The 144,179-nt window shown below is 38.5% G+C and overlaps 3 protein-coding genes across 5 annotated transcripts; 1 reads left to right on the plus strand and 2 right to left on the minus strand.

Moving 5' to 3' along the window:
* Nucleotides 1-20,192: 20,192 nt before the first annotated feature.
* On the minus strand, nucleotides 20,193-98,063 carry LOC134308296 (cytoplasmic dynein 1 intermediate chain 1). 3 transcript variants are annotated; one of them, XM_062990682.1, is made up of 17 exons: nucleotides 97,849-98,063; nucleotides 96,921-97,034; nucleotides 96,701-96,815; nucleotides 95,796-95,883; nucleotides 88,522-88,581; nucleotides 87,834-87,949; nucleotides 60,429-60,521; nucleotides 57,114-57,276; nucleotides 55,721-55,820; nucleotides 55,156-55,281; nucleotides 42,395-42,541; nucleotides 37,847-37,960; nucleotides 37,079-37,212; nucleotides 35,212-35,356; nucleotides 29,919-30,059; nucleotides 26,530-26,655; nucleotides 20,193-21,418 (listed from the first exon to the last, which is right to left on the minus strand). In XM_062990682.1, the coding sequence occupies exons 2-17, from the start codon at nucleotides 97,026-97,028 to the stop codon at nucleotides 21,308-21,310; spliced, it is 1,887 nt and encodes a 628-aa protein (XP_062846752.1). In that variant the 5' UTR covers nucleotides 97,029-97,034; nucleotides 97,849-98,063; the 3' UTR covers nucleotides 20,193-21,307. The 3 variants fall into 3 exon arrangements, with proteins under 3 accessions (XP_062846752.1, XP_062846751.1, XP_062846753.1); XM_062990681.1 differs by having other exon boundaries at nucleotides 60,417-60,521; XM_062990683.1 differs by lacking the exon at nucleotides 88,522-88,581 and having other exon boundaries at nucleotides 60,417-60,521.
* A 6,233-nt stretch (nucleotides 98,064-104,296) lies between these two features.
* Nucleotides 104,297-120,601, plus strand: pdk4 (pyruvate dehydrogenase kinase, isozyme 4). Its single transcript, XM_063013987.1, has 11 exons — nucleotides 104,297-104,840; nucleotides 107,701-107,842; nucleotides 111,948-112,019; nucleotides 112,130-112,314; nucleotides 112,743-112,832; nucleotides 114,478-114,555; nucleotides 115,422-115,498; nucleotides 118,614-118,712; nucleotides 118,810-118,920; nucleotides 119,260-119,373; nucleotides 119,842-120,601. Exons 1-11 carry the CDS (start codon nucleotides 104,723-104,725, stop codon nucleotides 120,013-120,015), a joined length of 1,260 nt encoding a protein of 419 aa, XP_062870057.1. The 5' UTR covers nucleotides 104,297-104,722; the 3' UTR covers nucleotides 120,016-120,601.
* An 11,854-nt stretch (nucleotides 120,602-132,455) lies between these two features.
* Nucleotides 132,456-137,954, minus strand: asb4 (ankyrin repeat and SOCS box containing 4). The gene is made up of 6 exons (XM_062990684.1): nucleotides 137,774-137,954; nucleotides 136,051-136,350; nucleotides 135,237-135,727; nucleotides 133,630-133,743; nucleotides 132,976-133,209; nucleotides 132,456-132,742 (listed from the first exon to the last, which is right to left on the minus strand). The coding sequence occupies exons 1-5, from the start codon at nucleotides 137,952-137,954 to the stop codon at nucleotides 133,021-133,023; spliced, it is 1,275 nt and encodes a 424-aa protein (XP_062846754.1). The 3' UTR covers nucleotides 132,456-132,742; nucleotides 132,976-133,020.
* Nucleotides 137,955-144,179: the final 6,225 nt, after the last annotated feature.

The raw sequence follows: 144,179 nt of genomic DNA on the forward strand, positions 1-144,179 counted from the left end.
GCCGCACACTGCATCAACTCGGTCTGCATGGTCGTCATCCCAGAAGGAAGCTGACGCACAAGAAAGCCCGCAAACAGTTGGCTGAAGACAAGCAGTCCAAGAACACGGATTACTGGAATGCCCTGTGGTCTGACGAGACCAAGATAAACTTGTTTGGCTCAGATGGTGTCCAGCATGTGTGACGGCGCCCTGGTGAGAAGTACCAAGACAACTGTATCTTGCCTACAGTCAAGCATGGTGGTGGTAGCATCATGGTCTTGGGCTGCATGAGTGTTGCTGGCACTGGGGAGCTGCAGTTCATTGAGGGAAACATGAATTCCAACATGTACTGTGACATTCTGAAACAGAGCATGATCCCCTCCCTTCGAAAAACTGGGCCTCATGGCAGTTTTCCAACAGGATAACGACCCCAAACACAACCTCCAAGATGACAACTGCCTTGCTGAGGAAGCTGAAGGTAAAGGTGATGGACTAAACCCAATTGAGCACCTGTGGCGCATCCTCAAGTGGAAGGTGGAGGAGTTCAAGGTGTCTAACATCCACCAGCTCCGTGATGTCATCATGGAGGAGTGGAAGAGGATTCCAGTAGCAACCTGTGCAGCTCTGGTGAATTCCATGCCCAGGAGGGTTAAGGCAGTGCTGGATAATAATGGTGGTCACACAAAATATTGACACTTCGGGCACAATTTGGACATGTTCACTGTGGGGTGTACTCACTTATGTTGCCAGCCATTTAGACATTAATGGCTGTGTGTTGAGTTATTTTCAGAAGACAGTAAATCTACACTGCTATACAAGTTGTACACTGACTACTCTAAGTTATATCCAAGTTTTATTTCTATAGTGTTGTCCCATGAAAAGATATAATAAAATATTTGCAGAAATGTGAGGGGTGTACTCACTTTTGTGATACACTGTACATGTTTGTATGCAACTGTAGCTTATTGATTAGAAACACATACTTCTTTGTCAAAAACAATATAAAAAAAAACAATTAAAAATTCATCCAGCTACTTGGATTAACCACATTTTTTGCTCTACATTTAATTTCTAAATACATTTATATGAAACTTATAATCCATTTATTGTTAAGTTTTAACTGTTATTCAACTATTGAACTTTGATCTAATCATTTTTTGGACATCATACCTTTATATTTTAAATTAGGGTCAGACAGATTTCAGACAAAAAACATTAGTATGACTTTGTCTAGTTATTATGTTATTCTATGTGGTTGTTCTAGGTGTAGTGTGCCTGTTGTATTTCTACAAGATTGTATATGAGAGAGTAATTAAGTATGTGCACTTAAACATCGCAAAAAGCACACTATTGGTGAAATTACTAATTTACCTTATGGCACTGGTTGTGTACTAATACAATTTAAATTAATTATATTAAAACAAATGCTATCTTTTTCCAGTAAACTGTACAAGGAAAAAAATGCTGGGTCAAAAATGGCTTTTAGCTCTTTTTACTTTGATTAGCCACTTTTGGTAGCCATCATCTAGCTTCTGGTGCTTTTTGGTTGGCTCTTTGACCTTGGCAGAACTGATAATTTAATTTAATTTCTACAGACTATATAGGTCTAAACTTCAGAAAGCCAATTTTAAAAGCTTAATTTTAGTCTGATAAAGTTTGTTTGGGTCTTTGTCCTACTTAAACCAAATTGCATCCATAATTTATGAATTAAAAATAGGGGCAACATTTTTCATTTTCTATTGTTCTGTTCCCACATACTGTTATTTAAAAGTCTTTTACTTCGTCTTTGTGATCAACATCAAACTAAACTTACTGTTAAAGTTCACGATTTTGAAGCAAGGGCTACTTTGTCACTTAATTGTAGGAACACACTGCCTAAACTGCCTAACATGCTATTAGGCAAATAGTAAGGATCTATACTCATAAGGGACCTATTGGATATTTACAATTAAACATATAAGATAACTAAATCAATAAAGGGATATCATTGTTCATGTATTCTCAATATGTTCTTTTTATTGATTGTAGAATGTGCTAGTAAATATATTTACAATAGAATGTTTGTTTTAGCAATAAATACTTACTTATACATATTGTCCAGGCCTTCCTTACTTTAGTGTTAAACACAAGACACTTTAGCTGGACATGAAGGTTAGCTTGAAATCTGAAGTCATTAATGGGCCTTTTTGACCTTTTGTTAAAAGACTGAAAAGGCACTTGAGTCCTTTGCTAGCAGCATGTTTTAAACCATGTTCTTCTCTCTAGATCAGAGACAGCAGCATTGGTGCAGCTACTTATCAAGTTACGCCTTCCAATGCCTATTTAGAGGGTCACTGACCTTTTGCATTGTCATGGCTTGAACAGCCAAGTTGAAAGTGTTGAGATGTAGCCATTCTGTGTTTCCTCTTCTCAGTGCAGATTTGGAAATTGCGCTAGGCTTCTGTTATTTTGTGGGTTTGCTCTTTGTTTGTTTTTCATATAAGATAAATCCATTTAAACATCAGAGCTGATGTTACTTTGAGCTTGAAGGAGCTTGGCCATTTGTGCCCTGTCTGTGTGTGCTTGTGCATAACCTGATCTAGGATCGGGTGGTTCCAAGGGAGACAGACAGATCTGCTACCTGAAAAGCTTGTATGTTTGATCAGTGAGCTGTCAGACTGGCTGCCCCTCCTCCATTTCTTCTGTGACCCTGTGCCATCAGAACTGCTCAAAGAGCAGCTTTCATTCGTCTGCTTTTGATGGGCAACACCAGAGCACAATATACTGCAACAGACATGCATGTTTCTGTAGATGAGAGTGGTCTGTCATAAAAAAACATGTATAATTGCTAAGTCCTGATTAAATTGTCAGAGGTTTAGCTGACCCCACAAGATCCTCCACGTTGCTGTTTAGACTGCGTATCCTGAACTGAGCGTTTTGCTCTGAAACAGGTACAGAGTGACTGCTTGTGTCAGCTCGAGTGGATATGTTTTCACCTGTGTGATTTTTCTGACAACTTCTTTCATCTGGGCCAAACCCCCAGTGTGTGCTCTGGCAGGCCGCCTTGCTTTTCTCACGCTTCTCTGCATGCCGCACACTCTCAGTCCTGTTTATTGACACTGCAGTCATGGCAAATCAGATGGATTTATTTGGTTTGGGGGGAGACTAAACTCTATGATTTAGGAATGGTAAATGCTTGCGTCTTACTAGAGTTACAGAAAAAAAGATAAATTACATGGTTTATGGAAGAGCACCCTACTCTTAGTTAACATTGTTTGTAGGGCCTTTAAACCATTAAGTTATTTTCATCCTCTAATACTGCAGCCTTTGTTTTAGACTCATGGCATTTGCCAAGAAGTAACAATTATTTGGTAAGAACAGCATGCTTCACTGACTGAGAACTTGGCTGGATGCTTATCTCCTGCTTGCTTAGTTTCATTTAAGGTCCTGGTTACTAGAAATAGTGCACAGCCAATGTAAAGAGCAGTGTAGAAAAAGGAAAACATACCTGGCATCCATTAATGTATTGTTTATTGTTGGTCTATTCAGCTTTATTATTTATTATAGAGTGTCCTCTTTCAGTTTACCCTACTTTGTATTTTCTTACTTACATTTTACTTTAAAATTTCTTTTACTTTAAAAGTTTCTGGTTGGCAATTCGGTGCAGCTGCTAGAACAAGTGCTGCACAATAACCGTCCTGTGGACCTGGGTTTAATCTAAATCTCTGATCACTGTCTGAGCAGCTTCATATGTTCTTCCCAAAACAGTATAGATTACTCTGTTCTAGATTAGTATAAATTGCCTCTAAATGTGAATGAGTGATTTTGTGAGTGTGTGTTGCCCTGTTTTGGTGTAGATTTGTAAGTGGCCCACCACAGCCCTAGGTCTACATTATTAATAAAACTTAGTGTCAGACAGTAAAATGACAATAAAATTATACTTTTTTTTATTAATAATTTTAATGATATTATTTGTATTGCTATCAAAGGCTACTTTATAATATTGCAGCAACCCTAATTAACTGGAATCCAAAACAATAGCACTGATAAAGTAACAGATTTCATGTTTTCTTTGAGGAATATGCAGTTTAAGCCTGAAAGTGCAAAATACATGCTTGTGCTAATTTGTATTGATTCACATTGCACCATATTTGGGAACATATTTAGTTTAGTTAACCAAAATGCATTTTACATAGTACTGTAATTTTAGTGTGAATTATAAAACTCAATGTCTTTTAAACCTTTTTTTTTTTTTCAAACAACTTTTAGGCTTTATTAATGAGTAAGTATGCTCATATTGTGCTGACTTTTAAGTGAATCAATTAAATCTGATTGTGTATTTATTCTACTTTTGAGGCAGTATTTCTTTTTTGTTTAGTTTTAGTAAATTATCTTTAGTTTCATCAAATGTATTTTTGCAATTTTAATTTTACTTTGCTAAAAAAAAACTATAATTACTATGATGATTTTAGTGTGAACTACCTAATGTTTTCTTAACCTTTTCAAATGTTTTCGGACGTGCAGTGCTCACTTAAGTAAGCATTTGTGATTGAATGTAATATACGTTTTTGTCTGGCTCCAAGCTATTGTTTCCCTAACAGAAGTAAAGCCCTATATATAACTACAAAATCCATTTCCAGTAAAGTTGGGACTTTTACTAAAATGCAGTAATAATAATAAGAAGAATATTTGATTTGTTAATTCTCTTTCTTTCTTTATTTGATAACAGTAAAAAAGAAAATATTTCCTATTTTTCACTGATCAACTGCAATGCCTGCAACGCAGTCTGAAAAAGTAGGAACACAGGAGTGAAAAGTTTATAAAATATTCAAATGATACAGTTTTGAAACATACCCCAATAAGCAGGTAAATTTGGAAACAGTTTAGGGAATCAAGATGTGTAAAAGGAAAATGTTCCAAACTTCATGAGAGAATTACCAATCAGTTCAAAAGAACATTTCTCAATGCTAGATTGCAAGTAATTTAATGTTTTACCATCTACTGCTCATAATATTGTGAGAAGATTTGAGGACTCTGGAGAGTCTCAGTCTGTGTGGGGCAAAGCCGGAAACCACTGTTGATGTGTGAAGTTCGAGCTATCACATGACAAGATGGCATTGCATTAAAAACTGTTATGTTACTGTGATAAATATAGCCACAGGGCTTGAAAGTACTTTGAAAACCATTGTCACCTAATACAGTCTACCGCTGCATCAAGAAATGCAATCTGGCACAGTGCATCAATTCTATGCTAACACCCCAGAGTTCTCTAGACCCAAGCTCAACTTAGATGGTCCGAAAGACAGTGGGCTGTGGTCCGATGATTCTACTGTTCAGCTTGTTTTTAGGACACATGGATGTCAAGTTATCTTTGACAAAGATGAAAAGGACCATGCAGATTGTTATGAGTGAAAAGTGCAAAAGCCAACATTTGTCTTGGTATGGTGGTCGTCAGTGCCCATGGCATGGCTGGCTTGCATATGTGTAAAGGTACCCTTAACGTAGTGTAGTGTATTGGGATTTTAGAGAGATAAATGCTGCCACCAAGATGACATCTTCTCCCAGGAAGTCCATGATTATTTCAGGAAGGCAACGGCAGGCCTCATTCTGTACATGCAGTGTGTCTTCATAGACACAGACTGTGTGTGCTTGACTAGCCTGCCTGCAGTCCAGGTCTGTTGCTGTTTGAAAATGTATGGTGTATCATGAAGAGGATAATCAGACGACAGCAACAATGGACTGGTTGAAGCTAATGTCTCATATTAGCAAGAAAGGAGAAAATGTATATTATCAGTTCCCAAACCATTAAAAAGCTTCATTAATAGCAAAGCTGATGGAACACAATACTAAACATACCTCATGCCAACCTTTTTAAATGTGTGTCGCAGGCATTACATTTTAAATGTTTATATTTACAAAATACAATGAAGTAAACATTGGAAATCTTTTCTTTCTAATTTTATCAGTTAAATAAAGACTCAAGAGAATGTACAGATCATAGATTCTTCTTTTATTGCATTTTACAATATATCAGTAGCAGTTATTGCGTGTGTGTGTGTGTGTGTGTGTGTGTGTGTGTGTTGGGACGTTTGGCAGTACAGTGTGCCTCAGGTAGCACCACCACACCCTGGTTGCTCCACCTTGCCTTGTAATTACATCTGAATTATTGACCTGCTACTGCGACCTGTCATTCTCTATGAGAATTCTGTTTCTTAGAGTAATATACAGCAGCGCTGGGCACCTGTTTGTCACAGCTGATTTAGACCTTCTCTAAGTTTTTACTTTAAACGGGTATTTTTTGTTCTATGTAAGTTTGACTGTTAATTATTTTTAAATTAATATGACTAAAGAACTTGGCCCGAGCGACTCAATTTTAGGATGCTATTTCTTGCCAAATGATGTTAAAGAGATTGTTCCAATTAGCTATAAAAGACTGTTTTCAACTTAAATAGCTATTTGATTTTACTGGTAGAAGCAGACAAGACTGGCTTGTCCATCTATTAATTCCCTTATGAAAAGTACTGTAGGTCATGCTGCTTAATTCTATTTAAAGTGCACCTTCAATGAGACGATTATAATCTTTTCCTACCAATATGGTAATGCTTACTAAAACAGTTCTTTAAATGTGCTTGCTCACTAGTCTCATTTACCATGTTCCCTTAGGAGCATCGTTGATGCATAATCTTCTCAGAACAGGGGGAGAGAAACCTAACAACAAACAAACAGTAAGAGCTTTAGTGGAGGCTTAAAGGAGAAGAAATCCATGGAAACAGATTTCCATCTAATTGCGTCTGGGCCGCCTTCCTGCGTGCAACCTCAGTAACTAAGAGCAACAGGAAAGATAGGGCATGGAGGCGGCAGGCTGCCAGGCTCTTGAGGCAAGACGTGTTGAAATGCGGCCACAGCCAGCCCAGATATGCCCGTGTCAAAGCAGACGTATTTTCAAAGAGCTGGAAGGAACCTGTTGCAGCCTGCGCCAGCTGTTTTATGTGCCGCACAAACGTAAGCTTGGAGCCGTGAGGTTGAGGTCTGTCTCTGAAAAAAACCCTTGGGGCTTTGACTGTCTGACTGAGACATGGACGAAGTGGTTCTGTTTATTTAGATCAATCCAGTGTATTATCTTACTCAGAAACGCGCTAAAGGAATTATCTGTCTGTGACGTTTAAGATATATAATTGATCTGTAAGAAATGGGGTGGCTAAAACACGACTTAATTATTAGAAGGGGTGTCCACATATCATTAGACATACAATATATACCTTGACTTTTTTAAGTGAAAAGCTTAAGCACACAGCCAACTCGCAGGTGGTAAGTAGGTTGGCTAACTGCACTTTGCACTGGTCAATAATAAAAAAGTTAGTATCCTCTCACTTATCCATTAATGTGGTAACACCTGCTGCAACACCAACAACCTCAGCTCTCTAGCACCCCCTCATCCCAGTTACTGCTCTCATTCCCACACTGATTGCTTTTATTGCAGCCCACTCTTAACCCCAGCATGGTGCTGTACATACAAACTCACCCCATGCACACCTGTGAGTTCAATTAGCTCTGTGCAGAGTGATGGGTCAGTCAGTCCAGACAGAACATGAGTGTGTCTGTGTGAATCCAGCTTCAGTGTTCCAAGAGCAGCTCCTGGTCTGAGCAAACCATTAGAAAGCTGGTCCATTCCTGAGGTTGGAAAATGGGTGGCTATGCAGAGTGTGTTTTGGTGTAAACAGCATGGTAGCACTCTGAGACTTTATAGCCTGCTAGAGGTGACTGGGTGACTGCACAAAGGATTGTACATGGGACAGTGATTTCACTGCCAAAATCAGTAAGAAACCCCAAACTGTCTCCTAATACTGGGAGGAAAAGAAAGTATTAGAAGCTGCTGAAGTGATACTTTCCACAGTCAAGCAAGTTTCACCTATTCATGAGCGTTTTAAACATTAAAAACCTCCAGTTGCAGTGCTTTTTAGAAAGTGGCTTTTTTTCTAACTTCTATAAAGTTGCTTTCCCTAAGATGTAAAGAAATAACAGTGAACAGTAGTGCCCAGTCTGAACACACAGACACAGGGAAAGCTTCTTGCTGACAGTAACTAGAGGGGAGCTGGTGCTCTGCAGCACCCACATTACTAGCTGCACTACCACCTTGATCAAGGTTTTACTTTGTTGTTGCATAAATGTTTATTGACTGCCTCAAAAACTAGACTTATACTTCCATTTTAAATATGTTTAGAGCAAAAAGTTTTTTTTTAAATTATTTTCTGAGTAATAAGTAACTTGTTGAAACTGTCTGGGGAAATCTTACATGCTACACATGCCATACATAAATATTAGGTTTTAATATGTAATACATGTACACTTTAAAATTCAATGAAAACAAAAATCTGTGATTTGTTTATTCTCTAAATCGTTTATTTAATTGACAGGGGCGGCACAGTGATTCGGTGGGTAGCACTGTCGCCTTACAGCAAGAAGGTCCTGGGTTTGATTTCCCGGTGGGGCGGTCTGGGTCCTTTCTGTGTGGAGTTTCTCCTTGTTTGGTGGGTTGCAAGTGAGGTGAATTGGAGATACAAAATTGTCAATGACTGTGTGTTTGACATTAAAGACTTGAACTGATGAATCTTGTGTAATGATTACCTGTCCTGTCCATACAAAAAATGTTATGCATAAAACACTCAAAATGTAGGATTCTAATTATTGCAGTTCTGCAATTAGAACTTTTGACAATGTTTGCTTGATACACAACTTCAGCTGCTCAACCGTCTGTGGTCATTGTTTTTTTATTCTCCTTTTAATGATATGTCGCTATACATTCTCAAAAGAAGAAGTCAGGAGGCATGGCCCATCATTGCTTGCAAAGGTTAAGAAATATTGGTGTATGTACTCTATGTATATATGTATCAGATCTGTTCTTTACATGAGAAATGTTGATATGAGCAAAATTAAGTAATACAGTAGGGATCTAACTAAATGAGTGAGAGGGAGCTCAGTGCAGGTACTGTGTGTATGTGTGTGATACAGGTGGACATGTGTCAGAGTGGTCGGATAGCTGTCTCCAGGGCTCACCTGTCAGGCTGTCGTGGGAAAGGAGCTCTTTCAGAGTAGTGGGGGGAGAAGTGGGGTCTCTAACTGTGTGTGTGTGTGTGTGTGTGTGTGTGTGTGAGAATCCAGCCCTTGTGCACACTGCATGTCTCTCTTGAGCTCTGTGCACAATGTGCATTGAGTGCAGGAGACGCGCTGCAGCCTGCTTGTCCCAGACGGCACGGCTCCTCTGGGCTCGGCCCAGGCACAGAGCCTCCTTTGTCAGTATAATTACTCAACCTCTCTTATACTGCTGCAGCCTCCACCATCACCACTCCCTACAGCTCTAGGTGAAGAGCGACTCAGGGGGTATACTCATTCAGTCACACACACACAAATATACAAAATCCTGTTCACCCAACTCCAAGTTTTTTCTCAGCAGCAAAACTGCCGTTTTCAAGTTGTCGAGTTATCACGTGTGGAGAAAACCAGTATATCCAGATGTTGTAGGTTTCATGTTAGCTGCTGGGATACGTTAGAATTGTACTTTTTTCTCCCAGCTCTGGCTAGTCAGAGCAGATGAACCTGGCCTAACCTTCAGAAGCACTGACAATTACTTTTTTTTTTATCAGTCGAGCTACCCAGAGCGTAGAGATAATACTATCTTTGCTACTTGCGTAGGAGGGGCAGATTAAGCTAGGAGTTAAATGAAGCCTGTCTAAAGAGCACTCAACGCAGGGCACACAGTTAAAGCCCTGAGCTGAGTACAGTGATTCTTCAACTCCTCAAACTCTTCTTCTGGACAGCTGCCCAGTCTGTGATGGGGATAGAAAACCTGAGGCTTGTTGACAATATAATGGCTTTGTCTCCTCTTTCTTTCAATAGGTTTTAAATGTTAAATTCTATGTGTAAAATTATTTTCATTTGAATATGATTAATGACATGGTATCCAAATAAGACTGATTCTAGGCTTTTTATTAACATTTTCATCCTATTTTTTTTAAAACTAGTGGCTCCACAGAAAGAGTTATAGATAAGGATATCAAGTGCTTATAGTTATGTTGGTGGTATTCCTATTTTAGCTTTATAGGCTAAAATATATGAGCCTCAGTGTTTGAATTTTTTTAAACAATTTTTGGTAGCAAAAGAAAGTCATTGGAGGACAGAGCAGCAGTAGGATGCTGTTATATTACTTGGAGAGAGTAGAGAGTTGCACTAAAACAGTCTTATGATAAAAGACTGAACAAGCACCAGACAGCATTCATTATATTGCAGAAATTTTAAATTAAACTGGAGTAATCCTTTAAAGTATACACCGATCAGCCATAACATTAAAACCACTCACTGTCCATTTTATCAGCTCCACTTACCATATAGAAGCACTTTGTAGTTCTACAATTACTGAATGTAGTCCATCTATTTCTCTGCATACTTTTTTTTTTACCTGCTTTCATGTTGTTTTTCAATGGTCAGGACCCCCACAGGACCACCACACCGCATTCTCAGCACTGCAGTGACAATGACAGGATGGTGGTGTGTTAGTGTGTGTTGTGCTGGTATGAGTGGATCAGACACAGCAGCGCTGCTGGAGTTATTAAATACCGTGTTCACTCACTGTCCACTTTATTAGACACTCCTACGTAGTCGGTCCACCTTGTATATGTAAAGTCAGAGACGATCGCTCATCTATTGCTGCTGTTTGAGTTGGTCATCTTCTAGACCTTCATCAGTGCTTACAGGACGCTGTCCATGGGGCGCTGTTGGCTGGATATATTTGGTTGGTGGACTATTCTCAGTCCAGCAGTGACATTGAGGTGTTTAAAAACTCCATCAGCATTGCTGTGTCTGATCTACTCATACCAGCACAACACACACTAACACACCACCACCAGGTCAGTGTCACTGCAGTGCTGAGAATGATCCACCACCCAAATAATACCTACTTTGTGGTGGTCTTGGGAGAGTCCTGACCATTGAAAAATAGCATGAAAGGGGGCTAACAAAGCATGCAGAGAAACAGATGGACAACAGTCAGTAACTGTAGATCAGATAAGTGGAGCTGATAAAATGGACAGTGTGTAGAAACAAGGAGGTGGTTTTAATGTTATGGCTGATCGGTGCATATATACACTGCAGATTGTAAGAAAGATGGGGTTTTAGATCCACTGATACTCTGGTACTCATTCTTTCATTCTCAACTTTCTCAACATTTTCAAGTGGTAGGTCTCATTGTAAAAGGTGATTAGACCACTTATAGAAATGAGGTGATGCACCTAAAAAAAGGGTGCAACAACCTCATCCTGAATGTCAGCAAGACTAAGGAGATGGTGGTTGACTCTCACAACCTTTCCTGGTTCCAAAACACATCCTCCATCATAAAAAAGGAGTAAGTGCAACAGTCCTCTCTTCCTTCTACAGATATGCAGTGGAGAACATCTTGCAGCAGCATTATAGCCAAAAGGAAAGCTCTTCAGAGGGTAGTAAAAACTCAGCACATCACTGCCACCTGCCTTCCCAACATGGTGGAGATCTACAAACATTACAGCATTATGCAACATTACAACATGCACAACCAGATTCGGGAACAGCCTCTACCCTCAGGCTGTCTGCCTTGCCAACTCAACGTCCTGACACACATAATCTACCCAACCCCCCAGTCTGCTCAAACTTTCATACATTACACACACATGTATATGTACAAACTGTCTCGTAATCTTCAAATGTCAAAGGACTTGACATGCACAGAACTCTGCAAATGTTTTATATTATTTATCTTATTTTTGTGTACATTGTTATATTTGTATATTACTTATCCTAATTTTGGGTTCATTTTCTTAATATATAACTATTGAGCCAGGAGGCAGAGTAATTTACTTTGAGTTTTTTTGTAGAGCATATCCCAGCTTTTCAATGGGCGCAAGGCACACAGTAACACCCTGGACAGGGCGCCAGTCCATCGCACATACACAAACACACACACACATTTACCTATAAGGCAATTTGGTGTCTCCAATTAACCTGACTGCATGTTTCTGGACTGTGGGAGGAAACCGGCGCTTCCGGAGGAAACCCATGCAGACACGGGGAGAACATGCAAACTCCGCACAGAAAGGACCCAGACCACCCCGCCTGGGCATCGAACGCAGGACCTTCTTGCTGTGAGGCGACAGTGCTACCCACCACCCCACCGTGCCATGGAAAAACAACTTAAATGAATTGTAATTCTGCCAGTTTACAAACAAAGTTTACAACTGTTTTTGTCAAATTGAACGCTGCCTCCTCCATGTCCTGCCTTCACCCTCATGGTGTGAAATCTGCTTCCTTTAGAGACAACAGGGCCCACTTGGAGCCTGGCAGGCTGCTGATAGTAAAGCTGCCATGTTTTTGCTCTGTGCTAGCCACTTTCCACCACTGACTCCTTTGTGGTAGGCCCAAATTAGAGTGCTCTGTGATTTGGGCTAAATCTTGAAGTGAAGTGAGCCTGCCAAGGGTCAGGATATTTTCCACCGCTAATATATAGGTGCTGGCAGCTCTGCGCTCTAGTTTGTAAGTGTTAAAACATAAAAAATTCAGGTCTTCTAGTTACAGTGTTGCAATAGGAATAAACTAATCTTGCAAAGGTGAAATGATCAGCTTTGCATCCAAGATCTTTCTTTGTTCAAGAAGTTTATGTCTTTTTTAAGCTATTTTGTTTTGTGGGAGAGAAAACACATTTTAAAAGGTAACAAGACATGCCAAGCCAATATGGTTTGGAGTTGCACTAAAGCAGAATTAATGTTTAATTCTATTCATTTCTGTCTTGAAAGTGTTTGATTTAGAGCTCTGCAAGTTGGCTCTAAACATGATGCTCAATGGAAAAGCCATGTATGTCCGAAGTGACGCTGCATTCCTTCCTTCCAACAGTGCTTTATTTCCATCAATGCTGTTGGTTGGGTAAAGCACATTTTATGATTGTCAACCTTTAAACCATTTCACCATTTATCAGCTGCTAAACTTTTAGGCAATTAGTAATTTACAGTCCGAACAGGAAATTAAAATACACATATATTTTGCAACCATTATTTGTCTGGGAGACCTCTGGATCCTCATTAGCGGTACGGCAGAATCTGACTTGCTGATCCTGATGAGACCAAATCCATAGAAGCAGAGGAAGCCAGGCATTTTGACAGGCTGTTGACTAGAATATGTAAATTACAGTATAATCTAAACTAGTACCTTTATATGCTACCTCTTTTCGTAACACACAAACTCCTTGCATTTATCCTGCATGAGGGCTCCTGTACTCTTCTACATGTTCATATGGGCTCTTTGGTTCAGCCATTATGGACAGAGACTGTTTGGTTAATCAGTGGAGTAGCTATGTATAATACCAGAAAATCTTGGTTGAATGTGGCTGAGCACTGGCCTGCTCTAATGATTAAGAGCATTCAGAGCTAAAGTGGACCCTGTGGTTTAAATGCACAGGGGCCTCTGCTGGGGGCAGCTTAGCATGACTCTCATTACTGTGTATTGTGTGCCCTCTCTCAAAGGATAAAATAAATGTGAATCTTTGAAACATGCTTCAAAAGTCAATCAGGGTGTAAATAAAAAAAAAAAAATTCTGTTCACCAACTCTGAGAATTGTTTTTTTTCTGGCAGGAAAATGCTCCATGGCACACAACCAGGTCAGTTATGGTGTGGATCACCAGATCAAGACCCTGTCATGACCAGAGCAAACCTCTGAAAAGTAATAGATAAGCCATTAAATAACACCAAGTCACCTAAAGGTGAAAGACTGGTGAAGGGCATGGCAAGACACCTGAAAGCTGTAATTGGTATTTAAGTTTATTTCACCAAATAATGATTTTAGAATTCTTTCTAAGTTAAAACTTTAGTATTGTTTTTTTTTTTACTATTATTTTTGACTAGCAAAGACTGGTGTTCTCTGCTAATTAAATTGCATTTTCTGAAGGTTCTAAATGACAAGATTTGTTAGAGATTAGATAAGATGTTTTGCTCAAGCACACAAATGGTATAACCAGAAACATTAATCATTTTACAGTGGTCTATACATTTTCTGTAAATTTACATCTGCTGTGTTCTTGGTAACCCCTGTTATTATGCCATAGATTTATAGAAATACCCGACAGAATAAGAGACCGGATCTCCTGAAAAGCAGTGTGTGTCATACACCTAATGACACCAACCATGAACATGGTTACCTCACAATTCATCAGATGCTTATAACCGACCTTTTTCAGTTGCACTATAATTGTATGAAAGCACTTTATTATTGCTTGACCTCTCTGAAAGGATCTTTTGGGAGTTTTGTGGGTAAGCTTGCCAAGTGTCACCTGGCTGATTGAGGTGACCTGTGGAGCATCTGCTTCTTGATCCTTTAATTAAAGGTAATTGATTTTTTTATATTTTGTCTGTGTAAGTGTTCAGCTACTTCAGCCTAAGGCTGTTATGACATTAGTGACCCATAAGAAACTGCCAAGATGGTTTTTATCTTCTACCGGACAGTAGGAGTTATTCTCTCTCTCTCTCTCTCTCTCTCGTCTCTCTCTCTCTCTCGTCTCTCTTTCTTGCTCTCCTTTCTTTCTATTTATTTCCCCTTTCTCTCGCCTGAACCCAAGGCTTGATGATAGCCTCTTAATGGGAGGCTTTCCAGGCTCCACAGGCTTTCAATCTAAAATGGAGGACAAAAAGAGCAAATAGGGCAAAAAGAACAGGACACATAATATGACTGTATAGAAAACTGAAATGTCATGAACGTGCTGGCTGATTGATAGCTCTTTAGAAAAGGCTGACCTCACATAAAAAGACTTTCATTTTCACAGGTGCCTTATTATGGCTTCATTATGAGTTGTTCCTAAAAGAGCTTGGTTCATTTTAAAGCAAGGGTTTTGACTAAAAGTTCTCTATGGTGGCTATTTGTTCTCTCATGGACAGTGGTTGGGATTGTAGTAGTCTGTTCCAATTTGGCGATGTCCTTGTGAAATGCCAGCATTATGGATTTCCTAGTAGATCATTTATTTACCGGAAGTCTTATATTGCAAGCACAAGCATCTGTAAGATCGTGTTAAAACTTAGACTAACTGTTCATAATTCAGATGTTCATAGTCCAGATACCCTGCATGTCCAAAAACCTGAACATCATATTCATGTGTTTGATCATTGCAAACATATTCCAAACCAGTTTCCCTTCTCAGACTTTACAATAATAAATTTGGTTGCCAGCTGTTGAGTTGATCTGGTATCTAATAAAATTTCTCTGTGAATTAAGATAAATTTTAGTTCATGAGCATTTCCAATGCATTCCAATAAGTCCATTCTCAGTGTGCTTTACACCACTCAATCCAGTGTTTGGCGTTTGCCTTTTGTGATCCTACAGTTTCTCAACAATAGAAACCTGATCTATCAAACCAGACAAAAAGTTCTTGTATAGACTTTACTTCCCGAGGCAGTTTGGAACATGCTTGTGAGTGTTCCAACTAATTTTATACACTGTGTTCTCCCATTTAATACACCTGGCAGTCCCATTTGGTGGCATGCTGTTTTGCAGCTAGCCTGTTGTTGCTTCTAAATATTTCTATTTTACAATCATAGCCCCTATAGTAGACAGGTACAGCTCTAGTACAACAGAAAATGAACTGATTCTACACTGACTACAGGGTAGTTTATGACGGTCACAAGCCATGTTTAGGCCCACGTTTCTTACAATAGATGTAAAAGTCTGAGAAAGTAACAGAGAAAGATGCTCACAGTACTTGGGACAACCCAGTTTTCAAAAAAAGAAGAAAGAAAAAGGAAAACAAAACAAGCTGGGATAGGAGTGCATGATCTGTCAACATGGTCCAAATGTGGGGCAGAAATAGGTACACAGCCATCAGACCGACTTTGAGGCTGCTCACTCATCCAGGGTGGTTCCCTCATGATGGCTAAAAAGGGCAAATATGTTATAGAGAAATCATGATAAATAGAAATGAGGCCCAGGTGACTGTCAATTTAAGAGGATCTGTCATATCAATCATCTGTGCCTTCATTACTTTTACCATACCTTTATTTGGCAAGGCAGAAAGTCATGATTCTGTAACTGAGCCCACCAGCTGATCTCCTTGGCTCCTTATTGAACTATAGAAGATCTAGAACTTTAGCTAGCTTTGGGACTAACCTTAGTCGCACAGCTTTTTCAGCTTGGTCACGTTAGTACCATTAGTACATAGGCATGGCATTTCAACTAGCACCCATGGACCTGGTGTCATCCAGCCAGGGTGGTTAGCATACAGGTCTGCAGTTCTTCTAATCCGTTGGATGCTTACTTGTAATACCTGGTTATTTTTTATCAGCATATGCTTTGATCTTTATAAAAGCTTAATTTGTTTAATTAAGAGCAACACAAATGTGATGATGGCTTTAACACATTGAGGTATTTTTTTTGGTCTTGGCAGCAAACATGTTTATCACTTTATTACCCCAGATCATCAGATCATGACCCCTTGATGCCATTTTAGGGATGCATTGATTAACAACATTCATTGACCCCAAAACACTCCCTCCCCCAGATATAACAATCACTGAGAGTAACTAGGCCCATATCTTACATGTGTTATGTATTAAAAACTTTCTTGCATCCTTCAAGCAGTGCTATACAGTACTCTCAATTTCATGTTAAAATAGACCATTTATATGCTAAACCAGGACCTGTACCTATTTTTACTGGAGAATCTACAGAGAAGCTGAATGAAACCTTATCCAGCTTGGTCTTCACCGATCATAGAAGAATGTATTTCGATCATGACTTAAATATTCAGGCAGGCTTTTTCTTCCTTAAAAAAGAAACTAGAAGAACATGGGATCTTTCTTTGTTCACTGACATCCTACCTTCCCCCTTATTCCTTCCATCACTGCCTCTACTGCTCTCCTTACCACAGCAAGCCATCTGGCTCAGATCCACCTCCTACATCTTAAATCGGCCTGCTGGCGCCCAGTGCGACCACATTGGTACTTACAGGTTAGCTGTAGCCACATTCACTGACATCCACTGTAAATTTAGATTGCATTTACTGAGATTTTACGTTTCTGCCGTCCCCTTCTTAGACCACCCTTGAAGCTAATCAGTCCACCTGTGTGTTTCAGTACTACATGTTAGAATGTACTAATGCACACACATACACACTCACACACACAATTATGACATAATTGTTCAATTTTACAGCTTATGATGATAAATGGCATTGATGTACAAACCCCATTTTTAGCGCAGACATTTTGTAAAATGCAATAGAAACAAATTGTGATTTGTTAATTTAAATGAGAAAAGCACAAAGTAAAGGTTTCCAATTTGATGCCTAAAACACACTCCAAAAAAGTTGAGCCAGAGGCATGTTTACCACTGTGTTGCATCACCTTTCCTGTTACTTACACTTTCTAATAATTTGGAAACTGAAAATAACCAATCGAGTGCCCAAAGGTCTACCCATTAGCCTACCACTGTCCCACAGTTAAAATGTAATAGCAATAAGCAGACCAAAAGGTACTTCTTTATACAAGCTAAATAAAGCCTTTGTATTTACTAAAGCACACCTGGGAGGCATAACTAATAAAATGGCCAAAAGATGTTGCTAGATAATTTCTAAATATTGAAGTGTAACTAAGTAAAAACTGAAGACTCTGTTTATAATGTATACATTGTGATTTCCATTCAGCATTACTTGTTTATATGGTATTGCTACCATGTGCATAGGCTAATGTTCTCTGTTTGCTAATGTTGCTAACTGTTTAACTGTCTGATGAAAGATCCTCACTGCAAATATGTGTATACAGAGAATATACACTGATCAGCCATAAAATTAGAACCAGCTACTTGTTTCTACACTCACTGTCCATTTTATCAGCTCGACTAACCATATAGAAGCACTTTGTAGTTCTACAATTACTGACTGTAGTCCATCTATTTATCTAAATACTTTTTTAGCCTGCTTTCAACCTGTTCTTCAATGGTCAGGACCCCCAAAGGACCACCACAGAGCAGGTATTATTTAGGTGGTGGATAATTCTCAGCACTGCAGTGACACTGACATGGTGGTGGTGTGTTAGTGTGTGATGTGCTGGTATGAGTGGATCAGACACAGCAGCGCTGCTGGAGTTTTTAAATACCATGTCCACTCACTGTCCACTCTATTAGACACTCCTACCTAGTTGGTCCACCTTGTAGATGGTGGTCAAAAATCAAAAATATCCAGCCAACAGCGCCCCGTGGGCAGCGTCCTGTGACCACTGATGAAGGTCAAGAAGATGACCAACTCAAACAGTAGCAATAGATGAGCGATTGTCTCTGACTTTACATCTAGTCAAGTCAAGTCAAGTCAACTATATAAATAAAGGTGACAGTGAGGTGTTTAAAAACTCCATCAGCATTGCTGTGTCTGATCCACTCATACCAGCACAACACACACTAACACACCACCACCATGTCAGTGTCACTGCAGTGCTGAGAATTATCCACCACCCAAATAATACCTACTCTGTAGTGGTCCTGTAGGGGTCCTGACTATTGAAGAACAGCATGAAAGGGGGCTAACAAAGTACAGGTCCTTCTAAAAAAATTTGCATATTGTGATAAAGTTCATTATTTTCCATAATGTAATGATAAAAATTAAACTTTCATATATTTTTGATTCATTGCACACCAACTGAAATATTTCAGGTCTTTTATTGTTTTAATACTGATGATTTTGGCATACAGCTCATGAAAACCCATCTCAAAAAATTAGCATATTTCATCCGACCAATAAAAGAAAAGTGTTTTTAATACAAAAAAAGTCAACCTTCAAATAATTATGTTCAGTTATGCACTCAATACTTGGTCGGGAATCCTTTTGCAGAAATGACTGCTTCAATGCGGCGTGGCATGGAGGCAATCAGCCTGTGGCACTGCTGAGGTGTTATGGAGGCCCAGGATGCTTCGATAGCGGCCTTAAGCTCATCCAGAGTGTTGGGTCTTGTGTCTCTCAACTTTCTCTTCACAATATCCCACAGATTCTCTATGGGGTTCAGGTCAGGAGAGTTGGCAGGCCAATTGAGCACAGTAATACCATGGTCAGTAAACCATTCACCGGTGGTTTTGGCACTGTGAGCAGGTGCCAGGTCGTGCTGAAAAATGAAATCTTCATCTCCATAAAGCTTTTCAGCAGATGGAAGCATGAAGTGCTCCAAAATCTCCTGATAGCTAGCTGCATTGACCCTGCCCTTGATAAAACACAGTGGACCAACACCAGCAGCTGACATGGCACCCCAGACCATCACTGACTGTGGGTACTTGACACTGGACTTCAGGCATTTTGGCATTTCCTTCTCCCCAGTCTTCCTCCAGACTCTGGCACCTTGATTTCCGAATGACATGCAAAATTTGCTTTAATCCGAAAACAGTACTTTGGACCACTGAGCAACAGTCCAGTGCTGCTGTTTCTGGTTCAAAAGTGGCTTGACCTGGGGAATGCGGCACCTGTAGCCCATTTCCTGCACACGCCTGTGCACGGTGGCTCTGGATGTTTCTACTCCAGACTCAGTCCACTGCTTCCGCAGGTCCCCCAAGGTCTGGAATCGGCCCTTCTCCACAATCTTCCTCAGGGTCCGGTCACCTCTTCTCGTTGTGCAGCGTTTTCTGCCACACTTTTTCCTTCCCACAGACTTCCCACTGAGGTGCCTTGATACAGCACTTTGGGAACAGCCTATTCGTTCAGAAATTTCTTTCTGTGTCTTACCCTCTTGCTTGAGGGTGTCAATGATGGCCTTCTGGACAGCAGTCAGGTCGGCAGTCTTACCCATGATTGCAGTTTTGAGTAATGAACCAGGCTGGGAGTTTTTAAAAGCCTCAGGAATCTTTTGCAGGTGTTTAGAGTTAATTCGTTGATTCAGATGATTAGGTTAATAGCTCGTTTAGAGAACCTTTTCATGATATGCTAATTTTTTGAGATAGGAATTTTGGGTTTTCATGAGCTGTATGCCAAAATCATCAGTATTAAAACAATAAAAGACCTGAAATATTTCAGTTGGTGTGCAATGAATCTAAAATATATGAAAGTTTAATTTTTATCATTACATTATGGAAAATAATGAACTTTATCACAATATGCTAATTTTTTGAGAAGGACCTGCATTTAAAGAAACAGATGGACTACAGTCCAGGTGGTTTTAATGTTATGGCTGATCGGTGTATGTACTAAAAAAAGATTAAAATGTTTTGCAAATAAAAGTGGCATTTTATTAGTTTATGCATAATGGTGCATAAAATCACTGGGCACATCTCACACATGGCATTAAGCTTCCTGTCAACACAATATAGATAAAACTCTTATATAGTGTTTACTGTACTTCATGCAGGAGTTACATAAAAATACATACACACGCACACACACACAAGCTTAGTAAATATCAAAGGGGGCAAAAGATCTTCTTTGGCCTTCACTAAAAACCCCTACAGCAGCATATAAACAGTTTACATTATCTAATACCTTTACCAGGCCTTGGCTTTTTGTATGATGGGAGGTGAGCATTTATTGATAAATAGTTTAACAATGGCCTGTTATTTAATTACAGTTGGTCTTACAGGGTCAGCCATGATCTTTAACAAGATTACATCTGGGAGAAGACTTTGCAAACATTGTGCAGTGAACAACGAACAGATTTACAATACAACAATGAGAACAAGTGCTACTAAGACCACAGATTTTCCAAAAGCCAACCCTGTTTAACACATTGCTAAGTGTAATCCATAACACAAGCAAAGCATTTCTAACTTTAATAACAACCTTAATCTTTAAAATAACTACTTTAGAAATAGGCATAGCATTTGATTCATTACACTCATATGTGTTTCAAAGTGTGGTTGACGGGTGATCATTGTTTATACAGCATATGCAAGTATTTTTGGCTGCATTTCAATCCACATCTTATATGCTATATACGTTATAGCTATATTGCTGGCTGTGCTCCAATTAGATATAATTTTTAGTATGGTAGGGTGTACTTTGAAATGCAGCCTGTCTTAATTACTGCCATTTCGTTGACATCTACCTTTAGAAGACTAATTAGTTTATGAAAGTTACACTGGTTTTGGTACCACACTAGTAGGACAAACATCTTTCTCTGGATTGGCCCTGCAAAACTAAATTAAAAAAGACAATGAAATACAAAACAAGGAGTTTCGGTTGACCCTTGTATCTTCTGTATCTGATCAGAACCATCTAAAATAAACCCTTGGACCAAATGTAGATAAACAGTAGTATACTGATGCACATGTTGAGCAAAATGTAGCTGCAGGACAGCGTTGGTTTGTAACCCTAAGGATAGGTTTCTAGGATGCCAATTCCACAGCGCCCTCCTCCTCGCCATCAGCCCTGTTGGCGCGGATCTCCACCAGCGTGCGGGCAAAACATGCCCAGTCCTCAGTGTGTGCAGACGCCAGCTGTGGACCAAAGAGAAAACATCAGTACACCAATATTAAAATTCTGCCAGCCACCCACCAAGGACCTGCATTATTCCTGCTCGGTTCTAATTTAAACAATGCAAGGAAAAACAATGTGCATTGTGATTATGGAAAACAATAGTAAATGCAGTTATGTCTTTCAGTGCTGAATATTTATGGTGAGGAGCTGGGGATCATGAAGCAGATTGGAAGACTGAACGTCACGTTTTGTGCAAAAGTCAAATGAGAAGAGAAGGCTGCCTGGCACCCAGGCTGACAGAGATTGAAATGTGTAGGCTGTAATTAAGCAGAAATATAGAGGTGGGAGGAGATGACAGATACATCTAAACCAAAGACCAAATCAAGCCCTTTTACAGCACTGAAGGTGGTCTTCAAAGGAAATCATAAGAACCTGACCCATGCAACAATGAAACAGCCCTATATTTTACATAATGCACATCTGCTGCTTACGAATCCAGCAAAGGCTGAATTTAATTTTGAGACTGACACAGCAACCACATTTACCATCATGATGCCCAGTAGTGATACTATACAGTATAATGTGTATTATATATTACTAAATACATCTCTTTAACTTCGTGTATTTTTTGGATATGCTAGTTGCCCTTAAAGTCTTTTTGGTTGGCAATGAAAAACCTGCTTTACACATGATCAGTTTTACGATATGGTGCACATAAGTATTCATGGTACAGACATATATGACCAGCTGAACTTCTGCTGGGTAATCCTCATAGATGCAAATCTGGTGTCTTTGGTCCACTGATTACATGCCTCTCTAAACAAGCAGTCTCAGCAAATGTAGACATGGTCTCCTTCTTTCATATTAAGTAATTATTGGGGGTATCTGGTCTTTATGCCTACTTCATACAGTTGCCAATAAGTTTTCAGTTATTAAAATCAGTGATTATTTTTTTATTTCTTTCACTTAGTAAAAGAAGCTCCTGCTCCGACATCGGCATCTAAAAGTTTGACTCAGGGATGTTGCTAATGCCAAGTTTACACTACACGACTTTCCAAGTTGTCAGATCGCTGTACAGTTCACACTACACAACTGGATCTCTTGTAATCAGGATTCTCTTAAGTCGGTGTGTATTACACTACACGACTGATCGGCAATAGGGGGTTTCACACTACACGATCTATCACCAACTGGAATCGCAGGCGAGCTTCTCTGGTCTCCCAAACTACGTTTTGTCATGAAAACAAACGCAAGAAGTGACAAAAGGTTTAATGATACCACATCCAAAAATACACGTCAACAAGTAGCGCACTGATGTGCAGCGTAAAATCAAAGAGAAAAAATAAATGGGTGGATTTGATTTGGATTGTTCTATAGTGAGTTGGACGTTAATAAATATTTTTGCAATGTAACGTTGGTGTTATGCATAGTAGAGAATGATAAGGTCAGAAATAATGTAAAACCTGGTCTGTGTGCTGATGTATTCTGATATAAACTATATTATGCCCCTGTCCCACCTTTTCACAACGCCTCCCCTGCGTTTCCCCCCCACACCGCATCTTGCGTTCTCATTGGCTGTTCGACATAGCACTCACTGCCAGTAGGGCAACTCAGATCTAGATATCTGACATGCTACAAATCTCGCTTCGGTCACCGAGCGCTCGGCGAGCCGCTCGGATCGAGTTGTTGGGTAGTTTACACATAGTGATTGAGAGCCGAGCGAACGCCGAGTTGCTCCCGAGCGGGCAAATCTAGCGCCGACCAGTCGGAGAGCGAAAATCAGGGCAAAATTCGTGTAGTGTGAACTAGGCATAACAGGATAGTGTAGGACAGTAAGGGTAATGTGTCATCAGTATGAATTACAGTTAAGAAAATCTAAATTCTGTTAACATTAAATTTACATTGTAATGCACTGCTAGCAGCATTTACTTGAAGTGTATAGTGACACAAGTCTGACAGCTAAATGCGAAGACAGAACTGTTCCTGCATAATGCATTTAAACTTTTTAAATCAAATCTCTTGCTTTGTGACTGCTTTTAAAACAGAAATGCATACACACTATTGGTCAAAAAAAAAAAGTCTCTAGACCATTTATTTCAGTAACCAATTTTTTGATAAGGGTTGCAGTGGAGAATGTGCCACCCAGAAACACCACATGTAAGATATAAGTATTTTTTTTATCTAAATTCTGTAAGCACAAATAGACCCTTTGCAGCACAATTTTAGTTTGTATTTGTAGTCTATCGATTCTTTTGCAATTTTGTGTGCACAAATGTTGGGACATGCCAGCAAGCTAATTTGCTCACAAGTGAGATTTCAAGAATACCCTGTTAACTGTTCAATTAACCTAAAAAGTCATTTTATAGTAACTAAACATTTGAAAAACCACTGGATTTTAAAACAACCGTTGCGTCCAAAATTGCATACTTCCATGCTGAACAGTACACGAAAACAGTATGCGAGAGCGAACAGTGTGTCCGAATAGGTAGTATTCAATAAACAGTACGCGAAAAGTACCCTGATGACCTACTGCATCTGCATCCATTTTTGAGTATGCAAACAATGCACACTTGCGGTCCGATAATCTATATCATAATTCAACTGGAGCTGCAAAGGCATTCGTAGCAAAGACGAAAGATGGCAGAAAGCGGAGTAAGACAAAATTTTAAATGTTATGATTTAGTACAACCCTGAATAACGTTATGAGTTGCTTTGAGGAGAACAACAGAATTAATTTAGTCTGATTTTAAATTTGTTCTAACTGTGGCGACGTGACGTCAAGCATCATGTGACGTTGGTAAGATGGAGGACAGAGTATGTATGAGGTTGCATGCATACTGCACACTTGCCTACTGAAAGAGCATACTGCTTTACTGGCCGAGCAGTGCGCACTGCCTCGAATTTAGTATGTACTGTTTAAATATGTGATTTCAGACACAGCCAACCACTTTTATATGCATATTATGTTATCAGATGATGACGTGTTAAAAAGTTAGCAACCAATTAGCCTAGAATTAATGATTTATTGTATCTAGTTTTTATATTCTTAGGCCATATTTAGACTGCAGGTTTATATTCTTAGGCTATATTCAGACTGTAGGTTGCAGAGTGACTGCACTGCAAAATTACAAGTGACCAAATTGGATTTGTCTGTTCATATTGTTGACACTCTTGCTTTGGTAGCCAGCTTGGTTGCTATATTGACGATGCAGGCTACCCTATGTTACATAAAAAGGTGAAGGCAAAAGACAGACTTTTAGCTACCAACATGGCTTCTCCACAGTAAATTGTGTTTTTCATAGGATCAGAGTCAAATCCAGTCAAAGTACTATTCTCCCCTAACTTTTCTAGTTGTTTTTTTTATTCATATCAGTGTCATTGCCAAACTCTGCCTTTTAAAAAATGCAGCACACCAAATGACTTAAAAAGCTACATCTGTCCAATCAGTCTAATGTCCAGAAATTTGCTGGCTTGAACACAGTTGGAAAATGTTAAATGGTTTTAACTGTTCAGACTGCAAAAAATCTGTCCAGCTCCTAGTGTTCCCAGGTGATTCATCACCCACTGCTGCCCTGATCAGTATAATGTTCTTATTAAAAGACTTCACTAGTTTTGATTATACTAATCAGTCTTTATATTTTGTTGACTTTTTTCTTTAAAGGCAGGTGCTTATCTTAAAGTAATGTGCGTATTTGACAGGATATTTAGTATTACTGAATGACTAAACCCTAGTAGTAAAAAAGGTATTATTATGAGTCAAAGCAAATATTAACCACATAGTTCTAAATATGGTACAATGGGGCCTCAGTGGTCAAAAAGCCCCTGTCATTCTCTCCCTTGTCGACAGGCGCCATGTTGTGGGATGTTTTTTCAGCCTTTATGGAAAGCTACTGGTAAATAAGCTCCCACTCTGTTGCAACATGAAACCCTTCAGCTTCAGTCAGTTTATTGATGACCCACCATTATCATCAAGCCGGAGAGACCACACTCCTGACCAGCGCACTCTCCAATTACCACACTACGCAGGGCTCAAATTATTCTTGCCCCACACACAAGGCAAAAACAAGATTCCGAAAAGAGCACAGCAAACATGGCAGTCGTGGCGGCTTTCTGCTCTGTGGTGGTGGTTAGGTCATGTGGAGGCTGTTTTAAAATAGAGAATAAAGAAAATCTGCAAAACCCAAAACAAGCCTGGCTGGATTTAAAGGTTGGTAACCATGCGGAGCCTTTAATGCAGAGGTCTGTCATGTACAAAGCAGAAAGACATTTTAATGCACTGCCAGCAGCTTTTACTTCAAGTGTACAGTGACACATGGAGCCTGATAGCCATTGTGAAGCAAAAAGTGTTTGCATTCAGTGCATAAAACGTTTAGAATACAGTCCATTTCTAAACGTTTTAAATATTGCTAAATTAAATCTTTTGCTTTATTGGCTGCTTTCAAAACAAAATCCATACACAGTTTTGATCAAAAATGTTCTTTCTCTTGATCATTCCAATTCATTTTGATGAGGGTTGCAGTGGGTTAGGTGCCACCCAGAAACACTAGATGGATATACAGTATATGGGAATGATTTTAGTAGCCCGTTCACCTTTTGCATGCTTGTAAAAGAAAACTGGAGCACCCAGACACAAAAATAACACAAACAAATAATATGCAGTAACTATATATACACGTTTTTGTATGTATTTACTAACTGCGTCATAATGGTTAGGGTTGTGGTGGGTCAACCACCACCTGGAAACACTGGTAACCTGTTCAGATTTTATTCCTATATTGTGGCCAATCAATTGCACTGCATCACACACACATTCATTCACACAGTTCTAAAAGGTGGGAAGAAACTGGACTACCAAGAGGAAACCCATAGAAAAATAAATGGCCAAAAGTATGTGGACACCTTACCATGAGACTGTTAGACCTTCTAGTCTAAAACCAAGGGCATTCATATGGAGTTGGATGCAATTACCATTTCACTGTTGGTACTGCTATAAAGGTATGAAAACCAGGGATAACTTAAGTACTCCAAGAACTGCCACAGTTCAATGTCAAACAAGTCAGTAAATGTAATATCTTTTGACTTATAAGAAACCATTGCTTATCGATTTATTTAGTAAATAATTACTACATACCTCTCCAACATCATAGATCCAGACCCGACCCTCTGAGTCTCCCACTGCCACCTCCTTGCCTCCAGAGGCCCAGCGCACCCTGTTCAAAGCAGGAGCTCCCTCAATTGTGACACTGGCAGTGGGTACCTGCACACATAATACAGAGTACTGGGTTAGGAATAAATTAGCACCAAAAACATCCAGCCAGCAGTGGACCAGCAGTCCAAAAATCACCAGTAATGAGCGACTAAATGTGAATTAATAAAAAAAAGGTGCATAAAACAAGACTTTGTTTTCCTATTGTACACATAATGCATTAAAAGTGTGTCCGTTACTCTCATACCAGCAACCACACACAATAATATGCAATTATCATGTCAGTGTCACTGCTGTGTTCAGAATGGACCACCTCCTAAATAATATCTGGTCCTGTGATAGAGAGGGTGACACATTGTATATAGTAAGAGATGGACTACATGCACACAGTGAGTACATATACTATATTTTGGTTTGGACATCTGAACATCTCATTTAAAATCCACTGACATTAATTGAGAGTTAGGCCTCCCCTTCTGCTATATCCTTCTCTGCTCTCTATTTATGAAATAACACACATGATCTTCCGTTTGTGTGTGGCTACTTGTCTATACAATGGCAATTTAAAAATTAATAGTGAGTACTGAGAACAGATTCCTGTCCCTTTTTGGGCTACCCTTTCTGTGTGGCTTACCACTTAATGGCTACACTATTGCTGTTCCTAGACATTTTAACTTTAAAATACCAGCAAGAACAGTTGACCTGGCAACTCTAGCAGAGCAAAAAGATTGCTGAACTCTCTTGATGTGCCATCTTATTATAGTGCCATTTATGCTTCTCGGTATAATCTATCCCACTGACAGGGTGTACATTAGATAGCTGTATGCTAGGTTTTATGCTACTGTTGGCAATACAGCAGATTAATTTGATTAACCTTGCCACACTTCTGTTATGTCCCAGGAATTTAACTCCCTGTACACTAAGGCTACCACATACAGTTCTCTCACCAAAGCCATGCTACTCTGCTTTGTTTATGCGTCATAATAAAAAGGGCTGTGTCCCAAATTAATCAAATAAAGTATACATACACACACAAATTATTTTTCTGCAACTTTCAGACACCCTGCTTGGATAATAATGGAAAAACGCTTATTGTTTATTTATTTTTGTGTCTGAATCAAGCTGGGAGTCATTAGTGACAAGTCAAGCCTGAAGTCTATTTGTATGTGATTTGAGTGCGACTTGAATTTGAGTCGCTAACTCGAGTGCCTATCTCTGCTCAGTGATAATGTGGGAATGTTTTTTTCATATTGACCATGTGACTGGCATCATGGATTCACAGAAATACGAGGGATCTTTAAAAAGTTTCCTCACTTTTATATTTTGGTTGGAAACGGTGAGGGCTGGAGGAGTAGTAATTGGTCGTGTCTGATAGACTGAGAGAGAGCTTATAGTCCGGATTTAGCACCATCTGATTTCCACCTTTTTGGCCTGCTCAAAGAAGCTTTAAGGGAAGAAGATTTTCATTTGATGATGATGTGAAAGCAGTGGTGCATCAGTGGCTACACGCTCAACCAAAAAAAATTTTTGCTGATGGCATTCAAAAGTTGGTACGATGCTGGGAAAAATGCAACAAAAGGTGACCATACAGAAAACTGATGTCATTTGTTTTTGTAATTCTTAGTAAATAGAGTTTAAAAAGTGCTGAAACTTTTTGAAGAACCCTGGTACCAAGGCATTTTAAGAAGAAATGTTATGCTTTCTGTGAAGAAACTGAACCTTGGTGATAACTGCTTTCCAGCAAGAAAATTATCCCAAACACCCTTTCAACACAACCAAAGTATAATTAATGAATCAGTCCTGGAAAATCCTGATGTCCAGAGAAAGTAGCTGCTGTACAAAGTCCTTAAATTTCAATAAGCTGGAAGCTTTCGCACAAGAAGAATGGGTGAAGATTTCACAATACAGGTGTCTGAAGCTTGTTAGTACCTACTCAAATCACTTTTTAAAGATTGACAGTTGTAGCCTTGTGGGTATGGCTTTGAGCTATCAACTGAAAGGTTGAGAGTTCGAATCCAAGCTTTTGGGCCACTGTTGGGCCCTTGAGCAAGGCCATTAACCCTCTTTGCTCCAGGGGCGCCGTACAATGGCTGATCCTGCGCTCTGACACCAGCTTCCAAACAAGCTGGGATATGCGAAAAAAAAATTTCATTGTACTGTATATGTATACACCAATCAGCCATAACATTAAAACCACCTCCTGGTTTCTACACACACTGTCCATTTTATCAGCTCCACTTACCATATAGAAGCACTTCTTAAAAAGCAGTTCTACATACAATTACTGACTGTAGTCCATCTGTTTCTCTGCATTTTTTAGCCTGCCTTCACCCTGTTCTTCAATGGTCAGGACCCCCACAGGACCACCACAGAGCAGGTATTATTTAGGTAGTGGATCATTCTCAGCACTGCAGTAACACTGACATGGTGGTTCTATGGGGGTCCTGACCATTGAAGAACAGGATGAAAGCAGGCTAAAAAGGTATGTAGAGAAACAGATGGACTACAGTCAGTAATTGTAGAACTACAAAGTGCTTCTATATAGTAAGTGGAGCTGATAAAATGGACAGTGAGTGTAGGTCATAATGTAATTCCTGATCGGTGTATATGACAAATAAAGGCATTCTAGAATATGTAATTGGCAGACCTTTTACCATTGGCACAAACCTCTTTCATATGACTACATATGAGTTAAACAAGTGCTTTTTACATGTTGCAAAATGTTGAATGTTTAAGCTTTTTATTTTCAAGCTGTCAAATGTACCTATAACCTGCCACGAAAGAGCTTTGTTCATTTAGCCCTGAGTATTCTGCTCTGCTCTAGAATCTAATCTGATGTAATTAATTAATAGAGCCACTGTTTAATCAAGTGCAGCAGACAATCACAAAGCAATGGAACTGTTCCAGTACAGTGATGGGTAATTGAATGTAACAGATATTTAGTGTAGTTGTTGGAGGTTCTGAACCATGGTAACCCCAGCGGAGTAGATTAAACCACTGAGCTGGGCTGTGGCCTACGGGAAATTACTAACTCAAGATCACTGGGGAGAGAGGAATCCACACACCAGAATGATTATACTGTATACTCTGTGTGTGTGTGTATGTGTGTGTGTAAGTGTCAGGATGTTTGGAGGGAACAATCAGAGGGCTTATTTAAGGGCAGTCTGTGTTGAGACACCCACACAAAAAGAATGGTCTGATCCAGCTTTGACCTGGCCGAGTGTGTTTACAGGGGAGTTAGTGGGGTGGCCTGGAGCTTGGCGTTGGATAGCCTAGGGAAGAAAAGGGAATATACAAAATGTGTGTGTCCTCACCTCTGTGTCATTGTTAAGGTTCCACAGATCGAGACGGCCCATTCCATCCACAGCGGCAAATAGCGCGGGATGCACTGGAGACCACATGACATCGTACACATAGTCCGCATTGTCCTCAAAGGAGTACAGTGGTTTGTTTTGCTACAACAAGGAAAGAGAGAGAGAAAAAAAACACTGTAAGGAAAAAGGAAATGTGGAGGTTTCAAGCAAGAGAGTAAGGCAGCAAGAAAGGAAGAAAAAGAGAGACAGAGAGAAAAAGAGAGTAGACTGAGTGGCGCTGCTGCAGCCTTGGGGCCTGTCTGGAAACAGGCTAATTAAAACCTCTGAATGCTCGCACAGTGTCATAAAAAAACACAAGATGAAAGTCTCTGCAAAGGTGTACTGTAACCTTAATGTAACAGCTGTCTGGAGAAAAAGGGGGAGAACACAGGAGAAAAACAACAAAAAAGATAAAACGGAGAGCTAGACAGGTAGAGAGAAGGAACATTCCTGAGGATGGCCGCATGCATTCCGAACAGGTATGGGGAGACATTGGGTTGTAGGAATGCAGCCAGTGTCTCACTCAGCTCCCAGACCATAATAATGAACCACTAAATAGGGTAGAAGGAGTGGGCCAAGAAATCTTATATATTCACCATACAAAAGTATTTGAACACTTGACATCTTGGGCATCCTATTCAAAAACCATGGGCATTGTTATGATTCTTTTTTGTGTATCTGTGGGAATTTGTGCACATTCATTAGAGCATTTGTAAGGTCATGCATTGATGTTTCCAATCATCCCAACAGTGATCAGTGGGGTTGAGGTCAGGCTTATGCACAGGCATTTGGACTTCCTCCACATTAAACTCGTCAAACCATCTTTATAGACCATGCATTGTGCACAAGGCACAGTCACGTTGAAACAGTAAAATGCATTCCCTAAACTGTTGTCACAAACTTAAATGCATATGATTTATTTTATATAATTGATTTGCTATAAGTGATGTAGATAATATGTGAGATACACCAAAACAACAACACAGGCCTGTATTTGCTTGACTCTACAAAAAAATAGGTTTTCTGGCATGGTTTAGGTACACTTAAATAGATATGATGATTTGTTTGAATGATAGATAAAAGGATGGATGGATGGATGGATGGATAGATACGTATACTTTTTCAGTTGTTAGCTAAGGCACTTTTAATTGACATTAAAACATAAGTATAATAAGTGCAAATGCATTTATGAACAATGCATTTGAGCTAGGTCTACTGAGTATGGGGGAATGGGAAGTATTCAGAGTAAACACAAACATACAAAATTAATACTCAAACTGTACATATTGGCATTTTCACTTCTATTAAAGCTCTCAATAAATCTTCCAGCTTTCATTATTTGCAATTCAGAGTTTTAATGTATACCCACTTGCAATTAAAGAATGATTGTTCTAAACTAATCATTGTAAAAATACTGACAATACCCGCAGTACAACTTTAAAAAAGTTATATTGCTCTGCTGTAATTTAAGTAACATTCAAACAGTTAAGTATATCTGCACAGCACTGCTGAATGCCACAACCAGTCTGAGCAAACCAGAACACGCAACCAATTCTTTCAACCAAAACATGCAGTTAGCATCAGCAAATGTAATCCACATTACCACACCCAAATCCTGCAGGCGCCAGCCTTGATGCAGTCTCACCCTGCACACTAGTCTCTAGTCTTTTAACCTCTAAAACTATACCCATACAAACATTGCCTGAGTGATATAGATGAACACATTAAAATATTAAAAGTTAAAATTTTAATTACCTGGAAAAACAAGATCTAGATATTAATGCTGAAAAAAATATTTTCATGCAAATTGCACCTTATTTTATTATGAATTATATGATGCTGAAGATGAAGGAGCACCATTTTTAAACACCTACATTAACAAAAATAAGAGCTATATCAAAAACCTTACACATTGCTGTCAGTACAATTGGTTTAATAACCCAAAGAGAAAACCATTCATGGAATTGCTAAATGTCCCTTGACACATAAGCAATGGTGGATAAAGTGCCTGAAAGCCATACTTTTGTAAAAGTTCAAAAATCTTACTATCATTATTTGAGTAAAAGTTTTAAAGTATCTGATGTTTAATGTACTAAAGTATTAAAAGTATTTTTTCTGATACTAAATGTACATAGTTTAAAATTGAAAGTAGAAGTACAAGTAAATGCTGTTAAAAAACGCAAGCAGTCAGAATTTTGAAAAATATGAAGATTGTTCTTTTAAGCCTGTAAACCACCTTAACAACGGAGCCTATCTCAAACCTACAGAAAAATGAGGTCTTCACAACATAAGAATTTATAGAACAAAACAAATTTTTTCCTTTCCTCTGAACATGATTTGTGCCTGTTTAAGTTAAAGACGTCCTGAAAGATTTTCCTGAAAACCTTCAATTTTTTCTCTGCCTGTGTAATACAGAAGTTACCTGAAGAAATATTTGTCGGCAGGTGAGTTTTGCACTGAATTAATTCCAACAAAATTTTGTAAATCTTTATATCTGTGGTTCGAATTGATCGGAAATGGTAGCTAGATATCTGAACAATTTTAATGCTAATTATAAGAATTTAAAAAACTATGATGCTGCAGCTTTACGTTGTTAATCATTCTTAACTTACATCAGTGTGTTATTGAGGTTGGTGGGGGGAGTTCTGTTCTGAAATGCCAATATTTCTGTATCTTTGGGTAAACATAAGAGGCACTTCATTCGATACGAAGAATCTTTCACGCTGACATATGAAAATATTTCTTGCAAATATGGCAACGGGTGTTCTAGTCTGTCACTACCATGTTGCTGTTAGCATCTGACATGCCTGGATTTGGGTGGAAATTAAAATGTATCCATCGCTTTTAGAGCACTTGCACATTAATGTGTTTAATGATTTATCTAACTTACAAGCGCAGATCACAAATTCGCTATACCTGCTTGCAGTCTGTCACACATCTTGCATCATTTCTTGCCTTTTTGTAGTAACATAGGGTGACCATATATTGGTTTTCAAAAAAGAGGGCATTGGCAGAATGGCAGCATGGGCCAGACAGACACCTGCACTGATCTGATCTGTAGCTGTTGTGATGCTTTGTGGTGTAAAATGCAAAAACTCCCTCTGTAGCAGTAACAACATCTTCTGTGTTACCCGGTCTTTACCTGATGAACTCTTTCCTTTAGCTACAGTTTTGTGTTTTGCAAAACTGGCACCTTAATTTAACACTCACACATATGTCAGCTATGCAGGTCATGCATTCTGCTTGCCAAGGATCCCGACCAAGACAACTGTGAATTTTTGCTTGCATTTGAGCATTTTTAAGAGAAGTACAGAAAGGTAAAAATCAGTGCAAAAACACGCAAAGAATAGCGCACATAGACTACAAAAGTCATATCCCAGACAATTTTAGGTCCAAAAAAGAAAAAGGGGACTTATGGTCACCCTAAGTAACAAGTAATACATTTGCATAGGGCACATGTATCGGATTAAAAGTATACATTTTATTTAGGAAATGTAGTGGAGTAAAGTGAAAGCTGACAGAAATTTAAAAACTCAAGTGAAGTACAGATACTTCAAAAAATACTTAAGTACTGTAAGAAAGTATTATTACTTCGTTACATTACACCACTGAACATAAGTGAAGTATGAGTCTCTGCTAAATGTTAATGTTGACCCTGTTGTGAGATGCAGAAACCTAGTCCCTGTAATTGCAGTCTCCATCCCAGCTCTGACTGAGGTACGCTCCCCTCTCAGAATAATCATTAGTAACTGCTGTGGCACGATCTCAGTGGCACATCCGTTTAAATCAGGCCACTGCAAGTGTTTCGCTGTTGGACAGTAAATGCCTGGTGAGAAGTGTTCTAATAAAGTGCAGCTCTGCCAAAAGTAGAGGACTGTGTCTGCATCAGTAGGATAATTCAACAACCAGATAGGAACAAAGGAATGGAAGACAGGCCAGCATTCCTGTGGCTCTCCTCAAGAGCAAACAGAATTCCACCCAAAAACCCTGGTTTTGAAAAAAATAAATAAATAAATAAAGTTGATACAAATGTCTACCAGAAAATCCCTGGAATGTTTTTATGTGTCAAAAGACAGAAGGCTCTGTTGTACTTTAGGGTTAGGATTATTTGCTGACTGAAAATATGTTTTGAATATTATAGCACTTTTGGTTGTATTAGGTAAATTCTTTAAATGACCTGCTGTATGCTGCCATCATATTTCTTAAAGATTTTACTCCAGTTGGTATTTTAAAGTCTAACATCAGTCAAAAATACTATAAGTAGGTTGAGATCCTCATCAAACCCTTGACGTCTCTTGCCATGTGGACAGGGGCATTATTACCCTGGAGAAAACCACTCCCATCAGAAGTCAGATTATCAACATATTGATAATGTGATCATTAAGAATACCGTCATTGTATGGACTTTGAGTGACCCATTACTCTAAAGGAATAAGTGGATCCAAAGCATGCCAGGAGGCATAACAGGGTCACTAACCTCCTTCATTCAGAGATGTCCCCCACTCATGTTGTACACCACACATGGACTCATCCTCTTGTTTAGAATATGACAAGGATCTGACCATACAACTTCTATTGAAACAATGAACTCTCGAACATGTGGTTTTTTTTGTTATAAAGGATGACCACATTCTGGACTTACATTTCTAGTCACCTACTCTTGTTTGTACTCACATATTGCACATATGCAAAATAATTCAATTTAAAATGTATGTGTCTCTGTTTCAGTATTTAAACACAGAATAGCAAAAATGACAAACTATTTACCAAACATCATAATTTATAAAATAAATCCGTAAAGGTTCACAGAAATTGCAAAATAATTATCATGGTCTTGGACTGAAGTTCATTTGATCTGGGTATTGATTTGGATTTACTCACCTCACCTTCACTTAAACTCAGCTTTACTAAGTCAAGTTGAAAGCTGTTACTCAAGTCAGGTCTAAGATATGAGGGTAACATTATGTATACTTGATTTTGACTGGACACTTTGTATACTGGATTTGGCTGCTGCCTCAAGATATTAGACTAAACAAAAAGTAAATTGACTGATCCCCCTGCCATGGCGGCACCGATCCTGGATCAATCAAAGGACCGATTAAACTGATTACAGTCAAATGATCATTAGTGATTTAATTTTACTAGATGTTTTAGGATAATAAAAAAAAATATTTTTTTGATGTAATCTGTGATGGATGATTAAGGTGGTACAAACTAAATTACAATAAACTACAAAATCAAATCCTTTACTTACCTTTGTGCTCCAAAGCTTGACAGTCCAGTCAAAAGACGAGGTGAGAAACAGATGGGAGAAGTCGACAGGGCCCACAGCACTGAGGCAGCTGATGCCAGTCACCGGTCCTTGATGCCCCTCAAACATCTCACAGATACCAGCTTTGCTGATGGCCAACACATCAAGATTGTCAGTGCAGGGTCAAGTAGCAGTAAGAGCATTAATCTAAAGACTAACATGCCTATGTGTTGCAGCATGATTTAAAAGTGTTTACTACTCTCTACTACTCTAACAAGAATGGAATACACACATAGGTTCAGATCACTTTAGATAGAGAATGCTGACTCACAAAGCTGTTCAGCTAGAATGGTAGCCAGAGTTAGTATACAGTTCTATTGCCCTGTTGCATAGTAGCACTGCAGTGGTGCCTATTTGATGAGGCCAGAGGTTTGTGGTCAAGTGTAAACTTCAGTTTTTAACACCGGCCAAAAGCATGGGGACACCTGGCAATGAGCTTATTGGAAATTCCATTACAAAACCACTGGCATTCATTTGGTGCCTGTATTCTTCTGGGAAGGTTTTCACAAGATTTTAAAGTGTGTGTTTTGAAATTTGCCCATTCAGTCAAAAGCATTGTGAGATCTTGCTCATAATCAGTGTTCGACGTAATTCCAAATGTGTCTGATCCGAATGAGCGCAGGTCTTTTCAGCTGGGTCATACAGTGGTGTAAAATTAAAACTGATTTATTTCTGTATGCTTCTTCTATTGCATTTTGTCACAATAAATTTAATATCAAAAATGCATTGAACACAAAGAGAACATAATACAAAAACAAACAAAGTATTGTATAAATCCTACCTGCATTTATTTTAGGAACAAACCTTTCCAACATCCATAATTACAAATGAACATCCTTTGAAAATGACTTTTTGTGATGACAGATTGTTTAATTCTTTTTAAACAAAGGTTGCAAGGCAGGAACACTTATTACAGGGTTATAAATACTGACCCCAGCTGATCTAGAGATATCTGCAGTTCTTAAGATCTTTTTTTTTTTCTTCTTTTTTTTTGGGGGGGGGGGGGGGGGGGGGCTCTCTTGTGACTTTCTGACGGAATTGTCGCTAAGCCAACTAAGAACCTTTCCAGCTTCCATTCATTTGAAGATGATGGTTTTACTGTAGGTCAATGAGGCCCAAAAGCTTTAGCAATGACTTTGTAATACTTTTTAGACTAAAACAATTTTCTCAGCTTTTCTAGAAATTCAGGGAATAGTATTCAATCATCAATGTATGATTCACCATAATGGTAAAGTTCTAGATTAATGAGATTTAAATTCTACAGGGTTGACTGAAATCAATCCTGTTTGTGTTTATTTACCTAAATAAGCCTACCAGTTCAATTTGGTGAACTGTTTGATTAAGTAACCTGGCAGGAACCTAATGGTTTAATGCATGTTAAACAACTTTAATGAATCTGTGTCTTTAGTGAAAATGTGTTGTTACTCAACTTTCAAAATATTCTGATGTGTTTATTATTCTAAAATCTTTCAGTATACATTTACATGCCACGCTACATTATGAGAGAAGTTAGGATATAGATACCTGTCAATGTTTTTTTTTTCTAAAATATCAGATAAAAGAGATTTGATTAAAACTAGAATGTGTGGCATCAATAAAAGCTAACGCAGCCCATATAAACTATAATATTCCACTACAGTGAAATAGCTGTAATAAATAGCTGACAAATAACCTCTAAGCTCATTAATGTGTCTATTAAAACTTGAAACTAACTATAAAAGTTGTTAGCACTTTAGGTACAACTTTACGGTAGAGGTATTTTAAACAGTAGCAACTACATTGGTGTATTGGTGTTTTACACTCCACTAACCTCCCATGCCTGGATGCTGTGTATACAGTTCCCTCTTCGCTGCCCACCACGTAATTATTGACGTCTCCAGCGGGGAAAGCCATCCCAGTCACAGCTACTGGTTTTGACTTATTATACACCAGTTCCATGCTCTCCTGCAGGGCACAAATAAGGCAGCTGACAGGTATTACCTTAAAGGCTTATTTTTAGTAATATCATTGTATACTGCTTGTAATATTTAGTCAGTATTTATTTATACAATCAGGCAACCAACCTTAAATGTTGCATTTACTGTATAAATAACTGCGGTCAAGGATAGATATAAAGATCTGATGAAAAGGGCAAGTCATTTGCACCTTAGTCTCACATGGCATCACTGCTTTTAAGCATATTTTTTGTCTTGAAAACTTCTTGGGGATTTGGGCTTAAATGTGGGCAAGATGTTCTATTTATGTAAAATCAAACGTGGCTCAATTATTTATACCAATCTATACCCCAGAAAAGCAGCTTAAATAATGACAGCTGTTAAAGCTATGTCCCAAACTGCACAATGCTGTACTTAATATTATCTCCAGTTAATACAGTTAAAATTGTATAGCTATACACTCTCTAATGTGCTGTGTAAACAATGTCTGCCAAAACAATGGATTGAAGCACACGGAGACGGTAGATATAAGAGTAGTGACTGCAAATGCTTCTTTAAAAAAAATTAATGACCCTAATTAATTTACACAAAAGTTTACTTGTGGATGTTGAACAGATTAAAGAGTGGGACTGACCAGTACCTACCTGTGGTTGGGAAAGCATGTCCAAGCTCCAAGAACACATTCTGCCATCTGTGGACACTGTGATCAAGTTATTGGCATTCTGGGTCCCCACCACATTTACACAGTACACTGGATGCTACAACATTAAAAAATGACAATCTGGTTTCAAACACATCTACATATTATTTGCAATGAATGAACATTTATATTTTGAACATGAAACCATTGAATATTTATATTGCACATTTAAGGACAAGGTCCACAATAACCCAAGTCATCAAGTGAATGCACTGTCAGATCAGCTTTTACAGAAAAAAAATTAAGGCATTTTGTAAAATGAAAAGAAGAATTTGTGATTTGTTAATCCTTCTGAATCTTAATTTAACTGACATGTAGAAAGAAAAGATTTCAAATGTTTTCACTGATCAATTTCAGTGTGGTTTGTAAATATAAACACATTTAAAATTTGAAGCCTGCAACACACTAAAAGAAGCATAAAATTATGACTGAATGTTTAATATGCAGTGTTTTAAAACATTCCACAATAAGCAGGGGAATTGGTAACAGCTGAGAGAAATCATGATTGGATATAAAACTAGGACCACCATCAGTACAAACACTGATGGGTCATGGCTCACCACTGTGTTCCAAATGTCAGGAGAGAATTGCCAATCAGTTCAAAGAGAATAAATTAGGTCTTTAACCATCTACCTGACTTAACATTTTGAAAAGATGAAAGGAACCTGAGAGATCTAAGTGTAAAGTGAGAACAGACACCACTACTTTTTTATTAATGAGTAAGATGACGGAACACCATGCTGAACATTCCCCGTCCAAACTTTTTTGGAGTATGTTGCAGGCATCACATTCCAATTGAGTTAGGTTACAGCATACACGCAGATTATGTGGTTAAAAATAAAGCAATTTTTAAGCTTAACAAACATGACAGAAGCCATTTGTTATTATATATACTTAACAGACATACTGTATGTCTAAAAATGTGTTGTCTTAACAGTTTTCTATAATCTCTATTCACTATGCTAAATTACTCACATCATTAGGTGTCTTACATGGTTATATATTGAGTTTTGTTCACAAATGACCAGGCCCAGTAGTCGTTTTAAGTTTCATAGAATTTCAACTCGGGAGGTTCATATATAACACTACCAGAGAAATTACCAGTACATTCTGTGCAACAGTGCATGTATGTTGGGAGTATAATAAACAGGCAACTTAAATAATACTATGCAAAGTATTACTCAACGTCCCCTAAACTCAATATCTTTGAAACTCAACGCCCTTTGTCAAGAAATATGTACCCTTAAACTCAAAGTTTCCCTTAAAATCAACATGTTCAGTTTCTTTAAAAAAAAAATTATTTATTTAATTTCAAATTAACAGTAACCAGCCGCTTTGTTTAGCGCTTGGCTTGAGCGGTGCAGTAAAACGTCATCAAAGTGTGCACATGAGACAAATCTGCATTTGTGTGGAATAACAGTCAAATCCACTCTGAAAACTCCACATGTATCTGTGTTTAGCTGGATTCTTCTCCTGTTTCACTTTTAAACTTGTGTTATAGCTCTGGGTGCTGAGAAATTGTGAGAGTCTGCAAATTTTTGAGAGAGTCTAAAACGCTTATCGTTAAAAAGCAGCGCAAAAGCTAATATGCCGCTTTTCATGTGAATGCCCCTTTACTGAATGGAATACGGTATTCCAAGATCAAGCATCTCCACGATTAAGAAGCATAAGGAAACAATTAAGAAATAAAGGTAAAGTGCAGGTTTTATTGTATATTTTATAGATTTTTAACTGTTTTCTGTTGTATTTCAGTTGTATATTATATTTGTGTTATTTTCAGTGTATAAGTGTCAAAAACAACCTTATTATTTTACATTAGCCTAAAATATATGCAGTTTCACGGGACCAAGGAAGGCATTAACAGGTTTTCCATACATCCTTATGGGAGAAAATACTGTAAAACTCTTTTTTTAAACGCAACGCCACTCCCAGAACCAATTTCAAGGTACCACTGTATTGTGGTGATTGGCAGCTCACTAGTTATGAAGTTATCCTAAAATGTCTTCATGCGTTCATGCTCTTCTTCACTGCTATTACACAAACACAATGTCAGGTCTGTGCTTAATTTTTTTTGGATAACGGATGTGTGCAGCAGTCCCTTACTTCAACTTGGCACTTGCATGCACTGCCCTGCAAATACAGCCGATTGTGTGAATCCATTATATCATTATTGCTGTCAAATTGATTTTTGTTTTTGGCCCACAATGGGCTCTTTGAGTGAAGCTGATGGCTGGCTTAGCCAGGGGGCTGGGATATAAGCTTTCATTATTAAGGGCAGAGGAGTTTATAACTTTAGCATGTATGGCATTCAGAGGCCATGTGTGTGGCAGAGTGGCAAAAATAGGACCTAGGCAGCTCTTCAGACTCTACCACAATAATGCCCATGCTCTTTATATTGTGTGAAAAAGGGTAATATCATGTTCATTGACTAAGTGGAAGTCTTGAAGGTGTAATTTCTAATTAAGGTTTACAATGTTGAAGTGCTAAGGCTATAGTAATTTTATTATTTTAATGAATAATTCAACCAATTAACTTCTTACCAATACGTAGTACTTAAGGTTTAATGTTTTAAGTCTGATTTTAGACAGTTAGTTTGGTCAGTGTGTGTTTAGGGAAAACTCTTTACTCTTCATTGACTTACATTAAATTACATTATGATATTTGTCCTAACTAGCAAACTAGATTATTTCCATCTTTGAATTACCTAGCTTATTTAAATACAATCCACTTCTTAGTATTGGCTCCTAAAAACATGAAAAAAGAGGTGTAAGAACATTTTACTGCTTATTCTTTTGAATGTTGATTAATAAATTAACTAAAACCTGACATAACATTGTGAAAACCCCTGCAATATATACTTAAGGAAGCCTTTCTTTGCCAACAGTTGAAGGTTTTCTCTTTTAATGTGAAATGAGTGTGAACACATGGCAGGAATTCTATTAGATTCCACACACACATACTTGTAGACTTTCCTCTTTATTGTACACCACAGCTTTTCTATAAGGTTTAGGTCAGGGAGCTGGTGGCCCAAACAAAACTTAGATTTTGTGTTCAGTCAACCATTTTTGTGTTGATTTTGAGGTGAGCTTTGGATCATTATCCTGCTGGAGGAACGAAACCACGCCCAGTTTAAAGTTCCTGGGTCTGGCATGTTTTGATTTAATATATGCTGATATTTAATAGTGTCCATGATATCATGTATCCAAACAAATTGTCCAGGGGCAGCCCTAAAAACCACAGATCCACCACCAGGCTTCACAGTGGGGAGGAGGTACTTTTCTGTGTGGTTGCATATTTGGCACTAAGGTCAGTGTTGATGACTTCACAATATGAAAAAGACTAAGAAATGGGAAATGGGATTTATGCAGGAATGAAACCACTGCTTATAAAAAATATATATATATAAAAAAGTGCTTATCTGACATTTGCAAAAAAAAAATGACCTGCATGATAAGCCTTTTGGGATTAAATTTAATGGACAGACCAACAAAACTAGAAATTATTGGACTGTCATTATGTCTAAAAAGCAAATAAGGCATTTCCTTCTACGGACATTACACCAAAAGTCAAACATAACAGTAGTATTGTGGGTGTGATTTGCTGCATTTAGACAACATAGTTAATATAAGAAGGATGTATTCAACTGTCTAGTGTAATGTTTTTAAAAAGATTGTACGATCATCTTCCTTTTAGCTAAAGTTAGGTCACAACTGGGTATTTAGCAAGACAACAATTGAAAATACAAAGGAAAGTTTACATCTACATGACTGAAAAGAAATATAATTTTTGTAGTGACCCAGTAAAATTCATAACTCCATAATAACTCCTAATAAGCCAATAAGAGATGATGTGGCAAGACTGAAAACAAGCAGAGTGTCTAACTAACAGCAGAAAGACATAAAAAATTATAGAAATAGTGTTTAGTTGTACTCAGTGTTGCTAATTGTAGTGCAACAAGTAATGAAGTTGAATCAAATTAACTTGTTAAGGGAACTATGCACTCGGGTGGCACAGCAGACCGATATGCCCAACCTGTAGACCCAAGTCTAAGTGTCAGCAGTGTCACTGGTCTGATTTGGCCCTTAATAGAAAAGAAACTGGCTGTGTCTGATAGGGATTTTCTTGCTGCTGCAACAGTGACTTCTACTGTGGCTGTGTACAGATAGGGGGTTCCTCTGTATGTGTTATAGCTGGCCAGTTAAAGCAGCGGTCAGTGGCTTAAATTGTGTTGGAACAGGTGTGTGCTAGTATGCATTGGGTAAAGAAACAGTTTTTGATTATGTTTATGTTTAATAATAACTAATTTATGTATATGAACAGGATAAAGAAATATTTACATTAATGTTAGGCTACCTCTCGCTGTCGTCATCCTTGGTGAAGATTTCTCAATGAGAATAGTAGTGTTAATTCTTGCAAGTGTTGAAAATGTAAACAGTAATTTGCATGTTTTGGAGAAAAAAATTAGGATTTTTAATTGTTGTGTAGAGCTTACAGTATGAGCTGCTGCAGACAGTGGCGTTCTTTGGACTGGGGTCCTCCGGTGGCTGCGGTTGTCCCAGAGCACAATCTGTCCCGAATATGTGCCACCCACCAGCAGATTAGGATGGAAGCGGGCAAAACCCACCGACACCACAGGGGACTTAGGAGATGAACAAATTAGAAGATAATTAAGACAAGATAGAGACTGGGTGAAAGAAACAGAGAAACTAGACAGAGATTAAGCTGATACGTTGACTCTGTAAATCTTGCACAGTGGCAGGATTTGGGCAAAGAACACAACAGTGGAGGGAATTGTGGGACCAGCAGCTTTATATTACAGCACCATAAGCAGTGGCAGCAGAGTTAGAAGCGTGGCTTTTGTTGTGACAGCCGTGGCCCTGAACTTTCCCTCTGTCGTTACTTTTATTGAGTTTTCTGTTCCTCATAAGTGCCAAACAAATGAAAAACGAGCTGATCTCACATTTTAACATAATTTTACCAGGTGAAGACTTTTAATACGTACAGAGATCTTGCACCCTCTTAGTATTTTTGTCACTTAGTTCTGCAAGCAAAGTATTCCCTCTCCACATCAGTTAAACAATCCTGCACTGAAAAAAATTTGACTGGTTTGTTTTGTTAGCGCTCTCCAGTCGTCTGCTGTCTCCCGATTTTACCACACCAGCTGCAGCTGCCAAGTCATGCAACCAAAGTTCATTTTAAAGTGACTGGAAAACAAACCAGAGCAAAAGAAAAACAGGCTTTCCTTTTTTTCTTCTACCTTTTAAAAATACAGCTTATAAACACTTGGGAGCACTTGTGAAGCAGTGTCAGAAAATGGACTTCAGCTATGCTGAAGGCTTTAAAAAGAAGTATTTTTAGTTTTGCTTTAAAATTACAACTCTAAATTCAATGTGTATAAAAAGTTTAAACTTATTTTACGCAATTTTGTATTGAGGGATGTTTTCTTGTACTGAGTGGTGCAGAATGCTGAGCCACAACCCATCATTTCTTTTAAAGGTAGTTCCTTTGGTAAATCAGCCTTTACCGGTTCCACTACTTACTGTGGAATGTCTCAAAACAATATACTGATCAGCCATACAAGATCAACATTAAAACCACCTCCTTGTTTCTACACTCACTGTTCATTTTATCAGCTGCACTTACTATATAGAAGCACATTGTAGTTCTACAATTACTGACTGTAGTTTATCTGTTTCTCTTCATGCTTTGTTAGCCCCCTTTCATGCTGTTTCTCAATTGTCAGGACTCTCCCAGAACCACCACAGAGTAGGTATTATTTGGGTGGTGGATCATTCTGAGCACTGCAGTGACACTGATGTGTTAGTGTGTGTAGTGCTGGTATGAGTGGATCAGACACAGCAATGCTGCTGGAGTTTTTAAACATCGCATTGTCCCTGCTGGACTGAGAATAATCAACCAACCAAAAATATATCCAGCTAACACTGACCGATGGGCAGTGTCTTGTGACCACTGATGGTCTAGAAGATGACCAACTCAAACAGCAGCAATAGATGAGCGATCATCTCTGACTTTACATCTACAAGGTGGACCAACTAGGTAGGAGTGTCTAATAAAGTGGACAGTGAGTGGACACGGTATTTAAAAACTCCAACAAAATTACAAGTAATACACAATGACTAAGCTACGGCTACAATACACTAATGGCTAATGCTAAAAGCTAATGCTAAGGATGGTGTTAATTAATACCTAAAACAGAAACCCTAATGTAAGAAACTACACAAGAAACATGGAAAGCTAACACCCATGCTACACTAATGTTTAACATGGACTAAACAGGGAACATGGGAAGCTAACACCCATGCTACACTAATGTTTAACATAGACTAAACAGGGAACATGGAAAGCTAAGACAATTGAGACCGGAACGACAAACAGATGCAGGACAAGTACAGGATATCACCAGGACAGCCAGGAGCCAGGACAGGAGCTAGCACATACAGAATAGCAATAAACCACAAACCACAAAATATACAATCATTAACAAAGGAGGACAGAACACAAGGGGTACTATATACATATAATATTTAGGACAGACATGAAAAACAGCTGGTACTAATGAACACAAAGACTAATCAGAGGGAGGGGGTGGAGACAGAGGGGGCGTGTAACTAAAACAAAAACATAGTCCATGTGAACAGACAAGAACATGTGACATACAGTCCAGTTTTTCTTCTAATACAAGTTAATGCTTACTTGAGAAACTGTAGGTCTTTCATTGCCATTTGAAGACCAGATGAGAATGAACTTCCCCAAGAGCCAGTAGATGTTCACTGGGTGATAGTGCCTTTTTCTGTGTAATGATGCGTGTCTTACTTAAGTTAACCCTAGCTAAACTTTAGGGTAAAATGGTGAATTTATCTGCACTTAAATTTGAAATTATGTATTTGACAGATTTTTGTCTTCACAATGACTTGAAAATAAGAATGGAAACAATATAAGCATTGAAGACTGAGCTATAAAATGATACTTTTTGACTATATTGTGAGTCCAGAACAAACTGAAAACACTAGGATAAAAAGCAGGAATACATCCTGGACAGGGTGCCAATACATTGCAAGGCAACACGTACTCATTCACTTCAAAAGGCAGTCTGGAGTAATGGATTCAAGTACACAGAAGAAACCAATGTGGTTAATAGAGTAAATAGGCAAAACTTCTCACATCCACTAACCAGAAGATTAAACCAGAAGGATCAAACCAGAAGGATCAAACACAGGTTCCCAAGACCCATGTAGCTGTGCAGCACTCAGTCATGTCCACCTTAGCGATTTGGCAGTTAAACAGGCAAATTCTTCATTACACTGAATCCCTTTAAGCTGGTAGAGTTGATGCTGCACCTCATCATGTCTGCATGGACATCCTCTGGGTTCTTTGGTTTCCTCCCACCTCCCAAAAAACATGCTAAGGTTTCATGTTGTTTCAGATTGTCCTATATACAGTATATGAGATGATGTTTTATAATGTTTAACTATTTGAATCCAGTGAACCTGTGCCCACTTTCAGGTCTCAGATTTCTGTTTTTGGTTCACAGGAACTAGATGTAATATTCTGTTGCTGCACCTCATATACATCAAGATTTGTGTTCTGTGCTTTTCTACTGGAAACTCTGCAATGGTTGCAGAATGGGTGCAGGAAAATTACAAGAGATTCTAATGTTCGATGTAAACATAAACTGTTTGATTTTGTGCATTGTGCTGTTAACCTGTATCTGATTAATTGTAAAATTAAATTTGTAGGAGCCATTTCTTTATTTGATTAATTCTTTATAATAATTTTTGCCTTTTATTTCCATTTGTAAGTATGTGCCCTCTACAGATCAAAGGGCCGTTAAATAGGAAGGAGACGGGGCGGAGGCGTGGCTGACTGGGAGCGCACAGCTTTTTGACCTTGGCTTTGGCTTGGCTGACTGTTTTGAACTTGCTGCTGCTTCCTTGTATTCTATTTTTTCTAATTCCCAGTTTGTCTTACTTTATTTTATTTATTGGCTAAAGGAGCTGTAAATATTGATTGGAATAAACAAGACTTTAGACTTTCCATTTTTGGAAAGTACTTAGCATCTCTCTTGGATTTATTTTTTTTGCAACCAAACAAGCGTCAATATTCCCCAGTCAACACCAACTGTGGCAAACAAAGGAATTTAAACTAAGGATAAATTGTCACTACAAAAATAATGAGTGTGTGACAGACTTGTGTTATGTACGCTACATTCTTATAGCTTCTTCTGAGAAACCCAACGTCCTTAGCTGATTTACGACATCTGGAGAAAATCTGTATGTGTTCAACTAGATAGAGTGGTAGCCTAGTGAGTATGCTTTGGGCTACCAATTGGAAGATTGGCGGTTCGAATCCTGGCTCTTCTATGCAGCCACTGTTGGGACCTTGAGCAAGGCCCTTAACCCTCTCGGCTCCAGGGGTGCCGTACAATGGCTGACCTTGCGCTCTGACCCCAGCTTTCAAAACATATATGTGGATATGTGGAAAAAGAATTTCGTTGTACTCTACATGTGTATATGTATATATGACAAATAACGGCATTCTTCTTCTACTCTTAACTAGAATACAGTTGAATGATGTCATATTTCACTGCAATTCCAATATACAGTACAGTAAAACACAAAAGAAACAATAGATTTTTTTACACAGTAGTAGGCCACCAAAGGCCATTATTCAAGTAAATAAAATGATTAATAAGAAATGGAAAAGGTGTCTATAAACCTGTCCCACTATCACTGTCTGATTAGTGGACTTGTTGAAAAACTGTTCATGCCCTATGTTAAGTGATCAGTAAAGCCTTAATGCTGAGTGACAGCAGGACATTGCAGCACCAACACGCTATTTCAATCAGAGCCTCAGGCCTGACCTCTGAACCCTTTTTATTACAGCCTGTCTTTGCCCTGGCAGTCTATCTTTCTCTCTGTCTCTCTCTGTCTCAGTCCCCTGTCTCGCCTCAGAGTTTCATAAACTCTACCATATATCTGCTGTAGTCATGTGTCAGGGACAAGCTCCCTCAGACTGGAGCTTCATTACGGGACTAAGCAACGCAAGTCCAGGTCACTACAACAAGAGGGTAATAACTCTACTATGAAGTCATTAATCAGAGACTTAATGAAGTATTGTAACCTAAAACCTCCTTTCAGTAGCCAGGAGTCAGACACAGCCAACTCTGGCCTCCAGGCCTACCACAAGCCTCTGCTTTTTGCAACATGCTGTTTATAAACCCACTTTCTAAAAATGTTGGTACATAATATGCAGTTAAAACAAAGATATGTGATGTTTTAATTTTTATAACTTTAAACCTTCTTTAAACTTTTAACTTTTTCTTTAAACTTTTCAACCAAATACAGTACAAAGAAATCTATGTTAATATTAATAATTAACACAATCAAAAAAGGTAGGGACAAAGCAAAACTAGAGTGAAAGGTGATGTGCCTGGTAATTTGCACTCCAAACTGTAAAATAATTGTCAATCAGTTTAAAAAGAACATTTTTAAATGCTCAAAGTGTGACACAAAGTGGTGGACCATCTTTATTTGCAAAGACACACTGAACAGTTTGCCAGTCCATTACAGGGCAAATACACACATTCACACATACACTCACACTAAGGGCAGTTTTAGTAGCTCAAATTGGTCTGTTTGTTTGTTTGTTTGTTTATTAGGATTTTAACATCATGTTTTACACTTTTGGTTACATTCATGACAGGAACGATAGTTACTCATTACACAAGATTCATCAGTTTACACAAGGTTATATCGAATACAGTCATGGACAATTTTTTATCTCCTATTCACCTTACTTGCATGTCTTTGGACTGTGGGAGGAAACCGGAGCACCCGGAGTAAACCCACGCAGGCACGGGGAGAACATGCAAACTCCACACAGAAAGGACTTGGACCGCCCCACCTGGGGATCGAACCCAGCAAATTGGTCTGACTGCATGTCTTTAGACTGTGGAAGGAAACTGGAGCACCCGAAAAACACACATGGACAAAGAGAGAACATGCAAACTCCACTCAGAAAGGACCCTGGTCTCCTGGCCTGAAAATCAAACCCAGGACAATCTTGCTGTGAGGCAACAGCGTCATCCACTGTGCCACCATGCCGCCAAGCAAAGAAGTTACAATCAGGAATTGGGAACAACAAGATTTGGAGATATCTAGTATGATAATATCAAAGTGTTCATATTAAACTATAAATAACAATAAAAGCTTAAAGAAGTGACTATAAAAAATAGGCACTAACCGACCATCAGTAGTCGATAGTTTATCAAGCTTAGTGTCCTACCATAATATAAAACACATCACTGAGTTTCACATCAGCAAGACTTTGTAATGTATTTAATAGCTCGTAACACAGTGAACATGGCAGTAATGTAGATCAGTAAGATGAACATAAACACAGTGAGCAGAATCAGTTCAGCTTCATAATGTAGATTTTACACATTTTTGGCAAACAGGCCATTACAAGTGCTAACTAAACCTGCTATTCATAATGAATAGAGCTGCAGTTGGTATATTACAGCTTTTCCTGATAACATTAGTACAATTATTATAAGAGTGGTTTGCAGTGTTTCACCTTTATAGTGAGAAATGATGCTACAAATGTAAAGAAATTCAGAATAAATTAACATGCAGTTCAACTCCATATTAACACAAAACTGCTTTCATTTGTGATTAAAAATGTGTAATAGTTTCGTCATTCATGACTTAAATGAATGAAAAATGCTATTCTATTCAGATTACAATAGTGGTGCCGTCTTTGATGAAACCGGTATATGTGCATTGCTCAATGTGGTCTTCAATTTTGTGTGTGTAGAGATCTGTAACTCCATGTTCAGTTAAAATGAATTTTATCAGCATTAATCCAACAACTTCTTTGTTGGTTATTGATTAAGTGGTTGATCATTAACCTCACTATAAGAGCACATAAGCTTTACATGTATTAGGAGTGTCTACATACAAATGTGTTACAAGTGTCTGGATGCAACAAATAGTTGTCTAGGTTTCCTGTTAAATAAAAAATAGAATTCAGTCTGTGGCGACGTTAAACATACATTTATACATCTGTAGTTCTGATCCAAGTTTGATGCAGCTGAAGAAAAAAATCATACTTAAAATATCTACAAAGACAATAAATTGGTGATTTTATCAAGAAAGCTGACCCACAATGAATACACCTTGATTTATGTATAAGCTCATTTTTTCCACTTCTCATTTTACATTTAACACGGTCATATACAACGTCAGATCCAGGGTGGCCGAATGAGATATTAACTCGTCCACAATCATTATCTGGAAACTGTAATCACCCTGGTTCAGTTTTTATCATAAATAGCATGACAGCAGTTTCAAAGTTATAAACACATGCTGAGCGCTTTATTCATTACTGCTGCCACATAAATCAGAAAGCCAGTTCACGCCACAGATAAGTGAGACAAGTCATATGAACTCTGTAAAATCATAATCTAAACATGGCAGAGATGCTGGAGGATGAAAAGACTGTAATATTCACACCATATGCAGAGGCCTGCATTAACCCCTGTTTGGCCCCTCATCTTAACTACCAGAACCATGTGTTTAACTTCATAGATTTACTCTAAAAACCATTAAGTACAAGGTTCAGTGGTGTGGTGCACATGCTGCTTCTGCACTACCGGATTTACCTTAATTTGGGCTGGTGCAGTGCTTTCCTGATCCTGTCAAATTCCCCAAGCATGTAGTCTATTCGCTTATCAGAGAACATGTGGCTGTCTGTTCAAAAGGGCTGCCTTTATAAAAGTTTGAACATTTTAGAACGGACAACTTTCCCTCATCAGCTGGAATGGAAATATTATTCTGCTCTTCAAATATTTCAATTATTCAAAATATGAGTCAAATGGATTCTTTTATACTGAGCCTGAGTCGGGCCCCTCCTCAGTAAATGCAAAGAGCCAGTAATGGAATTCAAACTGATTAAAAAAAAGACTAAGACTAGCAGCATGTTTCTTCCTTGCTACCAAACACAACAGACATTGAGAGTGAAAAAAGAGTTTAAATTGCCCAGATCTTCCAGCAACTGTCGACTGGTTTAACCGCATTTAATGCTCTTTATCAGGCTTGTGTGCTCCTTCCAGACAAAATTTTATATCAGTGGGAAGTGTCCTGTACAGAATAATACACACAACTACCGGGTGATGAGAGATGGCTTGGAGAGAGGAATTACAGAGGGAAACACTCCTGTCTTTGTGCTCAGTCTTTGTTTAAATGGAGGGAGACAGGGAGGGAATGACTGCGCAACAGACAGCACATTCACCAGCGCCAATCCACCGCCTTCTTTTTCTCTACCACAATCATATGGTTCCCAGCAAAGCTTATCAGCTCCAGATGCACTTCTCCATCTTCCCTCGGCATCCTTCATTCTCTTATTTTTTTCTTTTCTAATAGCACCGCACAGATTTTGTCACTATGTGGTTGCTGGAGCAGGCCATGTAATACCATCTCTCGCTCTCCCTGAGACGAAACAAAAGAATCTAGAGTACGTAAGTGGTCGCTCTTTTTGTGGTGTATATATTCCGCTCTCATTTTTCACTCACTCAATTTTTCTCTGTTTGCAGCCAAGTTCATTATTTTGATTGTGAATGAGTGGGTCCAAATCTTTTTCTTTTCAGTCATTCAGATCAACTCACTTTTGTATTTTTGATCACTGTTCTGCTGCCAAACCCAGTAATGCCTTCACTTCAGCATACAAGCAGATGACCTTACATTCTCCTTAAGAATTTTCTTATACAGCAATAGATATCGTCCCATTAACAATGGCAAGTTGTTCAAATCCTGATACAACCTTTGAAGCCCCACACCATCACACTCTCCCAGCCATGTTTAATTGTTAGTATAAAGTTCTAATTATTACATGCTGTATTTGCTTTTGCCAAATATATACACTCCTTTTAGCAAATATTTGTCTTAAGAATGTCACCCGAAATGTTTGCATCATCCAAGCTGTAAAAGAGTCCTCTGTACTAAAGTACAAGGTAAAGCCCCACACCTGCAAGAAATGAAAAATGAACCCAGGTGCAGGATGCTTAACAAATGTAGAACAATTATGTGGCTAAAAAGCCAAGTGAGGTGGCAAAAAAACAGAAACAACATAACAAATGAAAGACATAAAAACATCAGCAGCCTTTAACAGAAAAATTGGATAGAAAAGAGATAGTGAAGAACTGAGAAGTGGTCACAATTTGAAAGCTAATCAGGCAATCTGCACAACCCAGTTATTGAAAAAATAGGAATGTTAGAAATCTCCCAAAACAAGCTAGGAAAAGAAACACATGAGCGGCACAACATCCCAACCAAATGGCAAAGTTAAGGTTCCTATCCTTTATTTTTCTAAACCATTCTCACACTGGACGTTTTGCGCCAAATGCAACTCCATTCTCCAGCATTATTTAGAGCAGGCTACTCTCTAGACTTCTATGAATACTTCTCCCTCTTAGCCAGGCTCCCCTCCCTGAGCCTCTGGCATCCAGCAGGGCTTCACCCTGAGTCATACTGGGCAAAGTACATGAAAGATAGCAATGAAAACACAGTGGTGAAAGAACGAAACTAACAGTATCTGAGGCAGCACAAGCGCTTTTCAGGGTGTGCTCTTGATGTGGCCGGTGGCAGCCCACTTGAGAAAGCTATGTGATGTTACTGGAGAGCCGCCATGATGAAGGGGTAGGAGAGCAATGAAGGAAGGCAAGAGATCCACCACACAACGACCTAGCCCTGCCAGTCCTGAACCCAGCACAAGTCATTCAGAAATAATCCAAGCATTTGCCAAAAAGAGTGTGTATGTGAAAACGCTCTCATCACTTACACAATAGTAGCATGCAGACACCATAGATCTAACACAGAGATTTTACATCAAGGGAAAGAAATAAATGTTTCAGAACATTGAAATAAAAAATTCAGCCTTGAAATTATTATTAAAAACATATTCTTCAGAGGGTAATTGAGTACAAAAATGTTAAAACTAAATACAAAATAATACTAAAAAGTGTTTTACTAATGACAGATGAAAGCCTGCACTTACACATTGTGTTGGTTTCCAGAAAAAAGCTAAAACCAATATAGTGATATACAGTTTAAGTCATACATTTACATACACCTTAGCCACATTCATTTTTACTCAGTTTTTCAGAATTGCTGAAATTTAATTCTGATACACATTGTGTTTCTTAGTGTGCTAAAGGCATCAAATGTTACATTTGTTAATATTTACAAAATACTGTCTTGTTTAACTATGTAAAGCTAAACTGTGGGTGTAATGGGGTGAGGAGAAATACAGAGGAGACTCACCCCCACACTGAATCTGGTACCAAGCACAGAGACTGAATCAAACAAGACTGAAGACTAAAAAATGTATTTAATATATGTGAAAAAAGAAAATAATAATAATTAAAGAAGAATTTACACAAATGGAACTAGAGGACAAAGAAAACTAGAAAGATCCACTGAGATTCTCTCACCAATCTAACTACAGCTAAAGGTGAGAGTCAATTATGGTCAGTCAACCAGCTACTTGGTCCACCACTCTGGCTGAAGTTACAGTGCTTTTTTTCCTATACAATAAACTAATACGGGGGAAGAAAAATAAGAGAGTTCTTATTTCTTATTAGAAAAAGCAAGGAAGAACACACTTTACAGACTGAATAATAATCAATTACTCAGCACCCAAATTCAGGTGTGGTGCATTAGAGCTCATTAGTGCTACACCTCCTGGGATATGTAGTCTGTTTTGGACTACAACAGGCCAATCTACACTTCCTGTCGTTAGATGATTTGTCCCCAACTGTAATTGATCCATTACAGTTGGGGACAAAAAAGAGACAGGTTGTTCAAAATCAGATTAAACATTACAATTATTGTATGCTGTTCTATGTAGGACACTTAAAATCGAAGAAAATCGGGAAGTGAGGTAGAAAGGGAAGGTGGATGCATGCACCTCGAGAAGGAATATTGTAGTGCGATTTTGGAGGGTTAAACAGTAGCACATGTGCACACGTTAATCTCCATCTAATCCTTGCCTAACGAGTAGCGGACGCGTTTGTTAAAGAGTCAAGCCCACAGAGGAAAGCTCAGTTTGTTCAATCCACCCAAGCACTTTTATCTGCAGCCAAATGCTAGAACACTTCTGTCTTATGCCAGCCATTGGAAATCTAATTTATCTTCCATTCCACAAACTTCCATCTTTCCTTCTACCCTCCTACTTCTGTATTTCTGTCTCCATACAGAGGAGTGTTGGCAAAGGCTCAGGTCACACTGAATGGACTAAAACTGATTTTAGCTTCGTCTTTTCCTTTTTTATTTTCCTGCACTTACAGCAATCAGTTAGAATGGACAAAGAATGTAGGCATACTCTTAATGAGCATAAAACTGGTATTTTAAGTCAAGAAGGGTAGAAATTTATTATTTACACACACAATATTGCTTGTTTATTTTTACTACATCTTTAGTCTGATTTATATATGGTTTTAACTACACAACACTACACAATGAAGTTGATTAATAGTGGCTAAGCTAGACCGCTACATGAAACTGTAAAGCTGCAGGACCTGAAGGTTCTGAGAAATGAACCCAATTGCAGGATACCTAACCAAGGTAGAACAACACTGTGGCTAAAGAGAAGTACAAACAGAAAAGGAGAATAAGAAAAAACTAAAATACCCAAAAATGGCCAAAATGACAGAAACTATAACAACAAAAAACCAACTCCATATGCTCGCCCAGAAGATGGTCCACAGGGAATATGCGGCATCCAGCAAACATTAGAAAACTCAGGCCATGCGCTCATCCCATAGGGGCATCTGCAATAAGCGCCAATTGAAATTCATGACCACACAAGAAAGGGTTAAAAACCATGAAAGCTACTCAGTCCAATGGTGTATGACAACCTGAGTTATTAAATCAAAGAATAAAGAGAAAGGAACTAGGTTAAAACCTGGAACACCAGTGGAGAAACCACTTGTACAGTGTGGATCTACCTGTGGATCCACCCTACTGTCTATAAAAGCATGGAAGATAGACATGACATTGTGACCTGCACGCCCTTCTGATCTTCATGTCAAGTGGGCCTGTTACAGCTAGCAATTGTATTACTGTGCTAACATTAAAATGACCTGTCCAGCAGTAAAGTAGCCAGACACAGTAAAATCCCAGCACTGGCTATATTGCCAGCATTTGGAAAACCACCATATTGTGTGATTGAACTTGTTAGTTGAGCTTACACATTTACTGTATATTGACAAAGAGAAGTAGTGCAAACAACTGTTTGTAAAAGTACATTAACTGACAATTTTTATGTTGACTTAGTGACAAGTGTCATTTAACATAACCAGGACTTGTGTGCTCACCCCAGTAAAGCTTTGCTTGGTTTAACTATCCTAGCCAGAATAATTAACATAGTGATTCATAAAGTTTTTTTAAAAGCTCCTTTAACCGTAAGATTCCTCATATTGTACCTGAGAATTGTATAAAACCCTAAGCAGTTGTCAAAACTTTGGCCATGGCTATGAAAAAATAAAAAAAACTACCTCTGTGAACAATTAAAATTATAGCCTGAGGCATATTTATAATGGCTAAGAGATTTGTGCCGGAGTATGTACGGGCGTATAAAACGGAGCAGCATATGTGACAGCAGTGTGTGTGGGTGGGCAAACGTGTGCCTGGCAGGATTAGGAAGTGGTAGGCCACTGCTTTTTTAATGCAGAAATCCCTTTAATATCTGGCTCTTGCGGGAGCGGCGAGAGGCTCGCACCAGGCTGTCGCCTCGTAGACTACTGTAGTACACTTGGTCGTCTCTTGCTTATTTCATAGAGTTTCTTTTAGAATTAGTGTCAAAACCAACCCAATATTTTCTGCACACAGCTTCTTTTTTACTTCAGTAGGCAATCCTGTTATTTACGGCAGAGTGTACTAAAGACTTTATACACCTGTTATTGCAGAGATGCAGTCAGTGATTTCTAAATCAGCAGGCTTTAAAAATATTTGATAAAGTTTTCTCATTCCAATGGCTGCAGGGTTTTGTGGGTATGGCTTTGTAGAGAACATTGTACAAAGGGGCTGAATTTGTGTAAATTCTAAACTTTAAAACATTTGTCAAAATTGTTGCCAGTACCTTTAAGTTCAACATCATTTCGCTTATACTATATTCGACTAATTATTTTATCATTGAGGAAAACAGCATACAAGTGCAGTAAAAGGACTTTTTTACCTGACAGTGGTAGATGTACTCTGGTGTCATCTTTTTGAATTTCATATTCCACACCAAGGCCACACCATCTGGCTCATGGGGGGCATCCTCGTTGTTGTTATAGGAGGCCACCAACAGTTCTGGGTACTGCAGAGGGAGAATGTTTGAATGTTTAAGACTCCATAATCTACTTCTAATGTACCATAGAGTAATGTCTTATTAATATTTTTTTTTTAACATATTTTTACCTGTCCATAAGAAATATAACTACACATAGTATGTGTCATAAAATGTAACCTTTTTGCAGATAATTGAATATGATATTTTATTAGTTTTACTTTACTGTTTACTGTATTCCACTGCATTTTAAGTTCTATATTAACTTGAAGATTTTATTTTCTTTACACTGAAGTAGTAGAATAAATAAAAATATCTAAAGAAATTATAATATTGCCTTTTCATACATTTCTTTGTCAAATCTTTACATTACACAGTTTATGCGAGAGCTTTTTCAAATATAAAATAAGGAATTTGAATGTTTTGCATATTGACAAGTATGAGGACTAATAAAGACTCATAACTCTACCTGAGGGGACCAGTCCATACAGGTGATGACTCGATGCTTTGACCAACGCTCATCATAGAACAGGCGATTAAAGGACAGACTAGACCCTCCCTGCAGGTCTCTGGGAAAAAAATAGAAAGCAAGAGAGACACATTTGGTGAAATGTTTGTTTTAACTTAAAAGGTTACAATCTACAGTTGAGCTATTTAAGTTTGTTGGCAGGTGGGTCCTTCAGGTAAAATACGCTAGCACACCAGAGCTGGGCTTTCGAATACATCGTATCAAATCTCAGCTCTGCCATCCGGCTGGGCTGGGCAGCTATATGAAGAACATTTGGCTGTTTTCATCCAGGGAGGGAGCTGGACAGAGACCTCATAACTGGTGCAATTACAACCTCTGCTGGCTGATTGATGGCGTCTGCACAGAGTTGAGGAATAATGTGATCAGGGTGTGGCTCTCCGTGCACAAGGCTGATTCGCAAATGAACTCACCTCGTGCAGGTGAAAACATGTAGTCAGCTACTGCTCACATGTCGGAGGGGCCGTGTGTCAGTTTGCTCTCCACAATCGGGACGGAGGTCAGCACCAGTAAAGAGAAAGCATAACACAATTGGGTAAAAATTGGATGCGCTAAAAATTGGGAGACAAAGGGAGAAAATGCAAAAAGTTTGTTGGCCGGTGGGCAGTGTAAAAAAAAGAAAAAGGTTGAAGTGCTATTGAAAGTGTTTCATTTCCTAAACAAAGGAAAAATAACAAATGTATTGACAATGGCATTTATTGTGTATTCAAAATGATGTGTGTGTGGTATCTGGTTCTCTGCTTTCCAAAATGCATACTACTTATATAACTCATAAGTCAGGTAAATTGATTGTCATTAATGCTCAAAAAGAGTATTTGGTTTGGAATGCAGCTAATGCCCCTTGGAATCATTTCATTTGGAGCCCTACTAAAGATATGTCATCAATTTTAATTAGCCAGCATTTTATTATTATTATTATTATTATTATTGTCATTAACTGTTACACATCATTCAAACATTTAAAAAAACTGCATTTGGTCCTTCAGATGCTTATTGTACATGCCTTTAAATTCACCAGCATTCCACCATGTATGTTAAAATAAAAAAAAAAGACTAATTCCAAACTTAACACTATCATTCCATATAATAACCCTGAATCAGAGGTACTTTTAACCTGCATTGTGAAACTAGGTAAACTGTCTGCAGGCACAATTTGAAGGTGCCGGTTTGGAATAATTGTCCTAGATGAATAAAAGGCTGTGAATGAGATGATTTGAGAGGATTTCTTTGAAGAACAGAAGAGCTTCGAGCAAGGGTCCAAAAGTATGAGTCATGCACATAAGCACACAAGCACCCACGCTCTTTCGAACGCACACGTGTACACACACGTCCTTACCCCTCTTTATCGTCAAGGTCTCTGCCACTGTAGTCAAAAAAGATGTTGGATTCTTCAGCAAGAGCTCGCTCCATCACACGAATGCTGCGGTCAAAAAAGATCACAAACTCTTCGGAGTGCAGGACCTGCTGCTTTTCCTCCTCCGTCAGCTCCCGCGGGTGGCCTTACAGATGTGCACACACACACAAACATATACAAATACATGTGCACAAAATATACAGTGCCACCATGTATGTAAACACATATTAGACAACACACACAGCAGGACCACAAAATGAGAAAATGATGTTTGTAACTGAATTGCACAGTAGATTATTAAACCAATTCACAACAAGCAATTCACACAATTAGATTTTCAAAATAAACAACAGAACAAGCTTTTTCCAGCATCAGGCATTCCTCAACACTATGCTCCATATCCAGACTTAAGTTAGGCATGTCTAGGGAGAAATTAATACCAAAACACTGAACACATTATTACTTACAGCACAGAACTCAGAACTTGCTGTGCTTCTAGCATAGTTATACAGTCTCACGGTCTTGCAATTTACAGTTTGAACAAAAGAGCTTCTGTTATGTAATAATTCTCCCTTCAGATGAGCAGTATTAGATATAATGTGTCGTAATCACAATATCTGACCATAAAACTCATGCTTAGGGCAATAAAATTACATAAAAACTACAGAATTTGTATAAAGAGAGCTGTAAATCAAGTAATAATATTTTTATTTATTTATTTATATTTATTTATTTCTTTACTAATTGTTGCACATATTTATATTACGACAGTACAGTAGCTTATTCTCATGATGTATAAGACAGTAGTAGCTAAGCAGTTTGGTACTGGACTAGTAACCTAAGGGTGTCTGGTTCAAGCCCCACCATTGCCAGGTTATCACTGTACCACAGGCCTTACATTTATGGCATTTAGCATATATTTTAATTAAAACAACTTACAGTTGTGACCTAAAACAATTTAAGCAACTGAGGTTTAAGGCTTTGCTTAGGCGCCCAACAGTCGTCTCTTGGTGGTGGTAAAGCTCGAACCAGTGACCTTCTCGTTACTAGTCCAATACATTAACACCTTAGCTACCAAACACTTGACTCTCAATTGCTTTGATTCTATACCGTCACAACTGTAAGTCACTCTGGCATATAAGCATCTGCTAATGTAAAGATCATTTCAGTTTTAATAACTCCACATAGGTAAAAAAAAATAGGCAAACCTTCTGAATAGCCTATTCTGAACCCCCATATCAGCATTATCATGACAATTACTGAAATCTAAAGAAAAAATGTCAAAGAAAGTAAATAAACATACAACTAAGTAAATAAACAAATAAATATATCATCACAAACACAAAAGCCCTAAGCCCAATTTTATATAATGGCCTATGTAGTCATTTTTGTCTCCCTTTTTTGATGTTATTAGGTTCCTCCATTTTCTCCCAGACTATTAGAGGCCCTTTACTTTGATCTTGGTCCACTTGATTCGCATGAGCCTCTTTTTGACGACTCATAAGGAAGACAAAGCCTTGATCAAAGTCCCAGTAAAGTCAGAGCATCCATGCGCTTTTGCAGCATGGCCCCAACAAGGCCTCTCCTTAGCCTGCTACACTTATTTACTCAATACACACGTTCAAAGAATGCACTCTCTGCAGCCTTTGAAGTCCTCTTGCCGGGGTCAAGTGACATTAATTTTGGTTCGGGCATGACCCAAATGCTTGGGGCTGATAAGATGGACCCTTGGCCCGAAAGATTGGTATCTGATACGGCGGCGGAGGTCACACACGAGTAGCCACGCAACGCTCCAACGAGCCTGTTTGGTGAGATTCCTAAGTTGTGAGACGTTCAGCTTGAGCTGGCATGATGTAAATGAAGCATACATCAGTTCAGGGCACAGGTTTAGGAATGTAAGCTGTGTGGTATGAATGAGAATGTTATTAAGATTAATCATCCATTACACTGGTTTAATTGAAGTTATAGTTAGATCACAGTTATGGTACTTCAGGTTGAGTTTAACAGGGTAACTACGTAAATATCAATTTCAGTCTCGACTGTCATTGTAAGCTTACACAACCTTCACTAACAACCCCACTTTGAAGAACTAGCACAGTTTACTTCCACACTACCAGGACATATGTGTGAGAAAACATGACCATGAGACTGTTGGATATCCTATTTTAATATCATAGGCATTAATATGGACTTGTATAACAGCTTCCACTCTTCTGGGAAGGCTTACCACAAGTTTTTGGGTGCCATCTGTGGAAACATGTGTAAGTAGTTTGTTGGCTTCAGGGTGGCATCCAATCGATTTTGAAAACTTGTAAACCACACAATGCTTCAATATTTTGCAAATCCTCACTGTGCATAATACATATGCAACCCTCTCCAAACAGGATATCAACATTGTCATGCATTTATTTACTTTCTAACTCCTATTTCTTCCATTCCCTGATTTATAAGTGTCAATGACAATGAGCTAGTTTGCCATCCCATCCAAAACCCATGGACATTAATATAGAGTTGACTGCTTCTTTGTGGCTATAACAGCCTTCAGTCTTCTGGGAATGCTTTCCACAAGATCTTAGAGTGGGTCTAAGGGATATAGTGCTGGTTCAGTCAGTGGAGCATTTGTGAGGTCAGGCCCTGATTTTGAACAAGATTGCTTGGCTTGCAATCAACATTATATCGTAGGGCTGAGGTGAGGATCCTTTGTAAGTCTCTGGAGGTCAACATAACACTCTATAACACTAATGTAAATAAACTAGTCATGTAAACATTACATTTCATTACATTTTCGACATTTAGCAGATGCTTTTATCCAAAGCGACTTACAGTACCGTGACAGTATACTGTCTAAGCAATTGAGGGTTGAGGGCCTTCTCAAGGGCTTGAACCAGCAACGTTTCGATTACTAGTCCAGTACCTTAACCACTAGGCTAAACCTGCTTTAATTACATTCACCAATCCAATCATTGTGACATGGTTAAATTTAAATTATTTAAAAATCAATTTACTTCATATAAAAATTTGATAGATCTTACATTTTTAATGTGGGATTAATAAGCTAATTAGCCACACAGCAGACATTTTTCATGATCTTTTTTAACCCATCTTTTCTAGGGGGAAAGCTAACTGTATACTGGGCGAAGCTGGGTGAGTTTGGGATTTACCTAATGTAATAAAGTCTATGAAAAAGGGTAATATTTCTGACCTAGAGTACATATGTCAAAAATCAAGAGGGGAAAATATATAAAACCTGAATTTAAAACAGATTTCGACAGGTTGTACACTTACATTCTTGCTTACCTTCCTTAGCGTCTGTGCTCTTTTCATCCTCTTTCTGGTCAGACTCCAGACTTGCTTTGGGCTCTGTATTATCTTCATCCTCCTCTTCCTCTTCTGTGTGAAGACAAAGAAAGGATTGTGTCATCTTTTAAAAGCCTCACTGCACCCACCCTAACACTAGGTTAAAGCTTGCCAGCTCTCACAATAATGGTTTACAGAGATCCTGTAAATGACTTGTACACTCCCAGACATTCCAGTCTTGTTTCGAATCAACATATGTTGTAATTTTGAGAATTTCATTTGGATTTGTACAGCTGTATTTTTACTATCTGTCGAACAGAAATACAAAAATGAGAAAATATCTTCCAGATTCTGAAGACCATGTGTGGCATACATGTTGAGTGAATCATGAAGTCCTCTGGGAGGAGTACAGATACCCGACAGGAAGCAAAGCTGTGGAGTGGCGTGCCTCTTTTCTGCTCACCCCAGACCCCCTTCAGCTGCTCTAAGCCCGCAGGCCATAAGAATTCCCCCTTTAATTATCCCACTCACGCTGGTCAAATCATCCTGGCATTCCACTCTCACAGACACCTGCCTCTGTGCTCCAGCCCACCTCTGCCCTGCACGCTGGCATGTGTTCCTAACACTGCCCACCCCGTGACCCAAGCCGGCACATGGCAAAGGGGCGCCTAGATGCTTAACCACCACCAGACACCTGCAGCTCAGAATGTACAAGCATGCCTCATAGCTGCATGCTAAAACACACAAGGCTCTGTGGGATTGTTTTCTTATTGACCCTGCATGCCAGAGGTTAACAGGCAGGGGTCATGATGACAGTGGGTACCCAGTTGTGAAGAGGAAGTGATCCCATTGCACCAGACGTGGCACGGCTCACACACTCAACACCAGCATGTTTATGTTCACACCAGCCAAGTAAGAGAGCAAAGCAGGGCCTCGGGTCATACTTAACAATGAGTCAATCACAACGAGAATTCACTGACAGTACTAGCTAATGCACAATGTTAAAAATGTTTTTTTAAACAATATTTATTAGTCACTTCTGATGCATTTAGCAACTCAATAACAGCATTTACCGTTTGCTTTTATACATTTAAATTACAAATATGCAAGTCGCAATTAAAAGCACCACCAGTTTGATCTGGTCAGGCGTGTCAGTAATGGTTTTAAATAGGCTGGTTGTAGCAGATCACACTGGGAGACCAGCGGGACAACCAGCTAAAGCAGCCTATAAACCATAACATAATATTTTTTAAAAATTATCAGTTTTTTTACTCCTGAGGTAGTTCTGGCCTGCATCTTCCACTCAACTGGGGATAAAACCTGTGGGCCTGAGGATGCTACGCCACCTTGCTGGACTGCTGGGTGGAACAGGAAACTGCAGTAACTGTACTCACAATGTCCAGAAACTTACTTTCTGCTCACTTTATTGTTATAATGTTACTGACTGAACTAATGGATAATAACCTTTTGAGGAGAACAAAGCTAACCCACGCCCCCTCCAACACGTGGGCAGCAGCCGTACGCATTTTGTCACCCACACTAAGCAAGTGCATATATGCAAATCAGCCTTGTGTACGGAGAGACACACCCTGATCCACACTCTTTCCCCGCCTCTGTGCAGGCGCCATCAATCAGCCAGCAGAGGTCGTAGTGCATCAGTTACGAGGAGTCCCTATTCGGCTTAATACCCCACCCTATGAACAACAGGCCAATCGTTGTTCATGTGGCCACTCAGCCCAGCCAGATGGCAGAGCTGAGATTCAATACGATGTATTCGAAATCCCAGCTCTGGTGCGCTAGCGTGTGTTTTTACCGCTGCACCACCTGAGCGGCGCCCTAGGCTTTCTTAATATGGTTTTCAAAGTTCATTTTTAGACAAAGTTTATTATAAAAAGTACTTTACAAATTAGTTTGATTTGTTTTTTTCAGGCTGTGAGACCAACCAAACCAGCCAAAACCAGCTAGGACCAGCAAATTCATCTAAACTTTTAGCTTGGTTGATTACTTCAAGCTAACTTAAACTGCACAGTACATACACTCACCAACCACAAACCAAATGTTTATGGGTTGCACCCTATTAAAGATGTCAACATTGTGTCACAACCAGCAGCTATCAGAAAAAAAAACGATTTTACAGTTGTGAATACCACAATAAAAAGCTGTTCATAGGAGTTCTATCATTAACACAATAAGTACAACCTCATTTAACTGTATCAATGCTCTAGCTGGTAAAGAATAATCTGAAACCCAAAACTCCTGTGGTTCTTGGCAAAGTGACATTTGTTAATATTATTCCCAAATGTTACGTTTGCTGTGCCCGTATCGGTGCTCAGTTTCTTCCCGAGAGGCCGGCGGTTAATGTGGATCAGTGATGTGAGTGCAGTTTGAGCCAGAGAGAATGTGGTTTAGCTGCTGAATGTGACCAGGCCTGTAAGCCAGAGACCAGCGAGGAACCAAGAAGTCCTCAAACCCAGACAGGCAGCCAGCCAAGCAACTCAGACCATACCACACCGCAAGCCTTCACCAACCAGTTTCATTCTTTTTCTCCCTGTGTTTGCTCACTGTTTCTCCATCTGTTTTTGTCTTGTGTTCTGCAGGGCTTAGAGGTGATGCTTTAAGCATAATCACTCCGATTCACTTTCTCCATTCTGGATCTTTGTGGCTATCCCTGAGCCAGACAGAAATAATGCAGGGTACAGGACAACTCTGGGCTAGAACTACATGGCTTAAGTCTGAGGGCGCACTGTCTATTGGCAGAGGAAAAAAATCTTGGGTTTAAGACGGGCAGAACTTGACCTTATTTGACCAGGTTTGGTGGGAGCATGAGACGGGAACAACTGAAAGCTGAGAGGCTGGACTGTGTGAAGTGGTCAGGCTAAGAACAATCTCTAAATGCAGAGACTTGAATAAATCAAGACAGTCTTAATTCATGATCGTGGTTAAGAGAGCATAGGTTAGGTTAGGAGCGAGACAAGCTATAAGCTCCTGTGGCTTCCTGTCCAGGCTACAGAAATGCAAGTTTTTATGACCTGACCATAAGGATCAACCCCTGAAAAATATCAGTTCTGACTGTTGGCTTGACATTCGTAGGGGTGAACCACACACTACAGGAATGTTCTGAGACCATCTAAAATGTCCATAATAGCCTAATACCATAACTGAATCGATTTAAGAGAAGGTAATCTTTTCACAGCATTTAAAAGTATGTTAAACTTCAATCTTTTAGAAATCTAGACCTTTCAGAAATGAAAAAGGGTACAGTTTTAACACAGCCTCTATAAGTCTATCCAGTGGCCATTTAATCTCCAGATACTTTTCCTTTCACCTGCCGTGTAATACCAACCAGCTCTGTAGGACAGCATATTAAGCTTTATCCTCCCTGCCTGCCAGTTTGATGAAACTGTGGCCCTATGTGGCATTGTAATGGCATTCTTTCACATCTCATAGCTGTTCAATCTTCCTTTAGTTTTTTCATGCTGCTAGCATAAATTTAAATCCTCACTGTGTGATCCTGTTTGGCATGGCAGTTATAAAAGACAATAAAAACCCTAAATCTGTTTCTCAGCTTGTGTATGAATCATAAAGCCAGACATAAAACTACACTAATTGAAAATATGATAACAACACAAACAGCACATGTGGCTTTTTGCATTGGTCTATCTAATAGCGATTACTTTATTTGTCATTATTATTATTTTCTATCAAGAAAATAGCATCAAAATAAGGTCACTAGCTCAGTGGGTAGCACCGTCGACCCACAGCAAAAAGGTCCTGGGTTCGATCCCCAGGTGGGGTGGTCTGGGTCCTTTCTGTGTGAAGTTTGCATGTTCTCCCCGTGTCTGTGTGGGTTTCCTCTGGGAGCTCCGGTTTCCTCCCACAGTCCAAAGACATGCAAGTGAGGTGAATTGGAAATGCAAAATTGTCCATGACTGTTTTTGACATTAACACAGTCAACATTAACACTGGCCGCTCAGGTGGCGCAGCGGTAAAACACGCTAACACACCATAGCTGACATTGTGAACTCATCAGTTCGAAACTCAGCTCTGCCATTCGGCTGGCCTGGGCAGCTTTATGAACAACGTGTACAAATGTACCCAAAGTGTGTAATACATGACACTAAAATTGTAATAAATAATAATAATTATTATAATGATAATACCATAATGCGTCAAACAATTCAATTTCAATTGCATTACTAGCAATTTGTCCTTGTACAGTTTTACCAAAGCCTTTGGACCTAAGCTGTACAATACAGAATCAGTGTGGCTTAAAAGCTCTCCCACCTAAGGCTTTAATTTTGCACCACTGTAAAGCATTTAAAGCAAACAGACACATTGCATATTAAGTATGTAAAAACTCTTACTATTAAACAAATTGGTGCAGGTACATATAACTCAATAACATCAAGGTACACTATAACACAATAAGAGGCAGTACACTGGCACAGCTGGTGAAGTGCGTATTACACAGCAACATGGGTCCTTATTGCCAACTTACTATGTAGAGTTTAGAAGTTCTATATGTGTCTACATGGGTTTCCTATGCTTTTATTAAAAGTTTGCATACCCACCACAACACAAACTAGAATGAAGAAAGTGCATTTTTTGCATTCTATCTTTTTTTTCTACCAGCTTAGTCATTTCCAGTTCCAATGTTGCTTCAGTGATCATTACCGCATGCACAACACCTACAGTCATGGTCAAACATATTGGCTCCTGTTGCAATTACAAATGTGTTGGTACTATCATGTTTATTGCTTTTGTTTCAAGTGATTTAAACATATTTTTAATTTATTTGGCCAAGTGATACTATATTTGGTATCATTATCAAAGTAAACCTAACTGTATTGAGGCAGCCTGGTTTTGAGGGATCAAAGATTTTGCTCATATTCCCAGTTAAAGCAGCAAAGGTGCAAAAGGAATGTGTTTGAGGGAAGAAATATTAAATTGAGGTCTGTCTGTGTGAGTTAAAGGGCATCCAGCATGAGGGAAAACGCCTGTCCTGTGGCTGATAGATAGATGTTGACACCACACATTTTTATAAAAGGCAAAATGTATGGTGCAAAGCGGCACAGCTAGTGACAAAATAAAAACGCAGGACGGGATCCCATCCATGAAACGGCGGGAGCTTTCATCCAGCCTTTTATTGGGTCAAGCTGCAACTCCAGGCCTCCTGTTTTTGGATATGGAACTTATCACAAGATCCAAAAAAATACATGTCATCTGACAAGCAGGCAGGTTTTTTTCTAATGTTTAACACTGGACTGCAGGCGCTCCTCACCATGCCACCCTACTAGAAAAAAAAATAGGATTGAAAGCGCATAAGGGGTATTGAGGAGCATGAAATATGCTAGACAAGACCGTGGCTATCCACCATTTGTGCACTCATAAATATTTTGCATATCATTACAGAAGCGCACACAGAATTTAACTCTCAGAAGTTGGGTGTCAAAGAGCTTGCAGACCACAACAGAGCCAGAGTGCAAAAGAGGAGGTGGCAGTGATGTGGACATGAAAGAGGTCTCTAATGTGGCCATGGCACACCAACCAAAGAATGATAGAAACTCATTTATTGGCAGTGCAGTGACAAAGCCAAAGCAAAAAAGAGCATCTAATTTTAAATTCACCTTAGGAAAAACACATGCACATGTACCTCATAGTAGGGCTTAAGAATAAGATATATTATGTATGCATATACTATGTATTTTGTTGGTATAATTTGTATATTGTTTTTTATATCAAATTTTTATTCATTGTAAAATCTTTAAATTATTATTATTATTATTATTATTTAAATCTTTTTTTTTTATAACCACAGATCAGCCTTTTAAGTGGGCGCAAGCCATAGAAAGTATGCAAATAGGTGAGTGTATTGCTCGTTGATGGATTCGCATTTTAAAAGTCTCTCTTACTTGAGGCTCTTGGGGGGCACAGTGGTCTAATGCGCTAACCCACCACCGCTGAGACTTCGAGCTCTCGAGTTCAAATCTTCATATCAACCTTGCCGGGCATCCCGCAGGCACTACTTAGGGAGGGAATGCAACTTCTCCTGACTGGTTGACTAGGGGTGGATGATTCACAGATGGGCATAACAACGTCACTCTCAATACGTGATACAGCTCTCTGTGAGACTCTGGCAGGTGAAAAGAAGTGGCCAGCAAGTTCACATGTGCTATCCTCACTCAGAACAGTTGGTGTAAGCAGAGGAGAAGTTACAATCAGGGAAATGGAAAGGACTAGACTAAAAGAATGGGAAAACTGTAAAGTAGAATTTCTTAAACAGAACATACCGAAATCATCACAAACAGTGACCAGGGACAAGAATCAAACCCAGGTCCCCATGTTGTTGTATGGCACCCATTCTACAGCAATGGTGCTAGTCATTTACAGAATGTTAATTTGCCATTAAATGTCTAAAATGGCAAAATTTATTTAATATATGACAAACCAGGACACGTTACATCTGGAAAAACATTATTCCATTATTCCACACTAAACATTTCAAATCAAATGTAAAAAATGAAGGTGTTAGTGTGATTGTGTTGGGATGCTTTGCTGCTTTATGGGCCACTTACAGAACCAAGAATTCTGCTCTCTACTAGAAAAGAGTAAAGAGGAATGTCTGGTCATTTAGTCTGTGATATTACGCTCGAGTGCAATCTGGTTTAGCAACATGAAAACACTCTGAATCACAAGAGCAAGTCAACCTGAAAGGTTCAAAGATTAAAAACTTTGGAGTGGCCTAATCAAAGTCTTGACTTGGATCTTTTTAAGATGCTGTATCGAAACCCTGCACAAGCAATTTATGCTCTAATGTCCTTCAATGAAGCTGAATTAAAGAAAAAAAATATACAAAGGAAAGTGGACCTAAATTATGTTTGTTATTACTGTTTCCTGTTTAATACAGGTCAAAAAAGGAAATTATGAATCATTGTTTTGAATCAGGTTTGTACATGCTTAATGGCCATACCCATTCTTTACCCCATGACAAATACAATTTCACATGAACTAAAAAAGGTTTATTGGATAAAATTGACAATTCTAGCTATTTTTCACCAATGCTCACGATTAATCATCACAGACTGAACAGACAACTATATTAAAGCATCCGCTACTCATTCATTCATATCAGTACTATGCAGCCTGTTAAGCATGATGATGCCAGCAGTGCATTCTGTGTATCGTGACTCATGACTCAGTTCTAGACAACAAAAGCATCCTCTCTCCCCATCTATCTCTATCTCTCTGCATGTGAGAGTGTCAGATTTGTTCTGAAATGAAAGAAAAGACATGCTGGGGGGTGGGGGTTTTGGAGGGGAGCCGTTTCCTCTCTATGCTCTGTACTCATCAAACACACACTATAGCAGACTGAGTAAGGAATCAGGATGCTGAACACAGAGAAAGTAAGTCTTCAATTGATTCCCAGCCACTTGTCGCCTCAGGCTTTCTGCAGCTGTGTTGCACCACTAGCTAAGATCACGCTCTTATGCCCCCTCATATCTCCAAATACACACGCAACAGCAACCATCTACACTGACCCTAAACATGTGTCTGATCAGATATACTGCTTTTACATTACTGGGATCAAAAATAATGCAGATAACATCTTACTTTTATTAACTATTATTAAAATATACATTTAAAATTAAACATAAGCAGGTTTGAAACTCAGTTGTGCTATTGGGCGATCTACACAGACATTAAGACAATGCTTTATGGTAACAGAAATGTAAAATATGTTCCAAACTGAGATAAGACACAGCATTTACTCTAAATGGCCCTTTGCAATGCTCCTTTTAAAGGAAACAACAGATCTGCATCTCAGGTTTTAAACTCTGCATAAAATGTACGAAAACAAACCTTATGCATTCCTTATGTATTTCATTCCTAATAATATAATCCTTTCTAAATTAATGATACTGTTTACTTTCTCCTTTTGTCTATAATAGCTCTCACTGTGGTTTGCTGGGGTCCCAGAACCTTATCAATGGCTTTGTAACCCTTTCCTTTAGTTTTTTTTATGATTTTGCATCTGTATATGAATCTATTTAGTATGTGGGATCATGTGCAAGGCAGGTATAAACTGGACAAAACGCTAATCCATCATAGGGCTTTGACTAGTCCCATCTCAGACATAGGGCACTTTTAGCACAGCTGAGACTCAAATCTGGGTCTCAGAGGAGTCATAGGCTATATAGACTGCTGCACCACCCAAGTGCCTCATGTTTTGTTAACATTCATGAAAACTTAAACGTTTTTAAATTTGTTTTATATGACAAATGTGACCAAGTCTATTGGACTTCTTTTTTGTTTATTTTTGTTTATGCATTTTCTCCCTTTTTTCTCCCGACTTTTAGCGAATCTGATTACCCAATTGCGTTATGCTTCCTCTCTACTGATGCCAATCCCATCCTGATTGAGGAGAGCAAGACTGATAAATGCCCCCTCCGACACGTGTGCAGTAGCCAACTGCATCTTTTCACCTGCACGTGGCGAGTTCTTTTGCGGATCAGCTTTGTGTACGGAGAGCCACACCCTGATCAACGCATTATCCCTCAACTCTGTGCAGATGCCATCAATCAGCCAGCAGAGGCCATATTTGCATCAGTTATGAGGAGTTCCTATCCGGCCCCCACTCCGTTTGAACAACAGCCAATCGTTGTTCATGTAGGCGCCGAGCCGGACAGATCTGATAATGCTGAAAATTTATACAGTATAAAAATGCACAGTAAAATTAATTGATTCCTTTTACAGTAAGGCTCTACTAGCTATAAATATTCAAGAAACACAAAACAGATAAATAAAAAACAAGCATTAATAAAAGATCTAACATAGAAAAGAAATGGCATCTAAACAAACTTATGTATTATCAGTCTCCGTCTCTCTGAAAACTCCTCAGAAGTTTAGCATGGTAAAACACAAAACAATTTACTGGAAAGCCAGATTTGGACTCTGCCTCCTGGTGCCATTCTGTATCCTCATTTTCATTTGTCAACCTGACAAACGTTTCAGAGCCTGCAGTGCCTTTTATATCAGCATCATCAAATCTTTATCTCTTGGCACAGATCTGCCTCTCCCTGCGACTCATGGCCAGAGCTCTGGGGTCTGGAAATATTCAGTGATAAACAAATGAGCTACTTTGAACACAGATAACTACTCTGAACCTTCACATACAGGAAATGCTCCAGTCTGAGGAGCCTGCAGATGTAGATGAAATGTTTTTGTTGTACACACAACAAGGTCGAGAAACAACAAAGAAGAGATAATAAGCAAATTTGAAATAATTGTACTATATACTAAAGAACTTTTTTTTTTTGTAAATTTATTCAAGATTAGTAGGAATTTGAAAATTATCAATCGAATAGAACTTTAACTCCATTTTATAATCAAAAATTGAGATGGTTGGTTCTCAAAATGTTATTAAACTTTCTCATCATGAAAAACATATTTTTATATTTTGTTAGTTATTTGGTAAGACAAGCAGAAGGAAATCATTAATAGATCTAATTATAGCTGTCTAATTTTTAATGACCTTTAGTGACCTTGTTACTCCAGACATACCAGAGAATGAACAATAAATAGAGAAACATACAGCTTTACTGAAAATAATATTTTTAAGGATAGTAATTTCATTTATTGAAGATAAATATTTATTTAAAACCTATCACCCATGTGAAAAAGTAATTGCCCCCTTAAACATAATAACTGATTGTGTCATGCTTGGCAGCAGAAACCGCAGCTAAACTTGCGATGAGTTTTTTACATTGCTGTGAGGTAATTTTGGCCCACTCTTTTTTTATTTTTGTTTTATTTCAGCTACACTGGAGGGTTTTTCAGCATGGTTCCAAGGTTAAGGTTATGTCACAGAACTGATCTGTTCTTCTTATATAAAGCTGAATGTAAGGTTTTATCAACTATGACAGGTTGTCCAGGTCCTGTGGAAGCAAAGAAGCCTCAGACTATTACACAAACCATCACCATAAGACCGATTTAAATTTAAATTTATGTTTATAGTATGTTACGTACTCTATAACAATAATTTAAAAATATTGCTGTTACGTTTATACAGAACAAAGAATAAATGTATTGTTGCTTTTTTTCATTCTCATCAATCGCATCATGTTTGACTGTTGGTATTATGACTTAACAGTGGAATGCAGTGTTAGCTTTATGCCAGATGTAACAGGACCCAGGACATCAGCCATCATCCCAAAAGTCTGGGGAACCTAGATGTTTTTGTTTTTTTTAGCAAATTTAAAACAAGTGTTTATTTAAGCACTGGTGCCTTGTGATCCTTCCATAGGTGCCACTTTTTTGATGCCTTCTTGGTGAAATGTTGATAGGCCGGCAACTCCTGGGAAGGTTTATCATTGTTACAAGTTTTCTCCATTTGGGAGGGTTCTACATTCAGCATTTATTCACACAAATAAAATTTGTCCCTGTCTGCAGGTCCTTAAAATTCACAATATAATTAATCAATACAAATAAAAAAAAACAGCTAAATTAGTCTTAAATTAATACTGTTCATAATGGCATAATAACATGTAATTGTGCATGATATTGTATATATACATTCACTGGCCACTATTTTTGGAACAAAACTGTACACCTGCTAATGAATGTAATTATATAATTAGCCAGCCATGTGTCAGCAGCTCATTGTAAAAAATCAAAAAGACACCGGCCAAGTGCATCTGTTTATGTTCACATCAAACATAAGAACTGGGTGACCTAAATGACTTTGAATGTGGGGTGGTTGTTGGTGTCAGGCAGGCTAGTTTAAGTGTGTCAAAAAGTGATGATTTTCTGATGATTTGATTGATGATTTGAATGCCCAGCAATCTCCAGAGTCTCTAGTCATGATTTATCAGACCAGGCAACATTTTATTCTAGAGATGGACACTCAACTTCAAATCAAAATTAAGTTGCATACAAATAGACTTCAGACTTGACTTGCAACATTTCCCTAATGACTCCTGACTCAGCTCTGACTCATTAAAAATAACATGTGAACAATAAGCATCTTTCCTTTATTATCCAGGCAAGGCGTGTGAAAGTTACAAAAAATGTGTGCGTGTGTGTGTGCGTGTGTGTGTTTGTGTGTGTGTAAGTGAAGTGATTTTGGTGCACACAAAGTTAATCCATATTATCTTTAGTTGATTTACACTACATTTGCCATGTATGCTTTGTGTATGTTATTTTGACTTTAGCATAGAGACTTGAGACTTGAATTGGTTTTAGCCTAAAAATTCATGACTTGACTTGGACTCTAGCCTAAAGACTCCTGACTTGACTTGGACTGTAGCCTAAAGACTTGTGACTTGTCTTGGATTCTAGCCTAAAGACTCTTGACCTGACTTGGACTCTAGCCTAAAGACTCCTGACATGACTTGGACTCTAGCCTAAAGACTCCTGATTGACTTGGACTCTAACCTAAAGACTCTTGACTTGACTTGGACTTTAGCCTAAAGACTCCTGAGTTTACTCGGACTATAGCCTAAAGACTTGTAACTTGACATGGATTCTAGTTTAAAGACTTTGACTTGACTTGGACTCTAGCCTAAAGACTTGTGACTTGACTTAGACTTTAGCATAAAGACTCCTGACTTGACTTGGACTTTAGCCTAAAGTCTCCAGAGTTGACTTGGACTCTAGCCTAAAGACTTGTGACTCAACATAGATTCTAGTTTAAAGACTTTGACTTGACTTGGACTTGTGACTTGTGAACATCTCTGTTTTAATCTATGACTGTCTTTATTGTTTTATTGAGCCTGTGCCTACTGTGGGCTCAAATTCAACTGTTTGGCTGACAGAAATGAAACCCAGTGTGATTATTTGACTTTCTGTAGTCATCTTCATAACTCAAATCATAACTTTCAAACTCAGTCTGGCCATTCTCTTCCAAACTTTCATATCAAATTGGGCTTTTCGCTTGCTAAACTGTCACTCACCAGATGATACAGCCATGCCACAGTCAAAGTAATTCTTTTTTTTTTTCATTCTGATGATTGATGTGAATATTAATTAAAGTTTTTTTTTATCCATGTCTGTATAATTTCATGCACTGCACTGCTGCCACACGAGACTGTCTCAGTAGATAATTACATGAATAAAAGGTATACTTTATTCTTTTATTATTATTGTTATTACAATTTTCATGGTTCTAAAATGCATATAAGCATATATAAAGTACAAATATGCATTTTATAACTAATTCTAAACAATATGCTCATATAATTTAATATCCACATTACTACAACTACATGAACACCTAAAATATACAACTGCATAAAAATATCTAACTGTATTACTTACTCAAAATGACCTCAAACCAATCAACCAGTAATCAAACAGTCAAACTGTTTCAAACAGTCAAGATTTTTTCTATGAAGCTTCTTTAATATTGTAATGAAATAAGTCAGGTAACTACACCTCTTATAAAAAATATTATGCAGGACAAATATAACAGACGTTTTCTGATTTAGGAGTATAATAAATACTTCTATATTTACTGACGAGTAAATACAAACTTTTATTAAAACATTTCACTCTGCCCGTAGCTTCTCCTATTGCACTGTTTTTTACTTTGAACTACAGAGCCTCTGGGTTGCAGGAGCTTTGTGGCCTGAAGCCATGGTGCCAGTGAAACTGGCGTGCTCTCAGAACCACATCTTTAAGAGAGCCATCATGCCACGCCATGCACAGGCCGGCCGCAGAGCATGATTAAACCTCATGACTTCAAACTTTCCAAACACTGGTCTGTCAAAATGAGCCAATAAGCTAAACTCACTTTTCACCAGGTCCTAAAAGAAAGGACAGTGCACCATAACCCTTGTGTTCAGAGTTTTTAAAAATACATAAAGTGATGATGTATCAAACAGTATAGCATACACAGTATGTCTGCTGAACGCTTTGTTTTGACTGAGAATAATTAAAGAAATTAATTACATCTACTGACTGGTGGGTAGTAAAAATAAACAGCAAATCTACAGTCATCTTAGAAATAGTATCACAGTTCATACACGTGAGTTTTAGTTGTCAGAGACAGACATATTTAGATGTGTACATATTTAAAAAAAATAAAATGTAACAAAAATCTGTTCAGTACATTATTCCTGTCCTTAGTACGCGTTTGGGTACCAGAGGTGCACGTCAGTCATGTGGTAAGAGTGCTCTCTGATGGTCATGTCTGGTACTGTACACTACATTAAACCTACTTTATGAGTTATTTGCATGTACAATATTACTTCTGTACAATGACATAGGCACACCATTAAGCATTTCCTGGGGGAAAAACACTTTTGTAAAATGTGTAAAGTTTTTAAAGATCAGGGCCATAAATTAAAATGAAAAATTTTCAACATAAACATAAGAACAAAAGGAAATAAGTTGCTTTTATGTATGTGATATTTTATATTCCTTCTACTGTAAAGTTTTCAGCTTTAAGGGCAACACAACTGGTAGAGTGGGTGCCCCACAACAAAATGTTCAACCCTCACCTACTAAGTTTAGCATAGGCCAGTATGAGATACAGTGTATCACAAAAGTGAGTACACCCCTCACATTTCTGCAAATATTTCATTATATCATTATATATTTTCATGGGACAACACTATAGAACTAAAACTTGGATATAACTTAGAGTAGTCAGTGTACAACTTGTATAGCAGTGTAGATTTACTGTCTTCTGAAAATAACTCAACACACAGCCATTAATGTCTAAATGGCTGGCAACATAAGTGACTACACCCCACAGTGAACATGTCCAAATTGTGCCCAAAGTGTCAATATTTTGTGTGACCACCATTATTATCCAGCACTGCCTTAACCCTCCTGGGCATGGAATTCACCAGAGCTGCACAGGTTGCTACTGGAATCCTCTTCCACTCCTCCATGATGACATCACGGAGCTGGTGGATGTTAGACACCTTGAACTCCTCCACCTTCCACTTGAGGATGCGCCACAGGTGCTCAATTGGGTTTAGTCCATCACCTTTACCTTCAGCTTCCTCAGCAAGGCAGTTGTCATCTTGGAGGTTGTGTTTGGGGTCGTTATCCTGTTGGAAAACTGCCATGAGGCCCAGTTTTCGAAGGGAGGGGATCATGCTCTGTTTCAGAATGTCACAGTACATGTTGGAATTCATGTTTCCCTCAATGAACTGCAGCTCCCCAGTGCCAGCAACACTCATGCAGCCCAAGACCATGATGCTACCACCACCATGCTTGACTGTAGGCAAGATACAGTTGTCTTGGTACTTCTCACCAGGGCGCCGCCACACATGCTGGACACCATCTGAGCCAAACAAGTTTATCTTGGTCTCGTCAGACCACAGGGCATTCCAGTAATCCATGTTCTTGGACTGCTTGTCTTCAGCAAACTGTTTGCGGGCTTTCTTGTGCGTCAGCTTCCTTCTGGGATGACGACCATGCAGACCGAGTTGATGCAGTGTGCGGCGTATGGTCTGAGCACTGACAGGCTGACCTCCCACGTCTTCAACCTCTGCAGCAATGCCGGCAGCACTCATGTGTCTATTTTTTAAAGCCAACCTCTGGATATGACGCCGAACACGTGGACTCAACTTCTTTGGTCGACCCTGGCGAAAACCGCTGTATGACCTTGGCCACCATGCTGTAGCTCAGTTTCAGGGTGTTAGCAATCTTCTTATAGCCCAGGCCATCTTTGTGGAGAGCAACAATTCTATTTCTCACATCCTCAGAGAGTTCTTTGCCATGAGGTGCCATGTTGAATATCCAGTGGCCAGTATGAGAGAATTGTACCCAAAACACCAAATTTAACAGCCCTGCTCCCCATTTACACCTGGGACCTTGACACATGACACCAGGGAGGGACAACGACACATTTGGGCACAATTTGGACATGTTCACTGTGGAGTGTACTCACTTATGTTGCCAGCTATTTAGACATTAATGGCTGTGTGTTGAGTTATTTTCAGAAGACAGTAAATCTACACTGCTATACAAGCTGTACACTGACTACTCTAAGTTATATCCAAGTTTCATGTCTATAGTGTTGTCCCATGAAAAGATATAATGAAATATTTGCAGAAATGTGAGGGGTGTACTCACTTTTGTGATACACTGTATTAGCCAATACTCAAAGCTCTAATACTGGTACATAATAAAATTGCATTTTAAAATGTTGATTATTATTGGTTCATTTGTTAATTCATTTTTACTAACTTCACAGTGGTTCCGGCACTCCTCAGAAACAGAAACACTGAGCAGAAGGTTAGACCGTACACAGATCAATCAAAAAGCATCACAAATTTACTCACTTACACAGAGCCAATCTAACTAGATAACTAGCTAATCTAATTGGTTTCTTTAACAAGATAAATTTGTGCAATATTTATCAGGTTGGAGAAAACCAAGTGACCTGGAAGATATGAAACAACTCAAACTCATGTTCATGAGTACATTTTGTAGACAGTTTATGTGCAGTTATATTACTGGATAACCACTGTCATGATTAAAACAGTTGGCAAATTGGCATGTGGTGAAAACTATGCTCCTGAAACAAACTCACATGAACAAAAAAATATGCAAAATAGACTCATCATCACAGACAATGACCAAAGTGATGAATAAATCTACTATGTTGCTGCGTGGCACCTAGTCCAAAGCTAAATCACTATGCCAACCTATTAAGCTTGATAATACATGTATGTAATAGATTTTTATCATTATCATCCATAAATTATTTTTCACATGTTTTACTACTATTTTCACATTAATTTACTATCTTATATCAAGATAGTAAATTAATCTCTTGTTTAGTAAAAATGCAAAAAGTATGATCAGGACATTCATTCGTTTCATACCTGTTTTCTGTTTCACCCTTACACAACCTCAAACCAACTGGGACCCATGATAGAACATGGAAAATTACAAGATCAATTTAGTACATAAGTAACTATTCACCAGAATGAAAGTGTATTCCATTTGATTTCCAACACAGCAAAAATATTAGTCACTTTATGTATTTTATTATGTGGTGGTATGAGCAAAAAATCAATGAGTTTATGTTTTGCTGACTCTAAAACAGGTCATTTTAACTCATACGTTTATACTTTTTCACATATTTGACTGGTATTCTGCTACAAATACATCTGGGACCAAGCAACTTTTTGGCATAAAACTGGAGCAATAAATGAAATTCACACTTAACTCATTTACAACATAAAGCATGGAGGTACCGAGATGTGACCAATTAATTCTGACAACAGATTGAAAAAGGAGTAAACATAACAGTTTCCAAATCTAAATGACTCTTCCTCCACCCGTCGACTTAGCTTGGGGAAAACAGGCAACCAAGTGAGCGTGAGCTGGGGAATTTTGGCGCTAACCTTTAGTTTTGTGAACGCTGACACCCAAAGCTTTTCTTTCGCATGAGAGAGCTTAAACAACATGGCAGCACCAAACACTTCCATATGTGACCCGGGTGCATGGCTCAGCTGCGCTCCCAGACAACCAGAGCCACGATCAACACATGCTGCTCCTACAGAGTCATGTAGTCAACATACATAACAGCGTTAATGCCATGGTAATGTCACTGAGCTGGCAGGGATTCCATATAATATTTTGAACTGAAATATTTCAGCTTTATGGGTATATGTTGCAAACCATACTCAAGTTGTACAAGAAGTAAAATATAAATATATTTCAGTAGGTTACTAAATGTATCTTTAATTGCTTGTTTCTTTACTTGTAATCCGTATTACTTTAAAATTATATAAAATATATATTATAAGGTTTTTGTTTAAAGGTCTTACAAACCTTTATAAATTATTAAAATATTACTTAGCGGCTAATTTGAATAAAAATGCACTAAAATATAAAGTCCATGGGGCAGGAACTGTGGGTGTGGTAGGGTTGCTAGCCCTAGATCTGGAGTTAATAGCCAAAAAAGGTTGTAAACCCTTGGAATAAAAGAAAAAAAAAGAATTACTGACTATAAATATTTTATTAAAATGACATTAGTCTACACCTTTCTTCTAGCTAGGATGCTACATTTGTAATTTGCTAACTTCAGAAATAGTATTATTGTGCACAATGTTACATTGCAGTTGTTAAACACAGTAATAAACTACTAAAATGTGAAGTGTTTATATTCAAATCTAAGTGATGTCATAATTGCGCTTAAAATAAACATTAACCAAGGCTCAGTCATTCAGAGCAAGAACGAGTCAAAGTTTGCCATTTGTGGAAAAATAACTGAGCAAACGATCCAGCAGTTTAATTTGATTCAGTGATTTCACCACCTACAGTTGATAACAATTAAAAGATTGAAAGATTCCAGAAAAATCTCTGTGCATGAAGGGCAAGGCCAAAACAGCTACTACACAAAGCCTTATATTGACAACATCCAGAAAGGCTGCCAGCTTCTCTGGGCTCCATCTGAGATAGACTGATGCAAAGTGGAAACATGTGCTTCGGTCTGAGAAGTCCACCTTCCAGACAGTCTTTGGAAATAATGGATGTTGTGTTCTCAGAACTAAAGAGAAGAAGGAACATTCTGATTGTTACCAAGGCCTTTAAGCCAAACTTTCAAAGCCAACATCTTACATGGTCAGTGTTGTAGTGCCAGTTGCACACCTGTGAAGGCACCATTAACACTGAAAGGTACAATTGCATTCTGGAGTAACATATGCTGCTATCTAAACAAAGTCTAAAACTAAAGTGTTATATTAAGCAAGAATGGAAGTAAAACATAAATATAAATAAATGTAACAGTAGTAAACATACCCATGTCCCAACTTTTGGAACTGTTGGAACATGTTGCAATATTATATATTATATTATTATTATTATATATATTGTTTACTTACAAGTCTTATTTAATATTGATGTTGTACTTTATGTTGCACAGCCTGTATTTTGGAAAAAGGTAGTGTTTAATATTTAAATTAAAACCTGCAGGTCAATTCCTTGATAAATAGATTTTCCTAAAAGACCTTTAGCTCCTCACTGTTTCTTAAACATATACAGCTATACAGTATACAACTGTTGCATTAATTATTTTCATGTATGTGTCCATGAGTCTTTTGACAAAAGAATGTTGTGCTTAAAAAATGAGCCCTTTAAACATGTGCTGCAGTTATCATACATTTTAATTATAATGTGTGATTATTTTAGACCAACCTTGATGTACTGACATGAACCAGTGTGTTAGGAGTTGCGTTTCAAATTCTATTATTTTTGTTCCTTAACTACTTTATCATGAGGCATGAAGCACTCTTGGTCAGTGTTCCATAATGCCTTACAGATTAACCAACTCTGTTTTTTTGGTAATTAGAAAACATTAAGGCCCACCAGCAGTTAGAAACACAAGTGTAAAAAAACATATAGCTGTACACTCCCAGTGGAAAGCTCATAGCTAATGACCCAGAAATATGCCCGAGAGCAGCCACACACACAAAGTAAAAAAGTAATGGCTTCCTTGACTGCCTGAACCCTTAACCTTAATTTGTGCCAAATTCCAAGGCGAGTAAGTACAAAACTGTACATCTCTGACTAAGGGCCATTTGTGGTTCACTAACAGCAATTACTTCTATAATATCACACCAGACTCTCAGAATCACCCTGCACTCGCAACAGCAGCTACTCTGCCATGTTTCCACCATGGTCCATTAAGGGATTCGCAAAGCTCAGCTAAATGAGACTCATTTCTACAACTTGGACCCAACCAAAGACATTTCCATTCTCACCCAATGCCAGCCTTCCTGAGACTCGACACATCCTAACTGTGCTGAGACATTTTTGGGAAATTAAACAACTAAAACTGATACTGATCTGATGGAAATCACAGCAAAAGAGACTGCTGATGCCAGGTCAGCATTTTAGTCTGCCCACTGCTTTTAGCTCTGCTGGCTCTAGTCTAGCTTAGGCAATATGGCAACTTAACATCAGGAGGCATGATTTTAAAAAAGCCATATTTTACCTTATTCTTGACAAGTGGACAAGTGTATGCAACTATAGTGTACAACAAGAATATATACCTGAATGCTTAAAGTCATTTTGGTAGCTTTTATGTTGTAAAGGTTTGGGTTTACTTGTCCCCTCAAACAAAAAGTTCTGAAAATCATTATTTATGTTAATTGATGACATGAAACATTTTGTTCCTGATGGGAGTAATCTCTTACATAATTATGGCAGATTAAATATCATCTGAACAGTATGACCAGTATGTAAATGGTTTAAATCATATGCTATGACCTTGTAGTCAACGCAAGTAAAAAGCTTTGAAGGATCTTTGGAATACTGTGGGGAATATCTTTTGGTAAAAGTGGTGCGTCCTTCTAATACAGTTTTAGCTTTTCTAGTAGTATTAGTTGACTCAGTACCCTACTAGGAAACTAAATCCACTCATATTTAAGAGGCACGACCACATTTGCCAAGAGGCTTGATTGTCGAGCATTACAACCTATTCTTAACAACATAAGGTGCATTCCTTTTAAATTGTGTTCTAATGATTTCTGCCATATTGAGCAGTAACAGATGCCAAATACAGCTTACCTACATTCTTTAATCTGAAAGTTAAATATATGGAGGTAAATATATGAAGACTAAAATACTAAGCCTGCAAGATATCCTGACATGCTTTTTAGTAAAATAAATAAATAAAAGTTTGGGGAGACAAGTATTCAACATTTCTTGTTTATTTAATATATCTTCTGTGCATATATTCAATTTAAATGTACACACATTTATCTTTTTTTTTTGTTGTTGTTATAAATAGAAAGTAAAAAATCTGTATGTGAGCATTAAAATTGAAAGGATGTATTAGCCCAACAAGTCCACCACTGCAAAGACTGCCAAGTTCAAGTCATGGTTGTGCCCCTGGCCTTTTTAGGTGCTTTACAGTCAAAATCGGCTGTGTCTTAGGAAGTAACACCAATGCCCACTGTCTTGTAAAGGTACCTCCCCAAGATGCAAATACAGTCTGTTGCTGTCTGGTGGTAAAGAAATGGTAGCAGCACACATGGTAGAGGGGTTGTGTGCAACCTTGTGACTTGTGTTTGTTATGGCTCTGTAGCCTTTTTCATTTAAGTGTTCACAATATGTTTATGAATTTATGCAGCAACAGCATATTACATAACAAAAAAAGAGGTTACATTCTTGTTTTCTCTTACTATATGTCTTTGCAGTAATTCTTAGTTTCATCCCACCTGCTTCTCAATAATAATTATATTCTTCAGTAAACAATGAAGCAATGTATAAGGCATCCAGTGGCTGGTGCTTAATGTAATTAAGTGGGTACAATGCACAATTAAGACAGAATTTTTCTCCTGACCAATCAATGAACAGAAACATAGTCTGAACTTACACTACTCATATTCATTCCAACAAGACATGGCGGAAATTAAACATCATTGAATTAAATCTCTTAACCAGAGTCATGAGTGCAAAATGATGTAAGTACAGCCTTAGCTGAAATAAACAGGCTTTCTTACAAAGGATCAAAGAACCAACTTATAATTATTAATTTACAACAAAGCTGCTTGATTTTATTTGCCTGCAATACAATAAATACCCTAATAACATGTATACCATAGATACTATGCTATGTCCATACAAAAACAGATGGAACATTGTTACTGCAAAACCTTTCATGTGTTCAAATAGGTTTAGATGGGTAACTGCAAAAGCCCTAGCATATTATTCACACAGATCATTTTTTATTATCGCATTTTCGCAAAAATAAATAATAAAATAAAATGTTGGAACAGTAGGTGTAAATAAAAACAGAAAGGAGCCATTTGTTAACTTTCTTTTATAGGTTTTCAGTTTTGAAATAGAAGAATAACGAAAATTATTATTTTATTGAAACTATTGATTTTTGTAAATATAAACTGGGATGCAGTTATAACCTAGTGGTTAAGCAAGGCCCTTAACCCTCAATTACCTAGACAATATACGTACAGTCACAGTACTGTAAGTCGCTTTGGATAAAAGCATCTGCTAAATGCCGTAAATGTAAAAATAATTTAATTTTTAATTTGACACAATCAATAAATGACCATAATTAAGCCATATATCAACAACATCTAAAAATGTCACTAACTTCTTAGGGCTCAAGTTCATCTGAGATAAATTATTACAATGTGGAAATGTGTGCTATAGCCTGACTAGTCTTTTCATGGTCTGATGTCTTTTTCAAGAATCTCCCTGCTTGTTTTAGCAACACAATGCCATGCCACATTCTGCCCGTGTTACATCAGTGTGTCTTCATGGTAAAAGTGTGCAGGCACTAGACTGGCCTGTCTGCAGTCCACACCTGTCTCCTATTGAAAATGTGTGGCAGATTATCAAGCAAGCATGGAATCAAAATCCAGTTTCACAAATACAACATATACACAATACGTCTCCCTGTCCCAACTTTTTCTGAAATGTGTTACAGCCTTCATATTTAGAATGAGCATTTATATACACATAACTATAAAACTGTTTTAAAGTAAACAGGTCAATATTAATTCGCAAATCATTGCTGTCTGTTCTTATTCACAATTCAGCTGATTTCTCAACTTGGTACTGGGGTTGTACTTTTAATAGACCAAAACCATGGCATCAAAACAGGCCCAGACTATTCTGGTCTGAACTGTTTATGTTTTCATTCAACTACTTGACAATATTATGGTAAACAATTACTTATTACTTATGTAATCATATCAAATTGTTACATATCTGTAGACCAAGGCCTGATTATGATCCACAGTCAGGGTCAACATGCTAATTGTGGTACACCTGTCTGAAAGTATATTCATGCAGCCAAGGTGGGCGAGCTTTATCACCTTATTGGTTGGGTGCCAGTTCATTGCTTACACTTCAACATGTCAAATTCATACAAGTCAGAATAACTGGTTAAAGTGAACTTAACCTGTAACAGACTCTCTAGTTCCAGCTAGCTTTTTTATGTTAGCTAGCTTTATAACAAAATTTGTGTGCAATTACCAAACACCACTCAGTTTCAAACTCTCTAATTTCCTTCGGGATCAATAAAGTATCTATCTATCTATCTATCTATCTATCTATCTATCTATCTATCTATCTATCTATCTATCTATCTATCTATCTATCTATCTATCTATCTATCTATCTATCTATCTATCTATCTGCTTTTGTAAACAACACTGACTTGAAAAGTGGACGCACACAAGCCTAAGAACACCATGCACAGTGCCAGTTGTTGGCTGGACAGATGGTTAATTTATATATTCACTACTAAATCCCAAGGTATCCTGGTGTGTGTGAGTGGTGAAAGATATGCCTAATTTGTATATTGCCCTACTTACACCCATAGTAATTTACAAAAGGACCTGGTAACCACATAATACCACAAATTAATACACCAAAAAAGCAAGAAACAAATTGTTGCACCTAATGTGTGCAAGGGTGTTTAATTTCTTGGAGCATTTCAGGCACCTGGTTTTTACTAAAGCTAGCCCAGAGGAGGAGAGGAAGTCTCTCCTCTATTGCAGCTATTGCAGGCCCACATATAGCGTCTGTTTAGCTTCAACAAAAAGTGAAAGGAACGTCTCGACCAGCCTGAAAAAACAGTGTGAGCAGGTGGCAAAGTAATCCATTTAAACAAATTCCCTCTCTTTTTCTTTCCGTCAATTTACTTTCCACCTCCTCTGTCTTCATGTTTTAGGGGGCAGGGTCAGCTGCTAACAGTCACGTAGCCTTAGCCAGGTGCAAGATTCGGCTCCACTCCCGATACTGCCAAAGACCAAAAAAGATAGGAGGAAAAAACAAACCAAACTGCACTGATCGCAAGTATTCCTAATGGCAATAGCCAATCAAAGGCTTGTCAACGGTTGCACTTGCTAGATAAATTGTCCGTCCTGACAGGAAACTCCACTAGCAATTTTAATTCTGATCAGGCTTTAAGGAAGTCGTACGAATAAAAAACACATCAGTTTTAATGACAGGAAGTCTCTAATCACATGGCAAGCAGCTGTTTCAAAAGCAGAGATCAAGGAGCCATGAGAAGATGGTGGGGATTCTGGTGCAAAAAAAGACATAAGAGATGGGTCTCAGAGAAATGGAAAAGGCTATAAATAGCTCTTTGACTGCAGAATGCACACTTAGCATAGCAGTGCAAGCAGATTAGCTCTTTACAGAATAAACAGGAGAAGAAATTTACACTTTTTTACATTACATTTACTAACAACGTTATGCAAAGTACCCAGCCAAAGCTTGGTAAGTGGTACCATCCATATGGAGATGTTTAGGGAGATTTTTTTTCTTCCAAACCATCTGTGTTTTATACCAGGCCTGACTCCCAAATCTTTAAGACGCAATCAAATTAGTTGAGCATGATGTATGCCTCGTTTTAACAAGGGCATACATTTTAAAACTGGAACATAATGCATTAAATATGCTTGGCTTCAGATGTATACTTCAAGAATTTGTTACAACCACTTGATGTGTATGTCAAAGTAGTCTTATGTCAACTGCTGTAATTAGAATACAAATGATAGAGATTAGGAGGCTTGTCTGAATTAACATTAAGCAAACAATGTAAAGATGGTTTGACATTGCAATGTCTTATACCATAAAACTAATTGAATCAATTGGGTAATCTTTTTATACACTTTAAAATCCATTTTTTTGCCACATTTGTTGCTTTAATTTCTCATAAATTTTGGTCAGTTTTTATCCGTGAACTTTTTATGTCTTCATTAACATGTTCTAATAAAAACATATGAGAACTGACATTTTCAACTCGTCGGTTCGAATCTTAGCTCTGCAGGCTGGGTGCCTACACGAACAATTATTGGCTCATTCGCTTTGGTGTTGTTAGGTGGACAATTATTAGCCAATCAGCTATAGAGATAGTTGATGTGCTAGGTTATGGAATCATGTCCCTGTCTGCCTTCCTAAAATTTGACTGACTTGACAATTTTTCTTAACTGACAGCTATTTGCACCTCATTGAGCGTTAATTAGCTCAAGGTTGTTTCTATTTATCACTGTTTCTTTATCACGGACTAGCCAGCTCGCTTGTAGGCAGTCTGCTCTTTCTCTACAACTGTTATGCTTTGCCTAATCTGGTATGATTATTTGCTGGCGTGGGATGCCAACATACTGTATCTTTTCATGTGAACCTGGCCGAGGTTGCAGCACTTTTGGGCTTCACTAGGGAACCACCCTGGAAGAACAAACTGCCCCAGAGAACCACCTTGCATTTGGGTTCATTTTGAATTCTTGCTGGAGACTCCAGTCATGTCGAAGAAGGGTATATTCCCTGCCTCACGCTTCCACCGACCCCTTCTTCCACTTCCTGTACAGGCGCCTCAGGCTACTAACCAAGGTCCCCACCCACATTAGTCCAGTCTTTTACCCACCCAGCAGACTTTAAATGGCCAATTTTGTCCGCTGCAGATATTGCCAATTATGCCTGCTAGAGGGTGCTCAGCCAACCAGTAGCAGTGCTGAGGTTCGAACTTGGGTTCGATCTTAGCGCTGGTGAGCTAGCGGATTATCCCGCTGCACCACCTGGGCCCCCTGGCTTTATTAATTTAAATTATATAATTTGACTTAATAAAAATCAGACCGCTTTTTATGAGAATTTTTTACAGACATGCAGGCAATCAAAAAAAAATCCTTCCTGTAACTGTATTCTTACAGTACAACATGTTTCGCACACTCTGCGTTGAAGTCACCAAGCTGATAACCACTACATACGATGATCCCTGCAAACACATGGAAGTAAAACAGTGGCCCTCCACAGAGAAGCCAGCACAATTCAAGGTGATGTTCTGACGATAGAAGACATCTTGAATTACCCCAGTCTGTATCCACTTAACGGCCGTCTCAATGCCCTCACTGTTCTGTATTCCAGACAGAGCCACTGATGGGCAGGCATCTCTTTTCAAAGAGCCATTTGCCTGGCTTTCCTCTCAGGAAATAGAGGCCACTGCTGGTCAAATGAATCTTAATCCATCCAGGTTTGAGCGTTTCAATAAAAGCAGACAGCCAAAATGACAGCCCATCTGACAGTGATGAAAATCAAAGCACTTCCCTGAGCAGACACTTTTAATTTTAATGCTGCACTGAATTGTTTCACTTATCAAATCTAAAATTGCATAGGTAGGTACTGATATACACAATCATGAAAATAATCAACAGGGTAAAATTGTGTATAAAACGTTTTAACAATAACAGCAGCTAATATTAGTAAACAAATTAAAATCCTCCACAGACTCCTGGACTGATACACACAATAATAATAGACATGTAAGGTAACATGTAAGGTGAGGCATCAATGCCACTTTATCCATTCTTGATATGATACCAGGGTTATAATTTTTTTCCCCTGGCATTCAATATCCTATCTGGCAAAATAGTAAAGGGTGACAACGCACAGCAATGCAACAATGAGATGATGTGCATTATGGAGATTTACATTAATCAGGTGTATTACATATCATGTGTATTTACTATTTAATCTAATACAATTGCTTTGATCAAACTAAATCTTTCACAGCTTCAAGTCACACCACCACCAAGTTGCCACTGCTGGGCCACTGAGCAAGGCCCCAAACCCTCCATTGTTCAGAATGCATTTGGTCACAATTTTAAGTAGCTTTGAATAAATGTTCCAATTAAATGACATAAATGTAAATGTTTCAAATTAAGCCTACATCCTTGCTTTGTAAATAACAGCATCAACATTTAATTTGCATTAAGAACAATATAAGAGAAAAGCACAAGCACATCACAGTCACACACAGTCAGCTCAAATATAATTTCTGTTTCTTTCTAATACACAAAATGCCCCTGCATCAATCAAACTAAAGGAACATTGTCTGCCTTAAACATTAATATATGACTGTATTTTGTTACAGTTCTACCCTGTGCAGCCAAATTTGCCCAGACCTATGAACATCAGTCTTATTTGAAATATCTTTCTAACAACACCCAGGTCTTTAGAAACAAATATATGATTAAATACGGTGAATTTTTGTAATTAGTGTGATAATATTTACATTTACATTTACATTTTCGGCATTTGGCAGACGCTCCTATCCAGAGCGACTTATAGTAGTGCTTTCATAGTAAACATTTCATTACTGTAGTTTAAGTAGACAACAGTCCAAGAACACAAATCTGCTAAAACCTGTTAGAACCAAAGTGTTTTTTTTAAGAAATGGAAAAGTGTGTTAGTAAGTAAGTACAGGTCAGCTTAAGTGCTTAGTAAAAAGGTGGGTTTTTAATCGTTTTTTAAAGATAGCAACAGACTCAGATAAAAGTTTAACAACCAAAATGTAGAACTAAACTACTAACACAGTAACATGTGTCTTGAATTGGTAATAAGTAAGGGTATCAAACAAAGAGTATCCACCAAAGGATCAGTCTTTGCAAGCATAGATGGGTCGTGGCTCACAACTTTGTGTAAAACTTAATGAGAGAATTGTCAAGCAGTTTAAAAAACACTTTTTAATATTCTCAACATTTCTTACTAATGTACTATGGTGTAGACTAACTTATATGACCTTTTCCACATTATAACAGAACAGTGGTTACGTTTTCTTCCTTTGTTCTTTACCTCCAGCCATACTGATCCAAAATAGTTCACTGGGTCTGATCAGAATTTCTATGCATACCAAAGAGCATGACAGGAACATAACCTTTCAGAATTAGGTGCAATCAGTATGTTGCTTTATCATATTTTCAATTTGCCTGCTGTGTTGTATAGTAAATGTAGTTTTTTTTTTCTCTGCTGGGTTAAACACACAGTGTAACTACTATAAAACAATTTTTCTTTATAGCTTTTATTCTCTGCTGGGTGCACAGTGTAACTATAATAAAAACCATTTTCCATTATGTTAGGTCTACTATGTACCAATAAAACCTTATTTTTTTTACTATGTACAGTATGGTTACTTTGAGGAAAATTATGTTAAATTAGACGTTTTCAATGATGTTTCATAATACATGGCAATGATCATGATAAATACTGATAGCAAAAACTGATCCAACACTAACAATTTTAGTAACCAAGCCAAATCTTAACAAAATGCAACAGACAAATGCTTTGAACAAAATGCTTTAAGACAATGTTCATGAGCATGATCCATGACACATGTTCATAGCTGGATCAGGGGATTAGTTTAGATATAATATGTGAAAAATATGTAAGATAAGATTCATACGCCTCATCTCGGATCATTATCAGCCTACTTACTATTACAACAGTCACAGCATGGCAGTATGATGGTGTATACTGGGTGACATAATATTTTGGGCTATGCAGTAAAAAAACATTTTATATATATACATATAAAACCTACACAATCTATGCTGTTACTGGGATATATAAGACATTTAAGGATACAAATCCTGCAGCAATGTAGTGTGTATAGTTTAATGGCAGTACCTTCAGATTGATGAGCTGCAAGAGGAGTCTGTGTCTCTTTAGAATAAGAAACCACCTCCCTGGGCAAGAAATCCACCTGGGTTATCTTTGATGGCCCCAACTTATGCATTTTGCGCCTAAAGCACACAAAGAAACACATATACAGTTGCACAAACACATAATGCACACTGAAGTACCCATTCATTTTAATAAATGTCAAATTCTTTTTGCGTAAAAAATAAACTATAATACTCTGCCAGTTTTGTTTACAGATGTAGTGAATTTTAAAACCATTGCAAATAGATTTGTGAAAATTCTTCATGTTTACAATAATATATAAAACATACTATAGAAAAAAATACCAGGGTTTATGTTCAGCACTAAGGGGACTCACTGCACCTGTACTGGTGGGGTAACATCAATCAATGCCATACAGAGCCACTGACAAACAGCTGGAGAGAAACCAGCTGAAAGCACTTAAATCCACCAAACATAAAAAGGAAAGAAATGAGAGCGGGAGGGGCATGTAAGGGTTAGACAAAAAATATAAATAAAAGGCCAGGCAGCGAAGGACCGAGAGATGCAGAACTGACTGACATCAAGTGAGAGACAAAACAGTAAAAAGTAAGAGTAAAAAATGAAAGATAGTAAAAAAGCCAGAAGAATGATTGAAAAAAACAGTAGAGCAAAAAAAGTTGGGAGGAAGTACCCGAGCTCGGAATCGGCCTGCAGCTGGAGAACAGAGGGGTCAGTGTCCCACTGCAGGGTCCTGGAGGGAGCAGCAGGGGGCGCCACACAAGGACCGGGAGGAAGAGAACATGCATGATTAGCATCACAAGTAACACACACTACAAATGCTCTGTCATTCCACATGCCGGACAGGGTATAGGGATATACAGGAATAACCATGGAACATACAGTAGAGGGGCATTATTCATAAGAGAGATATTCCATGACTTTTGTGCAGTCCATTTTATACAGGATCTTTAGGGTGCCCTTTTGGCTGAATTCACACTACACCTCTAATTAGCTGCTTAAATTCATTTAATTGTTAGGAAGTTTACACATCTTTTATACTGGCTATGCAGGTCAAACTCCAGAAATCACACACATAGGGCAGTAGCAGCTCAGCAGTTTAAGGTACTGGCGTAGTAATCAGAAGGTCACTGGTTCAAGCTCAATTCCTGCAAAGTTCCCTCTGCAACTCTCAATTGCTTAGATCATATTAATCACTTCTGTAAGTTACTTTGGATAAAAGTAAGCACAAGATACAGGCCATTCCTACAACTGTGTACTAAACCTGCTTCTGGGTACTACTCCACCCCATGGCCAGCTTTTTTCTCTTTCTGGACCTGAAGAAGCAGCCAGGGAGGAGTATATCTGGAAGACCTTTTTCTCTGTGGTGAAGAAAGATGGGACCTTGCACTCCTGTATTGACCTCCCAGCTTCAAGAAAATTTCGTTTAAGGACTGCAATCCCCTGCCCCTCATGAACTTGGCTTTTAAGTCACTGTAGCAGACCTTAATCTTTTCAAATTTAGACCTGCGTAGTGCTTAAAACCTGATCCAGGTAAGACAGTATAAATGGAAGACAGCTTTCAACACCCACTTAAGTCACTACAAAAACTTAGTAATGGCGTTCAGTTGGATAATTGCCCTAGCTGACTTTTCTTTTTTAAAGAGGTTCTCTGGAAAGCTCTTAACCAATATGTGTTGGTCCACATCTGAAGTATCCTCCAGTCACTCCTAGATAACCATCTCTATGTGAAACTGGAAAATCACACTTCCACATAAGCTCTGTGGCTTTTCTAGTATTTGTTTTATCCAGGAACAGCTTGCAAATGGATCCTGTCAGGACCAAAGCCATGACAGAGTGGCAGTGACCAACATCTGTCCGGTTTACCCAGTGTTTCCTGGGCTTTGTCAATTTTTTCTGCACTTTATCCAGAATTTTTGCACCACTGAGGCTCCCCTAAATGGTCTTACTAAAAATACCAGCCCTAGTACTCTTCCAGATCATTACCCAGTTCATTATGAAGGTGGATGCCTCGGAAATAGGTGTTGGCACATTTTTGTGTCAGTGCTCTGGTCAAAAGTCGAAGCCTTACCCCTGCGCCTTCTTTTACAACCATCTCACCTCCAGCAGGTGGAACCACAATGTCAGAAACAGTGAGTTACTGGCAGTTTAAATGGCCTTGAGTGATTGAGTGGGGACACTAGCTGGAGGGGTCTAAACAATAGTTTCTCGTCTGAACAGACCACAAAAATTTTGACTTTATCTTGTTTTACCAACCTAGTTCAAACCAAAAGTGCCAAACCCATTGTCCCTGGGTCTTGGATTGTGCCCCCTTTGAGACAGAGACTTAAGGTAGCCATCAGAGAGGCTCTTTCATGAGAGCCTGATCCAGTTGGATGCCCACCAGAAACCCTCTACGCCCCTACTGCAGCACAGGTTTTGCAGTGGGGGCACTCCTTACCCTTTACAGGGCATTCAGGGGTCCCTTGGAGCCGTGAATTTTTGCATAGGCACATCTGACTGTCCACTATGAACAAGGAAGAGCTGGTCTTTGTGGTAACTTGCCAAGTCTGTGCACAAAACTAGGAACCCAATACATGACCAGCTGGCTTACACCTCCATCAGGCAAATTCTTCATGTTCTTGGTCTCACATCTGTTGAGACTTTGTCATGTTATGGAGTTGTCCATAATTAAAACCAACATAGTGATATTAGTTATAATGAACCGCTTTTTAAAATGTTTTAGCTAAAACGTCATCAGAATGCATGACATTGCAAGCTGGTTTTGGATAGGAAACCCCAGTTTACAAGTCTGATTCTGGAAGGCCCTCTTACAGTTCTTGCGGGCTTCAGCCAGCCTGCTTTAAGGGTTTCGTCTTAAGGCTGTATTCACATGGTATGCAGCAAAACCATTTTGTGCTGTCAGGCTTTTGAGGGCTAATCACATTTGTGAAGAAGAAAGGGTTATTAGCTGTTATTTGCCATTGACTAGCTCAGGTTGTAAAGACTGTTTCTTTTTTCATTAGCCAGTTACTGGTTGGGGTTGTGGTTGGCATTTTGTTTTTATTCTGTTATGTTCTGCACTCTGGTCTATACTTTGTCTACTGAGCAATGTGGTGCGTTCTGACGCCGCCCAGTGTTAGACAAAGGCAATCACTACATTACAATATGTAAACCTTTAAAAACAGTCATCTGGACAGATTTCAAGGAGGTACATGAACACAATTGCATGCAAGTTAAAGCCATAAAGGAAAACAAGACACAAAATGAAAAAAATGAAAATATCTCTTACACATCAGTGCCATTCATTAAAAGTGTAACATATGTATACAGATGAGTATGACAAAATGGGACTCTGGAGGGATGTGTTTATCCCTCAAATCACTGCAAAAAACACCTGGTGAGTGAGCATTCTGGGACAAGCTGTGATGGGGAAGTGCTGAACTTAACTTTTAAGTCACACTAGAAGAGGGCCAGTCAAGAGGAAGTGTCAAAGTAACTCGCAGCTTTACTAGGCGATGACACCTCGGTACAACTGGATTGCCATTCACGCCATGTTAAATTGCCTCAGTCTAACCATGCAAAAAATGAAGCCAAGGCAGTAACAGCAAGCATCAGCCAGTCACCCTCAAAACACAGTAGGCTGCTCTACATTTCTTTCACCTGCCACAACTACCGTACAATAAGCAGCTAAATTAAAGTACAACACACTCTGCAGATCTAGATTTTGCTTTAAATCAAGTCGTTATTAGATAAATATTATACTATCATACAACCCTTACTTAGTATTGCTGATTGTAGAACCTACTGTTAGTCTGTAGGAGCTAAAGTTGGGTTACAACATGATTAAACCGTTGAGAACTCAGTAACTTAGGAGCTGTTACAAAAGCTGAGAGAGGAGATCATTTCATAGTACCAAAATGGCAATGGGTATTAGAAAATATCTCCATCACTCCCTTTCTTCATCCTTGATAAATCCTCATAACTTCTCATGAAAACCATAAATACAGCTGCACATAAATACCCCTGCACGTCAAAACCCCTCAACGGCCAAATATCCAGCTCCAAACCCACCAGAAAATATTACAATCAACCATGCCAAAACCCCTACCTCATATCTCCCAACCCTTCCTATTACCCATCCCAACCTACCCCCATCTATTTCAACTAGAATGTAACCCACCACTCTGCATTCAGTCTTAACAATATAGCAACCAAGCCATCAATCAGGGATACTCCACTCCCCTAAACTGCATCCACAACTAAGCTTTGGCTCACGATCCCACAGTTGTGGACTTGGTTCTCAAATAATACAAGTCTCTCAGAGAGGAGATCCTTCAGCTGAAGAAACAAATTAAGATGTTTACTCTGAAGCACTGGTTTGGCATTCACCGTTTTGCTGGCTTAGATTGAGACAATCGGTTTTTATGATGTCCTGGAGGCTTAGAGAAGGCAGTTTGAGAATGCAAATAGGAGACTCATAGAAAAATACACAATGAACTCTTACCAATGTGATAATATTTGCCCCAAAAATGATATTTAGGCCCATTAAATGACATTTAAATTTAGATATTTTCAGACATTTGTAGTGCTTGACACATCACTTTATTATAAGTAAGGCCATTGTTGCAAAATGTTTTGGCTCTTTGGATGTACCGAGTAGAATAAAGACATCATCAACCAGTGCAGTAGAAAAGTGGTAAGCACTCCCAGACCTCCTGCAGAGCACAGTGACAGAGCTGAGTACAGCCATCATGTGTCACACAGGCTTAATTACAGGCCTGTCAGACAAGTACAGCACAGTCGGTCTCCCTTCCACACCAATACTCACTTCACCACACAGCTCAAAAAGACACTTCAGTGCACAGAGCCAGAGCAATGTTCTTTAACATCAAGCTGTTAAGCTAAGATTTACTCGTCTACTGCATGATGTTTAGCGTCGTACACTTGACTCAGTATCTGCAATCTAATTCACAGGTCAGCATTATGACTTCCTCATGTTGGCTAATACCAATACTAATCCAACACTGATGCCCTTACAGCATTAGATCTGCTCTCTGCTATGTATTTATAAGTAAGATATAATGACATTTGATGACTGCTACTCACTCAAAAAAGTTAACATGCTTACAATAGCCTTACATCACCTTCCTATTGATTACACATTTACAATTTTTTGGGAACTAAGGGTACTATATATTGCAGTTTTGCCAATTGACTTTTTGCCCATCTTGTTCATACAAGACTTCAATGGTTGCCCCTTATCCGATTCTATTTTTTATGCAGGTAGGAGGCTGCAGACTGTGTTAAATGACAACAGTTTCCTGTTGCAAGTACTCCATGCCCATGTTACTATATTTATTACAGTAGCACGATGATTTCTCATTCAATGATGTCTAAGGGTTCAAAGGTACATTCAGCATTGGTTTTCAGCCTTGTACTATACTAAGATTTATCCAGATTTTCACTTTGCAAAGCATAAGCCATATATCATCATCATCCAAAAACACAGCCAATTTGTCTGGGCTCAAGCTCATCTGGTATGGCCTGAGAAAATTGGAAGCATATGCTGTGGTCTAACGAGTCCACCAAATTGTTTGTGGTAATACTGGAAATTGTGTTTTTTCAGGTCAAAATGTTTTAAAGGACATTGCTGTAGTTAGAAGTTTTCATTCTCTTGTGCTATTGGGACAACAGTTTATCTGGAGATACAGAAAGTTATTTGGCAAAGGCAAAGAGGCTTCCCATATAAAAATTGTATCTGTTTTTCTGTTCATTTTTGTTTAATATATTTTTAAAAAAGCCTTTAAATATACAATATACTCATATTGCATATTTAATACACTAAAAATACATACAGTATATGTTAATTCATTCATTCATTTATTGTCTGTTTTACCACCGCTTTATTATATTCAGGGCTGCCGTGAGTCCGACTGACTGGGCAAAAGTTAGTAAAAACCCTTGACAGGACATCCTATGATGTACAGATATACAGTATCACAAAAGTGAGTACACCCCTCACATTTCTGCAGATATTTAAGTATATCTTTTCATGGGACAACACTGACAAAATGACACTTTGACACAATGAAAAGTAGTCTGTGTGCAGCTTATATAACAGTGTAAATTTATTCTTCCCTCAAAATAACTCAATATACAGCCATTAATGTCTAAACCACCGGCAACAAAAGTGAGTACACCCCTTAGTGAAAGTTCCTGAAGTGTCAATATTTTGTGTGGCCACCATTATTTCCCAGAACTGCCTTAACTCTCCTGGGCATGGAGTTTACCAGAGCTTCACAGGTTGCCACTGGAATGCTTTTCCACTCCTCCATGACGACATCACGGAGCTGGCGGATATTCGAGACTTTGCGCTCCTCCACCTTCCGCTTGAGGATGCCCCAAAGATGTTCTATTGGGTTTAGGTCTGGAGACATGCTTGGCCAGTCCATCACCTTTACCCTCAGCCTCTTCAATAAAGCAGTGGTCGTCTTAGAGGTGTGTTTGGGGTCATTATCATGCTGGAACACTGCCCTGCGACCCAGTTTCCGGAGGGAGGGGATCATGCTCTGCTCAGTATTTCACAGTACATATTGGAGTTCATGTGTCCCTCAATGAAATGCAACTCCCCAACACCTGCTGCACTCATGCAGCCCCAGACCATGGCATTCCCACCACCATGCTTGACTGTAGGCATGACACACTTATCTTTGTACTCCTCACCTGATTGCCGCCACACATGCTTGAGACCATCTGAACCAAACAAATTAATCTTGGTCTCATCAGACCATAGGACATGGTTCCAGTAATCCATGTCCTTTGTTGACATGTCTTCAGCAAACTGTTTGCGGGCTTTCTTGTGTAGAGACTTCAGAAGAGGCTTCCTTCTGGGGTGACAGCCATGCAGACCAATTTGATGTAGTGTGCAGCGTATGGTCTGAGCACTGACAGGCTGACCCCCCACCTTTTCAATCTCTGCAGCAATGCTGACAGCACTCCTGCGCCTATCTTTCAAAGACAGCAGTTGGATGTGACGCTGAGCACGTGCACTCAGCTTCTTTGGACGACCAACGTGAGGTCTGTTCTGAGTGGACCCTGCTCTTTTAAAACGCTGGATGATCTTGGCCACTGTGCTGCAGCTCAGTTTCAGGGTGTTGGCAATCTTCTTGTAGCCTTGGCCATCTTCATGTAGCGCAACAATTCGTCTTTTAAGATCCTCAGAGAGTTCTTTGCCATGAGGTGCCATGTTGGAACTTTCAGTGACCAGTATGAGAGAGTGTGAGAGCTGTACTACTAAATTGAACACACCTGCTCCCTATGCACACCTGAGACCTAGTAACACTAACAAATCACATGACATTTTGGAGGGAAAATGACAAGCAGTGCTCAATTTGGACATTTAGGGGTGTAGTCTCTTAGGGGTGTACTCACTTTTGTTGCCGGTGGTTTAGACATTAATGGCTGTATATTGAGTTATTTTGAGGGAAGAATAAATTTACACTGTTATATAAGCTGCACACAGACTACTTTTCATTGTGTCAAAGTGTCATTTTGTCAGTGTTGTCCCATGAAAAGATATACTTAAATATCTGCAGAAATGTGAGGGGTGTACTCACTTTTGTGATACACTGTATTTACTACAAAAATAAGAACGTAAAACTGGTATTTTGGATTACTTGGGCTGACAGTTCAGGAGAAACAACATCTAAAAGATAGCACCCAGAACTAGAAACTACAAGACACACATTTAAAAACATTAACAGTTAATCTTACCTATATCTGTTGATGCCATTCAGGGAGAAGATGGACAGGCAAATTAGTTAAAAGTTAATTTAAATAATGTTTTTTATTTGTTTTTAGTATTGTGAATATATCAAAAAGCATCCTTGAGTCATCTTAAAATGCTATAATTGCATAAATAGATTTAAGTCTGTTTACATTACATTACATTAAAAAGAAACTTACCTGCCTACAGTGGCCCCCTCCACAGAGTCCTGACTCCCCGTCTCACTCGGTGTGCTCATGGATATTGAAGGGGACATCTGTGTTGGAACTAAAAGAGATAAAATATAAGTCAATACATAAATAATGTGGGATATGATTAATAATTTTATATCTGGTAAAGATCATATATAATATAGCTGATAAAGATCATGTAAACATGTAAACAATCTTAAATGAGTAATGCTTTTCTGAGTTATTTAGACATCTGTCCACTAGGTGGCTCTAAATGGTGGGTTGATTAAAAAGTCACTGTGCCATTGTGATGTAGGTGACTTGATAGTGTAGCTCAAGGGTGCACAATATACAGCCAGTGGGCCAGACACGGCACGGAAAAAATTAAAATCTCTTTTTAAAGGAATAATGCTGGCACGCTGAATTCACTGGGCAGTTTGATAAAATTGCGAAACACTGCCTCCTAGTGTTTACGTCTAAACATTTCAATCATTTTCCTGCCCGTAGTCATTACAAACATGAGCGCGCAATTCAATACAAAATACAATTTTCTCTTCTTTTTCTTTTGGTATTAAAACACCAAAAACTTGGACAACAAAATCAATCAGTGACAGCTGTAAATAATTGAATCCAAGTTATTTCAGTGGTAGCATGTCTTTGTCAAACATAAAAAAACATGACATTAATCAGTTGGTGTCAGAAAGATGCTGCATTATCTCCCATTGACCAAAACAATTCTTGTAAGTACCTGATGTTATGTAATAATGGCATTAGCCATTATTGGGCAGGTCTATAAAAATGTAATGTTAAAAACTGTGGTCCTCTGGTGTATCTATGTGAAATTGGCCCTTGGTAAAAAGAAGCTAAGCACCCATAGAGTAGATGCTGAATGATTGTTCAGTTGTGAGTGGTACCTAATGGTGGCTCAGGGGAGATTCCAATACTCTGAAGGAGGGCCTCAGTCTCTCTGCGCTTACGGTCCAAATCTGAATCCTCAGTAACAGCCTCTGTCTTCTGGTGTGTTTCTGACTGTTTATAGGCAACAAAATACACATATTCACACACAAAATAGGCAACTTTACCATCCTGCAAAACTTTCTATGTAAGCTGTGTTCAATTTTTTAGTGTGCTTACCTCTTTTTTCTTTCTTTCTTCCTCCTTTCTCTTTTTCTCCTCCCTGATTTGAGCTAATCTTTGTTTTTTGCGCTCCAGTTCAGCTTTTAGATCACTTTTGTCCGCCATGTTGCTCTATAAGGTAAACAAAGCAGGCAAAATTAAGAAGTAACAAGCATCCTTTTTGGGACTAGCATGTGCTACTTCTTGGTGTTTTGTGCTATTATATTTAGGAATCATTTAAATAAGTCTATGGCAAGTGCTGGGCCAACATCTGAAGCAACGATTCGGAAAAGGCCAATTTCTGTTCCAGCATGACTGTCTCCCTGTGCATAAAGCAAAGCCTATAAAGACATGGTTTGATGGGTGTGGAGAAGCTCCAATGGTGAGCACAAAGCCCTATTTTAACCCCAACTCCTAGCCAGGCATTTTTGTATTACATTAGTGCCTGAGCTCACAAATGCTGATGGATGAATGGGCACAAAATCCCACAGCCACACTTCAAAACATTACAAGAGTTAAGGCTTTTAAATCAATTTAGGTAAAAACTACTGAAGAGATAGGATGTCACAAACTCATGGTCAAACAGATCTATCTATCTATCTATTCAGATGGATGGATGGATGGATGGATGGATGGATGGATGGATGGATGGATGGATGGATGGATGGATGGATGGATGGATGGATGGATGGATGGATGGATAGATAGATAGATAGATAGATAGATAGATAGATAGATAGATAGATAGACAGACAGACAGACAGACAGACAGATAGATAGATAGTATGGTTAATGCCGTAATGGTGTAAGTAGATGGCATCGTTACGTCACTTCATAGACAAATAAAGGGCAGCAATAAAAACGTCAGTTAAATGAGCACAATCGAATATCTTATTTCTAATAATAACATAATAATGCGTGTAAAATCATGTACAGGCTTACTCACCTGATGGTTGGATGTTGTACACTGAAGATGCTGTATCACTCCTTAGTGCTGTTGAAACTGATGCTTCTACACACAATCTTACATCCGCTATTATTATTATTGAATTAATACATACTACCACTGAATCACGTGAATGTCACAAATCCATTACAAATGCAATACAATCGACTGTAATTTACATTGAGATTTAAGCATTTTGACATGCGCCGGCGCTGTTCCCCTGTTCCATATTGAAGCCAGTTACACATCCAGCTCTCATGCTGTCAAATGTCGCCCTGTAGAAGTGAACCAGTCTGTAGCAGCACTGCCCTCTAGAGACGCTACAGGGGAGTTTCTGTACAATAATGCTTACATAAAGCCTATTAGACTGTCTTTACAACTTTTCCTAGTCTAACACTTATTTAATCACATGGATGTCTTGTTAATGAGGTAATCAGACGAATAAAGTTTTTTTTTTAACTGGCAGTATATCTTTTTACAAACATATTTTAGAATGCTTATGTAGCATTTTCTAAGCTCCCCTCATCTGGAAATGATTTACAAAAAAAAAAGACCCATGGATTGTATGGTAAAATTGTATTAAGAAATGTGACATAGGTACACTATATTGCCAAAAGTATTCGCTCGTCTGCCTTCACACGCATATGAACTTGAGTGACATCCCATTCTTAATCCATAGGGTTTAATATGGTCAGCCCACCCTTTGCAGCTATAACAGCTTCAACTCTTCTGGGAAGGCTTTCCACAAGGTTTAGGAGTGTGTTTATGGGAATTTTTGACCATTCTTCCAGAAGCACATTTGTGAGGTCAGACACATGTTGGACGAGAAGGCCTAGACATAGACGGAGAAGCGTGATTCGTCACTCCAGAGAACACGTCTCGGCGTGCTTTACACCACTGCATCCGATGCTTTGTATTGCACTTGGATGCAGCTGCTTGGCCATGGAAACCCATTCCATGAAGCTCTCTACACTCTGTTCTTGAGCTAATCTGAAGGCCACATGAAGTTTGGGCGTCTGTAGTGATTGACTCTGCAGAAAGTTGGCGACCTCTGCGCACTATGCGCCTCAGCATCCGCTGACCCCACTCTGTCATTTTACATGGCCTACCACCTTGTGGCTGAAATTCTGTCGTTCCCAATCGCTTCCACTTTGTTATAATACCACTGACAGTCAACTGTGGAATATTTAGTAGCGAGGAAATTTCACGACTGGACTTGTTGCACAGGTGGCATCACAGTACCACGCTGGAATTCACTGAGCTCCTAAGAGCGACCCATTCTTTCACAAATGTGTGTAGAAGCAGTCTGCATGCCTAGGTGCTTGGTTTTATACACCTGTTGCCATGGAAGTGATTGGAACACCTGAATTCAATTATTTGGATGGGTAAGTGAATACTTTTGTCAATATAGTGTATGTTGTAATGACAATTCACTAAAGCCTTATACATTTGCTTACGGATATCATTTGATCTTGTTGGAACCAAATCCTAGCACAGAAAACTAATTAAAGCAAACAGCTTATAAAATGTATGTACCTAATATCTCACTACATTTTGTTGTAGGGAATAGATGGTGTAGACATATCTGAAAGTTTTGTGATTTGTGGAAGGGTAGTTGTTACTTTTTCAGTTGCCAAAAAAATAAAGGCCTCATTTACTTGCATGTATATTTCAGTAAGAATAAAGTCCTCTACACTTCTTCTAAACCATCTCCAGAGCTGTACAGGACAAGCATAATGGTAAAACATTAACCTTGATACATGTGTTTATTCAAGTCTGTGTTTGATATGTAACAGAGGGAAACACACCCTATACAGAAGGGTTCTGGGGATAGATGGTGCACAGAAATTGGAATAATTTGTCACATTTAAATGTTTCAGATCTAATTTTATATTAGACGAAGACAACACAAGTAAACACAAAATGCTCAATTTATTAAAAATAAAAGACCTATTATTTCTCATGTAAAAAAGTAACTGCCAGCCCCTCAAGCTAATAACTGTTTTGACAGCCTTGGCCATTAAAACTCCAATCAAACGTTTGCCATAATTTGAGTGTTTTGTGAGAAATCTTTGTCCACTTTTCATTGCAGAATTGTTTTAATTTGGCTACAGTGGGTCTTTTGAGCATGAACTGCCTGTATGAGGTCTAGCAATAGCATCTCAATTAGATTCAAGTCAGACCCCTCCAAAACCTTAATTTTGTTTATTTTGAGCCATTCAGAGAGGGACTTGCTTGTGTGCTTTAGATTACTGTCCTGCTGCATAACCCAACTGTGCTTGAGCTTTAGGTCACAACCTGACTGGTGGACATTCTCCTTCAGGATTTTCTGATAGAGTGCAGAATTCATGGTTTTATCTATTATGACAAGTCATCCAGGTCCTGCAGAAGCAAAGTAGCCCTAGACCATTACACAAACCACCACCATGTTTGACTGCTGATATGACATTCTTATGAAAAATTGCAGTGTTAGCTTAATGCTAGATGTAACATGATCTTTTCACTCATCAGACCACAGAATATTATCCCAAAATGCTTGAGAATCATCTAGATGTTTTTTGCAACCTCCTGAATGAGTTGTTAATGCATTTCTTGGGAAATTTTTGGCTGGCAACTCCTGGGAAGGAGGATTTCTTCTTCTACGGGCTGCTGCCCTGTTTGATGCCACAGCTCCAGGTTGTTAATAGTAATTGGCCAGTATATTCTTAGGATCCGCCTGAGGCAGGTATTTATAAATGTCTGGATTTTACTCATGGTGTTGACTGTTGTCCTCCAGGTCTCCGCGCCATACAGCAGTATAGGCTTCACCATAGAGTTAAAAATCCTGATTTTGATGTTGCGTGGCAGTTCAGACGATCCCCATACATTCCTCAGCTGGTGGAAAGCTGCCCTTGCCTTTCCAATCCGTACCTTTACATCGGCATCGGTCCCACCCATTTTGTCCACTACACTTCCAAGAAACGTGAAACTCTCCACTTCCTCTAGTGCTTCTCCCTCTAGCCTGATAGGGGTTATGTTGTTATTGTTAATTTTGAGGATCTTGCTCTTCCCTTTGTGTATATTGAGGCCAAGACGTACTGAGTGAGTTGCTATGGTTGTGGTTTTCTCCTGCATTTGTTGGTGAGTGTGGAAAAAAAGTGCCAGGTCATCAGCAAATTCTAGGTCCTCCAGTTGCAACCAAGGTGTCCATTGGATGCCATTCCTCATTTGGGCAGTTGATGTCTTCATTACCCAGTCTATCGCTAACAGAAAAAGAAAGGGTGATAGTCTAACTCCTTGTCTAACTCCTGTTCGTATGTGAAATGCTTCTGTGAGCTGTTGGCCATGTACCACTTTGCAGGTCATTCCCTCATATGAGTTCCTAATGATGTTGGTTATCTTTTCCGGCACCCCATAGTGTCTCAGTATTCTCCAGATGGTCTGTCTGTCTATACTATCAAAAGCCTTCTCGTAATCAATAAAGTTGATATACAGAGGTGAGTTCCACTCCAAGGATTGCTCAAGGATAATCCTTAGTGTTGTAATCTGGTCTATGCAGGATCTACTCTTCCTGAATCCTGCTTGTTGTTCTCGAAGATGTGGGTCGACCACGTCCTTCATCCTATTTAGGAGGACTCTGTTAAAAATCTTGGCTGGGGTTGAGAGCAATGTTATCCCTCTGTAGTTAGAGCAGGAGCTAAGGTCCCCCTTCTTTGGGAGCTTGATCAGGTGGCCCTCCTTCCATTCTGATGGAATATCTTCCTCCTCCCAGATGTTTTCAAAAAGGGGGTAGATCATGTTCACCATGGTGACTTCGTCTGCCTTCAAAACTTCTGCAGGAATGCCATCAGGTCCAGCGGACTTCCCACTTCTCAGTTGCTTGATGGCTATAGAAATTTCTTCCTTTGATGGAACGTCACAGGCAATTGGGAGATCACAGCTGGCTGGCTGGATATTTATTGGGTTCGGTGGAGAAGGCCTAATTTGCCGGAGAGCTTTTTAATTTTGGCATACAGCTCTTTCATGTTACCTTTTTGTGCTGCATCTTCTGCCTCGGATGCAAGTGTTTCCATATATCCTCGCTTGTCTGCTCTTAAACCCCTCTTAACTATTCTATTTGCCTTTGCATATTCTTCTTGGGCCTTGACTCTTCTAGCACGTGTGCGGCTGTTGTTCATATCTGCCTTCTTCCTTTTCCTCTCCTGTATGTTTTTTAACGTCTCCGCTGAAATCCATTCTTTATGTCCCTGCTTCTTGTAACCCAGCACTTCTTGGCATGTTGATGTTATTGCCTCCTTAATGCTCTGCCACTTTTCATCCATGGTCTTTTCCTCCATCTGTTGTTGTAGGACCTGGGCCCTTTTTGAGAGTGTGCTTTTAAATTGTTCTAGCCTGCCTTTTTCCCCCAGGGAAGTGATATCATACCTCTGGCGCTGACTGGATTGCCCTGTCCAGTTTCTCTTCAGCTTGAGTTTTATGCGGGCGCTCAGTAGATGATGGTCCGATGCAGCATCTGCTCCCCTTTTGGCCCGTACGTCTACCAGTGATCTTCTGAACCTTTTTCCAATGCAAACATGATCAATCTGATTTTCAAAGAAGATGGAGGTGGGTCGGCCATACCCTTCGCAAACCTGCATCAAATATAACAAGACAGGCCCTCTTCTGGAATCCACAAGGGAAAAGGAAGAGGGGCAGGCCAAGAAACAGCTGGCGCCGTGACCTAGATGCGGATGTGAAGAGGTCGGGGTACACATGGGGACAACTGGAAAAGATGGCCCAGAATCGCGATGACTGGAGAGCACTTGTTCGTGGCCTATGCCCAAAGTTGGGTGGTAAGGCGTAAGAAGAAGAAGAAGAACTCCTGGGAAGGTTTACTACTGTTCCAGGTTTTTTCCATTTGTGGCTCTCACTGTCATTCGCTGGAGTCCCAGGGTCTAAGCAATGGCTTTGTAACCCTTCCAAAACTGGTAGATTTCAATAACTTTTCAGAATTGTATTTGAATCTCTTTAGAACATGGCACCATGTGCTGCTTTGTGAGACCCTTAAGCATGTTTCACATTGCCAGACATAACTTAACTTATAGTTAAGTGCAAAGGGGGAAAGTAACGAATTACATTTACTCGCGTTACTGTAATTGAGTAATTTTTTGTGTACTTGTACTTTTTAAAGTAGATTTTACAACCTAATTTTACTTTTACTTAAGTATGTTTTGTGTTAAGAATTGTAATTCGCTACGTTTTAAATAACATCCGTCACTGAGTAAAAAAAAAAAAACGTCTAGTGAAAAGTAGCATTTAGTGAAAGCCACAACACTTGTAACCTTGACTTGTTTTAAGTTACGGATTTGCAGTATGACTGTTGTTTGGTATTTGTTGGTGATATAGAATTACACATTACACATTACACATCCCTAAATGTTTTAAATGTTGTATTAACATATTTTAATTAAAAACAACTATACTAGAGACCCCCTCCTTCTGTTAAAAAAGTAAGTAACGTTTACTCTGAGTACATTTTAAATGAGTTACTTTTTACTTGAGTAGATTTTTAGACTAGTAATTTTACTCGTACTTAAGTAAAAATCCATCAAAGTAATAGTACTTTTACTTGAGTACAATATTTTAGTACTCGTTCCACCTCTAGTTAAGTGATGTTTAGAATCGACAGGTTTGGCAGTATGGCAGGAGAATGTAACTGTTCCATCAAATCTTAGATTTCTTTAATTAAGAAAAAATTAGCTTTTTTTCCTCATGAATTTAAATGTTTGTTCTGTTTTTTTTTGTCTGATTTAAACGTCATGTTTTACACTTTTTGGTTACATTCATGACAGAAACGGTAGTTACTAATTGCAGAAGGTTCTTCACTCCACAAGGTTATATCGAACATAGTCATGGACAATTTAGTATCTCTAATTCACCTCACTTGTCTCTGGACTGTGGGAGGAAACCGGAGCACCCGGAGGAAACCCACGCAGACACATGGAGAACATGCAAACTCCGCACAGAAAGGACCCGGACTGCCCCACCTGGGGATTGAACCCAGGACCTTCTTGCTGTGAGGCGACAGTTTTGCTTTTTTCCTCATAAATTTAAATGTCATTTAATTTAATTATTTTAAATTATTGTAAACTTGACTCTTCTTGCTATTTAATTTCTTATATAAACATTTTAAATTAGATTAAAAAAAATGTTTTTAACAGAAGAAATTAGACAAAAATACATTTTAAAACTCTGCACCAGTTTTGGTGGAAATAGGCTTCCATACAAAGTAAAATTATACAATAAAATGTTTTTGTTTATTGTTTGTTTATAGTCTGTTCTGTATGTAGCGCTATATACAGAAACATTGTGTACTAGTTCCAGTTCTGATCTGACCTTTGTTCTAATTCGCAAGTGCGCATGCGCAGGGTGGAGGTTTACGTTTTAGATAGATAGCTGAAAAAACACAAATCTCAAAACAGCTAGAGGCGTCTGTGTTCACATCAGCGGGTTATTCAGGCATGGTTTATTGTTGTGACGGAGAGGAGGATTACAGTACTCCCTCCTTTTCGTTCAGCTGGTCAGTAGAAAAAAGCAATGTTAAGCAGAACAAAACATCAGTGGAAGAGAGAATGTACTGTGTCGGATTGTACTGCTGTAACTGGTGTAAACAGACCTGAGAGGCAACGGGAGCATAGCGGGGCGCTTATCCACTGCATGTTTATTTATGTACAATGAGCTCTTATTGCCCTATAGACTCATTCATTTACTGTTATTAATAGGAAATTAGACTTATGGGTCTGTAATAGTTTGCTACTTGCAGTTTTGCATTTTCAACATTGCCAGCTTGTGAATGCTGGTGATCAACAGCACTCGGGTCACCTCAAGTTAACTTGGATTTGACTCTGAAGTCAACATGAAGTTCGCTCACGTTTTACTGAAGAACACTACAAGGTTAAACATACCGAAACAAGTGGACAGGTTTTCTAAATTCTCTCCTTCACCGCTTTCAATGAAGCAGTTTATAGACTTTGGTAAGTTTTTATTTTACTATTTTATTTTAATGTTGTTTACTTCAATACAAGCAGCATTAGCTTGGACAGCTAGCTGCATGCTGACCATACACTCTGCTGCTGTAATATTGCCAGTTCTTCTAGTGAATGTGATCATTCAGTATTGTCCAGTGCACTTAAGCTTCCATGTCTTGTTTTTGCTAGTTTGAAATAAAAAAAAATGTTATTTACAAAAGAAGCATAACCTCTGTTATGTCGTGTTTTTGTGTAGAAAGAGACAAATATTCGAATATGGAGCAAAAGATACATTCTTGCCATAACGATATTGTGGCATCTTAAAAATACCACTTCCATCTGTTTTCCGTTCTCTTTTGTCTTAGAGTCACTGTCTGTGAGAAATTTGGCATGTTCCACACGTCAGCATACGTTTTCTCCCACCTAAACATGCAGGAGTTGGATTTGCTTCTCTTAAATCATACCTACAGTTGCAATCAAAAATATTCAAACCCCCTCACCTTAAAAGTTATGGGGATGTGTACAAAATTAAATGAAAATATACAACGAGTCTCAGTGAACAGAGAAAGAATATGTATTTATACACATAAGCAATTTTGATAACATAATTCTGTCATAGATTTTGAGTTTAAATGAAAAACATCTAGTTGAAATATGTCCATGTGCATTATTATTCAGCCCCAAGACAATACAGTACTTTTGCATTTATAACATTTAATAAGTGATTTCAATAATTTCAAATCTCAGCAAAGATTTTCTGTGGGATTTAAATCTGGAGACTGAGAAGGTCACTCCAGGATATTCAAAGATTCCTTAACCAAGCTTTGGTTGACTTGGAAGTGTGCTTGGGATCAGTATCTTGCTGAAAAGTCAGATTATCACCAAGGTTCAATATTATCACAGAAGGCATAGAACTGTGTTCCAGAACTCTGCAGGCCTATCCCAATCCCTTCTGGCTCATTTTTGTCCTTCCTTTCTGTGGCTTTTGGTCAAGAGTGCATGCTTCTTGGAGTTGAGAAGTCCATGAAGTCCTTGGCTGTTATGTGATCTTCTTATGGCTGTCAATAACACATTTGTCCCAGCCTTTGTCAGGTCATCCTGTAAGTCGTTTGCAGTAAACACAGGGAGTTTTCTTTGTTGTTCTAATAAGAATGCCTCAGGATTAAATTTAAGATTTTCCTCCATGGAAATGCAGGTTTGCTGGCACTTGTAGAAAATATGGAACAAAATCTTACAATGTAACCACTGCTCCATAAACTCAGCAAAATTCTTAAAATACTGAGGATGGCAGAGGATAATGTGTATTGTATAAACACTGTGGTTTTTTTTCATTGATGGAATAAGTGATTAACTATCATTTCAAATACTTGCAATGCCATAGCAGCTAGCTCAAATGCTAATAGATATGAGAATATGTTTGTTTTGTTTTTTTAATGGGTGTTGTTCTCTTTTTCCCCAATTAAGAATGCCATTTTTGCATTTTAAATAGTATTTTATTTTTGCCAATGAGTATCTTATTGACAGCATAACAGTGTATTTAATATTAGTGGTAAAATAATGGTAAAAGTACTGGATTAGTAATCAGAAGGTTGCTGGTTTAAGCCCCACCACCAACAAGTTGCCTTTGTTGGCCCCTGAGCAAGGCCTCTAATTCTCAATTGCGTGAGTTGTATTCAGTCAAAATTGCAAAAGTGTATAAAAGTGTCAGCTGCTTTTGTAAATGTGAGTGTGAAAATATCAGCATTGTGCTAAACTTGTAAACTAAACGTATTTATCACAAAAACTCAGAAGATGCAGATAAAAAGAAAAAAATTGTCAGGATTTAATTATACTTGGTAAAAGGAAACGTACATTTTTTAAAATATTTGCTCTGACTTTTACTGGAGCAAAGAAGTAAATTTCTGCTCTGCATGCACTATACACTGCACAGCTGGAACTGCTTGGCATTATAGTTCTATGCCCCCTAAGTAGCCAGAGGTGGGCAAAACCCACGTTTTGCTTCACTGCAATGTGAATGTTATGGCTAAAAACAATTTCCTCAAAAATTATTGGTCTTCCTTTTTAATCTAGGTTCTGATCCGGTAAATTGCAGAGTCCGTCTATCTGGGATTTTATCTCTGGTTGTATTCACACATAATCCTTTACAGGTAAATTACTGGTGAATACTGTGATAAAATGCATGTTTGAAAGTGGAAAGTCACGCTTGTCCAATCAGGGCTGGATTATCTTTCTCCAAAGAATAAAGATATATATTTTGTCAAGACAAGTGTTGATTGGTAATCCTAGCTTGTTTGGGTTTACAGAGGAGCTGCCATACACACCTTCAAATTCTGTCTGACAGCATTGTGCTTAATCTAAAACTAAAACTACCTCATGATGAATAAGTTTAAGGGTTGGTGAGATGGTAGTATGTAATGTAAAGTTTAAAAATTCCCCAGGTGGGAGAAAGAATACCCTAGGTAAATATCCAGATATGTGCATAAAAACGTAGATAACACAAATGTGTGTGCTTGCGTAGATGATGCTGTGATAACTACAAGTAATTTTTGTCTACAATTTATGTAAACCAATATTTTATTTATTTTTCATGCTTCCAGGCTTTGCTACTTCTTTCTTTAATCAGTATTTTATCTTTACTCTTTATTTGTTTCTCTATTACTTCTACTACAATGCAAAAACAAATCTATTTGTTGTCTGGGACTTGATAAACATTTGTGCTGAGTAGTGCTGAGTAAGCACTAGTAATGAACTGAATGGCAACATTACATGTTGTGCTTCTCCTGTTGCATCTGTATCTGTACTGCAGTATTTGTATAGTAATGTTACGGTAATGTTCTCCATTTTTTGTCTTTTATTGCTTTTCTAGGTTCTGCCAATGCCTGTGAAAAGACCTCCTTTATATTTCTTCGTCAGGAGCTTCCTGTCAGACTGGCCAACATTATGAAGGAGATAGACTTGCTCCCTGACAAGCTCATTGGCACGCCTTCCGTGCAACTCCTGCACAGCTGGTAAGCCCTTGTATTTCAGTGGTTCTCAGGTGCCCACTGTGCTGTGTGTCATTTTAGGCTAAAGCTCAGAATGATGTTTACATAATGAGTACCAGACTGCCAAAGACTTCACGACTAATGTTTAATCTTAAGACATGTGCGCATATGTCCACATGATAGACTTAACTAGTTCCATAAGAGATTAATGTGGTGAGGTGAGAGTGATAATAAAACACTATTATTCAAAACAAATATGACTATGCAATGGTGTTTTTAAATGCTCTGAATAAACATCATCAGACAGTATATGACGTCATTGTCCGGCACTAACTGGAAGTAATTTTAATTGTTTTTAAAGGAATAATATAGTATTTCTCTTTAGCCACTACTTGCCATTGCCTTCTGTTATTAGCATTTTAAACACTGTCCCAACTTTACTTGTATCGATTATATTCATTTGAAATAAACAGTTGGGAACCTCTGCATTATACTCAAATGACATCTAACAAAACTTCCCCCTTTGTTCAGAAGGTTTTTTATGAATCTGGTTCAGGCTTTATGTTCTCAACTTTAGTCACACCCGTAGTATATTGGAACACATTGGTTCTTCTTACAAACTGGCATAATCGAGTGAAAATGTGCCAAGCTCTAACACTGGCACCTTAAACCAAAAACATTGGATAAATTCTGTTTTGTAAACACAAGAAAATGCAGCATAGTGGCCTTTTAAGAACTTTAATTGTATACTGTTTAGCAGATATCATAATATTTACATTTAGAGTAATTATAAATTTAAAACTAGCAATGTGCATTGTGTTACCATATAAAATGTGGTAACATGCTACTGGCTGTCATGTGACATGATACTTATCTTCTCAGTGCACAATAAGGACCAATCTCTTATTGTTTGCATTTATCTTTGGTTAGTCACTTGTATACTGCTCTGAAGAGCCTGAATTAACCTTGCTAAGCATTAGTATTTTGTTTAAAATATGTTTTTAACAGCCCTAAAGTCAGTGTTTACTAAAACTTGCTGTAGTGCTGTAACTACTAGATATGGACAGTATTTTTATATTAAACCTACCCTTGCCCCAAATTAATCCTTTTGTACCTTTGTTGTTTCAGCAGAATTTTGCTTATCTGTTATAATTGTTGATTCAGAGCCCAAGGCTTATTTGACCTCATGTTGTCCCTGTGGTGCATTGCATCATGCTAAGTGGGTGCTGTAGATAATAATGGGTCATTATTTAAATTGGCTTTTTGGTGTTGAATAGTACAGCAAGTAAATACATATTGTATCTGTTTCAAGAAATTAATTTTAGGGATGTCTCGATCCGATCTTGAAGATCGGAATCGGGGCCGATCAAGGCATTTTTTAACTGATCGGTCCTAAGCCGATCCTTTGTTTTACGTCAGCATGTCCGCTGTGTGGAAATACTTTAAATTGGAAAGTGAAACAAGTCCAACAGTGAAGTGTAATGTCTGCAATGTGAGCGTTTCACGAGGCGGTAGGAGCAGAGCTGCGTTCATTACTGTAGAATTTTACTATTTATATTGTGTATCAAGGATCACACCCGTTTACAAAACAATAACTTTTAATCCGAGTATGAAAACTTCAGGACCATAACATACAGCTTTTACGAGTTTACGTGTTACAAGACTGAACGACATCTCAGTATCAAGCACTTTGATTGGCTTAGTTATGTAACCGAGCGTGGTAGTGATGCACTTGCTTAATAAAGAAATACTGTAAATACACGGTATATTTACAAATTGCGGGGAGCATAACACTTTATTAACTTCTTCTGTTACGGTACCGAATAGCGGACAGCTAGAGTCATCGTGTTAGCCAAGCACGCTATTCCATGCACTATGGAAGCCCCAAAGGGTCAAAACACACTTCATTTTGAGTGTTCTAGTTTTACTACTACAATGCTGCACTAAGTTTGTTTAGTTTTATTTTGTAAAAATAAAAGAACATTAAGCAATAGCTTGGATGCAGGCAATTTTTTTTGTAAAAAAATTTTCTACAGCACTGCAGAGCTATTCAGTTGTTAAACATATACACTGGATTAATTTGAATAACTGTAATGTACTTGAAGTGTGTACTGTGTGAACAGTATTATCTAGTTCTTATCTAGACAATATCTATAAAATACAAGTATCGGTTTGAGACTCGGTATCGGATCGGGATCAAAATTAGGGATCGGGATCTGGAACAAAAAAACGTGATCGGGACATCTCTAATAATTTTACATTTAGGGCACTTAGCAGATGCTTTTATCCAATGTGACTTACAATTATTAAAGGTTAACTCAACAGTGGCAACCTGGCTGTGGGGCTTGAATGAGTAACCATCAGATTACCAGTCTTGTACTTAAGACTTTAGCAACCACTGCCCTATTGTTCAGTTATATAAAAGGAATTAGCTGCTTCCAATGTTATGACAACAAGACTAATTGATATTTTAACAGGATTGTGCTACTGTGCTCAAAGCTAGATTTTTTAAGATATGGTTTGATAAGTTTGGTGTGGAGGAACCCATGTGGCCTGCACATAGCCCTGACCTCAAACCCACTGTGAGTGGGATGGAACAAAAACAACTGTGTAGAAAATACTTTTAAATAGCCAATATAATCAGTAATACCTTGATGTAAAATCTACTTTTGTTACCTTGTAATGGTGGTATACAGATAATAGATGCAAGAAATAATAGGGAATCTTGGAAGGGTTGAAACTAAGTGTGATAGTGATAATTTATGTTTTGATATATATTTAATGGGTGCTAGGATGATTTTAAATTCAGCAAAGACCTCTAGTATACACTTGTGTGTAAGAAGCCAAAAGCTTCTAAGAAAAAGATCAGACATGGGTGATTTATATATCAAACGTTTACATTTTGTTAATGAATGTACAAGAAGACTGTAGCTTATTTCTTCCAATAGTTCACTGCAGCAACTAGCAGTGATGAGCACATGGTGGCACAGGTCTCAGGAGTGCATTTTCTTAGGTTTTGATCCTTAAATAATCCTTAAATGACTGATGGTCCTTCAAGACAAGTCAGCCCAGTGTCACATCTATTCCGGTACTGCAGTTGCTGATGAAGCATTTCCTAATGTAAGCTAGCACTTCCTTAACAAAGGTTAGAAGGTTACGACAATGCAGTGCAAGAATTGTCTGTTTATTACACTAATGCTTTTGGCAGCCCTGGTCAATATTAAACAATTTATATCTTATGGCTTAATAAATGTTTTGTAATGTTAGAAGCAGTGGTTTTGTTTTTGTTTAATAATGGTTATTTTCTTTGGATTCTTGACCAGAGTTTAAACTTTGAGTCATGAATACCAGTGTAGCACATTCTTGTTTATTTTATAGCTTGAACTCAAAGAATAGTGAAAAGCTAAGAATTTATAGGGACATGTTTACCACTGTATTACATCACATTTCCTTGTAACAGTGTTCTGTAATTGTCTGGGAACTGAGAACACCACTTCATGTTGAAAAGAAAATAATTTTCTGTTTGACAACACAGCTGCTCAACAGTATGCTCTCCATTTTGGTATACTGTGCTTCATGATGCATCACAGAATTTAAATGTGAGGTCTTGAATGCAGGCTGGCAGTCTAGCAAAAACTCTCTCATACTATGAAGCCATGCTCTTTAAACACGTGCATATGGCTTGGTACTGTTGTCTATTTCCAAAATGAGTATGTGCCTCTCAGCATCAACTGTGCATTTACAAAAGTCACCCATGTTATTAACAATAGAATTCCTTTAATGATATATGCATGTATACATGTGCACAGTACATGAAATTGCATTTCGTCACATATCCAAGCTTGATTTGAAGCTGGGATCAGAGTACACCCTTCCATACCATGACAAAAGCTGGCTTTTTGCATTGGTAACAATTGATATTGTCCTTTTCTTCTTTGTCCTTCTTTGGCTGTATACAACTGTACTACCTCATAAGCCAAAAATGTGAAAAATATTGCACTGGCATGGCTAATCTGATCTTTTGAGTAATTAACCATTTACAACCTATATTTTATTTATATTTTTCATTGTGTGTCTCCTGTTAAAGATTCAGTTCACTCTAAGCAATTAGATTTTCTTTGTAATTTAGGTATGCACAGAGTCTAATAGAGATTGTGGACTTTTTGGAAAGAGATCCTGATGACAAAAAGGTCTGGTCAAAGTAAGTTGTAAAAAAAGATTTAAATTCCCTTCATTTTAAACTACATTTGCTAATGAAATAGTGACTCAGACATAAGCATGCTCTATTTACCACAATGCATGTGCAATCAGGTTTACAGAGACCCTGATCAATGTGAGGAACAGGCACAATAATGTGGTACCCACAATGGCTCAGGGGTTGCTGGAGTACAAGGAGGCTTTTGGCGTGGATCCAGTGACCAATCAGAACATCCAGTACTTCTTGGACCGCTTCTACATGAGCCGCATCTCGACCCGCATGCTCATGAACCAGCATAGTGAGTAATTGAGCTGAGTTGAGTTTTTTAACAGATGCTTTGTAAGCGTTTATATTCCTTTTTGCTTGACGAATGCATTATGGATTTAAAATACTTCCTTATAAGAATGCAAATTTAGCTACTTTCTTTTAACTAATAATCAACTGTTATTAGTCAACAGCTTACGTCACTCTCAATTCAAATCTAAAATGTCAGCTGCTGGAAATGAAATGAAATTGCTTTTTTAACTGTTGACATTAACCGACCAATGAGTTCTACATGGGCTGTTGATTAACTGGTTACTTGTTAACATCTCTAACATGTAATGATTGTCCCTAACCTCTTGTTTTGCTGCACTTTGCTTTTCATTCGTTTACATAGACTGTCTAAATATTTACACTGTTGTCTGTAAAACGTGCCCACAAACATGTCTCATGTTTTATCTTTAGCACTTATCTTCAGTGGCACTACAAACCCTGCCCACCCGAAGCATATTGGCAGTATCGATCCAAACTGTGATGTCACTGAGGTAGTAAGAGGTAATGAGCCATTAAGTTGGAACGTGTGTTAAAATGATATCCATTATCATGTTCTCCAGGATTAAGTACACAGTCAGTGTGCAGTACTTTTAAGACCTCTGATAAAATTGAATTGCATAAGATTCAAAGATTCAATGAAATTTGTGTTTTACATGAATACATGAGAGGTAGTGATAAAGATTTTAAAAACATTTAAAAAAGCTTATTTTAAGGAAATAATCGTTGTGATTGTCAATCCAACATGAAGGGCATGGAAAACACAAACAAGACTTTGAACTTTGTCATCAATTCAGGATGATGTATGCCTAGAAATTTGACAGATATTGTAGAATATTTAGGCTTACTAGGCTGACTTGCAAAAAGTTGTTTTACATGTTCAATATTTTTCTGATTAAATTTTTTGCTATTTTAACTTTTTTTCTTTTTTTTTTTTTTACTTTTTACTGACCTGACAAACTGGACTTTAATTTACATTTTAGTGCAATTTTACATAGTTTGTTGACTATACTGTAAAAGTAACTGTAGTCAAACATAATTTAAAGGTCACCTAAGTCAAGCAAAAAAAGGCGATGTTTAAAGAGAAGAAAAATGGAAGAAAAGAAACTGTTTGTCAGGTATTACATGGAGAAAACCTTTATATATTAATGCAAGTTATAAAGGGAGTTTTTTTGGGTTTGTATCACTGTAGCAGTGGCAGCAGCACTGCAGCCACTGTCAGCCAAGAAGGTGTATCTATTCTTTTAACAGACAGTCTGCTATAGAAATGGAAACTCTGATCTGCCTTTTCTGTCCTAAAGCAGAGCATAGTTCATATAGCAGTGAGTTTTAAATGTAAAAAGTTTTTTAGTTATTGTTATTATTATTATTTGGTACACATCTGGTATGTACATTGATTATTTTAGAAGCTGCAGCTACCATACAGATGAACTTTGTTTCTATTCAGTTACTGACTATAGCCCTCTTTTGTTATGTGCACTGTCACCCCTCTGTACTCCATTTATCAGTCAAAAGACAACCATAGAACCCCACTGACCAGATTTTACTGGGTAGTGGAACATTCTCAGCAATGCAATGACACTTACATGCTATATAGAAGTGTGCATTGATCTGGTATGAGTGTATCAGGTGTATCATGTTGTTGGGATTTTTAAATACTGTTTAAACTTACTGGCCTGTTTATGAAGAACACATACACTAATAGCATTTGTTCTATGGGCTCAGTTAGAAACAAGAGCTGTATTCTTTTCTACAATGTGTGTTAATCTTCTTCTAGTCTTTTGTTATCTGGGTGAGGATATGCAGTAAGCTGCTAAAACCATGTAGCAAGTAAATACATCTTACATTTAGGCAAATATATTCTAAATTTTTCATTAAGATTGTTAAATAAATATTGTAATTATTGGTTGTACATATGTTTAATAGGTACAATATTTGCCAGTTAAATGAGGTTTTTTTTTAAATCAAAATATAGTTAAACTTTCTAGACATATGTTAAATTAATTCTATATATGTAAATGTATTTTATTTTGCCTTTATTGAAGTTGTTGCACTTGCTAAGATAATTACTGTGTGCAATTAAGTGGTGTAAGTTATTGGGTCTAAATGCTAAAAAAAAGTGTTGTTTTTTTTGTTTGTTTTTCGGCAGATGCATATGATACCTCAAGGATGTTGTGTGAGCAGTATTACCTGACCTCTCCAGAAGTGGAAATCGAGTCAGTAAACTGTGAGCAAGTCCCTTTTCTCTTAATCTAATCTTTGCATTTAGTCTTTTTTTCTCTCATGGTGATTGGTGTTTTGTATGCTGGGTTGGTAGTGATTTTTAAAAAGCTTTAAAAAAACAGAATTAGTTCCAGAGGTGTGTTTGCTGTAATAAGTGTTTTATTATTTAATATTATTTATTGCACTTGAGTGGTGCAGCAGTCTATTACTTCAGCCAACCATGGCTGAGAACCAGGTTTAAGTCTTAGCGGTGCTATTGTCTGGCTGGGCATCTACACAGACATGATTGTTGATGTCTGAGAAGGATGATGGCCGAAGCCTTGCGTTGCATTGGTGCCCTGCCATGTCTACTATAAAATATTGATTATATGGGTGCTGCTGTCTTTAGATCCTGGGGCTTTTCCTAAAAACATTTGGCTGATTTGCTACAACAAAACAAGAAATTTCTGAAAAAAATGCACAGATACTTTGCTACAACAAAACAAGAAATTTCTGAAAAAAATGCACAGATACTAAATTTGCTAATCAAAAATGCTACTATTAGTAGATGTTAGTGTATTTGGTAAAATGATTGGCAGCTGAGACTAGCTAGTTACGCATTTTTTAATATTACACCCCTCAGTATGCAGTTACATTTTACTTAATTTAGCCTTTGCTCATGTTTTAGCAGTTATTAGCATATGTCAAGCTCAAAGAGCAGCACTTTCAGCTGCTAGTCAGCTGTGTTATTTATAGGTAACAAATCAGACAACACACAGTGCACAAGGTACAACTGCAGTTGCTACACAGCAGCTTACTATACATTACACCAGCAAGCACATCATGTTGTGGGCATGTAAATCTATGATGTTTTCTGGCCTTTTGTTGCAGCTAAAGAACCCAGTCAGCCTGTTACTATTGTCTATGTGCCCTCTCATCTTTATCACATGCTGTTTGAGCTATTTAAGGTACAGTAACTTTGTGCATATATAGTGTATTTTGATTGAAAATGCATGACTGTAGACAGCTGGAGAGTTTATAAAAGTAAAAATGAAATTGTACAGGGCTTCTGCCATTTTTGCTGATTGCCATGGTTATCTATATAATCAATAGACAGATTCCAGTATTAATGTAGTCTTGGGATCTGTTCACATAATGCATAGGTAGGTATAGTGCATATGAAATTTGCATAGGCAGGTATAGTAACCTAGAAACCCTTTATAGGAAAAAAAATTTAGTAATTTTGTTTTAATTAAAAAGTAATTTAATTCTAAGTAAATTTGTTTTTCAATCTAAAAAGGAGAAATAAGTTGAAGAAAAAGCATACATTGCACATTACTTGTTGTACAACATTAGATTGTCATTTCAAAACAAACTGCAGTTTTGAGATCATAACTACTGTAGGTAAATTAAGACAGAAACTATTTACAGTGTATCACAAAAGTGAGTACACCCCTCACATTTCTGCAAATATTTCATTATATCTTTTTATGGGACAACACTATAGACATGAAACTTGGATATAACTTAGAGTAGTCAGTGTACAGCTTGTATAGCAGTGTAGATTTACTGTCTTCTGAAAATAACTCAACACACAGCCATTAATGTCTAAATAGCTGGCAACATAAGTGAGTACACCCCACAGTGAACATGTCCAAATTGTGCCCAAATGTGTCGTTGTCCCTCCCTGGTGTCATGTGTCAAGGTCCCAGGTGTGAATGGGGAGCAGGGCTGTTAAATTTGGTGTTTTGGGTACAATTCTCTCATACTGGCCACTGGATATTCAACATGGCACCTCATGGCAAAGAACTCTCTGAGGATGTGAGAAATAGAATTGTTGCTCTCCACAAAGATGGCCTGGGCTATAAGAAGATTGCTAACACCCTGAAACTGAGCTACAGCATGGTGGCCAAGGTCATACAGCGGTTTTCCAGGACATGTTCCACTCTGAACAGGCTTCGCCAGGGTCGACCAAAGAAGTTGAGTCCACGTGTTCGGCGTCATATCCAGAGGTTGGCTTTAAAAAATAGACACATGAGTGCTGCCGGCATTGCTGCAGAGGTTGAAGACGTGGGAGGTCAGCCTGTCAGTGCTCAGACCATACGCCGCACACTGCATCAACTCGGTCTGCATGGTCGTCATCCCAGAAGGAAGCTGACGCACAAGAAAGCCCGCAAACAGTTTGCTGAAGACAAGCAGTCCAAGAACATGGATTACTGGAATGCCCTGTGGTCTGACGAGACCAAGATAAACTTGTTTGGCTCAGATGGTGTCCAGCATGTGTGGCGGCGCCCTGGTGAGAAGTACCAAGACAACTGTATCTTGCCTACAGTCAAGTATGGTGGTGGTAGCATCATGGTCTTGGGCTGCATGAGTGTTGCTGGCACTGGGGAGCTGCAGTTCATTGAGGGAAACATGAATTCCAACATGTACTGTGACATTCTGAAACAGAGCATGATCCCCTCCCTTCGAAAACTGCCTTGCTGAGGAAGCTGAAGGTAAAGGTGATGGACTAAACCCAATTGAGCACCTGTGGCGCATCCTCAAGTGGAAGGTGGAGGAGTTCAAGGTGTCTAACATCCACCAGCTCCGTGATGTCATCATGGAGGAGTGGAAGAGGATTCCAGTAGCAACCTGTGCAGCTCTGGTGAATTCCATGCCCAGGAGGGTTAAGGCAGTGCTGGATAATAATGGTGGTCACACAAAATATTGACACTTTGGGCACAATTTGGACATGTTCACTGTGGGGTGTACTCACTTATGTTGCCAGCTATTTAGACATTAATGGCTGTGTGTTGAGTTATTTTCAGAAGACAGTAAATCTACACTGCTATACAAGTTGTACACTGACTACTCTAAGTTATATCCAAGTTTCATGTCTATAGTGTTGTCCCATGAAAAGATATAATGAAATATTTGCAGAAATGTGAGGGGTGTACTCACTTTTGTGATACACTGTAAATACCATGTGATAAGAAACACTTCTGGGCAAAAGTATGTGAATATATTTGAATGTATATATATTGTTTTAATGACCCAGGGTCACATGAAGGGGAATATGTGTTCACATGGTTCAGTATTCAAATGTTTTATAAATTAACATAATAAAGCAAACATAGCACAGTGATACCCACCTCTGGGAAAACTGTAATTTTGTGATGATTCTGACACTGATTTAGACTCAACAGTTAAGTTCAAAATACAAAACCTATTCCCAGAAAAGTTGGGGCGTTTTGTAAAACACAATAAAAGGGACGAAATTAAAGTGAAATGTTTATAGAACATTCAAGTTACAGTGTTCTACAATAAGCAGGTGAATTGGTAACCTGTGAGGGAATTATGACTGTGTTTAAAAGGAGGATCCACCAAAGGCGCAGTCTGTACAAGTAGATTGGTCATTTGATTGACAATTCTCTCACAAAGTTTAACACAGTCAGTTTAAAAAGAACATTTCTCAGTGCAAAACTGCAAACAATTTAATGTTTTACCATTTACTGTACGTAATATTGTAAAAAGATTAAAGTAATCTGGAGAGATCCCAGTCCATGTAAGGCAAAGCCAGAAACCGCTGTTGGAAGTGCTTGACCTTTGAGCTCTCAAACAACATTGCATGAGAAACTGTCATGCTACTGTGATAAATATAGCCACATGGGCTTGGTAGTACTTGAGAAACTCTATTTAAAGAACTAAATGTAGTGATAGTTTTTTAAATTAAAAAAAAATTTAATTAAATGTAAATTCGTTTTCCAATTAGAATATTACTAATTGCACAGATTTAAATTGCCCTTTCAAAACAAATCGAAGTATTAAGTTGGAGATACTTCAAAATACCATTGTCATTTAACATTTTACAAAACATCCCAACTTTCTAAAAATGGGGTTTGTAGAGTATAAGATTATTACCTCTCACATTTTTTGCATTTTTGATTCATATTTTTAAAAAATGTTGTTTAGATAATTCATTACTATTTGTCTGATAAAACGGTTATCTGAATAGTAAAAATTTGTCGTATTTGTCATATATTCTTCTAATGTTTGTGTTTTTACATTATTACTAATACATTTGTCTTTTCTGCTTAACAGAATTCAATGAGAGCTACTGTGGAAACCCATGAAGACAGCACTCATCTTCCACCCATTAAAGTTAGGATTTCTCTGGGTTCAGAAGACCTGACCATAAAGGTTGGTTTTCATAAGACTGTCATAATGGTGCATGCAAATGTAAATAGCTAGTAATAATGAGGTTTATTTTTATTTAAATGATTAATTATAATTATAGATGTCAGACAGAGGAGGAGGTGTACCCCTTAGGAAAATTGAGCGTCTCTTCAGTTATATGTATTCCACAGCACCAAGCCCAATAATGGACACTGCCCGCAATGCCCCTCTGGTAAGATGAGGCTCACTTACTAGATCATGTTAGAGAACATTTGACAAAACTAAACTTTGGCTAAAAAAGAATGTATATATAGATTTTTTGAAAAGTATTTAATACCTATGGCCCAAAATGGTGATCAGCTCTGCAATAAATAATCATTGTGATTAAAGATTAAACAATCTAAAGGATGTACTTAATGATACATGTGTTGTCATGGCTACACATATACATGTTAACTACACTGCTTTTTAGAGGTTCTTAGTGTAAAATCTGGATTATTAGAAAAGTTACAAAAAGTTGTCCGTCAGTCATTTGAACTTTGTTTAAATTGTAATTTTCTGGTGCCTGCAGGCTGGCTTTGGTTATGGGCTTCCCATTTCACGCCTCTACGCCAGGTACTTCCAGGGAGACCTGCAGCTCTATTCCATGGAGGGATATGGCACATCAGCTGTCATTTATTTTAAGGTACACTGCTGCATGCACCTCACTGTGATGGTGTAAATGTGCCAAATATTCTACACCAATTAATGGTGTAAATATACCAAATATTTTAATCACCGGGCTAAAATCCAGGTGTCAAATTACAGAGTCAAATAGTTTGTGAGCATTTTTCTTCCCACTAAACATACCAAACAATTTAGCTGGTTACACATTTTTGAAATATTGGACTGATTATTACAAACACTGCAATGTCAGATTTCCACATTTCCTAGACTGCCTTCATAATGCTGACTCAGGCACTTCCCATTTTACCTTGTCTTGATTCTAGCAAGCTGGATAATGGATAATGTGACTTGCCTTCAGGATATAGAAATATGCTGATTACTGCCAAAATCCCATAATGGTTGGGTAATTAGTGTGTGTGCTGTGATTTTCACAGAAAAAAAACTTAACTGCATTTCATCTGTCCTTTTTTTTCTATATGGCCTTCAGGCATTATCTTCTGAATCAGTGGAAAGACTGCCAGTTTTTAACCGATCGGCTTTAAGGCATTACCAGACAAGCATGGAGGCAGACGACTGGAGCAATCCGAGCAGTGACCCCAAGAAACTGGGAAAATATGATTATAGTGATTCAGAGGTGAGAAGTGAAGGCAGGCTCAAATGATGGAATAAAAGAATACTAAAGAACTGAGAGCCAACAGATATCAAATAATCTTAAGCTGGTTGTTTCTCATTATTACAGTGTTCAAAAGGGCATTTGGTTTTAAGCCTTACTGTATGACCATGTATTTTATTTTCAGTACATAAGCTTAGTTCTCTTTGAATTATTGGCTTAACTCAATGAAGTGTTTAGATTGCTATTAGGAGTTCTTCTCTGTTTGTCTTGGAATTGTATTCAAATAGGATAATAGTCAGAATTAGGACTGATAAAAGATAAAATTTGATTTGTGTTTCTTCCAAAGCATCTGCTGAGCTTGAATTCTCAGTGAGAGGATTTTTCTAAACTTAAGCATGTGTCCCCAAGACCCCTTAAAAACAAAAGTCCAAGCAGGGGAAAGGTAATACATTTTAGTGATATTTAAAATATGTTTAGCTGCTAGCAGAGGTTCTCAATGACATAATCAGAAGGAGGTCAAGAACCAGTACACATCAGAATAAATCAAATATGGGATTGATTTTAATATTATTTTATTTTTTTCTTTTAATTAATAAAAAGAGTATGGCTATAATAATAGCTCATGCAAAAGCTATTTATGACAATACAACAAAATGCTACTGTTAAATGTTTAATGCGTTAAGATGAGTAATGAAAATCTGTGATATTGGCAACTAAATAATTTAAAACAAAATACAAATTTTGCTTCAAATTCTGGGAGTAGAAATAAGGTTGCCACATATTAAAAATATATATTCAAGTACATAGGATGCCAAATTGTTTTATTGATTAGAACATGAATTTCTATTTACTATTAAACACTCCATTTTGATGGCATTCATTACAAGTTTAAAATATAAATTTAATTATTTTTAATTTAATATATATAATTAATTAAATATAATTTTTCAGACCAAGATGAATCATTTCAGAACTTTTTCCACTTTGATTGTGACCTACAATCTGTACAATTCAATTGAAAAACAAAGTGATTTTTTTGGGGTAGGTTGGGGGATAGCACAGTGGTGGCCTACAATAATGTAGTTGCATAAATATGCACACCCTTAAACAAATACTTTGTTGAAGCTAAAATTGACTGATTGCAAAGAAAACTGAAAAAACATACCCAAAGCACAATGCTGCCACCACCATGCTTCACTGTGGGTACGGTGTTCTTCCATGTTGTTTTTGCACCAAACATACTTTTTGGAATTATGACTAAATAGCTCACCCTTGGTCACATTAGACCATAACACATTCTTTCACATGCTTTTGGCAGACTTTGTGTAGGTTTTTGCAAAATGTAGCCTGGCTTTGATGTTTTTCTTACCACCCTACACGACAGCCTAGACTTATGAAGAATATGTCACATGAAGTACACAAAGAGTATTTGCCAGAAGTTCCTGAAGCTCCTTTAATGCTGCTGTAGGCCCCTTGGCAGCCTCCTGGACTAGTTTTCTTCTTGTATTTTCATTAGTTTTAGAGGGACGTCCAGTTCTTGTTAATGTCAGTGTTGGGCCTTATTTTTTTCACTTGTTGATGAAAGCCTTCCCTGTGTTCCACGGTATATGTACACCCTTCTCCAGACCGATACATTTCAACAATGAGATCCCTCATACTTTGTAAGCTCTTTGTGGACCATGGCTTTTGCTGTAAGATGTAGCTAAGGTAATGTCAGGAAAATACTTCTAGAAGAGCTGAACTTTATATGGGGGTCACTTTAATTGATGACAGGTACTGACTACTATTAACATGAGTTTGAATGTGATTGGTTAATTCTAAACACTGAACAATGAAATTGTACAGATAGGTCACATTAAAGGTGGAAATAAATCTGAAATTATTTATCTTGGTCTGATTTTCACATTACAAAAAGCTGGCATTTTAACAGGGGCGTGTTGACTTTTTAAATTCAATGTATATACATGTACATACCTGTAATGTGTGAACAAATTTATAAAAAAACAGTCAGATTTCAGCTACTTTTCATGGATCAGAAAAAATGTACATTAAAAAGATAAACAATTCATTCATACAGTAATAGTAAAAAAGAGCAATATTACTTCAGTTTAAGGTTAGCGTCTTCCTTCAATTCTTCCCAATCTTTTAAAGAGCTTTTGGAATCCCACAGTAATATTTGCATGTATTTCCTATTCTTCCTTTTATTTTTGTCCATTCAAAAGCTCTGAGGTTGCACACGTTTGCACTTAACTGTACACATAGGCTGGCTGTGGCGTGCAGTTATAATTGATTGGAATCAATGTGTTCAGGATTAACAATGGATGGGAATTTCACTGCTGGGCTTGACACTAATTGTTCATGTTGAGAGGCTTACAAATAAGTGCCAAAACAAATATGCTGGGAGTGCTTTTATATCATTTTAGATTTTCAGTAATGTGAACATTTTGTTGCTGTTTATTTAGATTTCATTTTGATAACCTGGGATTAACATACAAATCTTTTTGGGACTGACGGGCTGTCATTTAAATAACAGATATGGGTCAATTTTAAATGTGACCTGTCAAGGCAGAACATCTGAGCAAGAAGCCTTAGAATAGAATTAAGCAATACAACTTTAATGTGAACATAAAAATAGTTCTTTTTTATAATGTAATTAAGTGTAAATCTGTGAATGTGGCCAGCTTAACTTGTATATAATGTTTATTAAGAAGAAACTGGTTTTGCTATGAGCCAAAACATTAGGACCCACCCTCTTAATGTGCCACAGGGACAAACTTGACAAACTACTTATCTGGTGTCAGGTCTTTACCAGCAGGTCCTACAACAGTCCATCCTGGTGCCACATCTAGTGTGGGTAAACAATGCACACATGCCTGGCCGTTCATGTGATCTTGGAGAAAACAGGATTTGTCTGACCAGTAAAGCTTCTTTAGTGGTTTCAGTGTCCAGTTCTGATGCCTGCATGTCCATTACAGTTGCTTTCGACAGTGTTAGGGACTTTGACTGGCCTGAAACTATGCAGCCCCATGCACGGAAGGGTTTGATGTATTGTGTGTTGTGACAGGTCCCCTAAGTAACAGTATTAAAATTATCAGCAGTATGTCACACTAGCCCTTCTGTTGGTTCATAACAGATGTTGTAGCCTTCATGTCTTCTGGCATCAATGAGTTTTGGCACCCAACATCATATTGATGGTTCATGGCTTGTCCCTACTTGGACTGTCAGTGGGTACTCATTACAACCTGTTAGCACTTCTTGCTGTTTTCAAGATAATTAGCCCAGTCACTAGCAATAATGATTTAAGTCATTCAGGCCGGTCATATCTGCTGCATTCAGCATATGTATGTACTACGAGTAATTACCATCAGCCCAACATTTAATACAGTGGGGCCAAAAAGTATTTAGTCAGCCACTGATTGTGCAAGTTCTCCTACTTAGAAAGATGAGAGAGGTCTGTAATTTTCATCATACGTACACTTCAACTATGAGAGACAAAATGAGAAAAAAAAATCCAGGAAATCACATTGTAGGATTTTTAAAGAATTTATTTGTAAATTATGGTGGAAAAAAAGTATTTGGTCAATAACAAAAGTTCAACTCAATACTTTGTAACATGACCTTTGTTGGCAATGACAGAGGTCAAACGTTTCCTGTAAGTCTTCACCAGGTTTGCACACACTGTAGCTGGTATATTGGCCCATTCCTCCATGCAGATCTCCTCTAGAGCAGTGATGTTTTGGGGCTGTCGCTGGGCAACACGGACTTTCAACTCCCTCCACAAATTTTCTATGGGGTTGAGGTCTGGAGACTGGCTAGGCCACTCCAGGACCTTGAAATGCTTTTTACGGAGCCACTCCTTCGTTCTCCGAGCGGTGTGTTTGGGATCATTGTCATGCTGGAAGACCCAGCCACGTTCCATCTTCAATGCTCTCACTGATGGTTTTGGCTTAAAATCTCACGATACATGGCCCCGTTCATTCTTCCCTTAACACGGATCAGTCGTCCTGTCCCCTTTGCAGAAAAACAGCCCCAAAGCATGATGTTTCCACCCCCATGCTTCACAGTAGGTATGGTGTTCAACTCAGCATTCTTCTTCCTCCAAACACGACGAGTTGAGTTTTTACCAAAAGGTTCCATTTTGGTTTCATCTGACCACATGATATTCTCCCAATCCTCTTCTGGATCATCCATATGCTCTCTGGCAAACTTCAGACGGGCCTGGACATGTACTGGCTTAAGCAGGGGGACACGCCTGGCACTGCAGGATTTGAGTCCCTCTCGGCGTAGTGTGTTACTGATGGTAGCCTTTGTTACTTTGGTCCCAGCTCTCTGCAGGTCATTCATCAGGTCCCCCCGTGTAGTTCTGGGATTTTTGCTCACCGTTCTCATGATCATTTTGACCCCACGGGATGAGATCTTGCGTGGGGCCCAAGATCGAGGGAGATTATCAATGGTCTTGTATGTCTTCCATTTTCTTACAATTGCTCCCACAGTTGATTTATTCACACCAACCTGCTTGCCTATTGTAGATTCACTCTTCCCAGCCTGGTGCAGGTCTACAATTTTCTTCCTGGTGTCCTTTGACAGCTCTTTGGTCTTGGCCATGGTTGAGTTTGGAGTCTGACTGTTTGAGGCTGTGGACAGGTGTCTTTTATACAGATAACGAGGTCAAACAGGTGCCATTAATACAGGTAACGAGTGGAGGACAGAAGAGCTTCTTAAAGAAGAAGTTACAGGTCTGTGAGAGCCAGAAATCCTGCTTGTTTGTGGGTGACCAAATACTTTTCCACCATAATTTACAAATAAATTCTTTAAAAATCCTACAATGTGATTTCCTGGATTTTCTTTCTCATTTTGTCTCTCATAGTTGAAGTGTACCTATGATGAAAATTACAGACCGCTCTCATCTTTCTAAGTAGGAGAACTTACACAATCAGTGGCTGACTAAATACTTTTTGGCCCCACTGTATATCCCTGACGCTGACACCAGTAATTGTTACAAAATAAGCATTGCAATGCACAAGTTTGGGGGTGGCTCTAGTGTTTTGGTGTATGTGTGTAATCAACATATAGAGCAGGCCAGAGAAACATTAACTAGAATAATGTAGTTTTCACCACCATACAAAAAGTGACGTACAGTGTGTGGGCCAGGTCTAATATAAAGTATTATATCGTCACTGTTAGCACAGGAAATATGCAAGAATCTGACCTGTTTTTGTGTTAAACTTTAGTGAGTGGTACACTCTGGTGTGTGGTCAGTATGACCAAGCTTTATGAAGCTGTTCCCACTAATTTAATAGCATCTTTTTATTACTTGAATTTTATCAGATGTCAAAAGGCCTATGGTTTTATTTAGCAAGAATTAAATATTAATTCAATTCTTCAAACAGTGACTATTTTTATTCAATCTGAACCAACATAGAATTCCAATTTATATGACGTTTGTTAGATAATGTTTGTTGTGCATGTATCACCTGGATTTTTTTCTCTTTGGTAATGAATGGTGTTAAAAGAAAGTGATGCTTAAGCAATTTTAAGGGATCTGCAGTGTAATGGTTGCTTTTCTTCAAGGAACATTAATCAAATGCTTTTATCAATCTGACATGTCAGTGGAAAGCTTTTTTTTTCTTTGCCTTGTACTGATGTGCTGTTGCCAACCTGTTTTTTTAAATGCTTTTTAGTTGGCTTTGCATTTGCTTTGTACAGAGATCAAAGAGCAATTGTAGTCAGCCTCAGATGTTGATTGTATTTGCACACTACAGCGTGTCATTATAACCTGGAACTGTTGGCTGTTTTAATGTTCTGTTCATCCACTTATACCTCACCAGCTCTATTTATAGTCTTGAAAATGTGACACAAGGCAGGAACAGTAACTGTTAGAGCAGATTGTCTGTATAGGATCACTTTTGTTTTGTAAACCACTTAACCACATTTTGCACATGCAGTGCTTTCTGACTTTGAAGAAAGCTAGCCTGTACCACTGTGTTTTAATTCAGTCATAAAATAAATGAATGAAGAGAATACTTTGTGATACCTTATTTTGTCTACCTAAATGGATAACTTGCACATAATCATAATATGCATGTCTTGGTTTTAGGCAAGTATGTGAACAGTTGTATTTAATACAATGGTAGAACCTCTTTTATTAACCTCTTTCAATTCATGTCAATTCATTTCATGTCATTTATGTTCTACTACTGCTTTATCCCAGTCAGGGTTGCAGGCTTTCCCAGAATCACTGTAACACACAGGACGACAATCCATTACTGGGACTTGGCTAGGCATAACCACTTATGTCTGTATATAGACACCCACCCGACTGATGGCACTGCTTGGGATACAAACCCTGGATCCTGGTGGTAATTTACCCAGAGTGGAACAGCCATTGCTCTCTACTCTACTTCAGAGGGGACCTAAAATAATAATAGTCAGCAGGTCTAATATTTATTTTATTTATTTATAAATTGACAATCAATTGGAATGTGGAGGGTTTAATTAAAGAAGCCCCTTTGTCTCTTTAGAGACATGCTGGTAAGAATGCTAGTAATTTGTGGTCCAGCTATACATTTACAGAGCAATAGTAATTCAGTATGACCAGTTTCAAATGACAGTAAAATTGACCAATCATATTTTTCCCTCTAAGTAAGTAGGCTTTGTTATCGCTAATTTTATGACAAGTTCCGCCTGCTGTGCCAGCTGATTTTATTCTAGCCACTAGCTAACATTGTTTGCGTAATCTGAAGGTGTATTTGTGGAAATGGCTATTACACAGAATTACAATTATGTAATGAGGTAGCATTCTTTGTGCATCTTGTGTGTTCGAGTGCATTTGTCTCATGAGCTGTGGTTTTATGTATGCCTGCAATTTGTTTTTTCTTAATGTATAAAGAAAGTGTTTGTTCACATTAGTAGATCTATTTGGAGAGAAACAGTTGTTGCCTTTGAATAGACAGTGAACCCTGACAACCCAACCTCTGATCTCATCCCATAAATTAGAACTTGACTTGACTTGAAGTTGTTCCACAAATGCAAATACTGCTTATTTTATTTTGGACCATAATTTGTGTCAAATTGTAACTTCTGTGTGAAAATTGTAATTGTAAGATCAGGCCAAATTTTAAATGAAAATATTTGTGAATATTAAAGGTCTCTCAAACTTTTTGGGATGTTAAGATCTCAATTCTTAAAATTTTTACCTAATTATAAAAACTGCTTTTACTAAACATATATGTGGTTCACTGTTTTACTGTGGTGTACTATAAACTTTTTGCTGTGTCATCCTTTCACATCCCTTCACGTCTGTTTCCAAGAGTGCAGACTCCTGGTATGCAGCCAATGTGTACTCCTGGATCTGAGTCACATGCAGGAACACACTGTTCTCTTTACTGCTCGCCTGACACATTCGTCACAAATACTCTCAGCACAGTGTCATTTAGGTTGTGGGTCACTGCATGCATGACCTTTTACTTTCTAATATCAAGTAACCATTCTCAAAACTTTGTCATGCTTTGTCTTTAAATGTTTCCGTTAGAAATAGAGCATGCATGCCAATTTATTCAGGTTTCAGGTTTTTATACACTGATCAGCCATAGCATTAAAACCACCTCCTTGTTTCTACACTCACTGTCCATTTTATCAGCTTCACTTACCATACTTACCATATAGAAGCACTTTGTAGTTCTACAATTACTGACTGTAGTCCAGCTGTTTCTCTGCATGCTTTGTCTGCAACCCTTTCATGTTGTTTTTCAATGGTCAGGACCCCCACAGGACCACCATAGAGCAGGTATTATTTGGGTGATGGATCATTCTCAGTACTGCAGTGACACTGACATAGTGGTGGTGTGTTAGTGTGTGTTGTGCTGGTATGAGTGGATAAGACACAGCAGCGCTGATGGAGTTTTTAAATACCTCACTGTCACTGCTGGACTAAGAATAGTCCACCAACCAAAAACATCCAGCCAACAGCGCCCCGTGGGCAGCGCCTGTGACCACTGATGAAGGTCTAGAAGATGACCAACTCAAACAGCAGCAATAGATGAGCGATTGTCTCTGACTTTACATCTACAAAGAGGACCAACTAGGTAGGAGTGTCTAATAGAGTGGACAGTGAGTGGACACAGCGCTGCTGTGTCTGATCCACTCATACCAGCACAACACACACACACCACCACCATGTCAGTGTCACTGCAGTGCTGAGAATGATCCACCACCTAAATGATACCTGCTTTGTGGTGGTCCTGTGGGGGTCCTGAAAGTATGTAGAGAAACAGATGGATTACAGTCAGTAATTGTAGAACTACAAAGTGTTTCTATATGGTAAGTATGGTAAGTGAAGCTGATAAAATAGACAGTGAGTGTAGAAACAAGTTTTTTTTAAATGTTATGTGTCAGACATTCAAGTGTTGGGTGTTTTGATTGTACGGTTACAATTGTTTTTGTTCTGCTGTGTACATGAGTGAATGGGAATGATTATTGGCCTCTAATTTCTTCCAGACGAGACTGTGTGGGTAATTGATAACATACACTCTTCCACATGCAAACATGCACCACTCTGACCTGTGAGAAAAGTCATGAAAGTCAGCAGCAGGGAGAGTAGCATGCTTTCATGAACAACAACGTCAGTTACATTAACAACAAAGTCTACAATCAGCATAAACCAAGCTGAAAAACCTCCAACATCTGCTCAAACAGATCAAAACCATAAGGACTTAGCAGCAACCTCATGGGTGAATGGAAAGCAAGCATATATTAGCTGTATGGTGAATGATAAATGAAAAATGTTGATACATTATGCACAAGGTGAGAACTAGAACTTACATTATTTGCTTATTTTAATACCCAAATAATATGTATTTTATTAGGATGCACTAAATCAGTAAATGTACAAACATTTAGGCGTTCTTTCATGTGATGTTCAGTTGTTATTTTTGTAATAATCTCATATCTTTTGTTATCTCAAGTGTTTCATAGGAACACTTCTGGTACTTCCATTCATACGGGTGTTAAGTATACACTTACTGACTGCTGCCCATCTGTACCCCATTTATTAAGCAAAAGGAACTATAAGGCCCCTATTGACCAGATGATGTTGAGATGCAATAACGCAAACATGGTAGTTGGTGTATGTTGTTCTAGTAAGAATGATTCAGAAGCTGCTGTATTGTTGAACTCTTTAACTACTGGCATCTTTATAAGGAACACACTCTGTTAGTACTCTTTGTAGATGTACTGTTAGTAATTGTACACCCACAAAGTTTATCTATATAGTAAATGTAGATTTTGAAAATGATGATGTACTAGATAGGTGGGTGTACCCTATAAATTGTTCTGAGTGTATGTCATAAGTAAACCTTAACAAAACATCATAATTCATTTAAAAGCTAAAGCATAATCAGTGGAAAGTTCTGTTTATTTGATAAAATGTGAGTTTATGGGACAGTGAAAACAGTAATTTCACTTCACATACAATTGAAAAGTTTTTTTAAAAAATGCAATAAAAAAATCTGTGGTTTGTTAATTCTTTTACATTTTTATTGAACTGATACAAGTATAAAGAGACTTTTTAATAGTTTGGGAGATAAGGACACTAATTGTAACACACTAAAGGGAATTTTTTTTCTTTTCAGCTGCTTAACAGCTCATGGTCACTGTCATCTGATTATTATCTGATTTGATGTCTTTTTATCCCAAAGACAAGCTTAAAAAACAAGACTCACCTGACCAGAGCACAGGTTTCTAATGTCTTTTGGAGCATCTGAGATGAGCTTCTGAAGTGTTTTTGCATAAAATTGATGTACAGCTTTCTCTCTGTGTAGTAGATTTTGAGGCTGCATTTCTTGATGCAGTGGCATTTATTAGGTCTGTGTAAAGTCACAATGGTTTTCTCAAGAACTCCCGAGCTTATGTGACTATATATCACAGTAGCGTAACGGTTTCTCATGCAATGCCGTTTTAGAGCTTAAAGATCATGCACATTTAACAGTTCTTTTTGGCTTCGCCCTTCATGGACTGAAATCTCTTTAGATTCCCTGAATCTTTTCACAATGTTTTGAGCAGTAGATGGTGAATAATTAAATTCATTAGCATTCTTGCATTGAGAAATGTTTTTTTGTGAATTTCAAAGAGAAATGTTCAAAGTTGTAAACCACAACCCATCATTGCTTGGTAGATCCTCCCTTTATACCCAATCATGATTCCTGCACCTGTTACCACCTGCTTATTGTGGAACACTGTAACTTAAATATTCTATAAACTTCTATAAACTCTCCCTTTGCTCTGTTCAAACGTTTGGAGTGTGTTGCAGTCATCAAATTCTTAATGTGTTTACAAAATACAATAAGGGTGATCAGTGAAAACATTGGGAATCTTTTCTTTGCTTTTATTGCGTTTTACAAAATGCACACAAAAAAAACATGAAATTGTGCAAAGGTTTCTAAACTTCATCATGGCAGTCTTGGGATGTCAGTTATTTTTGCAACTGTTACTTTGCTGTGACTGAATGGAAAAGAAAAAATTGGACAAAAAAAAATCCAAGTTTGTTGGGATGAAGTGGGATAGTTGCTGAAACTACAATATCTGCAGTGTATGAAGTATGCATACAGTAACATGTTATTTAACTTTGTTGCATTGCAATTTCCTTGTTAGTGATTTTGATTGACCACAGCTGTGCACCCATATAAATAGGGCTAGTTTGACTGCACTCATTAGACCAGCCACTAGCATTACAGACAGGAAAGACTAGCGAGCTCTGTAAAGATTTGTAGGATTAAATACAGTGGTGTTCAAAAAAATAGCAGTGATTTAAAAAAAGTGAATAAAGCGCAAAATCATTATAATAACTTTTATTTCCATAAATGCAAATGCACTGAAAATACTACACTTTCAATTCTAAATCAAAACATTAACAACATTTAGCCAGTTTGTGTTAATCCTTTACAGAAAATTAAGAAAAATGAATATTAGGTTGTTCAAAAAAATAGCAGTGCCAGCATTTTTCTTTAAAAACTCAAAAAATGTATGTATAAACTGAAAATGTTTAAGGTTTCAATTTACTTTAAATTACTGAACTAATATTTAGTGGCATAACAATTGTTTCCGAGATCTGTGTTGCATGGAGTCGACCAACTTCTGGCACCTCAGAACAGGTATTCCAGTCCAGGATGATTAGACTACATTCCACAGTTCTTCTGCAATTTTGGGTTTTGCCTAAAAAAAAAACACGTTTCAGATATCAGCCCACAAGTTATCTATGAGATTGAAGTCAGGGGATTGTGCTGGCCACTCTATTACCTCAATCTTGTTTGTCTGTAACCAAGATGTTTTGGGTCATTGTCATGTTGAAACACCCATTTTAAGGACATTTCTTCTTCGACATAGGGCAACATGATCTCCTCAAGTATTCTGATATATTCAAACTAATCCATGATCCCTCGTCTGTGATAAATAGGCGTAACACCATGGTATGAAAAACATCCTCATATCATCATTTTGTACCACCATGCTTTACTGTCTTCACAGTGAACTTTGGCTTGAATTCAGTGCTTGAGCGTCGTCTGACATACTGTCTACGGCCACTAGACCCAAAAAGAACAATTTTGCTTTCATCAGTCCACAAAATGTTGAGCCATTTCTCTTTGGACTAGTCAATGTGTTCCTTGGCAAATTTGAACCCATTCAGAACTCGTCTTTTTCTTAACAACGGGACTTTGCAAGGAGTTCTTGCTGGTAAATTGGCTTCACTTAATCATCATCTGTACTTACTGGGAACTTCAGATGTTCCTTGATCTTTCTGGAGGTGATCATTGGCTGAGTATTTGCTATTTTGGCTATTCTTCGATCCATTCGAACAGTAGTTCCACGTTTCCTTCTGCGTCTTTCAGGTTTTGGTTTTCACTTTAAGGCATTTGAGATCATTTTAGATGAGCAGCCAATAATTTGCTGCACTTCTCTGTATGTTTTTTCCCTTTACAATTAACTTTTTAATCAAAGTACGCTGTTTATCAGAACAATGTCTGGAACAACCCATTTTACCCAGTATTTCAGAAGGAAATGCACTATGACCAATCTGTGCAACATTTGCCACCCTCCTAACTTAAATAAGGGCCAAAATTGACACCCGTTCTTCTGCAGAATGAATGACTTCACCAACTGAACTCCTCACTGCTATTATTTTGAACAACCCCCTTTCAATCAATGCTTCGATTACTCAGAATGAGCAGCATGCATGTCCTAATTGTTGGGTTTGTTTTGTTTTCATTACTCTACTACACTTTCAAGTGAATTATTTGCAATGTAGAAATATATTTTCTACTAAAAACAGTGATTTATCAGGTTAATGATGTTGGACTGCTATTTTTTTGAACACCACTGTAAGTCAGGAATGTAGTTACAGGCATATTCTGGGACCTGAAGTTGCTTAGTAATGGCTTCATGTGACAAAATACATGGAAAGGTGATTTTTTTTAGAAGATTTTTTGAATGCTCAGATTTAATGCATGAAGCAGGTCCGCCATAAATATAAAGCTCCTAGAACATGCTGGCATTAGTCACCACAGGCTTAAATGGTATTACAACAGTGACCACTATGTTATTTTAAGAAGGCTTCTTACAAGACTTTGAAGTATGTCTGTGGAATTTGCACCAATCCAGTAAAAAGAGCATTTGTATGGCTGGGTACTTATGTTGGTCAAGAAAGCCTCAATTGATGTTCCAGTTCATTCTAAAGTTGTTCAGTGGGGCTGAGGTCAGGGCTCTGTGCAGGCCACTGGAGTCTCTGTAAAGACAGGAGCAGAGTTATGCTGGAACAGAAAAGGGCCTTCTCTAAACTGCTGCTGCAAAGTTTTAGACTAAAGGATTCAGTCACAGAACAGTTGCAGAAATAATTGAAATCTCAACTATATATTTTTAAATCCATGTACATTGCACGAAGCCCTCACCAACAGTAAATCAAACAACCCAGAATAGCAATGATTTAGACAGCTTGTGCTTGGCACACTGGACATTCACCTTTGCTCAGTCAATAGCAGTATTAAATTACTCTTCATAAAGTCTTCAGTGTATGATTCCCACAGGCTCCAGCAGTATGTATTGTTTAATTGTTTGAGGCAGTGGAAGTTGCTGAATTCCTGATTCACATCGACCACGCATCGCCATGCGTATTGCACATCTGGTAAGGTGTAGCAGACTACGTGGTGTGTTCGTGCAGGCCGCAAACAAAGAGTCATAAAACTCTCTGTTGTGCTTTATAAGAAAACAAAAGAAAACATTTCATGAGTGAAGAGAAATATATACAACATATTCAGAAGGTTATATAAGTAAATGTGGTATTAGGTAAAGTCAAGTGTTTTACATTCTGCATGGTTTAACAGTCAGGTTTACCCCTTTTCAGCTGAACTGTTGTCCTAGACTTACTTTTTCAAATACACCATGTTAACTGAGACCATTCAAGCAAGGCTTGTTTAAACATGGCATCTAAAGATAGTGCCAAGCTTAAAGCTCAAAATCTGGCTGTATGATTGATTTGGGCACCAACTCACAAATTATGAGGTGTTTGTGCGCCAACTAAACCTACAAACTTTAAGGCGTGTCAGCATGTACTGTAGCTACTAAGGACTAAATAAAATCAGAAATTACTCAACAAATGATTCATGTATGATACACCTTGTATGATTCATCAGGAATAGCTGTCCTCCACTTTTTCATAGATGTGAGATGCTCATACGAATTTGCCAACACCTCCACTGCTCTAGGGTAGTCGTAGCAGTTCTGCAATACCTACTTGAAATAAAGTAAACACAGTTTATTAAACACATCAAACCATTATTCTGAGATACTGTTCTTGTCTAAGGAAAATACCTAGTATGTAATGGGTGGAAACACCTCGCTATCAATTTGCGAGGTGAAGCCCCCCACCTGCAAGATTGAAAAGAACTAAGGTGCAAGATGTTTTAGCCAAGACAGAACAATACTGTGGTTAAAAAGCTACTTACAAAAAAGGGGACAACCACAAATAAATAAGGTGGCCAAAATAATAAATAAAATACAAAAAACATTTGCAGCCCTCAAGGGAGAAAGTGGATAGTACAGGGATAGTGCAGAGCTACTAACTGGTTGTCATGATATGACATGCTGTTTTGTCCATCTGCAACAGCTTGGTTCTTAAAAAAAAAAAAGAGAAAAGATAGGGAACCCTCAGTACCAGCCGGGACCGGCAATGCACGAGTGCCACCCGCAACCCCACCAACTGACACACCATGCATAATTCCCTCCCAGTTCATAATTTTTTCAAATGTTAACATTATTTTTTGTCTGGACACATTACTTCAGTACATTTACATTATCTGCAATTAGCAGACGCTTTTATCCAAAGCCACTTACAGTACTGTGACAGTATATAGTTTGAGCAATTAAGGGTTAAGGGCCTTGCTCAAGGGCCCAACAGTGACAGCCTGGAAGTGATGGGGCTTGAACCACTTTTAATTACTAGTCCAGTACCTTAACCACTAGGCTACTACTGCCCTATTAATTATAATCAAATGTATAATTTATAATTAAAATAAAATGCTCTTTTTTGCATCTAACTTCGCTGTTTAATTAAAAAGATTTTAGCTTATTATGCATTTCGTACTTCTGCTCTGAAAAAAACAGATTTTATGGACAAAAACTGTCATTTCTCTAAATAGTTCCAAACGTTTTGTATTATTAACTATATTTGTCATAAATAAAGAATATCTACTGGCAAACTAATCAATACAGTAAAGTTCAGAGCTAAAAATAAGAAGTAAGGAGTTTCGAGGGTTAACAAAAATCTGGCAACATGGCTGCAACTTATTAACACCTGGTTTTGGAAAGTGGAAGAAATTAGGCACACAGTCTAAAATTGCTATTTTCTTAACCCTTAATGAGTGGTGTAAGCATTAAGGTTAAGACAGCGCTCCCCAACCTTTTTTGCACCGCGGACCAGTTTCATATAAGATAAAATTTCACGGACCGGCGGGGGCGGGAGGATTTAAAATAGAATAACTATACTGCTCACAAATGAGGTTTTATTTGCTGCAACGAGACGCTGCTTCCACTTGGGGGTGATGTGAGATGATAAACACCCGTGTGTTGGAAATGGAAGCAGTGTTTTCATTGCTGATGTAGCGATCTCTAATTACTTATTCTTTCTGTGCAGCCCAGTAATAAATAACCCACGGACCGGTACCAGTTGGGGACCACTGGGTTAAGAGATAAACTCTGTACATAAATTGAATAATTTCTTATACCTTATGAAATTGCTTTGGGTAGATCCTGGCTGCTCCGTAGTTGAGCAGCAGCTGAAAACAGCGCTCTGGTACGGACATTGGGCGAACTCTCATCACCTTTAGTATATACTGAAGAGCCGCACAACCGTTCATGTCCATGATTTTAGGATCAGCCCCACCCTCAAGCAGCATCTGTATCAGCACATGATCACAGTTCCAGGAAGCTTTGTGCAGAGCTGTCTTCTTGTCCTCTTCCTGTAAGTTAGGGTTTGCACCGTAGTCCAACAGCATGCGGCACACCAGGTGGTGGTGTCCACTGTAAGTCTGCTCACGGAAATCCATGGCCCAGAATGCCGCAGTTATCAGCGGGGTCTCCATGCAGGTGTTAATTGCATTAACATCCGCACCATGAACAACATAAAGAGCCACAAGTCCACAGACTCCAAAACGTGCAGCTGTGTGCAGTGGAGCGTTTTCCTCATTGTTTTGGCTTGGCATGTTTACATCTGCTCCTACAAGAGGTGTATGGGTCAATGAAGTTCATATACTGTTATGTCATTGATATTTGACAGGCCCTATTTGACATGCCCTCATTATATCCAAACAAACCTACAAATGTTCTTTTTTTCTACTTGGAAAACAGTAGACTAGAGAATGATGTCTTCAGTCACAAAGAATAATATTGGAATAATATTCTGATATTTGGTTTGTTTAACTTTAACAAATAAAATATGTAAAAGAGTGTTATGTCAAGGCTTTTAGATGTAGTACAATCAATTGCAACAGGCTTCTAAACTCATTTTTGGCGTTAAATAAGCACTGTGGATTTTCAAACCTTTGAGTATGAGTTGTCTGGCGCAGTCCACTGACTCTTGCGTAATGCAGTAGTGTAGTGGGGTGTGTCCACTCAGGGATATACTGTTAACCTTTGCTCCCCAGTCCAACAGAAGTCCCACACAGTCAGCATTAGAGACCTCACAAGCCACGTGCAATGGTGTCTTCCCATTGGGTTTCCTGTTTACGGCCGCTCCACTTTGCAACAGCACCAAGGCGCAGTCCAGTGCATTGTACATCATGCATACATGAATGCCCATTGCCCAGGAGGACTCCAACTTATAGCCTGGTAGCCAGTATCCTACAGTCGAAATGCAAGAGGTACAATAAAGATGGTAAACCATGGAGCAGTAGTAAAATGACAAAATCTAAAATACATAATAGACAGCACTGATGTGTGCACAAGCGAAAATTTTATTCTATAAACCTTAATACTATAAAACCTAGGATAAGATGTGAAATGCTAGTAAAAACAAAAAGCAGTGATTTGTACATTTTCTTTGGTATGTAATGAACTGAAAACAACACAAATACACAATATTTGATATTATTCCATTTGTAAACATTTAATGTTTGATTTCTGCAACAACACGTTCCACAAAAAAACTGGGACATGAACATCTTTACCACTGTTACACCACCTGTCCTTTTAACAACACCTTTTAAAAAATTGAATGGCTGTGGATGTAATTTTCTGCCATTTTTTCATTATGAAAGTGTTTACCAGCACAATCAGACACAACTTTATTTTGCACTTCATAAGGTGCCACAAGTTCAAGACTGTTGACTTAATAAAAGACAGGCAGATTGCTGGTTAAGGATCATTGTTTTTAAACATACAAAATGATTTCCAAACAAAAGTAAGTTGTAACCTCAGACAACTACCCTGAGACAACTAGCCTAGTCAGTGTGTTTCTTTGTTAATTTATTTTCAGTAAACGCTTTACCCTTGTGGGCGGCACGGTGGCTAAGTGGGTAGCATTGTCAAGAAGGTCCTGGGTTTGATTCCCAGTGGGGCGGTCCGGGTCCTTTCTGTGTGGAGTCTGTGTTGGGTTTCCTCTGGGAGCTCCGGTTTCCTCCCACAGTCCAAAAACATGCAGTCAGGTTAATTAGAGACACTGAATTGCCCTATAGGTGAATGGGTGTGTGCATGTATGTGTGTCTGCCCTGCGATGGACTGGCGCCCTGTCCAGGGTGTTACTGTGTGCCTTGCGCCCATTGAAAAGCTGGGATAGGCTCCAGCACCCACCCCGCGACCCTAATTGGATAAGCGGTTCAGAAAGTGAGTGAGTGAGTGAGCTTCAGGATGGTCAGGATGGATCTGGCCAACCAAGAAAAGCAGGCACAAGCCAGGAATACAGTGGACACAGTAAAATCGAGCACTGACCACAACATACTCAATCCATTAGAACTATGTGCAATTTAAAGTAACAAGTTCATTTGTTGGAACCCGGAGTACCAGAGAAAACCCCTCGGACTGAAGGAGATAATGCAAAATTTCTCACCGACAGTGACTGAAGTTAACTATTGAACTCAAGCTCACTACAAAAGAAAACGTGTCTGAATTATTGCCATCAGTCTCGTGTAGAAAAAATCTATTGTTGAAAAAAACGGCAGTGTGGCACCACCGTGTGGCTCTTGTTGGTCATTACACTATTAGCACATGTCCGCTGCTGTTTCTTTCACTTTGGCCGTTATGTTGATTTAATCAAGAGTTTGGTTACCTGGTTTATAAGATGCCAACACCATGCTGCGGTCATCCACATCAAATACTGTATTTATATCGATATTGGTGGTGTGAAGCAGGAGCTCCACCTCAGCAGCGTCATTGTGCTGCAGTGCGGTAAGAAATCTCTCCTTCAGTCTCGCAGCTTTTTGTGGACGGGTACAGCTCCTATTCTCCATCAGCTCGACACACAAGCACCCAGTAGAAGTCACCAGTATTTATAAAGCATGAACAATTAGGTTTAAGCTTTTCCCAACAGAGACAGTGAGGGTTGAAACCAACACCACGACTAACTACACTGAGGCTGCACTATTTATAGACCGAGCCACCATAACCCTGTCGACATAACACCAGTAGCCAGACTCGTTGGACCAAATTAAGCAATTTTGTGACCCTAGGTTAAGTACATCAGGTTTATACAGTGGATTCTGAAAGTATTTACACAATGATGAAATAAAAAATATATATTTTAAAAACTAAATTAGAATATATATATTATATACAGGGGTTGGACAAAATAACTGAAACACCTGTCATTTTAGTGTGGTAGGTTTCATGGCTAAATTGGACCAGTCTGGTGGCCAATCTTCATTAATTGCACATTGCACCAGTAAGAGCAGAGTGTGAAGGTTCAATTAGCAGGGTAAGAGCACAGTTTTGCTCAAAATATTGCAATGCACACAACATTATGGGTGACATACCAGAGTTCAAAAGAGGACAAATTGTTGGTGCACGTCTTGCTGGCGCATCTGTGACCAAGACAGCAAGTCTTTGTGATGTATCAAGAGCCACGGTATCCAGGGTAATGTCAGCATACCACCAAGAAGGACTAACCACATCCAACAGGATTAACTGTGGGCGCAAGAGGAAGCTGTCTGAAAGGGATGTTCGGATGCTAACCCGGATTGTATCCAAAAAACATAAAACCACGGCTGCCCAAATCACGGCAGAATTAAATGTGCACCTCAACTCTCCTGTTTCCACCAGAACTGTCCGTCGGGAGCTCCACAGGGTCAATATACACGGCCGGGCTGCTATAGCCAAACCTTTGGTCACTCGTGCCAATGCCAAACGTCGGTTTCAATGGTGCAAGGAGCGCAAATCTTGGGCTGTGGACAATGTGAAACATGTATTGTTCTCTGATGAGTCCACCTTTACTGTTTTCCCCACATCCGGGAGAGTTACGGTGTGGAGAAGCCCCAAAGAAGCGTACCACCCAGACTGTTGCATGCCCAGAGTGAAGCATGGGGGTGGATCAGTGATGGTTTGGGCTGCCATATCATGGCATTCCCTTGGCCCAATACTTGTGCTAGATGGGCGCGTCACTGCCAAGGACTACCGAACCATTCTGGAGGACCATGTGCATCCAATGGCGGTGCCGTGTATCAGGATGACAATGCACCAATACACACAGCAAGACTGGTGAAAGATTGGTTTGATGAACATGAAAGTGAAGTTGAACATCTCCCATGGCCTGCACAGTCACCAGATCTAAATATTATTGAGCCACTTTGGGGTGTTTTGGAGAAGCGAGTCAGGAAACGTTTTCCTCCACCAGCATCACGTAGTGACCTGGCCACTATCCTGCAAGAAGAATGGCTTAAAATCCCTCTGACCACTGTGCAGGACTTGTATATGTCATTTCCAAGACGAATTGACGCTGTATTGGCCGCAAAAGGAGGCCCTACACCATACTAATAAATTATTGTGGTCTAAAACCAGGTGTTTCAGTTATTTTGTCCAACCCCTGTATGTATATATATATATATATATATATACAGTGTATCACAAAAGTGAGTACACCCCTCACATTTCTGCAGATATTTAAGTATATCTTTTCATGGGACAACACTGACAAAATGACACTTTGACACAATGAAAAGTAGTCTGTGTGCAGCTTATATAACAGTGTAAATTTATTCTTCCCTCAAAATAACTCAATATACAGCCATTAATGTCTAAACCACTGGCAACAAAAGTGAGTACACCCCTTAGTGAAAGTTCCTGAAGTGTCAATATTTTGTGTGGCCACCATTATTTCCCAGAACTGCCTTAACTCTCCTGGGCATGGAGTTTACCAGAGCTTCACAGGTTGCCACTGGAATGCTTTTCCACTCCTCCATGACGACATCACGGAGCTGGCGGATATTCGAGACTTTGCGCTCCTCCACCTTCCGCTTGAGGATGCCCCAAAGATGTTCTATTGGGTTTAGGTCTGGAGACATGCTTGGCCAGTCCATCACCTTTACCCTCAGCCTCTTCAATAAAGCAGTGGTCGTCTTAGAGGTGTGTTTGGGGTCATTATCATGCTGGAACACTGCCCTGCGACCCAGTTTCCGGAGGGAGGGGCTCATGCTCTGCTTCAGTATTTCACAGTACATATTGGAGTTCATGTGTCCATCAATGAAATGTAACTCCCCAACACCTGCTGCACTCATGCAGCCCCAGACCATGGCATTCCCACCACCATGCTTGACTGTAGGCATGACACACTTATCTTTGTACTCCTCACCTGATTGCCGCCACACATGCTTGAGACCATCTGAACCAAACAAATTAATCTTGGTCTCATCAGACCATAGGACATGGTTCCAGTAATCCATGTCCTTTGTTGACATGTCTTCAGCAAACTGTTTGCGGGCTTTCTTGTGTAGAGACTTCAGAAGAGGCTTCCTTCTGGGGTGACAGCCATGCAGACCAATTTGATGTAGTGTGCGGCGTATGGTCTGAGCACTGACAGGCTGACCCCCCACCTTTTCAATCTCTGCAGCAATGCTGACAGCACTCCTACGCCTATCTTTCAAAGACAGCAGTTGGATGTGACGCTGAGCACGTGCACTCAGCTTCTTTGGACGACCAACGCAAGGTCTGTTCTGAGTGGACCCTGCTCTTTTAAAACTCTGGATGATCTTGGCCACTGTGCTGCAGCTCAGTTTCAGGGTGTTGGCAATCTTCTTGTAGCCTTGGCCATCTTCATGTAGCGCAACAATTCGTCTTTTAAGATCCTCAGAGAGTTCTTTGCCGTGAGGTGCCATGTTGGAGCTTTCAGTGACCAGTATGAGAGAGTGTGAGAGCTGTACTACTAAATTGAACACACCTGCTCCCTATGCACACCTGAGACCTAGTAACACTAGCGAGTCACATGACATTTTGGAGGGAAAATGACAAGCAGTGCTCAATTTGGACATTTAGGGGTGTAGTCTCTTAGGGGTGTACTCACTTTTGTTGCCGGTGGTTTAGACATTAATGGCTGTATATTGAGTTATTTTGAGGGAAGAATAAATTTACACTGTTATATAAGCTGCACACAGACTACTTTTCATTGTGTCAAAGTGTCATTTTGTCAGTGTTGTCCCATGAAAAGATATACTTCAATATCTGCAGAAATGTGAGGGGTGTACTCACTTTTGTGATACACTGTATATATATATACAGTGTATCACAAAAGTGAGTACACCCCTCACATTTCTGCAGATATTTAAGTATATCTTTTCATGGGACAACACTGACAAACTGACACTTTGACACAATGAAAAGTAGTCTGTGTGCAGCTTATATAACAGTGTAAATTTATTCTTCCCTCAAAATAACTCAATATACAGCCATTAATGTCTAAACCACCGGCAACAAAAGTGAGTACACCCCTAAGAGACTACACCCCTAAATGTCCAAATTGAGCACTGCTTATCATTTTCCCTCCAAAATGTCATGTGACTCATTAGTGTTACTAGGTCTCAGGTGTGCATAGGGAGCAGGTGTGTTCAATTTAGTAGTACAGCTCTCACACTCTCTCATACTGGTCACTGAAAGTTCCAACATGGCACCTCATGGCAAAGAACTCTCTGAGGATCTTAAAAGACGAATTGTTGCGCTACATGAAGATGGCCAAGGCTACAAGAAGATTGCCAACACCCTGAAACTGAGCTGCAGCACAGTGGCCAAGATCATCCAGCGTTTTAAAAGAGCAGGGTCCACTCAGAAACGACCTCGCGTTGGTCGTCCAAAGAAGCTGAGTGCACATGCTCAGCGTCACATCCAACTGCTGTCTTTGAAAGATAGGTGCAGGAGTGCTGTCAGCATTGCTGCAGAGATTGAAAAGGTGGGGGGTCAGCCTGTCAGTGCTCAGACCATACGCCGCACACTACATCAAATTGGTCTGCATGGCTGTCACCCCAGAAGGAAGCCTCTTCTGAAGTCTCTACACAAGAAAGCCCGCAAACAGTTTGCTGAAGACATGTCAACAAAGGACATGGATTACTGGAACCATGTCCTATGGTCTGATGAGACCAAGATTAATTTGTTTGGTTCAGATGGTCTCAAGCATGTGTGGCGGCAATCAGGTGAGGAGTACAAAGATAAGTGTGTCATGCCTACAGTCAAGCATGGTGGTGGGAATGCCATGGTCTGGGGCTGCATGAGTGCAGCAGGTGTTGGGGAGTTACATTTCATTGAGGGACACATGAACTTCAATATGTACTGTGAAATACTGAAGCAGAGCATGATCCCCTCCCTCCGGAAACTGGGTCGCAGGGCAGTGTTCCAGCATGATAATGACCCCAAACACACCTCTAAGACGACCACTGCTTTATTGAAGAGGCTGAGGGTAAAGGTGGTGGACTGGCCAAGCATGTCTCCAGACCTAAACCCAATAGAACATCTTTGGGGCATCCTCAAGCGGAAGGTGGAGGAGCGCAAAGTCTCGAATATCTGCCAGCTCCGTGATGTCGTCATGGAGGAGTGGAAAAGCATTCCAGTGGCAACCTGTGAAGCTCTGGTAAACTCCATGCCCAGGAGAGTTAAGGCAGTTCTGGGAAATAATGGTGGCCACACAAAATATTGACACTTCAGGAACTTTCACTAAGGGGTGTACTCACTTTTGTTGCCGGTGGTTTAGACATTAATGGCTGTATATTGAGTTATTTTGAGGAAGAATAAATTTACACTGTTATATAAGCTGCACACAGACTACTTTTCATTGTGTCAAAGTGTCATTTTGTCAGTGTTGTCCCATGAAAAGATATACTTCAATATCTGCAGAAATGTGAGGGGTGTACTCACTTTTGTGATACACTGTATATATATATATATATATCCTTTTTTGCCCCATCCCATTAATTTATTTGGAGTTGGTCTCCTCTTTACAGCTTCCACTCTTACGAGAAGGCTTTCTACAAGATGTGTGTCTGTGGAAATTATTTGCCCATCAAAGAAGAGATTTGTAAAACACAAATGCTGGATGAGAGGGAATAACTTGCAATCTCCATTCTAGTTCATCCCAAAGGTGTTCCTTGGAGTGCTTAACACTACTCCATCTGCTGCTTGGCATTGAGCTTTGGTGAGTTTTATGCACTATGCACCTCAACACCTGGCAACCCCACTCTGTAACTCTGCAACAAGTCAGTTCATGACATTTCTTTTCTCCTATATTCATATCTTACAAATGAACGTGTTTAGAACAAACAAGTGTTGTAATTCCAAGCTTGCTACATAACCTGCTAGCAGGTGTTACAAAATTAAATAATACATTATAAGGTTCCAAAAAGTTTCAGCAACACAGTACTCACTTTTTTGTTTCAGCATAACTGCACGTCTGTACAACATGTTAAGTCCATAAAGGCATGAATTTAATTTAAACTTAAAGTCTATAAAGTTTAATGAATTTTGTGGTTGAATCTGAAGTCTGTTTGAATCTCAGCTTATCTGAACCCCCTGAGGAATTAAAACATGGACATGTTATTTGTAAGGCAGATTCAGGCTGACATTATCATTGCTCTTTATGTTACATTTCACAATATTAGCAATATAATAAAGAACAGAGGAAAGCCAGAGACAGTTTTGGAATGAACTTTCATTGTATTTATCTAAATGGTTGTGTCATTTGGTATTTACAAGCCAAAATGTGTAACAATGGTAACCTCATGAACAAAGACGACTGGCATCAAAACTGACCATCTGGAACTCATGCAGCTATGATTTAACAAAATATGCTGAATAGAGCTTTGTTTACGTCATGCGTTCTCAGTTACTGGTGGAGTTACATCTGAACTAGAAAAAATTGTTTGTGCGTCTAAAAAGCGACAGAAGACAAATTGCTGCACTGTGCATTACTGCACTTGAGCCAAGAAATGATTCTGCATTAGGAACACCATTACTACCCATGATTATCCTGCGCATAAACATTCATATAGACCTACTAAAGGTCACCCACAGCAAAAAGACTATATTTCATCAAAGGTCAGGAGTTCGCTATTGCTTTATATGTCACAAAACACTCTGGGTGTTGCTTAAAGACAGCTTGAAATAAAATCTACATCAGTTACCCACCTGTCTATATAGTAAAGAAACATGAATAAAAATAACTAAACTCGCATAGTTATACTGCTGAGTTTAGTATTATACTGATC

Source organism: Trichomycterus rosablanca, chromosome 2 (genome assembly GCF_030014385.1).
Source record: "Trichomycterus rosablanca isolate fTriRos1 chromosome 2, fTriRos1.hap1, whole genome shotgun sequence".
NCBI lineage: Eukaryota > Metazoa > Chordata > Actinopteri > Siluriformes > Trichomycteridae > Trichomycterus > Trichomycterus rosablanca.

What these genes read in the sequence shown, in the direction of transcription:
- LOC134308296 (XM_062990681.1), bottom strand. Translation starts at nt 97,028, where the DNA reads ATGGCGGACAAAAGTGATCTAAAAGCTGAACTGGAGCGCAAAAAACAA. An exon ending in TGCAGCTCATCAATCTGAAG is followed by an intron (nt 60,522 to 87,833) that starts GTACTGCCATTA and finishes GTCTTCACACAG; the next exon opens with AAGAGGAAGAGGAGGATGAA. An exon ending in AGTACATCTACCACTGTCAG is followed by an intron (nt 42,542 to 55,155) that starts GTAAAAAAGTCC and finishes TCATCTCCTAAG; the next exon opens with TCCCCTGTGGTGTCGGTGGG.
- pdk4 (XM_063013987.1), top strand. Translation starts at nt 104,723, where the DNA reads ATGAAGTTCGCTCACGTTTTACTGAAGAACACTACAAGGTTAAACATA. An exon ending in GTGCAACTCCTGCACAGCTG is followed by an intron (nt 107,843 to 111,947) that starts GTAAGCCCTTGT and finishes TTTGTAATTTAG; the next exon opens with GTATGCACAGAGTCTAATAG. An exon ending in CAGCTGTCATTTATTTTAAG is followed by an intron (nt 119,374 to 119,841) that starts GTACACTGCTGC and finishes TATGGCCTTCAG; the next exon opens with GCATTATCTTCTGAATCAGT.
- asb4 (XM_062990684.1), bottom strand. Translation starts at nt 137,954, where the DNA reads ATGGAGAATAGGAGCTGTACCCGTCCACAAAAAGCTGCGAGACTGAAG. An exon ending in CAGACAACTCATACTCAAAG is followed by an intron (nt 135,728 to 136,050) that starts GTTTGAAAATCC and finishes CACCTCTTGTAG; the next exon opens with GAGCAGATGTAAACATGCCA. An exon ending in ACCCAAAGCAATTTCATAAG is followed by an intron (nt 133,744 to 135,236) that starts GTATAAGAAATT and finishes TATTTCAAGTAG; the next exon opens with GTATTGCAGAACTGCTACGA.